The following is a 144,179-nucleotide window of genomic DNA, read 5'->3' as shown; positions in this document are numbered from 1 at the left end:
TTTGGCTAATAAAAACATATTCATCCCTATAGTCTTGCTGTACAGCGGTCACAGTGATGTACGCTAATAAGGTGCTTAACGACGTTAAGTTTTATTACTTTCACCAATGAAGTATGAACAGCTGAATTAATAAACTGTTTCAGTTTCCGCGAATCTTCTGAAATGTACGGTACGCTCGACAACACTAATGAACAATGCATTTGCATGACATAATGCTTTGCCGTTAAAGTCATCCAGAAGAGACCTCACTTCCAAACGTAACCCCCTCGGACTATAAAAATTTAATATGCTGCCGTGGCAACAAACTAACATCGGATACGGCTTCTTCACCACACCAGTCGCAAATTCTGTCTATTCTGTGCTGTCAGCATGGCTAGGGACAAATGCTGACGAACGAAGCAAACAATGTCAAGACAAATGCCACGAACAGAGAGTCATCACATTCTCTCGCACCCACTGCACCTCACACATGCACAGAAAGAGCGGTGAAATCCAATTTTCATGTGCATGTGGCTAGACAAGGCAAGTGGAGACAGAGTGTCTATATTGGTGGTGACACTCACCTTCTGAAATCATGGGTTTGCGCCACTTCAAATATTTTTACCTCTGCTATTAGTGAACTAATTCGAAATTATTGCAGTATAACACTCCTTAGTCGGCATGTAACCACTTCCAGCACATAACCAAAATTTGCTTCATGACCTCGTGACAGGCCTTTTAAAAAGATGGCAGCAGCCTGGTTTCTCTCAGGAGATGACTCCAGAAGATTTTTTTATCTGCGTGACATGAGATTAAATTAAAAGGTTAAATTCGAATTCAGAATTAACTTTTCCAATGCATTTATGCTTTTACGTATCGCATTACGATTGTCTTAAGATGTGCAATGGCACCGGAGCACCCTTGCTCGTCGGAGTGGCGACATCGGAACATCGGCGATATCCAAGATTTCACCGAATTCGGAGCGCCATAATCTTGGAGATTATGCCAAAGCTGACGAACGTGCAGAACTTAGTCACTGTGTTATGAAGGTTGAGTAGCGCTTATTAAAAATTAAAATTGTGATACTTGCATATAATTTCCTGGCCTGTTTGAATACCAAAGCCAAGTTGTGGTGCCAAGCCAGGCCCTTTTCTACATTTGCACCTGCTTTGTTGCTAGGTCCCATCGCCTTCCGTAACTGAACTTTTGAGGAAGCTGCTGCTGATAAGCGATATGCGGGCACCATATTTCGTACACCCACAATTCAAATGAATCTGTTCCAATTGTAACAGCTGGGTCAGCACAAACAGAGGATGTTTTATTGAGTGAATAAGGCTGCCTTTGGACGTTAAACCCTACAAGTCAATAAATAAATTAAGATATAGGAGTTACCACAGCACAAAGGATGTATGGGGACTGAGTGCAGAAAAGGGACAGCTTAGCATCTGATGAATACCTAACGGGTCGGATGCAACTGTCCCTCAAAGTTGGCACCTAATAAATGCTGGCTATAATGCCACTGCTTCGTCTGACCATAAAACTTCAACTTCATGCATTTGGGCAGCATGGCCTTTCAGATGGGTTTCTATAGCTAGACGAAGCCATGTAATCATACCTGTTGTCATTTGCAGTCGTCCATTGTTGTGGAAAGCATTGTATTATTCCAAATAATATACACTTTTGCCATTTCTTGTAATGACGTGAAAAATGTAGCTTACATGGGGTTTTGCACAGACGTACATTAATAAAGAATAATATACAAGAATTTGTCTACAAGCTAAGCTGCGATCTGTTGTGAGATGATAATGCACTACTCTGAACAGTGCAAGAAATACATGCCAATCACAAGGTTGGTATGCACTTCAAGCTCCAGAAGGACAACGGAAATAGAGCAAAATTAAAAGTTAAGAGCACGCTACAATTATATTCAAATATTAATTTACACCCTGACCTGCATGACAGGTAAGGATGAACAAATAAAATGCAACAAGCCTTTACTTGCAACTGAAATTTTACGAACAACAGTGGAAATGCAGGTATACTATCAACAAAAGAGCCAAAGTTGGCCTTTCCACACTGACACATGTCAATTACGAAAAAAAGAGAAGTAGAAGAGGAGAAAGAAAGAACACAAAGGAGAGTACAGTTCAACATGCTCCCAGGAACTTCAACTCTCTACATTCTAATACAACCAACAGTCTAACAATGCACGGCCTACAAGCACTTAAACAATTTTCCGTCAATTGACTTTTCAAAGTGTATATTTTGCCTATACTTAATAATTGTGCCATCAGACAAGGGAGAACCATAATCTGCACTTAACCTTGTTCCTATGCCATATTTTTTTTTTTTTTTTCATTCTGTTAGACAGCATACAAGCACCCACTATCTATATTCATTTGTGTTATGCCAGTCTATAACCTTTGAAATGCAAACTTGTTCTTGCAATATTCCAACATACTTCTGGTGGACTTTAAGACTGAGCCGTGAAGCACTCAGTTTCTCATGGCCTCCAAAATCTGAAAGTGCATCACATGCGGAGCACATGTGTGGCCTTGAAGCTTTACAATCTGGATACCAATATGCCAAATTGCTGACCAGTAACTACTTCTGAAGTTCAGTGTATATTTTACTTCACATACCATACAACATAAAAATGCTGGCATTACATGGCTCCCAGCAATTGCCTGCTAGGTAGGCTTCCACGCTGGTGTAAATGAGCACTTCCTTTTTTATATAAGCCACAGTGGCATTTTCAAAATCAACAACTTTTCGGCCATTACTTCCTCATGGCTAGGTAAACAGAATGACAGTCACTGGGAACAGTTTAACAAGCAAAAACATAGCAGTACACAGCATACACTGTGCAGTACAAGCTCCATGCTGGAGCACAAGGTGACAGGAATGTGGAGAAGTCTGATGGAGCAGAGGCAAGGGCATGAAGAACATAGTCATTGTTCATGTGTTGGATTTTTGAAAGCAAAGAGCAAAATCTATTTGAGGCTAATAGCATGGATTTTCACAAGTATTCGTTCTCCAGTGAAATCGGCATGAGAAGAGAGCCCAGTGTCTTGCATCTATAAAACCTGCATTGGCCGACCAGAATCAATATTTCATGTGATGTAGACCAATGTGTTTAAATGAACATGCACAAAATCATGCAGTATAACGTGAGTGCACAACATAATGCGAAAAAATCTTCCATGTGTCCTTACTTACAGTTACCTCATTCTGTGTACTGGCCTGCTGTAATCTTTTTTCTTCTTTATTGATGCTGTCGGAGTTACTCCTTTCCTTTTACTACTACTGTGTCCCTCATCTGTCTGTCTCTCTATCCTCACTGCACTACATTCAGGCGCATTTTGTTCCACCAGTGCTCCCACTTGATTGAACTTGTCTAGCACGCGTTGCAATACAGTATTGTCATGTACATAACAAAGCAGAGAATCTATCTCCTCTATTTGAGCTCCAATTTGTGACTTTGTGTGAGACGTACTCTGTCGGAAGACCTCCACTTTGTGCTCTTTAGTACAACGTTCAAATAGAAGTTCTGTGGGCTGTAGGTCCCGTTCGACCTTGACGCAAGCTTCCATTTCCAATGCCTTGCTAATCGTTTCCTGGGATGCACAATCGGCATTCTTGTGAGCTGTCATATGTAGTTCATTCGGTTCAACCTTGATACAAGCTTCCACTTGTGATGCCTTGCTAATCATTTCCTGCGACGTGCAATTAGAGCCTTCATAGGCTGTCATATGTGGCTCATTCGGCGCAAGCTTGACACAAACTTCCATTTCTGATGCCTTGCTAATCATTTCCTGTGAAGTGCAATTAGAGCCTTCACAGACCATCATATCTGGCTCATTTGGCTCCACCTTGATACAAACATCCATTCCTGATGCTTTGTTAATCGTTTCCCACAATGTGGAATCAGCATCTTCGTGGGCTGCAGCATGCAGATAATTCGGCTCAGTCTTCATACAAACTTCCATTTGCGATGCCTCGCTAATTTTTTCCTGCGACGTGGAATCAACATCTTCATGGGCTGTCATATGTGGCTCATTTGGCTCAACCTCGATAAAAATTTCCATCTGTGATGCCTCGCTAATTATTTCCTCTGACGTAGAATCAGCATATTCACTGGCTGTCATATGTGGCTCATTCTGTTCGACGTCGATACAAACTTCCATTTCTGATGCTTTGGACACTGTTTGCTGTGATGCGCAATCCGCATCTGCATGGGCTGTCGTATGTGGCTCATTCCTGTAAGCGGCTGGCAGGCGTGAGAAGTCCCAACCCTCGTCAAGCAATAACACCGCCGCTAAGTGTCTGCACGGCGATGCGTTTTGTACAAAGTAAGAACAAGTGCAGCTTGGAACATTGATGTTCACTTCATCAAAGCTGCTGCTCTGAGCAGTCGATTGGACAAAAAATGTACCTTCTTCTTTGCCTGGTTTAATTTCTGACCTTCTGTAGTTAGCAGCTCTCGTAAGGTGTTCCATGATTTGTTTCGTCACAGTAGAAGCTTTGCCATGGAGAAACTTGGGTAAAGTGTCGTGGAGGAGAGGGTAGCTAGGAAGAGAGTTCGTGCTGACCTGCAACGCCTGCACTTCACTTTCTGGAGAAAACATCTTGGCAAAAACTCGAACCAGTCCCCGAACCTCATGGCGACTACCACCTTGTGTCAAACAAGCTTGTAGCGTTCCACTTTTAGTGTCCGAATCCTCGTCTGTGTCATCAAAACGAAAAGCATATTTGTGCATTTTTGCCAATATTTCCCTGACCAACAGCCATTTTTGGCATATGAATTCTTGCAGCTTTTTATTTTCCTGCCAATAGGGAGACTGCTCCAATGCTTCAACTGCCAACTTGCGTCCATCCTCATTCTTGCTACATGCCACTTCCTGCAGCATTTTCTTAACTAAGCTTATGTTGCTTGCAATGCTTGCCTCTTCAGATCGCCACCCACTCCATGCTTGTTCTCGGTGGAAATTGCACAAAAGAGGATGGCTCCTTGGAAAACTGGAAGAAAATGCACGGATATCCGCTTGGCTGTGCTTGACTACCCAAAACTTTGTACTGACAGTGTCCGAGTCACTGGCCTTCAACAAATCAAGCATCTCCTCTATGCAGTCGGCCATCTCAAAGTGAATGACAAATGCCCCGACCACGGCGTAAGAGCTTGGTGTCTTGAAACAAATAAGAAAAACTGGCAGGGCATAATTGGTTCTGTCGTACACAGCTTCCATACATACCACTACCTCAAAATATTTGAGCATGAGATTCTTCATGAAATTTGTGTGGGTGCAATGCAGCAGTGCCGTTTTACATTCGCTTGCAACTGTCGCTAAGACATCGCAGTCGAGTTGCACAGCTTGGCGCTCAATGTCACTCTGTGACTCTCTTCTTCTTCTCTGCAACTCCCTCCTCCTTCTCTGCTCATAAGTAAAAAAAAGAGGGCTTGTCATTGGTGATTTCTCATTCAGTTCTTCCACACACCTTGTGATACCCTTTTGCTCAAGGGAACTAAACCCTTCCTTTCGAAGGGCTCTCTGAATGTGATCACTTATACTTCGTTTTGTAGCATAACAATCGTCGGAGCTGATCCTTGGATTCGGCTTATCTGCCACGAGAACTTCTTTAACGTAATATGTCAAGCAGCTCCCGATCCTTCTGGCTGATGTCCGATTGGGCTGTGCCATCTCCGCCTTGTTCTGCAATATGTTCGTGTTCACTGGCTGTTCTTCACAAATAGAATCGCTACCGTGGTGGTGATGGCATGTATGGTCATCCATGGTGATGTAAATGCGACGCTGCCTGAGCACAGGTTTCCCAGCTGCCTCTTTCTTAAGAGCAAGCTTCAGTCGTGATATTGTTGTCGATACAGCAGCTTCACGTCCCCGTCTGGTACTGTATTGGTTTAAATAGGGCACCTGAAAAAGGCAGAATGAGAAATGATTATGATATGAGGCTGCGACACAAACTTCTTGTTTTTGTGAAACTTTACATAACAATCACTTCCTTTAAGCTACGCATAATGCATTGTGGTGACACACAAGCCTGGAAACAAAACCGTGGTCATGCAATTTTCAAACTTTGTTTTCAAGTTATCAGTTAACTAACACTCCAACCTAACACACAGGGAAACACAGAAAAACTCGTCCACTGGACAGCATCATGAAGCTAGTACAAGGAAAACCCGATATTCAAATACTCTAATTCATGCATTTATCTCCCAAACTCTATACTGCAGGCAATTTTTTCTTAAGAGAATACTGACACATCTTATTCTGATTGCAATAATATGGAAGCTTGAATCACACTTGTGGCATTGGCATCATGTCCTGGACGTGTATGTGCAGTCCCTGACACCTGCAGCTTCCTTCAGGTAACGAAAAAACACAGAACTGGCATTCTACATACACCAAATAAAATTGTGGCAGAACCCATCTCACGATGACTGTCGATAGCAATGCGTTGGCAATGAACCAATATAGTGACCCAATGTACTGCCCCCACTAAAATGCGTTATGTAGGAGACATGTACTGCAGCGGGACTCCTTTTTCGCACTTCCCTAATAACACTAGGCACCATCTAGCACCTCTGCAGCAAAGCCTTCATATGGCTTCTGAAATGCACAGTGCGCCGGTGCATGTGAACTCCGAGAAATGTGCCATGCGGCAACATGGCTTCTGTCTCATGTTTCTTTCTGGAGACGCTGCAGCATTTAATGGCACTGCCGAGATGTCCATGCTCGGCCTCCTAGACGAGAAGCATGGCACGCCACTGCCTGCGAACTCTGAGAATGGTTCCCTCGCTTGCTGCACACTCAGTGGCACATGCTCAGCAACCCAAGTTAATGAGAAGGTTATTGAAAAGTGGCACAAACCCAGTGTATTCATGGCGCAGCTCGCTAAAGTATTGGCTTGAAAGAGGTACCAATTGAGTCGGGACTGCAGGCACGAGCGCGCCTCGACGAAGCAGAGAAGTTGAAAGTGAACACCAGCTGCCGCAGTAGCGCACAAATAATTGCATGAGGGGCGAGTGCATCGGCGCAATGCCATGTCACCCTCCCTGTAGCTCACGCAAGCCTTCATTATGCGTGTTCTCCTTGTCCACACAAGCTCTCACCTGCATTACGACTGCACCTCGGTAAGGCCCAATGAAAACGTGCCAAGCGTCTCAATGCACTCTCTTGCCTGCAAGGGTGTTCATAACTCAAAGTACGCTCAGCAGCGTTCAATTAAACACTGGGCCACCCCAAAATTTCAAGTAGGGCCACACTCAAATTTTAAGTTGGCCTACCCCCCCATTTACCGCATTTACTCGATTCTAACGTGTCCTTGATTGTAACGTGCACCCGTTTTTTGCGATAAAAAAAAAGATGTTCTTAATTGTAACGTATACCCATTTGCTGTGACCTAAAAAAAGAAAACTCCTTTACAGTACCGCACACCTTATTCTTTCATATATAAATACAACGTTCTCTCATTGGGAAAAAAATCAAAGATTTACTTCCAATGCACTAAAGTTGCGACTAAAGTCGCAGTTTCACCCGAAAGGCAAAGCATCGACTACGATAGCAAACTAGTAGACAGCTATACGAAAAGTAAGGATAGTAGTCTTATTGGCTGTATAAACTTTTAAACATTTGCTTACTAGCTAAATTAACAAGCATGGTGTCACGAGCACACGAGCAAACATGAACACATCTCACTCAATGACTGCGAAAACTCTATCAAAACGCTGGAGCGAGGAAGTGCAGTAGCAGGCAAGAGGGAATTGACCTTTGTAAGACCTCTCGCTTCAAGGTGAACTAAGCAACGAGAACACAGCACGGCGTGCCTAAATGCGCAGACTCTTGTCTCCGTCGCAGATCGCTTTGAAGATAGGGACTGAGCGCAGTTGCGCCATATGTAGCAGACGCCGGCGTAGAATGCCTCTCCTGTTTGCGGCAGTCCCGCATGCAAGTTTCGGGAACTCCGAGCGCCCACGATGCGGCCCAATTTCCGTCCATCTCAGCACACGTGATCGCTTTCCTTTTAATTGCGGCATCGTGATGAACTCGGCATGTCTTTGCAGTCGGCACTTCCATGCTGATGGAGCAAATGCAGAAAACGGGAAGACGGACGGTGCACTAACCTAAGTCAAAGGAAGCATTGCCTAGGCACCCGTACTGCAGCACATGGAAAAAGCTACGGCAGCTAGACTCGAAGCACGTACGAGGCGGCGATGTTGAGATGCCGATGGCGATATGGTAACACAGATTTAGGGTCATACTCAATTCTAACGCGCACGCAATTTTTGGACCCGTTTTATTGAAAAAAAAGTGAGCGTTAGATTCAAGTAAATACGGTAAGTTGGCCCACCGTGAAATTTCAACTTGGCCTACCCCCAAACATAACATCGCCTACAACCTGATTTCCAGTTGGCCCACTCCCAAATTGTTTTGCCGCTGCTCGCGCGTTCGTCGTCTTCTTCCCCAGCTGGCTGGCTCTATCTTGAAAACAATCGTCTTACGCGAAGGAAGGACAGATAGACAGTTTTCTCGTTGGGTAACCACAGAAATGCTTATGCATTTAAAAATCTCACCTTGAAATGCAATGATCAGTTCCCTATGTTCCACTTTGCAGCAATATAGTTCTGTTATGTAGAGAAGCACATTTTCCGTGCAGTGGAGCATAACGAAAGCAGAAAGGGGCAGTGTTATGGGGCCTAGTATGCGTTTCTCATACACACGAGTATGCACTATCTCCAGTCACAGCATGAACATAGAGATGTCTAATAAGCGTGACCAACATGTCTATTAGAAGAAATGCATTGGTATGGCACTATCCTTAGTTTACACTTCCTCTAGTCATTGAAATTGTCTACATTTAAATATCGGCATCGGTGCATTATTTTACTTTTGTGTTCTTTTACTGGCACGAGCACCGAGTGACTCTCGTTGCTTGCGCAGCACTTCCGGTTCACCTCCTGAGATGGCCGGGATGAAATTCAAATAAGAAAAAAAAAAAATAGAAAAAAAACTCAGTGCCCTTCCAGTTTCTGAAGGACGACCAGCGAAGCTGTGTACGCGGGCCCCTTAATGGCGAACTGCACCTCCATCGTGGGTTGGCCCAGTATTGTACTATTTTCGGGATCAGCCGAGGTATGGGGAGCACTTAACACCTGCTTCACCTTTGCCGCGGGTAGGCCCGGCATTGCATTATTTTTGGGTTCGGCTCACATATGGGGAGTGCTTAATGCCTACGTCACCTCCACCACGGGTCAGCCTAGCATTTCAGTATCTTTGTGATTTTTTCTACACACGGACATAATAGTGGAGAAAGTAGCCCTTAACAGCTTCACCGTAAAAAATATTGCAGTACAAAATTAATGGGTTTCGTTAATTAATGGGTAGATATGCTATCGGAGCATAAATTTAGTTACAAGTTGAGTTACTGAGGTGTCTGGAATAATTAGATATTGATTAGAAATCACTGATTACCGCACACCAAAGCACAGAATTGTAGACATTAGAGACCTGCCATGTGAGCATTACTTTGGCGAAATTCCTGGAAATAGAAAGCTGAAGTAATGATGTCACTAATGACGTCACACACAAGAAGGTGGCATGATATTTAAGTCACTAATTAATGGAAAACAGTTGCCTGGCATAGACTGAACACCTGCCTAGCAGAGTGGATGCGACATCACTCTCCCCTCTCTTGCTTCTCCTCTCCCAGTGCTCACCTGCTCGCTCGCTGGCAACAGCTGCACATGCATACTTGTTACAAGCTCTGATGTCAGCATCGGAGAAGGCGTCTAAGGTGCGCTTCGCACGCTGCTCGCTAGGGGGCTATGCCCCACCAGGTGGCGTGTGCTGCTCTTCCTCCTGGCCCTCCCTCGCTCCTCACCCGCATATCATGCCACGGGAAAGACGTTCGCTCGCTTAACCTAAAGAACACCAATGCCGAGGTGTGAGTGCCACTAAGACACACGTAAGCCAAAGATGAGGGTCACCTACCATTTTTTATTTTTTTACCAACTTCCTACATGCACAAAGTCAGTTGCATCATGCTTTGCTATTCATTAACCTTCTTGTATTTTTGACATTTGGTCAAGGAGGTCTACACTAAATTATGGTCTCATTCTTCCACACAACAAGGCATTAATTTCAATATGCAGTAGTCACTGCATAATAGTTTGCAGCCACTTCTTTGTACAAGAGATATTACATATTTGTTTTGAAAGTATTCATCACAAATCACTCCTTGCCTCGAACTCAAAGTCCACTATTTGCACATGCTTAATGAAAATAAATGCAACTGTAAGCATTGCAATAGTTGTATACTATTTACCGAACCACTTCATGAGAGATTAGCTTCATATAGATTACTACATGTGCACTGTATTTGCGTAATGTTTAATCCGAACTATATTAACAAACAATACTCTATAATTCATCCTGCTGTCTTTCCATGCTTTAACACTGTTTAACCTGTCATTTACGTTCATAACCCTTAGTCCTTTTTCAATAATTTTTTTTTTGGTGCCCTCCATGTCTTGACCAAACGAACAGGCTGCTTGAAATCAGGATTCAATTCCACATGTGCCCAAGCATAATTATGCCAAAAACATTCATTTTGAGCCTTTACAAAAAATTCTAATTAGCCTACAGTGACCAAGAATTAGCAAAGCTTCACGCCAACGACTTTCAGTTTGGTCAATAAATATTTCTAAGAATAGGAATCGGTCACCACATAAATTTAAAGGCCGACTGCAACAAAATTTCACTTGGGATTATAACAATATTCAAGTGCAGAGAAAATCCCCTTGTTATAACTTAAATAACCAGCTTGCACAAAAAAAAAAATGCGGAGAGGTCAAACATCTAAACATTTTAATTAGAGAGAAAGTGCAGTCAAACACACTTATAGTATTAGCAGTTTTAACAATACTCAGATGTAATAATGAGCAGCCCTGGAACTGTTAACTTTCTTGTGTTTTCTATCATAAAATAAGCCGCTAATTAGTACAACATTTCCATGTCGCATTACTGGCTGCAACAATTAAATCTGGCTACTGGGTGTCAACACTAAAAAGAAACGTGAAGTCAAAGGAAAAAAAATGCAGTTGATTCAACGAGCTGGAATCTATATACAGTTAAGCTTTATGCGAGTGCACAAAGAGTCAAAGCATGCGTTTGTGTTCAGTGAATGTCTGCACAAAGTGACACGGAAGGCCTTATTCTGGCATTGTAGAAAGACCAATGCAATGCCGCCACCACTTCGATGGATGTATGCAGGCAAGCTTTTGGGTTCTTTTTTTCTTTCCCCCAACATGGCCAGCAGCATCGCCCCTGCCGTGGATGCAAGCACCATCTGGTAGGGGTGGAAGGAACTCAGAGGCACACGTCCTCCCTCCAATGTGATCAGTTGACCTATTCAGCTAGTGAACAGCCATGTCGCAGCACCCATGGCGACGAAAACCAGACGAGTTTCACAAAGAAAAGCTTCGCTTTTAAAAAAAGCAGCAGAACTCATCGCACGATGACTCAACGGCAATGCGTTGGCATTGAATCAGTATAGTGACAACATGAATTCCACTGTTGAAATCGAGTTATGTACGAGGTGTGTAGTTCAATTTCACCCGACCCTAAGAGCACCTGGCGCCATCTAGTGTGGCCACAAGGCCTGTGCGTGGCTTCTGAAATGCATGACACACTGGTGTGCTTGTGAACATTGAGAAACATGCCACGTGGCAACCGGGCTCCTCTCTTGCAACTTGTGGACACACTGCACCATCTAGTGGCACTGTCTAGAAGAGTGCACGTGCCCTCCAAGACGAGAAGCATGGCACACCACTGCCTGCGAATGCCAAGAATTGTTCCCTCGCCTGCCACACACTTAGGCACATACTCGGTGACCCAACTTGGCAACAGGTTTATTGAAAAGACACACACACCAGGTGCATTCATGGCGCAGCTCACTAAAGTGTTGCCGTGAAAGGTGTTCATTGAAAGCAGCACACACCCACTGCATTTGTGGCGCAGCCTGCTAATGTGTCGAGTTGTTGTCCTTGAGGAACCCTTCTGATGTGGACTCGATTCTGCTCAACATTGAAAAAACTTAAGGGATCTTCTTGTTACTGTAGATTGGCACATTCCCAGTGGCCCATACCTAGTTATCCAAGTTGGTGTCAAAGATGTTCATTAAAAAGCAGCATACACGTACTGGCATGCACCCAGTGACCCAAGCTGTCATCAAGGGGGTTCACTGATGACCCCGAGGAACCAAGTGGCCCATACCCAGTGCTCCAAGTTGGCATCAAAGAGCTTTTTTGAACAGCAGTGCCTACCCATTCCATCTACCGTCACATACATTGGCATGAAAGGGGTTCATTGAAGAGCAGCGCGTGTGCACACGTTGGCACATACTCAGTGACCCAAGTGGGTCAAATGGCTGGTTTCGAACCCTGTTATTTCAGCACAGCAGCCCGATGCACTAGCCATTCGACCGTTGACTACCCAGTGACCCAGGCAGGCGGGAGAACAGTTATATCATCATCATCATCATCATCATCATCATCATCCTGGCTACGCCCACTGCAGGGCAAAGGCCTCTCCCATACTTCTCCAACTACTTCGGTCATGTGCTAATTGTGACCATGTTGTCTCTGCAAACTTCTTAATCTCATCCGTCTACCATCTGTCACCCCCTGCTATGCTTCCATTCTACTGGAATCCAGGCCGTAACCCTTAATGACCATTGGTTATCTTCCCTCCTCCTTACATGTCCTGCCCATCCCCATTCCTTTTTCTTTATTTTAACTAAGATGTCATTAACTCGCGTTTGTTCCCTCACCCAATCACCTCTCTTCTTATCCCTTAACGTTACAGCCATCATTCTTCTTTCCATAGCTCGTTGCGTCGTCCTCAATTTCAGTAGAACTCTTTTCGTAAGCCTCCAGGTTTCTGCCCGTATGTGAGTACTGGTAAGACACAGCTGGTTATACACTTTTCTCTTGAGGGATAATGGCAACCTGCTGTTCATGATCCGAGAATGCCTGCCAAACGCACCCCGGCCCATTCTTATTTCAGTCTCATGATCCGGATCCGCAGTCACTACCTGCCATAAGTAGATGTATTCGCTTACCACTTCCAGTGCTTTGTTACCTATCGTAAACTGCTGTTATCTTCCAAGACTGTTAAACATTAGTTTTCGGCAGATTAATTTTTAGACCCACCCTTCTGCTTTGCCTGTCCAGGTCAGTGAGCATGCATTGAAATTGGTCCCGAGTTACTAAGCAAGGAAATATCATCAGCGAATTGCAAGCTACTAAGGTATTCTACATTAAGTCTTATTCCCAATTCTTCCCAATCCACGTCTCTGAATACCTCCTGTAAACACGCTGTGAATAGCACAGGAGAGATCGTGTCTCCCTGCCTGACTCCCTTCGTTATTGGAATTTTGTTGCTTTCTTTGTGGAGGACTACGGTGGCTGTGGAGCCGCTATAGATATCTTTCAGTATTTTTACATATGGCTCGTCTACACCCCGATTCCGTAATGCCTGCATGACGGCTGAGGTTTCGACTGAATCAAACGCTTTCTTGTAATCAATGAAAGCTATATATAAGGGTTGGTTATATTCCGCACGTTTCTCTATCACCCGATTGATAGTGTGAATATGGTCTATGGTTGAGTAGCCTTTACAAAATCCTGCCTAGTCCTTTGGTTTTCTGAAGTCTAAGGTGTTCCTGAATGTTCCTGAATGCCTAAGGCGTTCCTATGTATGTTTATATAGAAACATACATATATAAATATATGGACAAGTAGCTCCCGTAATGTTCATGAAGTATTACAAGAACGCTAATGCATTAAAAGAAATGCGAGCCATCGCATCTGCCTGTGTGCCACACACCTTTGGCTGACCCACCTACCGCGCACCCTGCACAGCACGCCTTCATCGCATCACCCTATGCATTGCTGGCCTCGCGCACACCTCTCCCTTCTACCTCTCCGATACAGGTCTACTGCACTGATGTACGAGGGCTAGAAGGGAGACACAAGGTTGGCAATGCATAAGGGGATGTGACGAAGGCATGCCGTGTCGGATGCAATCTTGGAAGAGGTGAAGAGGGAAGAGGTGGTGGCCTAATTTTCGTATTAACAGCCTTTGAAATAGCACCTAAGCAGATTTTATGTGCAGCTGTTGGTTAACAAGTTGTTAGATAGTTGCACCTGTTGATTGGCAAAGTTTTCCTGGCGTACTTAGTCGCACTTCTAATGTAAAATTTTGCATGAAGTGAGGCATATCTAAACTATCTGTGTTATGGGATTGTGATGAGATGCCTCTATATCTACATAACCTGTTACGGGTTTTTGACGCACAACTTAGTACTCACCAAGCATTCACACATGGCAGTAGCCAAGGGCGTGTGGTTGGAAGCGCTGACATAAAAATGCCAGAACCACGACCACACTATGCGGAAGGCGGCAGCAAGACATAAGCTCGTACGGCCGCACCCAACACCGTTTTATCTACCCATCATCCTAGTCCCTGGTTCCCTTAAGCCCCATTTACACCACTGACAATTTGAAATGGTGCCCAGGAGGTGCTAGTAACTGAGTATAATCTAAAACCAGGCTTCTTTAATGCAGTCCAACATTTCATTGCAGTTGGCTTTTAAATAGGAACCTGTTTTCATATATATCAGAATATTAGTGCTGTTTCCTACCCGGAATTCTGGGTACCTCTCAATTTGTTTGACGAACATCATTGCAGGGCAGAGGCCCTTCCTTACGCCTGGGGACTCGGGGTCTTCAGTCAAGGTGGCTGCCAACTCGCTTGTTTCTTCTCCCTGTGTATGAACAGAGTTGACATGCATTATCACTATGCCAGGAAATGAGGCCGATCACCAAAGCTATGGCACAGTAAGCCCTTGCTACAACAAAAAGCATTTGAGCCTAAATACTGCTAAATTCAAAGTTTCACAGGGTCACGATTGTAGTGAATGCATTTTAGATCCATTTATTCGAAGTGCAGTAGTGTCAGACCACTCTATACGAACTGCAAAGTGGAAAATCTGTACGGGAGGACACGACATAGCAAGCATAGTGACCCTGTGTGTTTATTTGTTTCAAACAGGAGAGGGAAACAGTGCTGTGAAGATCACTCATACACTTGGCAACAATTCCCTGCGTCTAACTTCATTGCAATCTGATAGCCAACAGGCGAGGCAGCTGCTTAGAGATGTCGGCAGAATTTCTGCTATGTTATCTCCACAACAAAGCACATGCGTGTTTTGGGATATGTTTTACACTATAGGAGAGCACCTCATCTGACAAGCTCTTATCTTACTATGGCTCATTTAGAGCCTTTCTACTTTAAACAAAATGTCACCCAAACACTTTCTGAAGACTTCATCACAACGACGGTTTACTGAGAGTTGTTTGTTTTGCTCTTATGGTTTGTTGCACTGGCCTTGCAGTGCTAACATAAACACAACCACATTAAGCAAGACACCTAACAGAACCATGGAAAGATCAAGAGACAGAGAATTAGGCTAATTAAGGCTTGTGCAAGGCTCTCAGTGCCTTAATCAGGTCTTCGTAGGCTCGCAGGACAGTAATATGCCTTTTCACACTGTGGTCAAGGGTGGCCAACCCTTTGGGTTATGGCAACAACTGTTGCTGCTCTGATAATAAGTCCCCTTGTCAGAACGTGGGTTTCAAGTTGAGGCTTCATTTGTCTGGGCAGCATATAATATTTTTTATTGTTATTCATAGAATTCCTGCATCATTAGTGCAGGGGGAGGGGGTGCATATACAAAGTCAACATAGATTAGATACATAGATCGACAATCAAAATACAGAACACAATTTCTAATTGTGTAATCAATACAGGATCGATACAAAATACAAATGCAATATTAAATGGTACAACCAATACAAAGTAAAAGAACATATGAAATAGACCATTATAACTTACAATAATGAAGAGAAGGCACTATTTTCAGCTATATTTACTACGGCTTCAGGGAGTTGATTTCATTCTATTACTTCAAGCCTCTATCTTCCTATGAATCTCTGCTGTGTATACATAGTGGGTGCTGGGTGTTTTGGCAAAGTGCAACAAAGCCAATTCCTGTCTAAGTAACACATCAGCAGGCTTTAAATTCAAATGCTTCTTAATGAGGATATGCAGTAGATCATTTTACAAATACTATATTCCAAAACTGGAAAAAAAACTAGCATAAAAAGTGTAAATTATTATTTTAATCAGAATAATTGTGGTTCCTTGCAAAACATGCCCTTCTCGCTGCTGTCATGGCCTTCTCATTGCTGTCACTGTACCTTGAAGAGACCAAGTAATCAAAGTATACTATATTTACTCGCATAATGATCGCACCCCTGAATTTTCCTATCAAAATCTTTTTTTTTCTTTCCCTCGTAATGATCACACCCCGAACTTGCCGCAGCGATATTTTGTTTGCCAAGTCTAGCTGATGATGATCGTGCTTACCATCTGTCGAATGCTGCGCAAACGACACTTCAAAGCTTACCGAGCAGACTGCATGCACCAAACAGATTCTTAAGCAAATGCCCATTTCATTCCCTTCATCACTTTCTGCACTTCAAGAATAAAAAAAAAAGATCTACAACCAAACTTGCCTAGGCTTTATTATTTGTTGGCTCTATAATGGTCGCCAATTTAACAATCTTATTCATTACTGATACTGAAGAAGCTGTTTCAATGCACGTAATGTACTCATGAGAAAAAAAAAATCACGTTCAGCTTGCTCCGTCACTCGCCATTTTTGTTTTTATGTCCCTTACTGTTACAGTGGCAGCCGCCTGTTGGTTGACGTGTTGTCAACCCACAGCAAATGCGTTCCAACACGCTTCCATGTACACTGTGTTTTTGCCATTTTTCAAGGCGGCCGTGTGCATTGTGATTGTTTGTCTGTGTTGGTGCCGTTTCACCATGGGACGGTATGCGAGTTTTACGGCCGCATTTAAGCTTAAGGCTGCTCACAACGCACTGGAGCATGGCAACCGTGCTGCCGAAGGGCATTTCAGTGTCAATGAAATCCAAATACAGTACTGGAAGAAACAGCGTGAGCAGCTGATGGCTACTGACAGGACGCGCCAGGCTTTCTGCGAGCCCAAAACGGCCAAGTTCTCTCGCGTTGAGGAGGCGGTCCTTGAATGTGTGAAGGACCTGAGCAAAGCTGGTTGTGCAATATCATTGGAAATGATACAGATACAGGTGTGTGCATTAAGCAGGAAGCTGGGAATCATCGCAAAGGACTTCCGCACTAGCTCCGGTTGGACAACTCACTTCATGCGACGAAATGAACTGTCGCTGAGGTGGCAGATGTCGTTGTGCCAGCAGCTCCCATCCACATCTGAAGAAAAGGTGGTAGACTTTCATCACTTCGTCACGAGGATCCGCGAGAGGAATGGCTTCCTCTTGTCGCAAATAGGGAACGCCAACCAAACTCCATTGACTTTCGACATGCCCCGAAACGCAACAGTCAACCAGATGGGTGCTCAGATTGTTCTCATGAAGACACCTGGTGCTGAGAAGCTGCGATGCACCGTAATGCTTGCAGTGATAGCAGACGGGTGGAGGCTTCCACCGTACGTCATACTGAAACAGAAGACTATTCCGAAGAGAAACTTCCCCCTGGCATCCACATCCTGACTCAAGTAAAAGGGTGCATGACAGCAGAGTTCATAGTCGATTAGATTAAGAATGTTTGGGGACGAAGACCAGGAGCACTTCCGCTTCCCTCGCTTCTTGTGTTGGAGAGTTTCCGAGGCCATGTAGTGGATAGCGTTCGAGCTGAGTTTAAGGAGCTATGCACGGACATTGCAGTCATCCCTGGGGTTCTGACGCTGCTGCTACAGCCTCTTGATGTGCCACTGAACAAACCGTTCAAGGACAATGTTTGAAGACTGTACGCAGAGTGGATGGCAGCAGGTGAACAAGATTTGACGCCGAGCGGCAAACAAGAAAATGTCGGAAAACAAGAGACGTGAGCAACACTGACAGTCAATAAACTCTGTTGCGCCATCTGTCATAGAAAAAACAAAGCATACCACAAAAGTTAAACTAACTTCCAAGTAGATGGCGCAACCAGTCTACAGATTATTCAAGCTCTTGAAGTATCTCGGGCAAGGCACTTCAAGGGTTAATGAGGCCATATTAAGTATTGTGCACACCATAAAATGCTGCTTCTATTAGCATGCTATTATGCATTTTTCAGAACACCTTTCAATAAGAAAGAAAGGTATAGATGTGCATGAAGTTCTATGCTGAATGGTTCTAACTGTGACCCTTGAGCTAAGCGCACCCAGAAAGCCCTGAGGAAGAGATTTGTGGGCTCATTATCATAGGTAATCAGTAACTTAGCAATGTTCCATACTGCACTGAGGGACTGCCTTTCTCAGATGCAAAAATTTCAAACTTCGGGTCATTTTTCAACACGTCTAGGAAAACTCATAGCAACTCCAGGAACAAATCTAGTAACAATGTTTAGCATTTTATTTATGAGAAAAGGGCGCACAACTTCTTGCACAGTTGCCCTTTTTCGGGTCACACTGTGACCACACCAGCTTTTCACCTTCTGCTGTTGGCATGAACACTGTGTGCACTAACAACGCGTTGGCGGGCTAGTTGGTGCGAATCCATGAATGCTTTGTTTAGCGCAAAACAACACACACAAGAAAGACAGGACAAGGCGCTTGTCCGCCTTGTCCTGTCGTCTTTCTTGTGTGTGTTGTTTTGCGCTAAGCAAAGTATTCGTGTGCACTAACACTAGCGTTCTTGCTAAGAAGCTGTTTGCAAACCACATCGTGGTGCGCACAGTGGTCTGATCAGAATGAACAGTAAACTTAAAACCACAAATGCATCTGGTTTTCCTTTATTCTCCTCTTGTGCACTGTTGAGGTATATGATGCCTGCCACACCAGCTACGGTACAGCGAACTAGAAAGGGGCAGGGCAGCGTAAAGTCCCTTTAACTCTATGCCAGCGTGTCTACCAACACTGCCTTATCTGCGTGAACATCCATTTGGTGTAACCAAATTCCAGTGTACATTCATGGGCAATGGACCTTTCTCCAGTAAGCGACCCCTCTAGCAGCACCACTTCAGCTCAATTTGACGGGCAAGACGCATGCGCTCCCGCCACTTCTCGGCTCCACGCAGCGGTAGCGTTTGACCAAGTCTCTTGCGACGTCCCTGCGTTTTTATTATTATTTTTTTCACTTATTTTGTTGAAGTAGATTCTTATCCTACCTATTTTATAGCATGTGTATTTGCTCATGTGTAGCAATAACACCTTTTCCATTTACTGATGTCAAGGCAACATGCTTAATGTGACGGGCAGGAAAGCATTCAGCAGATATTTTAGAGATACGCCAGTATTTGTTCTTGGAACAGCTTCGCCAGTACTTTGATCCAACTACTGAAGTACATGTGACTGTCAAATGCATCCCCGGCTGGAACTTTCTTCAGGATAAACTTGTACGTTGATTGGAGTGACTCGACACAAATGAGGCAGTTAACACATGCATGTACATGCTTGCCCTCAATGAAGAGCAGGCACTGCAAACAGCTCATCATGATGAACAACCTGCAAAAGTTCTGCACTGCAAGGTAAGTGTTGTTTCTCTCCCGGGATGTCACGTATGGCATGGAACGTTGGTTAAGGGAGTAAAGCTTCATTCACCTGTAAGAAGAAAGGGGGGGGGGGGTCTTCGAGCTCCGTATAATCCACCGTCGCAAGTATGTTGCTTTGGTCTCGTGCAATGTATTCCAATGGACTGTGTGGCAACATTCTTGTTTTTCTGTTTGGCAACACATAACCATACAGCTGTTTTTGTAATGGATGTGGTAACACATTCGTCAGCCAATAGTAACAACCCTGCTATACACATACCACAAGAATAAAACTGCGCAAAGACTGTGGAATCAGTCGTAGGGTGGCAAGTGTGCCTTGAATGTTTACATTGCCAGTGCCGTGCCGTTACCAGAACACAGGCATGTACTCGGCAAGAATCGCATGATGGCTCACTAGTAACACAGCACAATTTTTTCGAACTTGACAGTGCACACCCCGCCGCAACAATGGCCAACATTCCATGCCAGCCTGTGCAATTGACATCACAGCAGGTGTCCGTCATGAGGCCCGTCCAAACGCTGAGCTGATCGCTCGAGCATTAGTTCGAGGTGTTTCCATCAAGAAAACTGCTTGTAGACTTCCCCAAGAAATGGCCAAGTGTTTTGTTAACCAATATTATCGCTCAGAACATGTGGGAAATTACTGCTCAGTTCCTGAGAAAATTGCCGTGGATTATGCACTCATTTCACATATGTGCCCTGCGATAATTAATGGCAGCCCAGCTTGGCTGCAGCTGGGACTGAGGGTAGGCGCATGCGTACAGCTGAATTTGAAAAACATCTATTGAAACAAGAACCGTAAGAGCTAAGTAGAATGCATTTTTTTCATTTATGCTTTTGTCAACACATGTAATATCAGCATGATATAAGCGAGGCCTATACCAAGTTCGCCAAGTGGACAAGCAGTGGTGCGAGAGCACATTCTCAAGTGATCATTTGTGAAAGGTGTCCAACTTTAAAGCTCGTGTTTCATTCGTCCATGGCTATACCACTGATATAACATTAGCAAAATAGCTGACATGTTTCAAAAACTTAGTGGCAATGTTTTGTGCTGCTATGGATGCGTTTTAAACATATTAGTAGTTGGCCAATGCAACATGTCTGCAATATATTGCAACTGCTCGCAACTTCTTTGCCTTACCTCGCTGCACTTTTGAAAAATGCAGCCTCTCTTCTTACTCTCCACAACCTTGAACGGCACATCTTCCTTTATGGAGACACCACCACGCTGAGTGCACAGCAGGAGCCTCCCTGTATTGACAGACAACTTGGCTAAATTTCATTCAATGTTTTTTATTTATGCATCAGAAAATGCATACCTACAAACTCTAAATTTTGTAAAATTTTACAGACATTACACCAAAGGGTAGAACAGAACAGATCTTTTTTTTAAGAGCATACTCTGAACACACAACTTTTCAAGGATACACACATGCTTTAATAAAGACAAATCACATTTAAACACAGCACACAAGCAGCAACAAATTTGACCGAGGCAAATACTAGCAAGCAACAAATTATTTTTGGAGTAGAGTGACTTTTTCAGTGGCTTTGACATTGCCAGTTCTGCCTGCTTTGAAGACTTGTCCAAATGAACTTGCTCAAGGGAAGTACTGCTCTTGCATGCTTTCACCATCACAAGACACCCAATATTAAGGGTACAGCTAGCAAAACATTTTTGTTAACAGTATCGACGTTTACACAGAGCAAAAGATGAGGACTGAAGGAAGAACACAACACAGGCGCCTGTGTTGTGTTCTTCCTTCAGTCCTCATCTTTTGCACTGTGCAAACATGTCGATATTGAATCACCAACTCGCCCAAGCTTCCACCTTATCAAGTTTATAAACTGAACTTAGTTTTTGTGAAATGTGTCCCAACATTTGCAAAATCGCAAATCTAGCTCAAAGGTGTAAACTTTAAGAAAAATTTCGAAAGGTTTGCAGGCATACAAATGTACCCGGGAACTGTTCAGTGCTACAAGGACGAAGATGCATGACGCAACAACATGCAACGCTAACTTCCAGCCCTTCATTTCGAAGAGATCTACTGTTGGTTGGTTGGCTTGTCATTTGCCAAAAGGAGTGCTGTTGCACCCCTATATTGAATTAAAGCATTGTCAAATAAGCAATTTTAGAGGACAACAAACATAAAATGTTACTGACATGGTAAACATGCGTACGAAGCTTGGCAAAGGAGTGCGAGCACTGCTTTCCTCTTGTTATCTGATAAGCGCAGCCGGACTTCCTTGAATTAACATACTTGTGTGCCACCTAAGAAATGACGTCATGATTTATCACTATACGCGCGTGTGTTCTGTGTAGAGTTTCTCACTACATTACCTAGAGTTTCTCACTACATTACCTAGAGGGAAATCTGGCACTGCTTCGCTGTGGTATGCATGGGAATGCCGGTATATTGTGGATTCGGATTAGCATCGTTCTTGTAGAGACAGGACACCATGAAGACGCGCTTGGCAAGTACCGTTCCGTCTGTCACAATGATTCACTTTCTACTAAAACAGCATGTGAAAAGCTGTTTTAGCTTTATTATTACGCAAAAACATGTTTTGTTTAACTATGAGAACTTGTTATTGTGTGTACGACTACATGTTAGGTAAAAAGTATCAGCGGGCCGCTAAAGTTGGAGGACAGACGACAAGGTTCGCGCTCGCTTTGAAACAGTTGGTCGTCTGTTCTTGCTTTTCTTCGCTTGGTCATGCATCGTGGGTGAGTAAAGATGTAATATGCGTGAATGGAAACATTTTATGAAGATTTTACTTTGAGAACGCGTTATTTGCGTAGCCATATCCACGTTTTAGACGAAGCCTCTTACAACACCAGCCAACACGAGCCTCGCAGACACATATACCGTCATTCCCATGACGGCACGGTGCCCCATTAAGAAACTCCCATAGACGGTGGCGCCAGATTACCCTCTAGGTGTTATAGTGAGAAACTGTATGTGTGCAAAAACTCGCAGGATCCCTCGAAATAAACAGTGGGGAATCAGCACTGCCAAGCTTCCCAAGAAATACCACGCAACTAGTCGAAACATCTTGGTCGGAAAACATTCTTACCGACAGTGATGCACTAATACGCACGCGCTGAGTAGACTCACATGCACACGATCGCAGATCCGCGAGTGCGCGTTTGCAACAGGGGCGGGAGCACACGCACAAAAGACCCAATAACAATATACGATACATCACAAACCTTTTACACTGAGCGAGGGCCTCGTTCTCAAGGTTTTGAATGAGATGCCGAAGGCGGCTAGAGCAGACACGAATTCGTCGTACTTCTCTTGCGATTCTACGTAGCCAGTCCAAGTGTTTCCCCACTTTTGCGGGCGTTGGAGGTGCTTAAAAACGATGTAAGCTTCGGACCCCTTCGACATGGCAACTTCCGCGCCAGGCCCAGTCCAGGTGACACACAACGATAAACGTGAAGATCAACACAAGGGGGTGGTTCTCCAGCGCAGTGGCTTCCAGACCGCGGCCATAGTCTGCTCGCTGCCATACGCATGCGCCGGCACAGCATATAGAGAAAGCAACGCCTCATATGAGAAAGACGTTCAACAAGAGCGGACACTCCCATAGAGGCCAGTGGTCGAATTGACTGTAGCGCACCAAACGGATGGGTTTAATAACTTCTTCCGGTTTCGGGTTTGGACGCGCGCGTTTTGAACGCCAGCTGGGCCACCCCTATAAGCAACCCCATGCCGAGAAAAGCACAGTTGCAGCAGCATGCGAAACAAAGCACCTCCATCGACATGCGACGGTGCTTGCAACAAGCGGTGAATTTTGGGACGAATATAAACACGAGAGTGGGTCTTGCAACTGGAGCCACATGTCGACTTAAGCGGCGAAACCACAAGCAGGTACAGAAAGTGACAGTGGGATCCCTAAACCTACACAGTGGCCGCCGGCTCTCGAAATGGGTAGAGCTGTACAAAGTGTTGCTTGAAGAGGACATGACGCTTTTTGGTGTTGCGGAGACACACCTGCGAGACCTGGAGCAACCCCCAGTTCACACTCGATGGCACTGGACTGGGTGTAACCGTGACAGTGCGTCCCGGAAAGGTGGTGGGGTGGGTTTCCTGTGGCGAGATGACAGCACATGGACGCCTATGCCGGACTCATGCACAGATCATATATGGGTGTCTGGACGTATACATGATGTTCAAGTGATGGTGGGCGTAGTCTACCTAGGGGTATCCCCTGCCCAACATTCCGAGAATTCTGCCATTATGCGCTGCACTGCATAGGGTGTTGCAAGATGGGGTCTCAACAAACAAGTGCTGCTACTGAGTGATTTTAACGACCACATACAGGACCTGGATGGATATGAAGACCACAATGGAACACCCATCAAAACTCTGACACAATCCCTGCATCTTGACATAGCGAACATGAGGGAAGACTGCACTGTTTCTTTCACCTGGTGTGCACGTGGAAGCCTCACTTGCATTGACTACGCACTGCTCTCTGACGACCTGAGTGGTGTTGCGTTTCGCCTGCGACACGTGGTTTTGCCGGCGCGACGGCGGCGGGGCGGCGGACATTTTGGCCCGATCGTCGTCACCGCAACACTCATCGCCAGGTGTTTCCAGGCGCGTCTGCGGCGATGCGACCGCCTAGGGATTTCGTTCCAGTCATTGTGCCCGAAACAGGCGATGCCAAAGCAGGGATCTCATTCCAGTTATTGGGCCCGAAACAGGCGATGCCAAAGCAGAGACCATCTTCTCGTTACAGTCATTGTGTCCGACCGGCAGCGCCACGACAGTGTGCTGCGCAGCGCCACGACAGTGTGCTGCGCAGCGCCACGACCAGGTGCTACGAGATCGTGCGCAGCGCCACGACATGGTGCTACGGCATCGCTACGACAGTGTGCGTCACCATTAGCCCATTGTACATTCACGTGCTCGTCTTTTGAGGGGTTCCTTCTTGCCCTCAACTGCGAGAGTATAAAAACAGCTGCCCCCGGACGCCAGAAGAGGGCTCCGATTTCTTCCGTTGAGTGAAGTGCTCTCCCGTCTCTCTACTTCGGTCAAACCTGACCGCCAACTCTTTGCGATGTTAAAATAAACAAGTTGTTTCGTTGTTACCTGTCGACTCATGCTTTGCCGGGACCTTCGGATGCTTGCAGTTGTACCCCAGGCCGCCAGGCCAACGCTACCCTTGGGGCTTGCGACCCAGGTACAACCACGGGCGTCAGCGCCGAGTTCCCAACAGATCGTACCAGCAGTCGGATCCGAAATATCTGGTTGCCAGCGGTGAGATCGCCTACGACTTCAAACAACTGTCTGCCAGCGGCGAGATCACGACAACGGAGGCCAGCAGCAAAGAGATGCAGTTGACAGTATGCTGAGCAGCTCAACGACGATCCGGGAGCAGTGCAACGAGCCCTGTGTGACGACTGGTTGCCTGCAGCGGAACGACTGCGCGGAATTCCTGCCTGCGAGGTTAGGTGAGTGCGGGACTTTCTTCTTCTGAGCTTTGCCAGGCTTTTGTTAGTGTCAGAAACAGAGCTGGTAATTGTGGTTGTCGTTGCTGCCGGGTTAGTTTGCGGCAAGACAATAGTAAGCAGTAGAGAAAGCAGCATTCAGAGCAGCCATGGATTTGAAGTCGTTGCGCAAACCGAAATTGTTGGAGCTTGCAAGAGAGTTGGGTCTGGATGTCTCAGACAAACTCAGAAAACCAGAACTGATAAAGGCTATTCTTGAGTTAGAGGCTGAGGATGACGAGCTGTCGGAATGCCTTGAGACTATTGAAGAGAGGGAGACTGCAAAAAGAGAAGAGCGCGAACGAAAAGAACAGAAAGAGCGAGAGCAACAAGAGAAAAAAGAAGAGCGTGACCGTCAACACGCTTTGGAAATGAAGCGTCTCGAGATAGAGATGGAACGCGCTCGTAATGGAAGTCAGGCACACGGTGCAGGAGAACGCGTATTGTTCAAAATGACTGACCTGATGCGGCCGTTTAAGCTTGGAGAGGACATTGGTTTGTTCCTGGTTAACTTTGAGCGAACGTGCGAGAAGCAGGGGTTCTCTCGGGAAACGTGGCCACAGCGCTTGCTCACTTTGTTACCCGGCGAGGCGGCCGACGTAGTCGCTCGCTTGGATAGAGAGGAGGCAGAGGATTTCGACAAAGTAAAATCGAGTCTGCTAAAAAAGTACCGGCTGTCTGCGGAAGCGTTCCGTCGGAAGTTTCGGGAAAATGAGAAAGGCAAAAGTGAGTCATATACAGAGTTTGCGTATAGGCTTATGTCGAACATGCAGGAGTGGCTCAAAGAAGAGAAAGCGTTTGGTGACCACGATAAAGTTCTGCAGTGTTTCGGGCTAGAACAGTTTTATAGTCGGTTACCGGAGAACGTGCGATACTGGGTCTTGGATAGGCCAGACGTGAGTACGGTGGCTAGAGCCGCTGAGCTAGCCGAGGAGTTTGTGACGCGTCGAGCTCGCGGAGCTAAGGACGGTCAAAAGGGTGAATTTGGCTCGAAGTTTGAGAGGCCGAAGTTCACGCCCATGAGATTAAAGGGGGACACGCGTAGTGAGGATGCGAGTGAAAGCAGTCCGACCAAACGTAAAGAGACGGCGGCAGCCAAACGCAGAAAGCGGTTCGAGATGAGGCGAGCGCGCTTGTGTTATACGTGCCAGAAGCCGGGTCACTTTTCGGCGCAGTGTCCGGAAACAACACCAAAAGTTGTGTTTTTTTCAATAGGCAGCACTGACGAGAACATGAAGCTTCTCGAGCCTTACATGCGAGACCTCCTCGTAAACGGGAAAGAGTGCCGAGTGCTTCGCGATTCCGCAGCTACGATGGATGTAGTTCACCCGTCTTACGTAGAACCCCATATGTTCACGGGCGAGTGCGCGTGGATCAAGCAAGCCGTGGAAGCTAATAGCGTGTGTCTGCCGGTAGCAAAAGTGCTTATTGAAGGACCTTTCGGAGCGCTTGAGACAGAGGCGGCAGTGTCATCTATGCTGCCACCCCAGTACCCGTACCTATTTTCAAACAGGTCCGATCACCTCCTGCGCGAGAAGGGGCTTTTGTTTGGTGAAGCTAGTGTTCAGGCCTTAACCAGATCGAAGGTTCGGGAGCTCGCTGCAAAGGCGGTAGTTGCGGGGCCGACGTTATCAAACAACGAAAAAGGGTCAGAGGCGCAGCAAGCTGATATTCCGAGCACGCCCGAACTGAATAAACTTGAGTCTGTAACGTTAAAGGCGCCAGATACTGGAGAGGAAACGCCCGACGCGGGAAAGTTAGAAGAGCTATCTACTGATTTGCTCATCGCCCCTACGTCAGACGGACTTGATAGGTTGCTAAAAGTCAGCCGGTCGGCTTTGATAGCCGAGCAAAAAAAGGATGGCAGCCTGGAAAACGTGCGCTGCAATGTCAAAGAAGGTATCGCCAGGAAAACTGCGCGTTTTGTGGAAAGAGGTGGAGTCCTGTACCGGAAGTATCTAGACCGCAGAGGAGTGGAGTTCGATCAGCTGGTCGTGCCTCAATGCTATCGTCAGGATCTGTTGCGCTTGTCACACGGGGGTTCGTGGTCCGGACACCTAGGAGTTAAGAAAACTAAGGACCGTCTCTTGCAAGAGTACTATTGGCCAGGGTGTTTTCGGGACGCAGACCATTTCGTGAGGACATGTGACACTTGTCAACGGGTGGGCAAACCAGGGGACAAATCAAGGGCGCCGTTGAAATTGGTACCTATCATTACGGAGCCTTTTAGACGGCTCGTTATTGATACTGTGGGACCTCTGCCGGTAACAGCCACGGGGTACAGACACATTTTGACTGTGATCTGCCCAGCGACAAAGTTCCCTGAAGCAGTGCCGCTTAAAGAACTCAGCTCAGTTGAGATAGTTAATGCACTACTGTCCATATTTGCGCGAGTTGGTTTTCCTGCAGAAATTCAATCAGATCAGGGCACAGTGTTTACTAGCGCTTTGACGACAACTTTTCTCGAAAGGTGTGGGGTAAAGCTGCTACACAGCTCAGTGTACCACCCACAGTCGAATTCCGTTGAGAAGCTCCACTCCGTCATGAAGCGCGTGTTGAGAGCCTTGTGTTTTGAACATCAAACTGACTGGGAGCTGTGTCTGCCTGGGGTGATGTTTGCTTTAAGGACCGCGCCGCATGCGGCTACGGGGTTTTCGCCAGCTGAACTGGTGTACGGTCGCTCGCTTCGATCTCCGCTTCGCATGCTTCGAGAATCATGGGAAGGTAGGGGCGACGACCCAGTCGTGGTGGAGTACGTGCTTAAGCTCCTCGAACGCTTGAGAAGGGCACAGGAGTTGTCAGGTGAAGCAATGACAAAGGCCCAGCAGAGGGCCAAGGTTTATTATGATCGGACAGCCAGGGCCCGTCGTTTTGAGGTTGGCGATGAGGTCATGATATTGCGCACACCGCTAAACAACAAACTAGACGTGCAGTGGGAGGGCTCAGCGCGAATTGTTCAGAAACTGTCGGACGTTAACTACGTGGTAAGTCTGCCAGGAAAGCGGAAAGCACAGCAAGTTTACCACTGTAATCTGCTCAAACCTTATAGACAAAGGGAAGCAGTGGTGTGCATGATGGTAAACGTTCCTGAAGAGCTTCCGGTCGAGCTTCCGGGACTAGGCTCAGTGACGAACAGGGAAGACACCGGTCAAGTCATTAGTGACCTTATCAGTAAAGCACCGCTGTCGCCTGAGCAGAAAACCGAACTACACCAGCTATTACAAGAGTTTCAAGGTCTGTCCTCTGAGAGGCCTGGTAGGACTTCTGTACTTACTCATGATATAGAACTTACCTCCACAGAGCCAGTACGATCCAAGGCGTATCGGGTGTCACCCCGCCAGAGCGATATTATGGAGGCTGAGGTAAAGAAAATGCTACAGCTCGGTGTTATTGAGGCAGGTGAGAGTGATTATACCTCCCCTTTGATTTTAGTTGAGGTACCGGGCAAGGAACCTCGTCCTTGCGTCGACTACCGCAGGCTTAATTCCATCACTAAGGATCAAATTTATCCGATCCCTAACATCGAGGAGCGCCTTGAGAAAGTTAGTAGCGCTCAGTTTATTTCCACCCTAGATCTTGTCAGGGGTTATTGGCAGGTTCCACTTACAGAAGAGGCTAGTAGGTATGCAGCGTTCATTTCACCAATGGGAACATTCCGTCCTAAAGTGTTGAGTTTTGGTTTGAAGAACGCGCCATACTGTTTTTCAAGTCTCATGGATAAAGTGTTGCGGGGACAGCAAGAATTCGCTTTACCGTATCTAGACGACGTAGCGATATTCTCCGCATCCTGGTCTGAGCATATGACACACTTGCGGGCAGTGCTAACCCGCCTGCGCGAAGCAGGCTTGACAGTAAAGGCTCCTAAGTGCCAGTTAGCACAGGCCGAGGTTGTCTACCTCGGTCACGTGATTGGTCAGGGTCGTCGCCGCCCCTCTGAAATAAAAGTGGCCGCTGTGCGAGACTTTCCGCAACCGCGCACAAAGACCGATATTCGGTCGTTCTTAGGTGTCGCCGGCTACTATCAGAGGTACATCCCTAGGTACTCTGATATCGCGGCTCCCCTGACGGATGCTCTAAGAAAGACAGAGCCTCAAACAGTCGTCTGGGACGAGACAAAGGAAAGAGCTTTTAGCGCCCTAAAGAGTGCCCTAACAAGCCAGCCTGTGCTACGATCGCCAGACTATACAAAAGGGTTCATTGTTCAGTGCGATGCTAGTGAGCGAGGCATGGGCGTTGTACTGTGCCAACGGGAAAATGGAGAAGTAGAACACCCCGTCCTGTATGCTAGTCGTAAGCTGACCAGTCGTGAGCAGGCGTATAGCGCCACCGAGAAAGAGTGTGCATGTCTCGTGTGGGCCGTTCAGAAATTGTCATGCTATCTAGCCGGCTCGAGGTTTATCATTGAGACGGATCACTGCCCTCTCCAATGGCTGCAGACCATCTCTCCCAAAAATGGCCGCCTCCTGCGCTGGAGCCTCGCTTTACAACAATATTCCTTTGAGGTGCGTTACAAAAAGGGGAGTCTCAACGGTAACGCCGATGGCTTAAGTCGAAGCCCCTAACGTAGGAATCAGCCTCAAAATTGTTTGTTACTGATGTTTTTCTTCCTGAGGCAGGATTTTTTTTAACATATTGCTTTTGTTTAGTGTTTCAAAGTGATGATATGCTTTCTAGTGCAATTTTTCAATTTGTGGACGCGTTCTGAGTGATGCTAGACTACTGTAAGGAACTAGGCAGTGGTATAAAAAGGGGAAAGAGCCTGGCAGGGCTTAGTGAGGGTTGTGCCGTGCTTGCTGACTGAGCGGTTGAGTTTTCAGCGTAGTTCTAACGCTTGCCGGGAACGAGAACAAAAATGTGAACTCTCCCGAAGTCACTTTGCAGTGTCCCGTGCGAACCTGAACGAGAGAACGAGGCCTTCTCTGTGCGCTGCGCTCAAGAAACGTCAAGGGACGCCCGACTTCGGTTATGAGCATCATCGAGCGACATCCCTCCGGACAGCGGATGCAGTCCCCTGTCCATCGGGATCTCCTTTCCCCGGCGGGGCGGTCTGTTGCGTTTCGCCTGCGACACGTGGTTTTGCCGGCGCGACGGCGGCGGGGCGGCGGACATTTTGGCCCGATCGTCGTCACCGCAACACTCATCGCCAGGTGTTTCCAGGCGCGTCTGCGGCGATGCGACCGCCTAGGGATTTCGTTCCAGTCATTGTGCCCGAAACAGGCGATGCCAAAGCAGGGATCTCATTCCAGTTATTGGGCCCGAAACAGGCGATGCCAAAGCAGAGACCATCTTCTCGTTACAGTCATTGTGTCCGACCGGCAGCGCCACGACAGTGTGCTGCGCAGCGCCACGACAGTGTGCTGCGCAGCGCCACGACCAGGTGCTACGAGATCGTGCGCAGCGCCACGACATGGTGCTACGGCATCGCTACGACAGTGTGCGTCACCATTAGCCCATTGTACATTCACGTGCTCGTCTTTTGAGGGGTTCCTTCTTGCCCTCAACTGCGAGAGTATAAAAACAGCTGCCCCCGGACGCCAGAAGAGGGCTCCGATTTCTTCCGTTGAGTGAAGTGCTCTCCCGTCTCTCTACTTCGGTCAAACCTGACCGCCAACTCTTTGCGATGTTAAAATAAACAAGTTGTTTCGTTGTTACCTGTCGACTCATGCTTTGCCGGGACCTTCGGATGCTTGCAGTTGTACCCCAGGCCGCCAGGCCAACGCTACCCTTGGGGCTTGCGACCCAGGTACAACCACGGGCGTCAGCGCCGAGTTCCCAACAGATCGTACCAGCAGTCGGATCAAAATAGTGGCCTACTACACTCAATGCACATCGATGAAGAGGGACTTCACAGTCTGGGCAGCGACCACAACAGGCTTCGGCTAGACTTCCGGCCGTCGCCGTGGCACCACCGGCCAAAAAAGAAACCGCACCAAATGTCGACTTGGTTTCTTCCCAGCGCAGCCCACGAGCTAGTCGCGGCAAACTGAAAATAGTGAGCGGCGCAAGGTAGCCGAGACCTACGAGGCATTCATCTCGGAACTTTGGCGTATCATGTGCAAACATGAAAAGCGTGCCAGCTCTCATGGGTGATTTCGGAGAAAGAGCTGGTGAGACGCCGAAGTACAGGCAGCCTTCAAAGCCCGAAGATTGGCTAACCGACAATACCACCCTGCTGTGAAGACGCTAGGCAGTGAGGACGTCCAGCAATACTGGCTAGAATACCTTCGGTGTAAGCGAGAAATGCTGGCACTGACACAACGCAAGATAGCCGAAGCGGATCATCGCAAGCTCCAGGAGGTCCGAGCAGCAGGGCGAGGGGCCACAGCGAAATTCTGGGCATACGTATCGACCATGGATAGGAAAGCAGCACAGCCCGAAATTCCTGATGAAAAGTCAGGACAGAAAACGGACGATCTCCAGCACCTCCTAACAAACTACCTCCGTTATCTGTACAGAGCCGAACCCTATAAGCTCTCCCCTAACGATCCCTACGGTGGGCCAGGAGGCAGGGAAGATTCGCCAAAGCAACCAAGCGACCTAGGGCTGTGGGCGGTGTCGAGACAAGCCATTGATACAGCCATTGGTAGTATTAGCGCTCACACTGCTCATGGTCTCGATAACATCCCAGCTGGAGTCATCAAGCACCTGGGACCCCAGACAAGAGATCAACTGGCCGATATCTTCAATGACATCCTGGCAGGAGATCCAGTGCCAAGAGATTGGCTTCGGGGAAAGGTGACCCTTGTGCCAAAACGAGGCGGAGACCCAGGCCTGATTCGCGACTACCGACCCCTCACTATCACCAGCGTCTTTTACAGAGTGTTTGCTCAGGTAATCAAGACGTGGATGAGCGGTTGAGCAGAGACTAACGTCAGCCTAACCGAACTTCAGAACGGCTTCCGGAGGGGTTGGCTGGTTGAGGACAATCTTTTCGTGCTTAGCGAGTGCACTGATATTGCACGCAAGGAAGAACGTGGCCTAATGTGCGCTTTATTGGATGTGTCAAAGGCCTATGACAGCATACCACATGGAGAGCTTTTCATCCGCCTTGAGAGTCTAGAGATGTCACCATTATGGCTGAATATTCTGCGCCGCCTCTACACTAACAACACAGCTAGGGCCGGCATCTATGGGGTGACATACCAGGAAGTGCCATTGCAGAAAGGCTTAAAACAAGGCTGTCCAATGTCCCCCTTACTCTACATGCTCTACGCAGCCCCAGTGGAGCGTCAACTGATAGCGTCGAAGTTGGGCTTCACGTTGGCCTCTGTAAGCGAGGGTATAACGCTACAGTCTAACATGCCGGCGCTGGTGTTTGCGGACGACATACTGCTCCTGGCTAACACAGCGCAAGAACTACAGGCACTGCTCACAATTTGTGCTAATGGTATGGCACAGCTGAAGCTCACCTTCAATGCCAAATAGTCGGCCGTGGTGTGCTTCGATGGCTCTGCTGCCATCGAAGATCTTCTGCAGTTGCCAGGTGGTGAGGCTCTGGCTGTGGTGGGCAGATACAGATACCTGGGTGTGCACTTCGGCGATGGTGCGGACTATATAGAACAGCACGAAGTCCACCTTAAACAGAGCTCGACACATGCCGGGAATATGCTCAGGAGGCGAAGCCTCTGGGGATGTAACCGGTTCCTCATGGTTCGGGAGCTGTGAAAGATGGTGAATGTGCCCGCACTAACTTTTGCCAATGTCATCATCTGTCTGACCGCATCAACGCGTGAATGGCTAGAACGCGCACAGCGTGCGGCGGGCAGGCTGGCGCCACGATGTCATGGCAACGTTGCCAATGAGGCCATCCAGGGAGACCTTGGGTGGTTGACTTTCGAGGCGCACGAGGCGCGAAGCAAGGTCCCATACGATGGGAGACTCCGGCTGATGCAATGCCATTCTTGGGCCCGGTGGGTCTTTGACTACCCACATCGCTGTGGGGTGCACACCAGGTAGACCAAGCGCCTGAAACATCTGTGCGAGCGATACGGCTTTTTCTCCAATCCTGTGAGCGAGACAAGCGAGAGCAAGTGGGCCCTGGCTGCCGGTACCCAGGTCCGCGAAAGAGAAAGGGAGATGTGGAGGCAGGTGATGGAGGTGAAGCCGACGCTTGAGTTGTACAGGAGTTCCAAGCAGGAAATTCGAATGGAGCTGCTGTTTGACAATGGCGTGGGCAGCAGCCTTCTCTTCGAGGCACGAGAGGGAGCTCTACGCACTCTTGCCTACCGGCAGCGCTTCGACTCAGGTCTCCAGAGCACACCATGCAGGATGTGTGGCGTGGGCAAGGAAACTGCGGAGCACCTCATTCTGGGCTGTGCCGGCCTCTCGCCGACTCCAGGAGGGGGTGTTATGCTAGCACAGGCGCTCGGTTTTACGGACGAGACGAACGCTGAAGTGACAGTAACTAAGCAGACTTCGCGTCGGCTCCGTCTTTCGTAAATGATTTCGCAGTGTTTTTGCAAAATATCTCTATCATTTTGCACCATCATCTCCCGCAAGTTATCTTGACTCTACCGATATTCGTCTTCAAGGTGGGAACTGCTTTTTCACCGCTTTACTGGACCATTTCTGCCGAGCCGCTGCGCCGCCGAGCTAAGCTTACTGCTAAGCTTAGTGCTCCGGCCGCTACGTGAGCCGCAGTTACGGCTGCGCGTCAAATTTCTTCAAGCCGCCATGGAAATACAAGTTGCAGGAACTGATATCTCACCCACCGAGATTTCCGAAGAAGCAGGATGGTGCACCATTGGCCCGCGCGAACGACTTTCTCCTTGGGGCAAGCGCGCTAACCCTAACATTGCATCAGCCTCCCAAACCGGCGTTGGAGGCACGAACAAGGCGCAGCGAGGCCCGCGCGCTCACAAGCAGCAAGTTCTGAAGGCAGGGAAGATGCCCACTCTTCCACGTGATCCCCACAAAGTAGTTATCAGGCCACGGGGCGGCTTGAACGTTGCAACAGTCGGGGTCGTCCGCCTCGCTTCGGCCCTATATAGGGCAGCAAACGTATCTCCACAAGACGCCACGGAAGACATTGTCTGCCCAAATATTCAGCAAAACATCATCGTTGTGAGTACCCCTCACTCTCCTAATGCAGAACGGTACCGCCGACTCGACAGTTTTGAGGTCGTCGGACACCAGTTCGAGATACGAGCATATGAAACTGCGCCCGACTATACAGTCAAGGGAGTCGTCCGAGGCATTCCTCTCGAAGAAGACGCGAAGGACATTCACCTCAATATCGTCAACAAGAGGAATCCGAATGCCTTAGCGGCCAAAAGACTCAGCAAGACCACGTCGGTCATCATCGCCTTCGATGGTGGTCGGGTACCAACGTGGGTGTACTACGGGGTTGCTATGCTCAGGTGTACCTTGTACAGAAAGCAGATTGACGTGTGCCACCAGTGCGGACGCGTCGGCCATCGCATGGACGTCTGCCCGAAACCCCAAGACAGTGTGTGTAGAGGCTGAGGAGCCTCGAACCCAGACCGCAATCACACATGCACGCCAAGGTGTCACCTTTGTGGGGGAGCGCATCCCACTGCGGACAAGACCTGCAAGGCTCGATTCAAGACCCCCTATCTTGTTAAGAAACGACGCGGAGACCGACAGAGGGCAGCGGCGGAGGCCGCCCTCGAGAACTACGACGAACATTTCCCACCTGCCTCCCGCTCCCGTTCTCGAGGCCGGGCCCTGTCTCGCTCGGCTGCGGGGCCTCCATCCCGCCGGCAGAGCAGGTCTCGGAGCCGGGCGCGCAGCAAAACCCCCGGGCCGAGCCGTGGCCGTTCGAGCTCTCGGCGTCCGAAGCAAGCCGGCCAGCAAGATTCGGACCTACCTGACAAGGTGAGCTGGGCAGATGCGGTATAAGGGCTCGCTGAGACGCAAGGCTCAGGGAGCTACTGCCTCACAACCCAATAATAAGAGGGACCCCAGGGATGTGGCATTAGAAGAAATGCAGCGCGAAAACGCACAATTACGCACGGTCGTGCTACAATTAACCCAAGAAATTCGAGAGATTAAACAGTCGATGGCGCAGACATCTATACCTAAACCTGCTTTAGTCCCGACTCCCGTCACGAACGGTAACGACAGTGCGGCGCCGCCCACAAAGGAACGCGCGGCGGCCAGTTCCGAGTCTCAACAGCTCGAGAACCTCGAATCAGCAGTAAGTGATTGGCGCAAAGCACATGTCACGATAAATGACTGGCGGAAAGAACAAGAAGAAATGAGGAAGCTGCATTCAGAAATTCAAACCGGGATCCGCAACATCGGCGTTGCGGTCAATAACCTCACTGCTCGAACAGACTGGGTTGAAACCCATATAGACAAAATCGAGACTCACATAGGCCTTCGCCCAGGCATGGAAATGATGCCCACCATGGGCCCTACAGTCATTCACCCTAGCCCTATTTCAGGTAACGCCCAAGTACAGCACCACGATGGCCAGCACCACTAACGAGCTCGTTGTGTGGCAGTGGAACTGTCGGGGCTTCACTAAGAAGCAACCACTGCTGCAACAATACGTCCGACACGCGCAACCCAAACCCGACATCATAATGATACAAGAAACAGTAGGTACCGTACCAAAGCTTCTAGGTTACACTGCGCATGCCTCGCCGATTCCCGTTGATCGCGGACTTGCAAGTTTAAGTCGGAAAGGGATAGTAGTGCAAGAACACAGTGTAAGCGGCACACATGCGGAAAACATGCTTGTAGAGCTCCTTCCCAATAGAACACGCAACTACAGTGTATTTCTCCTCAACGTATATAGTAATCCGGCTCACTCACGGGCTCGTTTCCCCTCTCTGTTCCGAGGGGCGCTTGCGTTGGAGGGCGCAAACCCGTTTCTGGTTGGGGGAAGTTTTTAACGCCCGGAACGAGGACTGGGGCTATGGCTACACTACCGCCAAAGGTCGACGCCTGTGGCAGGGCCTACATGATGCCGAATTAACTCTTATTACCGATCCCACGGCGCCGGCCCGCACGGGCACCTCTACGGCACGGGACACGACACCACACCTGACGGCGGTCCATAACATCCCTCAAGCAATGTGGTGCAATACCTTTGAAGATCTCGGTAGTGACCACATGATCATAGAAACACGAATTCCTCAGGCGGGTACACCCCCTTTTCCTAAGCTATTCAAATGGACAAACTGGGACAAATTCCGAAAGCAGCGAGTTGAACAGAGAGGTGAGGAGAACATCGATGACATCGAGGCATGGATGGAGACCCTCAACAACGACATGAACAAGGCGACGCAGACGCTCGCACCCGAAGTCCAGGTTGACAAGATCGACAGCCGACTAGCCCACCTCTGGGAAGCCGAGACGTCACTAAACGCAAGATGGAAAAAGCAAAAGCACAACCGAAAGCTTCGTAAGAAGATCGCACATATCAATCGCCAGCTGGAAGAACATTGCCGGACCTTAAGCCGCCAACAGTGGTATGACATCTGCAACGCAGTCGATGGGCAGCTCCACAATGGCAGCACGTGGCGTCTCCTTCGTCACCTCTTGAGGGAAACGCAGAGCAAGTCTGCTCAGCAAGCAAAGCTGCAACGCCTTTTGCACAAGGAACAGGCTAACACGAGTGATCACCCTGATCGTGACACGCCTGCTAGCCAAGTACTTCCCTCAACGGCCCGATGTTCAACAAGGAGATTACACTGGAGAGACAAATGTGACACTCGATGAAGAATTTCACGAGTCAGAGATCCGCGCAGCTCTCCACGACCTTAATGGCAAATCAGCACCTGGTCCCGACAAGGTTACGAACAAGACTCTAAGAAACCTCGATGATGTAACCGCTCTTACGGCATACATCAACAAATGCTGGCGAGCAGGTCGCATCCCAGAGGCGTGGAAACGCTCTAAAGCAGTCCTGATACGGAAGCCAGGCAAGCCGTCCAGCCTCGATCATTTGTGGCCCATTTCCCTCACATCCTGCGTTGGCAAGGTGATGGAGCACGCGTTCCCCTCCCGCATGAACCACCACCTCGAGGACAATGGAGCCTACCCACCCACTATGGTGGGCTTTCGGTCACACCTCTCCACTCAAGACGTCATGCTCCAGCTCTACCACCAGATTATCAATGACCCAACTAGTGGCAACCGGGCCATCCTCGGCCTAGATCTGGAAAAGGCATTCGACAATGTAGCACATGCAGCAATCCTGAGCCGCATAAACAAGCTAAACTTGGGTGAGCGAAGCTACAACTACGTCGGAGACTTCCTGTCGCGCCGCACAGTCACCCTCGAGGTCGGCAGCATGACATCCGAAGAACATACACTAGGAAGCACCGGCACTCCTCAAGGATCGGTCATATCCCCGCTCCTTTTCAACCTCGTGATGCTGGGTCTCCCGGCCTACCTCGACGAGATCGATGGCCTCCATCACGCCTTGTATGCAGATGACATCACCCTGTGGGTCAACAAGGGCAGTGACGGTCAGATAGAATGCACCTTACAAGCAGCAGTCTCTGCAGTCGAAACGTACCTCCAAGACACAGGTCTCCGACTATCTCCACTGAAATCGGAGCTGCTCGTCTGCCGCCCACGCCGCCGGCCCAAGCCTACAGCCGAATCGCGCCAATGTGACAATCGCGCTAACCTTAATCTGACAACTCGAATAATCCTAAATGCTGGAACGCTCTAATTATGGAACGGCTGAACCGATGCTTATGGTATACGTTTTATTTTTATATTTATTTATCAACCGAGCAGCAGCGAACAGCACGAGCTCTCCCGCAAACACAACACGAGTCGTCGTCGTCGTTATCTTCGTGCTGCCACTGAAAACACGAGGTGTGTCTGCTTCACTACACAGAGAAAAAATATAATTGTTATTCTAATCGTAGGGAGCAGATATTTGATTTATGCACTCTATATTTCTACAACTACCCGAAGACTGAGAAGTTTTAAAATAACTCAGCCAACAAGTTTACAACTATATACGCCCCGTAAAAAGGTGTCCCAATTCCGTAAACTTTATTATAGCGTCCCAAGCGTGAAAATGTAACATTGTATTTCACAGCTCCCCTGAGGCGATTCATTTCTTTTCTAGAATTTCAGTCACATTTCGCAATTAGAGGTATCCTTCACAGAGGCCTTCTATAGTGTATAAGCGTCTTTCGCCTTCCGACGTTTCAGGGTACGGTCAGTTCACAACGTCATCTGTTTTGTTTGTTGTTTTGTTGCGAAGCTACACAATTGTAAGCTCAGCGCTTTATTCGTAATTAGCTTTTCGGAATATATGAAATTCTGTAAAAATAAAATAAACACAATGCTGAAGTATAATGCCGGCTCACAACAAAATATCTAATGACAGCATTTAAATTTGCGATAGAAGTTAAGAGGAAGATTCAGTTCGTGGCCAATTGGAATTTTCTATTCAAACACCGATAAAAGCCAGAAATACTTCAATGAGACAACCGGTGGACCTGTTCGACTACGATTTCTTGTATTTGAGAGGTAAAGGTAAATTCTGGAGACTCTAGGAAGACTTCTGATTTGGGCATGAAAACAGAACAATTACCGAAAGTTGGTAAGTTAAAGAAATTGAAGCACGAAGCTCACAAATTCTTAATTCTGCAGCGAAAACAGCTATTGCAGTTCTATAAAACACGCCATGTTCGAACGTCTGAAGCGGACAAATTTGAGTTTACTGCTTACATGAAACTGTTACAACGCTTACGATGATTTTGCGAACGTCCTAATGACAAATGAATGGTGTATATAGGCGTAGTTCAGAGCGGTGTATAATTTAACAATTTTGTCCACTTTAAGTGCATTATTAGGGTGCATTTTACAAAACTGTGATATCGTTTTCTTCTCTTTGCTCAATTAAAGAGTTGCAAAGCTAATTGACAGTTGAGATGCTGAAATATTGAAATGTTAAAAAATTTTAAGAACAATATATTGTCGGCCTAAATAAAAAAATCTGCTGGCTACAATTACTAGTTATTTCTACGTGAAACGGCTTTCAAATCGATCAGAGGGGGACGCTTGCTAACACCGCATCAAACGAGAGCATTTTATAGCATTATCACTGATGTAATTGGAGTTGTACAAAGCACGCGTCTTACTTTGGCATCGTCGTGTAGAGGAAGAAAAAAAAAAACATTTCTCAATCATGTATGTTCGCGTGCACAGATGACGCCGTTGTCGTGTCATGCGTGACACAATCTATGCTAAATTTATCCTCGCGCGTGAGGTTCGAAGAGGCGTACGTGGCTCGGCAGTACGTTTGTCCATCCAAGCAGGAATAGTCGCGTTTGGCAGAGCTCACTACGCCACAGCAGGCATGATGGCGACAACGATCGTCATCAGGCTATCTCCTCATGCTGAGCTTAAACCAGTGTTCATTGGTTGGTGAACTCACTATTGAACAAGTGTTCATGGTGGCAGTACGCAGTTGGAAGCGACTAATCGCAAACGCAAGTGCACCCAGAGCTGCGATATTTGGCTCAGCTTAGGTGCTTGGTAATTTGTGCGGGGTGTCGAGCGCTACACGGACTCCGAGTGCGGTGACGTCCGTGAGCTCATTTCGGAGGTCACAGTAGGCGATACTGCAACCGTCAAAGAAGACGCAAGGAGGTTACAACCTCCTTGGGAAGACGTTGCGTGCATCGCGATGTTGTCCTTGAGGAGATGATGGTGCCCACTTTGAGAACATGCAGATGTCGCAGTGAAAGAGTTCAGAACCAGTGGAATGGCTGGAGTTTTCTGGTTCTTGCTCTATTTATTTATTTAATAATTTTATCGCGATAGAAATTATATGGACACTCCAGGCGCACTTCTGACGTCACCGCCGCTGCCGGCATTGCCGTGATGATTATAAAGTGCAAAGGCGCAACGCGCACTTTCGCTGGATGTGCGAGTGACAGCGTGCGAGTGGAGCCGACAATCGCGGCTCAAACTTGCCCGCGTGAAAGGAAGGAAGAAGGGGAGGAAGCGCGCCTTCTTCCGTCGCGCGCGAGGCACCCGACGTTGCGAGCCTCCGGGGGGAGGAGAAGGTTGGCGTTCAACTCCGGCTGCCACTGCGCATGCGGTGGCTGTGCGAGGTCGCACGGCCATATCTTGAGAGCGATCTGAGTTCGGGGGAGAGTCTAGGTGCGTCGACGCCTCGTAGCTTTGTGAGTTCTGCGTGTTCTCGGCGCTCAGTTTGCACTGAAGCAATAGACAGCACGGTCACTTCGCTCGCTGCTGCTGCCACGCTTGTTCACGCCAGCGTTTCGGCTGTACGCGGTCATCGAGTATGATATGTCCATGTTTCCTGTGCGCGCTAACGCCATGTTTGTTAATTTAGTCAGCAAGCGAACGTTTACAAATTGATACGGTCGATAAAAGTGCTACCTTTACTTCATATGGCTGTCCACTAATTTGCTATCGCAATCGACACTTCGCCTTTCTGGCGAAACTGCGACTTTCTTTATTGATTTGTTTATTTACTGTTCGCAGGCGAACTTGTATAACAAAGTCGGCCTTCTCTCGAACCAAAGCGCCGACATCACATCAGTCTTGTGGCTTCTGATAGCGAAAAGTGATTCACGATAAAGGAAAATGGCCAACCCCAACATTTTCTTTGGGCAAACAGAAATCGTTATACCCAATATTACGCATTTCTCACGTTGCATGTTACCTCCGAGTCGGCGAAATACTTACTTATTCGTGCCTCGATGACCTTTGAAAGTCCATACATAAACGGCTTTCTGCCTCTGTTATGTATTCTGTTCTGTTGGCATAGAGGCACTCCAGGCTAGGATCATCGCTGGATGTGTACACGGCGACGGCATCCGGGAAGTAGTCGGCAACCTGCGCACATAAGATTTCAGAGACCACTCACGTGACTCAAAAGTGGAACATCAGAAAGTGAGGAAGATATCGCGAGTGACCATCATAATACGAATCTGCTCAGTTGATAAACTGCGGAGTAGTTCACGCCTTTCGAATTGGACGCAATAGCGAAAGAGCACGGTAAAAGAACAGTGTTTTTTCCCCTCCTTTGGTTTACGTGTCTCTCATTTGACACACTAGAGGGCGCGTGCGATACCGGCGATACCGGTTTGTGCGTAGCATGTCAGGCACATTACGAGCGCCACTTGGTCAAAATTAATCCGGGGAATTCGACTGCATGGAATTTGTCACGTATGTCATCCGCTGTGGAGCGTTCGGACATGGAGCGCCGTCGATATTCATTCATGGTATTGGGGGTGCCGGAAGCTGTTTTGTTTATTAAGCACAATGAAGGAAATAGGCGTTCTGTTCTTTCAGTGAACCCTTACGAAATGTTGCGAAACGTATTTATTTATTTTGCGAACACTTTTCTTGCCGTGTTGATGCAAAATTAATTTGGGGATAAATAATACGCTCGGCTTAGTAAAAGTGTACCACGGATAATTCACTTGAACACATACTTTATGCTGTCGCCTAATGTAGTTTACGTTACTGAACCTACCTTTACCCATCGTGCATGATATAAGATGATATCAGTGGGTCCACAAATTATGGGCATACCAATCGTACTCTTGATCACATCATAAGGGCATTACGAAACAATTCTACATTCTGTTGGCTCCTTTCGCAAGTAAGCACTGCTTTCTCCAAGTTCGCTGACACACCTCTAGTGGCAACTGTACTATTAGCATCCGTTTTCATTCGATTTCCTCGAACAAATGACGAAAATGTAGCAAAAGTAATCTTAAGTAAGAGTTCCCAGAGCTGCTAGGTGCTAAGAACTTATTAATCGTGCCAGAGTCCACAGCGATCTGTGCACCAACAAATCAATCTTGACATCGCTGTCTTAACGCAACCTATAGTAGTTTATACTGACTGGATTCACCGTTTTTAACATGTAAGTAGTAATATTCTAAATCTATGTGACGCAACTGGTTCATCGTTAACGGTACTTGCTATTTTTCGCGGTTGATAACGGCTAGGGTGCTCCTTTCAGCAAGCATTGCTAGCAACGTAGAGAAATGCACAACATTCCATGGAACTAAGCATTATCTTCTTTGTTAAAATTAATGTTTTTGGTAACATTAACAATTTTTTATCGTTGCGTAGTTGTTTGGTAGCTCTGCCTGGTGAGCCTGGATAAATAGGGAGCACTAAGTATACCGCGCGCTTTGAATTGTTGATCATGTGTTGAATGGGCTCTTTTGACTTCGTTCGCGTTGCAGGATGCTCCATGCTAGTTCATTCTTTCGTCCATGATGAGCACATGCCCGGTGACCAGAGATGTCTACTCCGCAAAGACAGCGCCAGCAAAGTGGGAGGAAGAAGCAAGGAAAGCTTCTCTTTAAATATAGTTGTTATGCCCTCCTAAACATACTGCATTTACTTCAGAAGAAGCAACCACCGTTTTCTTGACGGACTATAAGGCAGCTCGTTCGTAAGGCTTTAGAGGGTCACAGAAGAAGCAAATTACAGGTGTGGAGCGCACAGGAAGTGCATATAATTTTATTAACCACCGAGAGCGTCGTCACACAGGCCCTCTTGGTAGGCTGGAACTTCTTCGTCGCATATGTCTTCAAATTGGTCGACGCATTCTTGTGGAACTGATGACACGTATGCTTTCGGGACCCACAGTATGCAGACTAGAAGTGGAAAGCGAATATTGAGAAAAGACAACAAATATTATGTGCTCATGGGTTGTGTTTCTAAAAAAACACATATGCTACCATAGGAGTACATTCTAACTGTGACCATATTTTAAGGCCGGACATATTTGGGCAACGTATACTTGGAATTATTATTCCACGGACGAAATGAACGAATGAAATTTTTGGACCTCCTTTGTGCACGCTTGAAATATAAATAATTAAATAAATAAATAAATAAATAAATAAATAAATAAATAATATTTATAAAAACAACAATCTCGCACGTGTTATTAATGTAACCACATTACAGTGTGGAAAGTCCTAAACAACAAAATATATACTATAAGAACGCCGCACGACTTCTCTATATTGAATCATAATGTGTGAAATAAACCTTAATTGTTGCCGATCTAAACCTCATGTAGTGGATACTTAAGTTCACAACAGGTGGTCAGACTTCATGCACATACTTCATGAGACGTATTCTCGTGTTACGTATAGTTTGACTCGCAGTCGTGTGCAATTATTTTTACAGACTTAAGAGAAAGCTCCTGTGCGTGGTCAACTTCGCTTTGTCTGTTCAAACAGATTTAAAACACACAAATGCTTTTCTTAGAAAACCACAACGCCAATTTCAACGACAAATGTTGCATTTGGGAGAGAGAGATAGTTAACTTCTAGCAACTACAGCAAGCAGAATCTTAATTTAGGGTCTGAGATTTTCACAAGCGCTGCCTAATACCAGTAAACCTTTAAAAATTTGAAGCACCATGTTCAATAAATAGCCCATAGCACTGCACCAATAACAGATGTCGCAGCTGTGTAAACTGCAACGGTTAGAGCATCTAAACCAACAAGTTTTATTCCGAGGAGCTTTCATGAAATATTCTTGTTGACCTTCTTCCTGTGTATTACAGACCATAAGAAAGATGGCCACTCAACGCAAATGGACGTAAAAATAAGGGGAGGCAGTTACAAAGTAAGGCGCTCACTAACGACTGTATATTGTGCACACAGGTACATTTCATACAAAAAAAAAACTTCTAACGCGCATCAGAAACGCACATTACCAGCACCTGCATCATTGTTTCAATAAAACGACTCTCCGAGGAAAAGCGGGTAAGTGACGTGTCGCTGATACATGACGCCTTAAGTTTCCCAGTGGTGAAGGCTCCTAATAATTCACCTGCAGCCGCTTCCTTACTTATGCCTACAGTCCTCATTCGGGCTAGCCGTGGGTCACACTGACGTGCTTGGCAGTGGGCAGGCAAATCCGCCCCGTCTCTTATTGCGAGAGCAACTATATGGACAATCCAGGCGCACATCTGCCGCCAGCGTCGACGTCACCGTGATGTTCCGTATAAAAGTCAAAGGGCGATAAAATTCGTCGCCACGCGCCGTATGTTGTACGTGCGAGTGAAAGCGTGTGAGGAAGGGCCGGCGATCGCGGCTCAATCTCGCAAACGCAACGGCGGAAAGCGGGGAGGAAGCGCGCCGCCTTCCGTCACACGCGTGCCTTCTGGGGGAGGGGATGGAGGGGGCGCGTTTTCAATCTCGCAAACGCAACGGCTGAAAGCGGCGAGGAAGCGCGCCGCCTTCCGTCACACGCATGCCTTGTGGGGGAGGGGGCGCGTTTTCAATCTCGCAAACGCAACGGCGCAAAGCGGGGAGGAAGCGCGCCGCCTTCCGTCACACGCGTGCCTTCTGGGGGAGGGGATGGAGGGGGCGCGTTTTCAATCTCGCAAACGCAACGGCTGAAAGCGGCGAGGAAGCGCGCCGCCTTCCGTCACACGCATGCCTTGTGGGGGAGGGGGCGCGTTTTCAATCTCGCAAACGCAACGGCTGAAAGCGGCGAGGAAGCGCGCCGCCTTCCGTCACACGCATGCCTTGTGGGGGAGTGGACGCGTTCTCAATCTCGCAAACGCAACGGCGCAAAGCGGGGAGGAAGCGCGCCGCCTTCCGTCACACGCGTGCCTTGTGAGGGAGGGGAGGGAGGGAACGCGTTTCACTCCGGGCCGCTCGGGCGGCCACGCACGCCCGGCCGGGCCGCTGTATATAGAAAGCCATCTGCGACGGGTACAGAATCCGCGCTGCGCTGTGTTTCCGCGGCGTACTTCGCGGTGACCTGAGCGGCTGCACGAAATTCAATTCGTTCGCTGCTGTTGTCGCGTTTCCTCACTGCAGCGTTTTCACAGCGAGTTCCCGCGGTCATCGAGTGAGATGTGTTCATGTTGGCTTGTGCGCGCGTGACACCATACTTGTTAATTTGGCATGTATGCCTACGTTTACAAGTCTATACTATTATCCCTATTTCGTATGGTGTAAGCCACCAAGCAACCACAGTGGGTACGGACAGGTCAGGAAACAACACCAGTATTCACTAATAAATGCTGTATTTCTGGTAGAAGTAAAATGACAAATTCGTGATTTTTTTGACGAAATAAAATACAAGATGGGTATAAGTACACATTCGGAGGTCCCGAAGTAACAACTGCCGGGGGGACCTCCTAACAAGACATGAAAAGGGGATAGTAGGATCCTAGCAAACAGTGAGTCATGTCATATATTATACAATTTCTACATCATCAATGGAAATAAACGGTAAGAGAGAAAGATATATTAAAAATATCACAAGTACACTCACACAGTTAAAAAGAAAGAAAAAAAAACATGGATCTGCACATTCACAAAATGCAACGGCACGGGGGCGATCAAGAAAAAAGAAAAATCAGCCTTTCTTTATTAGAACTAAGGACCTCGTCAATTTGTCCTTCCTAGCAGCCCACTTTAAGCCTTCTTAAAGTTGACATGTTAGACGTGTTTGAAGTTGGCGGGTTTTTTGTAGTTCTCTTTTATTTATTCTGTATCATTAACCGTGTTATTTATTTTACACAGTGTGAGCACGCTTTGTACACATGCTTTAAGGGCAGCAGTTGCAATAACATTCAATATATTCGTCTGGGAAAAGAAGTTAGCGATACTGTGAGCTCGAGTTCTTACCTTCGCCCTTGTATGGGAAATTTGCAACGACGCAGTTCTTATTATTGGTGTAGTCAAACTTGACTAAAGTGGGATGCTTCTTGTCTACAAAAAAAATTTAAAAAGAAATGAATCATGACAAAATCCGGATGAGATCTCGAATTCGAATGAATTTGAGTGCGTGCTTCTGATCTGATCGGTTTTGATTGGGGATACAAAATATCACCGACGATTACGGTACTCTCTAATGCGAAATTTGAGCGCAGCTCTATAGGCGTTTTCGTTTCGCGATGTATTGAGGTAAAGAAATTGAGAGAGGCATGCAGTAGAGTCGGAAATTGTCGAACATCTGATCTGCGGGTCAAGCCCGTCGGCTTTTATACATGACTCATCGAAAGTTCCAGTGTAATTGCTGGTGCCGGGTGGCTTCCAGAGAGTACTACACAATTCGCGTCGCGCATGCAGTCAGATTACAAAACAATCGCACACCATGACAAGTGAAACAAGCGCGAACGAGACCAAACCAAGCAAACCACGCAAGCGCGAGCGAGAGCTGACGCGAGCAGACGATACTTCGAAGCGAGCGATCCGGCTGAGACCAGATACGAATACGCATCGAGTGGTCGGCCGGGTCCGCACGACACCAGTTTTCCGTGCGGACGTCGCTGGTCTGATTAGTCTGTCGCTCGCGGTTCGCGCCTTTTAGCTCATGCTCTGCGTTCGCTCTTTCATCTTTCGGTGTGCTCGGTCGCTCGGTTACACCACCGACGCCGACGCTCGCGTCAGGAACGGCCGCCTGATAGCTGCGCTCTAAGACAACAAAATGTCCACTCATGCGTAGGTGAAAGTATAAGCGAGCTTTTTATTGCGGCAACAATTATATGGACGCCTTAAGTATATTTCTGCCATCGCCGTCGCCGACGCCGTGAGGTTCTACATAAAGTCCGCAGACGATATAATGGTCGCCGTGCGCCGTATGCTGTATGCGAAACCATGCGAGGGTGAGCCGGCGACCGTGGCTCAATCTCGCGTACGGAACGGCAGAAAGCGGGGAGGAAGCGCGCCGCCTTCCGTCTCGCGCAAGGCTTCGGGGGGAAGTAGGGAGGGAGGGCGCGTTCTACTCCGGGCGACCCGGACGGCCGCACGCGTTCGGCCTGGCCGCTGTATTTTGAAAGCCATCTGCGACCGGTACAGATTCCGCGCTGCGCTGTTTTGAAGGAGTAGTTCGCGTTGGATTTGAACGGCTGCACGAAGGTCAACTCGATCGCTGCTGCTGCCGCGTTTCCTCACTGCAGTGTTATGAGGTCGAGTTTCCGCGCTCATCGAGTGAGACGTGTTCTTGCTGGCTTGTGCGCGCGTGACACCATGCTTGTTAATTTTGTTATGCTCGCGCTCATCTTTCTGTCTATGAATAAAATGCTACGGAGGCAAAGCGCACACGAGTGGGAGCGCTTCTGAAAAGAGGCCCGCGTTTTAATCCAGGTCAGTCTAGGATGGGGAAGAGAGAACATGAACACCTTATTAGCAGCAGTTAAATAAGACCTAGCACATCACTGAGTCTAGACGTTTACTGATGTTACTGCTTTTCTCTACAGCATCTAGTGGAACGCGAAACCACCGCACGTGGAAGCTGCGTCGATTCAGCGTCCGTTCCGAGCAACCGAAAGAACTGTCATACGTTGCCGGACTACTTGGCACGGTAACACATGTGCAACAGCCACGCGCCCGTAGCTTTCCCTTCATAGCCACAGAAAGTTGTGCGCGAGAATAGTATGCATATGTTTTCAAGTATATAAGGCCGATAACGCTACTATCCTTAATTAGTATAGCTGTCCACTACTTTGCTATTGTAATCGATGCTTCGCCTTTCGGGCGAAACTCCGACTTCTCTTAAGATTCATACAGAATATATATGTACTCTGTATAAATTTCGTATACAACTGTATGAAAAAAATACGGAATAAGTAAACTGTACATGAAACGCTTCAGCAGGAGCAGCCCACGGGTTGCTTAGACCTGGAGTTGCATTGTCATGTTTTGTTTCTTTAGTTTTTGTTGAAGAGCTCAGCGGACAAGACAAATATTTAAAGAAACGACGTATTCACCATGGTTAGCAATGGCAACTACCGTGTCTGGTGCAGGACCTGGGTAATATTCGACCACGTGCGTGTCTCTGTAAAGGACGCCGATGAAAACAATCTCATTAGGAGCAAGTTAACTTCACAATCTTCTGTAGTATCTCTTTACTATCAACGGCCGTTCCTGTTCAATTGCTGCAAAGAAACGGCAAAAATCTAGCAGAGGTATCGTAAACTAAGAGTTCTAAGAGCTGATAACAGCTAAGCACTGATTATTTGTGCCAATGTCTTCGGCGATCAGCGCACAGCCAAACCAGTCTGGACATCGCTGTATTAACGCATACTTGTGTAGTTAGTTCTACTAACTGGATACAGTGTTTTAATACGCAAGTAGTAATTTGTGACGGAATTGGCTTTTCGTTAACGATACTTACTTGCTACTTTTCGCGGTTGACAACGGTTAGGATGCTCCTTTCAACAAACATTGCTAGCAACGTAGATAATAGAATAGCATTCCATTGATCTAAGCATTTAGTAACACAAAAAACATCCTTAAGTCAGTGTTTGTGAAGTAAATATAGAGGCTGATTTTTGACGTATGGAGACGCCTCACTTTTTTGACTCTTTGCCACTGTTCAAATTCCAAGTGTAAACGACCTTCCCGTTCGGCTTGTATTCTGTGCGGTCGGCCGTCACACACATCAGGCTTGGGTCGTTGCTGGAAGTGTATATGGCCACACCGTCCGGAAAGATGTCGAAAATCTGCGAACATAATTACGTACACAATGCGCGATGTTGACAGTAGAGTGACTCAGTGCAGCTTCCAAGCCCTCTGAATGATAGGCAATGAAGAAAAACAGCACTCTTCAATGGGAAGATAAAAGACACAAAGCATGCGACACGAGTCCTGTGTGTGTCATCTGTGATATGTCGCGTCGAAAAGCTTCGTTTTATTTTTTTATTGGGTAAGGACACACTACCGGCCCAAATTCGCACTCAGCTGATATGATAATCCCACGAGCTCCAGCTGCAAAATTTCGCTTGCAGCCTTAAATAAGCGCAGCAGAAGCTTGATGTGGGCGAGTTGGTTTTGCATACTTGAAGAAAAGAGCGCTACGAAGACGCGGACTAAAAGAGGAACACGTACGACGGACAAGTCGCTACTTCCAACTAAATGTTTTTTTGAAGAAACAGGACTTTAAATAGATACGACCTAGAATGGCCCATCGTGACATCACGACCTCCCTATCTCATTAGAAAAGCTATCGCTTTTTCGGTAAGCGTCACTGAAGGGCAGCTAATGCACGTGCCCTCGGCTTTTGCAATGTAGAAAGCTTCTAATATCTCCAGTTCTATGCTCCCGAACCATGCCCTAACCACCCGAACCATGCTGTAAGAATCATGCAGCGCAGTACGCGGCTTGCAAAAGTAATGTCGTATATGAGATACCCCTAAGTTGCCAACAAGTTTATATCGGTAAAACCGGACGGTGTTTTAATGAAAGGGCGCGTGAACACAATTGGGCCGTAAATAACAATGCGGGGGCCATGTGGCAGAACACTGAAAACCTACATCACAATTGCCATCCGCATCTTCACGACACCAGGTTTCTGGCACGGTCCAGAGATAGACTAGAACGGGAGATATTAGAAGCTTTCTACATTGCAAAGGCCGAGGGCGCGTGCATTAGCTGCCCTTCAGTGACGCTTACTGAAAAAGAGATAGCTTTTCTAATGAGACAGGGAGGTCGTGATGTTACGATGGGCCATTCTAGGTCGTATCTATTGAAAATCCTGTTTCTTCAAAAAAAACGTTTAGTTGGAAGTAGCGCCTTGTCCGTCGCACATGTTCCTCTTTTTGTCCGCGTCTTCGTAGCGCTATTTTCTTCAATTAATTAAACGCCTTGTTACCAAGGCGCAAAGTCGACGAACGTTATGACATAGAACAAGATAGACAGCTGAAGATTGTCAACCTATCTATCCCTCGTCATCTCTTCCTCTGCTATTCGCCACTCTTCCTGGCTTCCTACTAGCTTTTTCCATTAACTTCGCTAGCTGTTAGGTGACCATTTAAAACATGCTCCATTGTAACGCAGCACAGACAGCGTTATCTTGAGCGGACTGCATTATACCGCAACCTAGAGAAGTTACTTGCAATGAATGAGTAGAGTGTTTTAACGGGCTAATGGCATCTACTGGCTCAAAAAAATTTCAGCGAACTTTCAGCACGGACTGCCACATCTACTCTATCCCTATTTTCCGCCAACCCTGTGTGCTATTCTCCGGCTATTACCTTTCAGCGCATAAAGGGACGCTAAAGTGAAAAAAATAAATTGAGCTTGATTAGTGAGTTGCCCTGCCACATAGCCGAAAATGACACTCTTACATTTATAGGGAGGCTGGACAAGTCACAAAAGGTGCGGAAACGAAATACATCAGCGCGGCAACGACTCCCTAATGTTCTCGAACCAGCCAGCTGTGACGTCGTCAATTTTGAGGGGGTATGCTCGGGCCTGCTAATTTTTTTACTTGTAAAGATAAGCTACATTGTATTCTGAAGAAGCTAATGAGTTAAGCTGGTCAGTTTAGTGAACAGTTGCTGTGCCACAACGATTTAACGGTGCAACATGCTTTGAAATCCGTGACGTCATACTGACGCGCAACAGCTGCAGTTTCGGCGCAAGATGGGACACGTTGAAGTTTGGCTTTCGTTTTATTTTGTAGTAATTAACCTCCTACCGTGAAATCATCGAGAACTGTTTTCAAAAATTAATTTACCAGTATCATCTGATGTGGAGTTTGTACTTATTGTTGTATTTACTTTCCCGTATAGGTTTTCAAACACCAAGGCTCTTCGGGTACTTATGCTCGCCTTTTCAGCTTCGGTTTAAATTCATTACCCTTATGAATTGCACTCAGGTGGTTTGCAGACCATCGGAGCCTGTCGTTGCTACATCAGTCTTAGCATTCCACATGCCTCCAGGTCCTTGTGAGCAAGGACCATGGTGAGCCAATACTTCTCGCAAGCTATCACCACTGTCATGTTCTTAGTTTCCTAATTTTTATTACCTCATGACATATCTTGTACGCCTTATCTTGTTCACTACACAGCCACCCACTGTCATTGTCGTACTTTCATGTAGAGAGTGCTTCAAGAAATGTGTCCGAAAATGCTAAAAAAGATAACGGAATCAGAATCAGTTCTCTTCGAGGCAAAAATGGGTGCAATTACATTATAAGTGTATACAGAAGGAGGTCCCGTAGTTTAAAACTGAAATTAGACCTCCTGTGCATAGAGAGACTAGAGTTAATAATACAAACGACAATGGCAACATGTGAAATTTACGATAATAAAGGTTTTAGGAGACAAGGCATAAATGAACAGAAAAGCAGCAGATGAATATAATAAACAATAACAAGGCTTTGGAATAGTCAACAAAAGGTGAAACTACAAAACTAGCTTAAGCAGAAAAAGAAGTAAGAAAAAATTCGGGAGACAAAGTGAAAGTGAAAAATACAACACATACCACTCTCATATGGGAAAGTCAGAGGAAGCTAAACGAAAATACTTAAGTTCTGTACGAAATCTGTGAGCTTTGAACAATTTTAAAGGGAATGGCAATGTGTTCCACTGAGATAAAGCTGAAAAGTGTAACGACTGCTTACCATAGTTGGTACGAACGAAGGGTAAAATGAAGTTCATATTTCCTGCAAATCTAGTATTATTTATATTAGTAAGGGATGTCTTTGTATGATACTAACTGGAATATCATTGTTTAATGCCCTAAAAATATATATTGCCAGGCTATATTTAGCAAGATCAGTCACATACAAAATATTATGTGCATGTAAAAGCTGATTTGCGCTAATTCTACGAGGTGAAAATGTTATTAGTCGAATAGCTCGATTCTGAATGACTTGCAACGAAGTTAGGTGACTATTATAAGTGTTTCCTCATGATTCAATGATATAGTTAATATGAGAGCATAATAAAGTGACTTGAGAGCAGAAAATTAGAAATATGGTCCTGCTTTGATTAAAACGCGTATTTCCGTATGTCATTTTCTTTTTCACATTAGCTATGTGAAGGGGGCTACATGAAAGGGGAAGTGCGATACTTGCTCGCTACGATCGGCATTCAATTTTTCTGCGGTGGAAGACAGGTTATTTCATTAGTAGATACATTATTCACTCCAGTTATTACAGAATTGAAAATAATTTCTTTTTTAACCAGAGGAGGCAGACAGTCGGGTCAAATGGGAGATTTGAAGTCCTTCCTGCGAAGTGCCCATGACCGCTTTTAGATTTCCAAGAAGCCGCCGCTGATAATTTTTGCGGGGTGATGAACCAATTTCAGCCGGTGAAAGCGAAACTGAAGCGCCGAACAGCGCAACTGCCACGCCCTTCCGAGAGGTCTAGCGAGGCGGCATTGTTTCCCTCGCATTGCCGGGCGGGGAAGAGTCGAAAGCATCGCTCGAATAAATTCCTCCAGCTCACGTGTGCGCGCATTGCTTCCCCTTACAGTGCCATGGCAACAGCCGAGTGTTAGCAATTAGAAGACAACGATCCTAATTACTTCCACAGGACGCATTCGCAGTGAGACGTTAGCTTCAATCACATCAGTGAAGCCCCAGCAACGTTCGAAGCCAGAAGTAAGGTGCCATTGGTTGCTCCCACACAGGCTTTACTGCGATATTGAATTCATACGGAGACATATTCATCAAGTTTACCTCTCACTATGCTGGTGCAAAGCAGTATGCAACGGGTAAATTTCAACGCCACCCATACATCGCGGAATAGCACAAGGACCATCAGGACAGGAATACCAGCGCCTTGTCTGCCGAGCAAACATGCAATATACACACTGCAAATATACAATATGCAAATATGAAATGCCTTGCATATTTCTGTAGTTATACGAGCAATGAAACAAAACACCCCTAGACACAGGCGTGTTTGCGACCATCTCGGATAAAATTTCTTCGCACTCGCGGCAACCTGGAGTTCACCTGTAATGCATTCGTCTTGTTTCTGTGTAACTTGCGTTCACCGAGACACGAGGCGGCTGGTAGTAGGAGCGCCACGCATAAGTGCACAGCAACGACCGTTCGAGTCATTCGAAATGCGCGAGTCATTCTCGACTTCTTCAGAGGCCGCGCGTTCTACCTGGCAACTAACCGCTTCAAGCCAACACTCGGACCAGATTATAACGTGGGACGACGTCCTTTTATTTATGGTGCTCATTTGATGGTGCTAGTGTTGTTTCGTACTGTGAGCGACAGGCGGTGAGCTAGGCAAGTACAATGTACGCGACAAGCTTTGACAAACAATGAGACAAGCCTGAGTGGCCGTCTCATAGTAGACGAATTGTATGGGCTTGAAAAGAGAGTTATATAGCGTTGATTAAGCTGTTTTTCGTTCTTGCAGCTAATGTATATCAAAACGCGATCTAAAATGAAGTAAGGTAACTAAACATTGAGGCCTTCTTTTTTGTTTTATAGACGCACTGCCACCGAGGAAATTTCTTTTTAAACTTCAGGTTGCGTGACGCTTGTCACCTGTTGGAAGCGGCCATAGTCTCACGTGAGTGTTTGTTCAGCGCAGATATAGTGTAAACGTCACATCGGTACGAAGTCGGTTCACTTGCTTTAGTAGACAAAGTAATTATGCCGCGTGCGTGTTTTGCGCTTGGCCACATGCCTCTTTTAACCTAACTGGCCGCATTAAGTTAGGTGAGCTAGAGGCAGATATGATGTAAAAAAATTAATACGGAGGGGGGATCAACCAGAGTAAGTGATGGTTTGTTGCATGGCAGCTCAGGAAAAAATACATTCCTGCATGCTTCACTCTACGTCATTTCACAGCCGTCTGGGACAACAAAGTAGCATGTCACTTCATAGCCATCTGGAACGAGAAAGTGGCACTCTGCTTGCCATTTTTCTACACTAAAAAACTGCACTTCGGAAGAAGTGCTAGTCGAATAGCAGCGTATCATTCCATACAAATTTGAGTATGCATTTCTTTTAACTTCTGGCATAGTCACAGTATTCTTCAGCCAGGGATGTGCTTAACAGAGTGAATGGCTTCAATTTCGCAATGACCACGATTTAGTATCAAAGTTATTGAGTGATTGCGAGCAATATCACTGGCACATCTAACGAGATTGCGTTGGCATGCGAATATATTATTTAGAACGGCATGTTGCTTCGCGTTCGTGAAAAACAGAGATCAGAGTAATCGAATTACCAATATGCCGTATAATGAAACGGTTACGTCGGGTCAGCCAACTATCCACTTTCGCAAATGATTATGTTCGGGGGATAACCGGCCCTTTGGCGTTCTGATTTCCCAGGACGGCGTCGTTTAATAAAAAGCCATCCCACCGCCATCACTCGGCCCGAGTTATTCATAAACTTAGGCATTACTGACATGCCTAATTAAAAATTTGCGTTTGCAGCAAGCTAGCTAACATGTTTTCATTTTAGGGATACGTACTGCCTTGATGACTGTATTTCTTTTCTGCTCGAAGACCTTCGTTCACCGTATTCTGCCTACTGATCTGTTTGACTTTTATTGATTGTATGTTGATGTGCTTGTACTGCATGAAACTGCATCGATGTATTAGCATTGCATTGATACAGTCAACTTCGCATGTTCGCGCTAGTCCAGTCACATTATGACGTTCTGCAGTTGAACACGTAGTTGCGGGTTCCATGTCTGGCAGCGGCAGTCCCGTTCACGTGGGGGCAAAATGCAGGATTGTCTTGTACCGAGCAATGGGTTCACATTAAAAACTGCCAAAGTTACCTTCTTGGTTTTCTTGTCCGTTTCTTTTGCGTGTAGAGCTGATCGCCATCACGACTGAACTGTTCCAATTTGCCCAAATCATCACCCCGTGAAAAGTACGCTGGAGCCCTGCGCTTCCCGTCTTTCATAGATGCTGCGTTGCTACGAGGCGTTCAACTCCCCCAGTCAGTCATTTATGGCTTCCAGCAAACGCGCACAGTAGTTTAGCCACCAACATCGTACTCGTAATTGACTAATGTACTTATTCGTTGTCAAGCAAGCAAGCAAGCAAGCAAGCAAGCAAGCAAGCAAGCAAGCAAGCGAGCAAGCGAGCAATTACAGTGCAGCCCCAATTACAGTGCATTCTAAGTGACAGACGTAAACGTAGCGCCATTTTTCCTGATGCACTCTTGCACTTTGTAGAAAAAAACAAAAAACAAGCATAATTACACGGTGCTTGTGTAACAACTAGTATGTAAGTGCTATCATATTAGAACTTTCCAAAATTTGACGCAGGTGGTTAATTAAACTTCGTTAGAATGTATACGAACGCCTTTAAATACTTAATTATAAAACATAAATTTCTAAACAGGATTGCTTTTCCTTCTGCAAGGTTATGGCTCGAAATGTGCCGGCTTGCATGAAACGGTAGATCTGACCACGCAAAGATAGGGCTGTGCCAAGGTCGATTCAAATAGGTTGCGAAGCTTCGGGCGAAAAGCGGTTCAGTACAGATTGTCACCGACATCAGCATGGGGGGGTTATGGGAGCAGCGATTGGAGCGCGACTATGTTTGGAGGGAACAAACAATGAGAAAGAAAAAACACGCTTTTTTAATTCAAACGAGACGCAGATTCATTCAACGCAAATAAATTTCCTAGTAAATTTTATATATTCGTGACGAGTTAAGAAAATACAAGTTTAATTTTATTATTATTAATAAATGCATTTTTTTCAGCGCCCATTGCTACAGGGGGCGTTGAGGCCATTATCACTCGCAATGCAATGCACGTCTTGAAATGGGCAGAAAGGCGCACTCGTAAAGTTCGCCTGTTAAAATACGCCCCCCTCACATGTTGTGCTTTCTTGCGTGTCGAAGTTTGTCTGAATTTGGTGACGCGGGTAGCTTCATCACTTCTTAATCTGTTCAGTCAAAAGTAGTGAGTTACGGCCGCCAGATAATTGTGTAGTTGTTCTCGTGGGACTGCGCTGGCCGACGGGATTGGCATCGAACAATAGGATCAGCACTCTACACTTAAAGCTTTCGTCGGCCTCCAAAGAAAGTATGTTCTGTGCAGAGATACGATTTTCTGCATCGTATCCGCGCTGAAAGCTCGAATCGCCCATCAAGTCGAATGGCGGGCATTTGAATATATAGCTCCAAAAGCAGGCCAACAAAACAACTTTCGCGCCTTCGAAAACAAAATGACGTCACTTCTGCTTTTAACGGACATGGCGTCACATTATTTTTTCTTCCGTCGGAAGTGTTCCCACCACATACAGATGGCGCTAAGCCCCATGGACCGCGGATGGACCGCCATGTTTTGAACTTATGGGCTCCTATGGAAGCTTCGCTACCAGGTATATTTACCTTGGCCGTGCAATGAGCCTGTGTCGTCTTCAAGTGTCGTCTTCCAGCATTCGCTACCTGAGCTGTCACTAAAGATTGCGGAAGGCATGATCTAGTATCTTCAAACGACATTTTTTCAACGGCGTTTATCGATTCAGTCAATCCAATAAATCAAACAAAGTATAGCCACGACATAAGCAGTAGTTATATCATTAGCAATGCGCATAACACGCGGGTTCACAAGTGGATCGTGGTGAACATATGCAACCGCAGCTGTAGAATAAAAGACGCGCAGTAGTTAGTGGCGATAAAACAAAGTGAAACACACGGAACTGGCTTTCCGCGTGGTTAAAGTGTACATACTTTCCGCGTGGTTAAAGTGTACATACCATCCCAAAATGTTGCAAAATGTATCACTTCATTGCTGGTTTGCGAATACGGCCCAACCATGCCACCCCACATTTCCATCCAGGCCTCATAGATCCATCAAATGGCGCACAGTATTCGTCTATCGACTGAACACGAAAGTTATTTTCAATAACGCTCCTTTGGAATGCCCACTGCGACGATGAGCTTGAAGCACCCTAACACTCCAGTGATTTCGATGAAATACTGATAGTGCATGGACCCATAATTACTGCTCAAGGATCCCCATAGTGTGTCACTGCTGTAGTCACGAGAGGAATTAAAGTTACTAACTTAATGTAATGTACTACCTAACAAGATTTTTCTGTACAATTATGGGAAAATTGTATCACAGGAAGACAAGCTAACAGAAAACAAAAATAACAGCAAAAATATGGGCAAAATATTGCCATACTTCTTCTGAAGTTTTTTTTGCCACAAAAATTTAATTTCTAACCGATAAGTAAAGCTCCCTTTAATTTCTTCGCTCACTGCACCAGTGAGCGAATCTATATGGTATTACATCATTAGCGGTTTGTTAAAAGAAAGAAAAAAGAAATACATTTTTATCCAAACTTAATATGTTTACGTTCATATGCCTGAAAAAATACTCATATCGACATCTCCCTTCGCAGTCTTGCAATGTTTTGTAGTTACTGCCGCTTCGATTGCATTTTCTACCCTTAGTGCATGAACCGAAGTATGGGTTGTAGTAAAATAAATCTATACCTACGTAGCACTATTCTGGTTCTTTTGGCGGCGTAGTGACGCACAGTGAGCCTGTAAAAAGTAAAAACATAGTTAGATTTTATAATGATGGTATGTCTGTAAGTGAGCAGCAATAAACACTGCAAGTAGGCTGTCAAAAGGAACTGGCTGCTTGTGAGCTGAGCCTCGTTGATATGGAAAAAAATTATATTCAAAGTGAATCGTGAATTAAAGACGATAAGCTACACATAAGCGAACAGGCCATTTTTGTTATGACTATTCATATTCATATCAAAAATTTGAAAAAGATATAAAAAGGCTAACAAAAGTGATTACATTCTGAACATAGAGTTGTTGAAGTTAGTGCATCATGGTGTCGTCTCCCTTCTGTCCTTGTCCGCTGGCGCTATGCTTTCTTTGTCTAATAGCGTAGGACACTAGCTATAAGCTTGTGGTTGTGGTGCCCTCATGCTCGTTCAATCGCCGTCATTCTAGCTTTGCTGTCGGACATCCGCCATGCCGTTGTCGTCACGCAATCGTCGTCGTACAGTCGTCGTGCATTAGTTGTCACTCCGCCAAATATTTTTCCCGTCATAGCTTATCGGCAAGCACATAGCTTTCCCCGTAAGTTATTAGCTTCCAAGCAAAGCTATCGAAAAAGTGCTATGAGCTGCTGCTTCAGCCTTGAGCCTGCTCTCTTCGTGACGAGCAGCTTGTCGAGCTGGATGCTTTTTGTTTACGTAGTGATATAAATAAACGTTTTCTTTTAAAGCGAATAGAATTCGTAGCCTACTACAGCTGCTATGGTTCTACCTAGCCTCCTAACGCCACTCTTCAATGAACAAGATTCTTTCAAAATTTATCCGATGCTGGGTGCAATCTAACACGCTTGACACGGGTTCCGCGCGGACAGGAGCCAGTCGCATTACGATCCAGCGCCACGAACGCCCAGGGGCAGCAAAGGACATATTCTCAGAGTTAGCACGCACCGACACTTCACATATCTCGGGGGTCACGCAAAAGTAAGAGGACTTCGCGGGCCCACCGCTAGGTGGCGCAGCGGAAGTGGGAGATGGGAGAATCACAGACGTGGGGATAATCACAGTAAAATTGATTAGGAAGAACGACTGAGGAAAATGAAAGAAAGTAAATGGGCTGGGAGAGTGTCGAGGTATCTTTACAGGAAAAACATCGATTCACAGTGGAGGAAAATAATTACAAAGCTTACCACCAAGTATGCGGCCTGTAGGGTGGGCAACACAGCAACAACAAACGTCAAGCGGAGAGTCGGAGAGGCTGAAATAATCTAACGGGTGGCGCAATGGAAAAGAAACCGCCCATGAGTAACTACTTAAGAGGAAAAGCGAAATCAGGAGAGAAACAATTTAGGATATTTCAAAGGCAAGCTCAATACTTTTTGAAGCGAGATCAGGATGCCTTACAACATGCAGCTATAAAGCGAGATATAAGAAGGAAGAAGCATGTGCTTGCTGCGGTAAAGCAAGGGAAACGATGGATTAGAATGTGAAGACATTTGCCCAGCGCTCAATTTAGGCACCACGGGCCTCCTTGAAGCCCTTGGGTTCAGCGAGAGCAGGTGAAAAGTAAACATGTCCGCAATAGAGATCAGTAAGAGGCCATTGGAAGATTGGTGGAAGAGAAGTAGGGAAACGACAGAAAACTGAGACTACAAAAGCAAAGTTCGCAATAGGTGGTCAGAAAATTTGGTTGTGGGAGTTCATATTGGTTTTCTTATTTATTTAATTTTTTAAGCTAGGTAGGACATTAGGCACAATAATAGCAGGAGCTTGCTGGCGCAACCCACTGCCCCGTTCCAAAAGGGACGCTCATAACATCCATCCATCCATCCGTGGAATTTTCACACTAGCTATTGCAGTTTTGGTTTCGCACACGTTTTCTTGCATATAACAGACTTTAGAGATTTCTTTTTTCGTGAGAAGAGTGCATGCCGGGTTTGAGTAAATACATTTAACGAATACTTCATCAAGTTGACATGTAATTAAGTCTGGTAAAAATGACGAAAAATATTATTACATGAAGGCAAAAATATGGCACTTTATGCCCTGAACATGGTCTGAAGGAAAAAAAACAAATTTGGAATGGGGCTATATGTTATAGGAGGCTCAATAAACAATATTTGTTCAAGTGGAAAATAGCCAAGATTGTACACGCTTGTAATCCTGACTGTGAGCTTGTTGGGTATGCGACAGCATGATACGAAAAACTTTTGGTGAACTTGCTCTTCTGAGAAAAAAAGCGAGGAGAAACTTCCAGTAGGTCTCGTTAATTAAATTATATTGTTATTTCAACGTACTCATTACCATGCAGAAAAATATCAATAATAATTATTAACGATAACCTTAATTCCATCGGCCTAAATTCTGCGAGGTCAGCGCACAGGTGTTTCTGCCATTTAATGCCAGCGTCTCATATATGTCAAAGATAGACCGCAGGATACCTTCCTAGTGACGTGTTCAAATACAAAAGTGCTCTTTAGCGTGAGTGGAATCCAAAGCTTGCTCGTAGGCACATCTAAACACAAGCTTTATTAATCATATCGTCTGGAGGCTGTTCTGCCCTGACGAGTATTTCTACACAAGAGCTAATATTTTTAAAGTGAATGCAATGATAATTCTCCCAATATTTAAACTAATATTGCACGAACATCGCCAAGCATTCTCCCCGTTTTGGTGGATGAATGGAACTCCTTGCCAGGAGAACTGGCTGCCCCTGTCGTACCTTTAATAAGGCGAAGCTATTCGCACATCTCAAACAATTGGAAACAGTCCAATCTTGCGTTTACAGCTTGTGATACGTGTTTACAGGAGCTTTCACATTTACTGAGCTTTCCTAGAACAAGTTCACGTTTGTTATGTAGTGTCGCCTCTCTGTAGACGCGGAGAAGCCGGCTCAAAAATATTGGCCAAGGAAGATAAAGCCTGCAATGTATTGAGATGGAGCACAGTCTATTAGTTGAAGGTGCATCAGAATGACAACTTAAGAATGAATGTTGTAGATAAGGCCACCTGAAAATGTAATCTCGAGATACACCCGCAGCAACATTTATATTTATTTCTTTAGGTGACTCGTGCGGCGTTCGCAACTAAGCTGACGTTGCTCATTGTCTCCGACATTTGCACTAAACAATTATATTTTTAGAATGACGCAAAGACGGTCACTGCGACATGATCCTAAGTGCGGAATTGCAAGTATTAGCAGCTACGGGACCGTGAAGGTTTAAAACAGCAACGGTTTCATCGGAACTGGTGGTTTCATGAATGCTGCAGTGGAGTCGAGATTTGGAGACACGACATAAAGTAAGTGTTTATTGGCGCAATGTTATTTAATGTCATTGTAACAAATACAAATATTATGATTTACACGTGTATAGCATTTTCATACCAGGCTCACATTTTACCTATTCCTAAGATGATGGCTATGAAAACCTGAAGAAAAAAAGAACTGTTTATAGTAGGCGAACCGTTTTTCATTAGGTAATCGCATTGGCTGAAAGCAAAGCGACGTGTCAATAAATGTTATTACGCGTGCAGATCGTATCGTAATAATATATTGGACGTGTCCGTGCCTTTTGCTTCAAATTTAATCAAGTGAAACTCAGTATACTAAAATTGATAAAGAGAAACGCTGGGCTAAAATCTCATGTCTGTACCATTTGCAGGTAACACCACCTAAGCGGAAGTACTGAATGGTATCTTTATTTGCTCGATTTCGTAGAGCCAAATATACACAAAAGGTTATCCTGCTCGTACCAATCGTAGTTGTACTACTGTGTGATGTCGTTTCTCCTTCTTTTCGTTTATCAACACTGTCAGCTGCCCTTGTGGCTATTACAGGAGCCTTAAACAGAAGTAAACTGAAATACACTTATATGTGCAGAAGCCATCATACAGGAGCAATATAAGCAGGCTGGCTTGTTCCAACAAATTTTTTTTTTTCACTACCGCAAAATTAAGCTGTCCAGTTGCGGGAAAAGGCACGGTAGGCCGTACATTGCCTGCGCTGTCTGCGCTGCGTAGAGAGCTCAGCTCACTTGGCAGGGTGACGTGGAATGCTACATAATTGCATGATATTGTCTGATTATTTTGCATTATTCGTTTCATTGTCGGACCTAACTTTTTTTCCGGGTCCTCTATCCCTTTTATTCATGTCGAGCTGTTTCGATCGTTTTTTTTACGCGCATATACGTTGACTTTTTCTTTCGCGTCTACTATTTACTCCGCTTCAGACATCAGGTGTACCCGCCGCGGTAGCTCAGTGGCTATGGTGTTGGGCTTCTAAGCACGAGGTCGCGGGATCGAATCACGGCCACTGCGTGCGTGTTTCAGTGGGGGCGAAATGAGAATACACCCGTGTACTTACGTTGAATTCCAATAGCAGATCGCGAGCGCCCGGCCGCATCACGAACGGAACGCATCGCTCCGACTCAGGTGGCTCTCGCCAAATCTGCGAATGGAAGGCGTGCGCTCCCACGTGAGCACTTAGTGCAGGGAAATCAAGTGAAAAGGGCTCTAGAAAATAGGCCGATCGGGTAGGCCTCATCACCACAACCACCTGGCTTATCCTAGCATTCCGTGCGTTATCATCCCTGGAGTTGGAACCCTGTAGTGTCCGAGTCGGAGCTCTCACTATCCACGAGCATGAACAAAAACGCAAGGCGCGACGTAGCGTCCATGCTTTCCATGTCGTCCATAGCCGCCCGCGACTGGAAACAGACGACCGTGACAGTAAGCTGAGCCGGGCGAAAGAAATACGTCACGCAGACTTCCGGTGAAATCTGCCGCGTTCAGTGGCGCAAATATTTTTGCTCCGCAGAAGGATCCAGAATCGGTGACTGGTACTAATCTGCCATTGGAACACGCAACTTACATTCTCATTCTGTCATTGGAATATGATTGCTCCATACAGTGCAGAAAAAGGTGATCTGCATCTGCCATTGGAATTCAGCATTAGGTTTAGGTGCACGTTAAAGAACCCCAGGTGGTCCACATTTCCAGAGTCCCCCACTACGGCGTGCCTCATTATCAGAAAGCGGTTCTGGCACGTAAAACCCCACAATTAAATGACATCAGATGCAACGCTGTGGAAGCTGCGCAAGAAGTTCGGCGACGAAAACGTATCATTCCACGCGCCCCAGCTGTGCTTCGCTGCGCGCCAAAGGCGTTCGCTCGCCCGAGCGTGCACGTGAGGCTGCCGCTACGGGCTGCCAATAAAAAAAAAAGAACGAAAAGAAACGCCATGAAAAATAAAATTGATCTAAAACAACGTGTTAGATAGCCGTATGCCACAGTATGTTTGTTTATCAGAATTAACACCTTATTGATTCAATACTGAGACTATACAAAGAACAGTTTCGCGCAATTGCGATCAAGAACCTCGAACTACATCCATGTGCGAACGCAGCCACTGCAAGGCGTCTCTCTAGCCTCCACAGCGCTGCAACTTATGTCTGAAACGAAGTGCAGGCGCCGACTCTTAGAACTTTCGCGTTGACTTTCGTGTCGACGCCTAGGAGCTTAGGCGTGAAGGCGCCTAAGCTGCTAGGATGTCAAAGGAAAAGACTGTTTACTCATTGTTTTCTCAATCACATGTAATATATAACAAGCTAACTACGTTATCTGTGCAACTAAGCGGGAACAATGCCTAGATGTGACGATCACACTGATGATGCACAAGGACAGAGCCATGTGCTTTCTAAAGAAAGAAGTTAATGCATTTTAGAATTCCTCAGCTGTTTCGAAATTGACAAAGCAGGGCAGTTGATTGTCTAGCAGAGCACTTGTACGCTGTCTCCGCGAGAAAGAGCGCTAATTTTTTACGATTAAGTTTAGTCTCTGCGAGAAGACTGGCAGACGTCATACTTGACCTAAACTACGACAGCAGTAAGCTAGGCTGCGCGGTGAAAATCTCATTAACATATTTCCGCCTACAGAAGGTCAGTGGAGCCACTCTGAGTTCAGTGGCATCGTGTCTGAAATTCTGTATTATTCAAATAAAATAAGAGAACGTCGATCTTTAACGTGTCGCTAAACACATTGCTTACGGTGTACTGGAAAGCCGGAGACATAGAATGGACGACGACGATGATGATTTATTGGTATCCCTTTCGAAACGGAGCGGTGACAAATATTCACCTAGCCTGCTTGGTGACTTCGTAAAAGCATGCTAGGTGACTGAAATAGCAGCAGAGAGGGTAGCGCCATCTTGTGAACCTTCCTTTAACCGCAAGTTGTGAAGAATTTTTGTGAATTGCGTCGTTTTCATCGCAGAAGAGAAAACAATGGGGAAAATTTTGACAGTAACCCTACTTCTTCCCCCTCGGTGAATATATTTTGTAGTGATATCTGCTTTTCGCCCATGCCTCCGAGTTGATCATCATCCTCCTCATCATCATCATCATCATTTATTGACCATTAAAGGCCCCTGTTGGGGTATTACATAAGGGGGGAGCATACATAAGAAAAAGAAAGGTACAAACAGTCATGACTGAAGTAAGAAACAAGAATAACATTAAGGGGTAAAGAAGGTGTAATCAAATGAATGTCAAACACAAAAAGTAATAACCAAGGCACTAAAAAGTGTGTGATGTAGTAAAAATAGGTCAAATCCATTGAGCATCAATACTCAGAAAGTTCGTTAGTATGTTTCGAAACTTGGTAGGGTTACGTTCGATCACTACGCGGTCCAGTAAGCTATTCCATTCTGCAATAGCTACCGGTTCTTACTACAAGTTCTAAAACTTCTATAGTTCATTCTGTAGGGTGCGAGAACTCTCCACTGCCCCTTACGCAATGGCCTTTTCTCCTTCCTGTGTATTGCCCAATTTTCAAAAGCCCTTTCCAAATGCAGTGGGCACAAATAAATACTATTAGGAGGAACGAAATAATTTACTAACTCACGTAGGGGCTCAGTCTTGTCCTTCTCTCTTCCTGAATACAACGAATTCTCAGAATTGTCGCTACAAGTGAAACGTTTGCTTTTCGAAAAGTAGGATCCACACTAACGTGTCTTGATTTGTAACGTAATGCGTTTTCTTTTTTTTTTTCCTAATCTGAACAATTCCAGCGGCAGTGAGGGCCTTGCTCTCACAGGTCCGGAGAAAGCGGAAAAAAAACTCATTTTAATGTTAAAAAAAGCAATCTCCGCATTTTAATATTTCTACCATTGTCCCTTAACTGAAATAAACAGGTACCTGAATACCGAATAACTGAATAAGCATGGTAACTGAATAAGCAGGTAACTGGAATAAGCAGGTAATAAGCAGGTGTAACTGGAATAAGCAGGTACAGGTGTGGGTGTTCATTGTATGTGCGATACTGTGTTGATTGTGTGTTCTGTCCCTGTTTTAGTATAACAAGCGCTTAGTGTTCTGAAATGTGTAGGGCGCCTGTGGCCGGCTGCTGGAAGAACTGCTTTCCAACGCGCGCGGCATCATGCTACTCTAGTGCACGTGCTCGAACACCGAATTCCCCTAGTCTAGGGACTCATGTCCTCACAAACTTTAACTGCAAAGTGTTGGGGACGTTGGTTCTCTAACGGCGAAGTTGTGAACAGAATTAGGTGCACAGCCGTTCTTGTGCACGACGGTTCGGGTGGTCGGTATGAAATGTTCATCAAACAAGAGCCAGCAACGCAACCCTACCGGGCTGCCAGAACGCGATGAGCCTCACGCCAGCGTCAGTAGAGCCGGCGCAGCGTGCCATAAGTGTATATGTAGATGCTTGTGATCTACTGGCACGTAACCACTCTGGGGGATTGGCCAAGAATCGGGTAGGTCATGGTAAAGTGTAAATGCGTGGGACGTAAGGGACAATCATCGTCGTCGTTGTCATCATCACTGTCATCATATTTTTATGTCCAATGCCAAGACGGAGGCTTCTCCCAGCGATCTGAAATTAGCCATATCTTGCGCTGGCTGAATCCAAGTTATGGCTGCCCAATTTCCTAATTTCATCATAACACATAATTTTCTTGTGTTCCGACTGCGCTTACTCTCCCTTGCCGCCCATTCTGTAACTCTATAGACCATCGGCTATCTGCCCTGCCCATTATGCGTCCTGCCCAATTTCATTTCTCACTCTTGATGCCAACTAGTGAGTGAGTGAGTGAGTGAGTGAGTGAGTGAGTGAGTGAGTGAGTGAGTGAGTGAGTGAGTGAGTGAGTGAGTGAGTGAGTGAGTGAGTGAGTGAGTGAGTGAGTGAGTGAGTGAGTGAGTGAGTGAGTGAGTGAGTGAGTGAGTGAGTGAGTGAGTGAGTGAGTTAGTGAGTGAGTGAGTGAGTGAGTGAGTGAGTGAAAACATTATTGAGCTCTAGTTATTGTGTTCTTCTGTGGCTCGGGAGGATGTCAACTAGAATACCGGCTAGCCCAGTTTGTTTTCTCATTCGTACCGCTGTCGTCCGATATCTCAACGTTACGCCCAACATTTTTCGTTCCATTGCTCTTAGCGCGGTCCTTAACTTTTCCTCAAGTGTATTTATTAATTTTCAAGTTCTTGCCCATATGTTATCAAGTAGACTGCGTCTGGAGAGTGAAAGCAGATGAAGCGATGGGGAGAAGAAGAAGAAGAAGCAGAGGGGTATGCGCCATGACGGGGTACGCTCCCCGACCACTCAGGCCAACTAAGGAACAAGATCAAGCACTCAGGCCGACAGCAACAGCAATAAATGGCGGACGACACCGACCTTACGGAAGTTAAATGTTGTAGTTGAATATTCTACACGGACAGCTACATGTTGGTACCGGTAGAATGCAATGAATGCACACGTTAACTCCAAGGATAGTGATAAGCTGCTGGTGCTTATTTGTTTATTCCTGCCGTATGCAGTCCAACTCAGCTTTATTCTTTTGTGGGTTTACTTCTCATGATCGGGGTCCCATTCCAATAATTGACCTAGATAAAGGTATCCTTGCATAGATTGTAGAGGTTGACAGCGAATCATGAATTCTTGTTCTCTTGCCAGGCTATGGAGCATTACGGAACATGACCTCATCTTCTGCATACCAATCTTCAACTCTGCGCTTACACTTTCTCGGCTAAAGCCCTCAATCATGCGTTAAAATACATCCCCTGCAATAACAGATAATATAGAAGTACAAAGCTCAGACATAATGAACAGTTTGAAAAGGCTGGGGTACATCGAAGGAATTCCACCGGATACAACGGAGCATTTGCAAAGCCTTCTGTACATTTCGGGACAGTGTCAACAGAGACTCACATTGGGTCTTCCATCGGGCGTGAGAGCTCGCTGTGCTGCTTCGCTGACTTTGGTGATGGGTTGCTCAGATTGCCATATGTCTGCGAGGTTGTTGATAGTTGACATTTCTTGTAGGCTTAATGATGTTGGGCCCAGCAAAAGGCGCCCCAGTTGGGGAGCAGGTGCCATAATTCATGTCTGCCTAATGACACCACGGTGCTTATTTATTATTTGTCATACGCGATGCAGGAAATTGACCTTGATGCAGAAATTGACCTATTAGTAATCCTAAACGACTACCTTAGTCCTGAATAATATGAATGCGTCGATCATGTTAGCATCATTGCCGCGGATCTCGAGGACGCAATGTAGTTATATCGTCTAGGGACCCAAAGAAAAGTCAGATATATGATAGATTTTTCAATTCTTTTCGTACCGAGTGGCATGTTAATTAAGAGCATGAGAGGGTAATGTTTCCTTTGGGCACCATTGTTGTAGGCTTTGCACAGAATATTTATAAATCTGCAGAAAGTAAGCAACTCCACCATTACAGAAAAATAGTATTACGGTAAAACAGTGTCTTTAGGGTGATCATTACTGCAAAACAGTTTCTGTTTTTGCTCAAACGCACAGATAAAGACGGAACGCCATGTGGTGACTTAGCCTGTTGATGCCACATCGTTTTCGTGTCATATTGCAGTATTCTAAAGGAATTTCAGAGGCGCGTTATGAACATCGTTTCGGATAAGACGGACCGCATCAAATAACCATCAATTTTTATGAAGGGTAGTGGCAAGAACTTTCGTGTACTTCAGCAGCCATGCGGTTTTATTTCCTTGACAGATATTCTATGCAATCGCCTCCTAGTTCATTTCAAGCAGGATGGGAGGCAATGCACAATGTATAATGCACGCTTGGACTCGGGAGGATATATGACACTCTGGGGCTATGCGACATTATGACGCTATACATTTGCTGTCATCCGAAGAGCGACACGCAATGACACAATTCTCAATGCCAGATGTTGAAGTGCCCAGTAAGGCCAACAAGAGCTCTGCTCTTCTTTTCCACTGCTTCTCCCAGGCCCTCAGTCAGTGCGCGGCGAAAACACGTAACGCCCCCTGAACGCAACAACGCGAAACCGCCAGTCAAAGCCGGAGCTCTCAAGATCACTGCCTTAAGAAAAATGCATGGAGAGAGTTGGGAAAGGCATAAATTATCCAGTATAAGTTATTACACGGATAGCGCGAAGGTCTGCAAATGGCTAAATAAATTAACAGGTCGGGAGTCACATCCCCTACCGTTAGTAAGTAGCCAAGGTGATAGCCTGGAAGATCAAGCGTAATGTGTAGGTGAATGGATGGATAGATGAATACAACTTTCTTGTACGTCCGGCAAGGTTTCACGCTACCCGGGCTCAGATCTCCCACGGGGGAACGTCAAGGCCCTGCCTCAACGCCGCCTCACGGGCTTGCTGGACTGCCTACGTCTGGATTCCCAGGTCTGAGCTGCGCAGAGCGGCGGCCCACCTCGACGACAGGGTCTCCGGAGCAAGTGTCCTCCTTCATATAACTACACAGCACTCCCACAGCATGTGTTTGAGTGTTGCTTCTCCTTCCTGGCACAATTTGCACGTGTCGTTCTGATGCTTATCTGGGAAGATACGTTTCAGACGCAATGGATTAGGAAAGGTGTTCGTCTGGAGTTGTCTCCAGGCGACGACTTTCAATTTTTCTTTATTTCCTGTTCAATTTGGGACTCGGCGGTAGGTATATCCTTCTGGCGTTCTGATATGCACTGGTTATGTCGTTGTATCTGGTGAGCCTGTCCCGTTCTGGGCGAGGAGTGTTCGCTATCGTGCGAGAGGCGTTGCCCTGTTCGGCGCGGCGGGTGATGTCTCGCGCCGTCTGGTGCGCCGTCTCGTTTAGGATCGGGAGCGCGTCGTCTTCCGTGGTTACGTGCGCGGGGAACCATATGATCCTCGAGCTCGCGGTTTTGGATCTGCCCGCTTTGGCCGGAATGGACAGGGCTTCCCTGGAAATTCTACCTTTGGCGTAATTCCTTACTGCCGTTTGCGAGTCCTTAGTACGACTTCGCATTCCTGTTCTGTGAGGGTCAGCGCGATCACTACTTACTCCGCTATTTCCGAGTGTTTGGTGTATATACATTGCATGTGATTCTGATATTGGAGTTTGTGTCTATAACTACGGCGGTGTATTTTTGGCCGTTGGGATATTCGGCTGCGTCGACAAAGCGCGTGTTTCTCTCTCTGCCGAATGAACGGAGCAGAGCCTCGGCTCTTGCCTTTCTTCTACCTCGGTTGTAATCGGGTTGTACGTTTCTTGGGATGTTTGGCACCGTAAAGGTGTCTGATTTTGTTGGGGAATTTGCATTTTCTGGCCGTGCTGGTCACTTTGGATATATCTTGAGTGCATCGCGCTAAACAGAATGAATGAATGAATGAATGAATGAATGAATGAATGAATGAATGAATGAATGAATGAATGAAAAACTGTATTTATCTCTCATTAAAGAGAAGGGGGCAACCAGATAGAGGGCGGGGGGAGGAACTACTTGAAGTGGGCCTCCTCTGTCATCCTCTCAGCCCACTGGAGGATGTCCTCCTGAAGGTCAGGCCTCGAGCTGCGCAAGGTAGCTTCCCACTGCTCGCCACTAGATAATAATTGCTGGAGAAAAGGGGGAAAGGGGATGCTTAGGGCGCCCCCACATGGTCTGCTTCGGGAGACACGCAGAATTTACAAGAGGGAAAAAGGTAAATGGAGGGATGAATGCGGTGAAGGAAATAAAGGTGCGAGCCTGCAGCTGTCGCCACAGAACTTCACACCAGCACGGGGATTTGCACATGAGTGGCGGAAAGATTAAACAATATAATCGGTAGTGTGTGCAGTTGTCGAGGTAGGTAATAAGCAGATCCCTTGCTGTAAACGGCGCCTCCTCCGTAGCGAGGTCCGACAAATCTGATGCCTGTGCCCCGACTGTAAATCCTCGGGTATTGGCATGAGCTGCCTCGTTTCTGGCAAGGCCCGCATGCGCGGGAGTCCAGATTAATGCTACAGTTTGATGGAAAGGATAAGCGAAAAGGAGGGAAAGGGCTGGCTTAAAGACCTTGCCCACTCCGAAGTTATGTGTGGCTGTTTTGGAGTCGCTAACGATAGCTGATGAACTTGGAATTGTGAAGGTCACGGCTATGGCCGCCTCCTCCGAGGAAGAGGCAAGAATCGAGGCGGCCGCATCGACCTGTCCGTGAGAGTTAATGACTGATATTGCATAATTATTTCTGTTGCGATATTTCTGTTTAGATAGAGCACGCATTTGAGGTGGAGGATTGTTTTGGGAGAGCCTTCTCTCGGTGCCTCCTGCGCTATTTGTGGTGTACAGGGTGCTTCCTTTAGGAAGTGGGGGAATGTAGAGATTCTCGGTATATGATGTGGAATGGTCTACTTAATCTTGATGATGGATGCCGGAGTGATAGAAAGAGTTTGTAGAATGTGTCGACTCGTTGCAGTCTTAGAAAGTCTGGTATACTGGAGACGTGAGATATGCTTCTGTGAGTTCAGTGTGTTTAAGGTGCCAGTAAGCATGAACCTTTCAGTTAAGGCGCGTATGGGGACCCCAGAGCGAATTTATATATCTCGCGTAAAAGAGTGCCGATCTTATCTGATTCTGATTTATGAAAATGTGGATATGTTGTTGCGAATGTAACCTTACTGATAACGAAGACCTGTACCAAGTGGAGAAGTTCCGCCTCGTTTAGACCGCCGTGTTTATTGCAGACGCACCCTAAAAGGCGCAGTGTGTGATCAACTGTGGCGTGGAGTGTGTGTAGGGTATATATTGTTACGGGAAGGAAGAAGCGTTCGTCTATTTATAGGTAGCTTTTAATGGCTGAGCCAACAAGCGTAGAGCATCGATCTTGCTAAAACACTTCGTCGTCTCCAAGACCACCATCAGCGCCGGTTGCTTTGAATGTGTAAACCAAGCACCCGGAGCCTGTCTGCTCTAGTAACAAGGATGTGGTTTAGGATGACCTGTACATTAGACGTGTTTTTCGGCCCCCGAGTGGTATGGCAAGAGCAGCAGCTCAGATTTTTTAGGAGAGCTTGGGAGATTTATAACCCCTGCATGAGCCACGACCGTGTTGGCTGCGGCCTGCAGAGTGCCATGAATCTCTTCATTGAAGCTGCCAGTCATCCAAAAAGTGATGTCGTCGGCGTTGAGCGAAAACTTGAGATCAGGAATATATCGCAATGCTCGCGTCATCGACATCATAGAGAGGTTAAAAAGGAAAGGGGAGAGCGCTGAGCCTTGGGGCGTGCCGTAGCTACCCAAAACGTGTGAAGTGGATTGATCTGTGCCTATATGTATGGTTGCGGTTCGATTGTCTAAGAAAGTACCTGTGTAGTCATAGGCCTTTCCGCCATCCCCAATGAGACTAAGCTCTCGGAGGATGGCGAAATGAGAAACGTTACTAAAGGTTCCATGGAGGTCCAGACTCAGAATTGTTTGCGTAACTAGGCTGGTATTGGGTTTATAGATGTCATGCTTTATTCGAAGCATGATATCTTGGTATGACAGATTTTTGAAAGTCTACAACTTCTGATGGATAAAGATTGTTGTATTCCATGTATTTACGAGTCGGTTAAGGATGACCTGTTCAAATGTTTTACCTAGGCAAGAGGTTAGCGATATAGGCCTTAGATTAATAGTGATGAATGGTTTGTTTGGCTTTGTGATAAACATTACCCTGGCATCTCTCCATGAACTAGGGCGGGTGCCAGTCTCAAAGCAGTGATTGAAGTACGCCGTGATGGCTGTAACGGAGTTGTCGGCTAGATTGCGGAGTAGTTTGTTGTTAATAAGGTCGGGGCCTCGTGCTGACATTGTGCGCAGGGTGTCTAAGGCATGACGAACCTCTGTTTCCGTCACAGCGGCGCTTAATCGCTCGTTGGGTTCGCCAGTGTACTTTGGCGTGTCATACTGCTGAGCCTGAGGTGTTTATGGCGGAGGTCGTCGAAGAGTCCGTTGAGATTGTTTTTGTGTGCATGTAGCAGTTTGTTTATGCTGTGGTAGTGGTGTGTGCGCGATGGGGGTAGGTTATAATAAGTGTCGCAAGAGTTGCCATGTGTCTTTGTTGTCGAGGTTGTCATGCATGCTTTCACATGCCTGGCCCTACTGCTGGCAGTTGTGTGGCGTACTGCTGGATCTGGAGGTCTAATTTGGCTAGCCTTCGGCTGTGCCGTCGCCTCTTCCACCGTTTTAGAAGAGACTGTTTGGCTTCTCACATGTATAGAAGCTTCGCATCGACCGTAGTCAGGGTGGTTTCGGGGGGGGGGGGGGGGAGGCAGTGTGGTAGTGTGCGTCTGGACGTCTGAGTGTAGTTGCTGAACCCATTCTGAGATGTCTTGGATGTTGTGCATGTACATAAACTTTCCTGAGGTTCAAGGAACGCAAACAGTGGCAGCCCCTAAATAGCAAAGCTCCATCGAGTGAGGCTTACAATCGCCAGTTTAGCTCAGCTGAACTTAAGGCATCTCTCACTTTTTGCAGCAACTCAGTGCCAGGTGGCGATCGGATCATAGTACCACGTGCTATTGTCATTGTTCACATCTCGAAAAAATACCTGCGCCTCACTCTATCCGGCAACATAATATTTTTACAGCGAAGCTGTATATGGCTCAGATCCAGCGTTTCGGGGCGTCTGCGAGCAGGATTTATCATCATCAGCATTGGCTCGAGGGTCGTCGAATTTTTCGTGGCGCTCTTCGGCGCAACCGCGCGAACGCGCTCGTGCCACTGCTTGCGCGTTCACCGTCGTCGTCGTCTTTCACAGCTGGCTCCGCTGTGCAAAAAACTATCATCATCGTCAATGGCCCTTTCGAGTGCGGGTGACGTAACGGCTCTATAGATGTACGACATAATTTCAATGGATAGGCAGCGCGTCTTCAGGACTGCAGAAGAACACAGCGCATATGAAGAGCGACGGAGGGAGCAGCGCCGCGAGTGTGATCGTCGAAGGCGTGTAGAAGCTAATGCGGCGGCCGATGAATGTGCCCGCGAGACGGCATAAGCGACTAGCGAGAACTGACGAACCATACGGTGGATGAGAGAATGGCGCGAAGCTCCTTAGGCGTCAAGGGGTCAAAGTGGATGAGTTCAAGGGTGGGAACGCGAAGTTCCAAAGAGATTTCCTTGATCGTAATTGCGGCTCTACCTGCAAAGCCTGTGACAGACTATGGTTCGATAATGACCTCGCTGCGGTCGTTGTCGTGAAGGACTACGAGAAGCGGCAACGTGCGTTGGAGGTGTTAGCCCGGTTCTTCTACAGCGAGTGTGTCAGACTTCCGTGCGTGTAGTACGAGTAGACAGGTTATGATAAAGGATGCGGTTCCACGTTTCTCGGCGACGAACGGTTACGTGTACCTGCATGTATTGGCGTATCTTCCGAAGGTCAATGCCAATCGGATCAGCTTCGCTGGTCCTCCACCTTCACAGAGTGGAATGGCTCATGAACTTTTCTCTGATGCTCCTTCCTCATTTAAATTTAATCGTAACTGTGGAGACACCTCGTATCACTATCACACACCTCGTATTGCCATAAATATCTGAGTGAATGTCTAATGAAAGTCTTCAGCTGAGATTGGGAAGATGTCCGTGAGCCAACCTTTAGCGTAACCTTAGCAGAGCTCGTTTCACGAAACCTCGTCACCTCTGGTTTCGGCCTCTGGCTGCCTCAGCTTGTTCTTTCCTTTCGGCGCTGCTGTTGGTGCGCGAAACTGTATCTGAAGTTATTGCCAAGTTGTCAGAGATCATTCCTGGTTCACGAACCCTATGCGCGCTGAATCTTCGAGGACGAAGTTGATGTTCCTGATATTCCAGGTGTTGTCCCAATCGTTGAAGGTGGCGACTCGTTCCAATCTAAGTCGTTTAGCCAGTATTCAATGTCTTCGGATGCGTCACCGGGGAAAGACTCTGGCGTTCACGGCACATTATTAATTCCTGGAAGAGGAGCGGTTTGGGTTCCTTGAGTCTGGCCTGCCGTGGTGGTGACATTCTCCTCGATAGGTTTTCCAGCAGAGCGAACTCAGGTGACATGTCCTTGCAGGCGACGGCTTCTCCGGACGACTTGTGGCGGCAAAAGTACTGGCGTATGCAACTTCAGGCCCCGAGAGTCCATGTCGTAAGTATAGCGAACACCTCTACAAGCATGTCGCGAGAGGAGACGTGAAAGAAGTCCACTGGCAGCGAACGAACCCTTTACTGTAATGGTTTCCACCCAAGTCGTTTATGAACGTCCTTTATGGTGATGGTAACTATAGGTGAAACATGTGAAGCACGCACGGAAATATTACGTTACAATTCATGATACGTCAGTATGGGTCTTACTTTTCAAAAAGCAAACATATCAATTGTAGCGCCGATTCCAAGTATTTGTAACATCCAGCACGATACAAAGGACAAACTAAGACCCCACAATAGTTAGGGAATTATTTTACTCGTCCTATTAATTTTTGTCTGTACATACTGCAGCCGGAAGAAGCTATTGAAAAATGAGCAATTCGCTGGAAACTGAAGTCACTGCGTAAGGAGTAGAGAAGGGTCCTTCCACCCGACCGAACGAGTTGTAAATGCACACTTAGGAGCACACAAGCGTCAGCGAAGACCAGACAATACTACAAAAACAGTTGCCGAAAATTATGCGGTAAATTTACTTTCTCCGATGTTTTTCATTATTTTCTCGTTTTAAAGGGCAATGACGCAATGCAACAAAGTTTCTGTCAAGTTGTGGCTGAAGAAAACCTTACACGCTGGCACTACTCTCGCTACAGCTATTCGACGTCTCCGACTTTCGGAATATCATAAACTTTAATGCCTTTAATGACACGTTAAAGCTTACCTTTCCCTCATTCTGCTTCAGTCGTACGGCATTCTAAACGGGGTCTCATCGAACTCTCAGGGAGCACAGATGTCGGCATTTCTAGGTGGGAATATGTTAATACGATATTCACCGCACCGTCTACGTTTGTAGTGTCGTAGTTTAGGCCGAGCATGACGTCTGCAAACCTTTTCGCAGAGGCGAAAATGAATTTTTCATTTTCGCGGAGTCAACGTACAAGTACTCCGTTAAAAAATAAATTGCCCCAGCTGCCTCGTATGTTTTTTACCAACTCAGGAATTGAAAAACACATTTACCTTTTTTTTTAGCGAGCACATGGCTGTGCCCTAACTTGTCCGTCTATGCATTGCTCCCGCTTAATGACACAGATAATGTGGTCAGTTTGCTTTATAATAGATGTGATTTAGAAAGTAGTGATGAAACAGAGCTTTGCTTCGACATCATAGGAGGCTTTACTTTGACACCCCCACCCCACCGCCTTTATCCCTCTCTGCCCGGCGCCTTGCGCGCATGGGAAGATGGCGTGCTTCCTCCTTACCTTCTTCACTTGCGCACGCGAGATCTAGCCACCATCCTCGGCTCTCTCTAACCCGCTTTCATTCGCACCAACAAGCATACCGCACGTGCCCACGATATACACGACACACACGCATTTTGCTCGGAGCAGCTAGTGCGCGAGAATCAGAGGCGAGAGTCGGATGACGCTGCTCGAATGACGATGATGCCGCGATCACGCTGGCAGCGTGAGCAAAGGCATATAGCCAGCAGCTCAAGTTGGTAGGGCTGAACTTTAGTGGGGTCTTGAACTTTATACGGAACTTGACGGTTAGGTCGACGACGACTGCAGCACTGCGCCAGGATAACTAAATGAATGGATAACAACTTGTAAGTTAATGTTGCGATGGCAATTATAACTTACAAGAATTGAGAATTGGAGAGAATAACAGTTTATTGTTAGTCTGGAAAACTTGTCGCTGCTTCCTTACTCTTCTTTAAGAATTTTCAGGATTAACTATACCAATAGATCCCGGAGCTGTGGCTCGGAAATGCGCCGGGGAGTGAACCACTCTTCCCAGGAATATTATTGCAGTGGTGCCGGTATCTTGTCTGGCGGATCTAATGGGAGGCTGCTACTTGACTTCGACAGTCATCCTTCGATAGTCCCTGCACAGTGTTTGAGCACAAGGGCTTCTTTGGCGAATTAAGGCGGTTTTGGCGCACGAGGGATCTAGTTGCAATCTGTCCTCATGGGGAAAAAAGAAAGGCACGTCAACCAAAGTCGACGCCAGATAAGACGTCGTAGAAGTACACGTTCGTAAATAAGTGAATGAGAAAGTGCGACATGAATAAAAGAAATACAGGGTCCGCAAATGAAAAACAGCAGAAACTGTAAGGTATAACAATGAAACTAGGAAAATAATACAAATACTGCAAGATATAATGCACTTATGAAACAATGCACTATATTTAATGCCCCAATCTCAGTACATATTTATATATATCATGTACACGTCCATCCTGTCCTCTTTCTCGTGGACTTCGGTTCACAAGACTTTTAATGCTTGCCTCTTGCTTCGCGAGCCAGGTTCTCGGGGCTGGTATTTCGCATGGCTATACTTCGGCGCCATCCCATTGGTCTTTAATACGCCTTCAGTCGATACTGCGAGCGAATCACACCCGGTATACGAGTCGTAAGCTTACTCCTTCTGGTTAGGGTTTTACAAAACGGGGAAGGTCTCCTAATGCCATGGAGTAAAGAGAAGCTTCAATTTTGCAGCCTAAATGTGTTACAAACGAATCAGTAAAAAAAGTAACGTGTTACTTTTTGTTATCTTAGTGGCCATTGTAGTTTGTCGTTTAGGTTATGTAGAGCTGCATACATAAGCCAGCTGCGAAAGCCGGCTTGCACGATAACTGGAAATATATAAACAAATAGGCGCACTAAGGTAAGAAGCGGCACGTCCATAAACACATTCTGGCATACGTAGGCTGTGGCCTATAACTTCAGGATTGTATGATTGACAGTAAAGGCTAAGCACAATTTTGTGCGCGACAGCGACGAGCGACGGCATCGAGCGACGGATCGGCCGTCGCGCGAACAGATCGCTCGGCCTTATCGCGCGATCGCTCGGTTCTGCAAATCTAGAATTCGTCGCTCGTCGCCCGGAAGTGCTATGAGCGACCAGCCAATAGCAGGCAGTCGGAATGGGATGTACATTAGTGATGTACTACCGGTTTGCTCACGTGCGCGCTTCTCAGTATACAAACGGAACGAGCGGAACGAGCGAATTACCCAATTTCGGTATGTAAACGGAAAGGAACCTACTCCAAGACCCTTCAAAGATACTTTATGTTGCTTTGTACAGCCAAACAAATCAACTTAAATAATTATAGCGAGTGCCACGCCAGGTTTGGCGTTAACTCGATCCCCTAATACCGGCAACACTGGAGAGCCGTCGCGCGAAGCGGTCGCTCGCTTGGAGTTTGACTTCTGGGCGACGAGCGAACGCGACAGCCATATCCATCGCGTCGATTGTCGCTGTCGCGCGCGAGATCGCTTGCATGGAGTTTATACTTAAGGACACAAGTGCTATTTTAGAGCCTTATATCTTTCCTAACTTTTCAGAGTGTAAAATGTAAGGCACCTTCAAAATGTAAAGGACTTGGTCCCTAGACGTAGCCTTTGTTTCAGACGCACATCGAAAGTACGAATAAATACCTAGCGCTGCACCTCGTTCGGAACATACTATATCAGTGACGCTCACAGATAGCGAGTGAGGAGCTAGAAACAAGCTGTGACGAGCCATACGTCAGAGCTTTTGCCGTCTGCTGTCGATAATACGCGGTGACGATGGCCCTTTGGTGGGATATTAGAAGCATGAAATAGCGGCACACGTACTTCTGCATTCTTCTGCATATTTCCTTCTCGTGGTCAGCGGACATATGTTAATCATATGTTTATAATGGCTTCATAAGACTGCAAGACAACTTGTGAGTGCTATAGGTCTGTAGCTGGTTGCTGTTGTGGGAGGTATTCCAGCTTTCAAGAAAGGGATTATGATGGCTTTCTTCCACTCATTCGGCATTTTAAAGCGACAGCGTTAAGGAGCTCGTGTCGGCGGCGTTGGCCGTGAGCGAAAAATCCCGGGAGGAAATTCATAAATAAAAACAAATTGCAAGATGGGCTGGGTGGGAATCGAACCAGGGTCTCCGGAGAGTGAGACGGAGACTCTACCACTCAGCCATGGTTCGATGGTTGACAGCGGGACAAAAACACTTCTAGTGAATGCGGTGTTGCCTTAGAAACGTACCGTAGAAAGTTATACTGCGTTGTATATCGGTAATTATGAGCATGTAAATTACAGAAGTCGCGGTTAAACGAGTAGCGAAGTACGTGTCCACTACATTTCTTCTGCGCTTGGCGCACACGCAGAGCTAAACTGCGGCAAACACAGAAGACCCCCCCCCCCCTCGCAATGTACGGCGCTGCCCCGACAGATGGCACGCCACTCGCCCACTTCTCCCCTTCGTCTCGTCAAGAGCATGCCGACCGAATTAGTGGGCGATGCGAAAGGGGTGCGATAACGCCATCGCGTTCTACTCTTGAAGGCAAAGCTTAAGCATCCTCCAATTTTTTCCCCGTTTTCCAGATTATATTATAAAAACGAAGAAAGGTTTCAACTGCTTTAGTAGATAGGTGAGCGAGCATTGCGTAATGTACTCTGTGCGGACCAGAGGCTGTTTTTTTGTCAGTAGTGAGTACTCCATTGATTTCCGTGAGTGTTAAGGACGCATTATGCGATCTGTCTGAATTTCCTGTGATCGGAAGCTTTAGTTTTTCTGCTGGTTGCTTATATTTTTGAAATATAGCAGAATAATTTATTGAGCTTGATATGTCATGGAAATGCAGCCCTAATTTTGTGTGTGCTTGTTCTTCTAAATTTGCCTGCTTGCCTGGGGTGAGAGCATGGGGATAGTGTAAGAACCGTAGTAGCTTCTAAACTTAGAAAGCTGATTCCACATTCTTTTATGTGTTATCGAGCTATTTATTGGCGATACATTGTTCTTGTAGGAGTGTCTTTCGGCTTCTCTGTGTGTGCACCTGGCTTTCGCTTTTGCTTTGTTTGAAAGAGAGTAGATTATATTGTGTTGGGTATTGCCGAAAGATACTCCACGCTTTGTTTTGTAATTTTTAGTTTTTGTACATTCATTTGTCCACCAGGGTTTTAATTTTTTTTTCTAAGAAGACGCAGGATTGCGGGATCGTTCGTTCTGCTGTAACAAGTATAGAGACAGTAATATTTTCATCCATTTCATCTATCGTTAGACCAGCGGATATGTCATCCAGAATGGCCTTTTAGCTGTAGAGAGGCCAGTCTGCAAGATGTAAGGTACAATAGTCACTTTCTGGCTTCGAAGAACGAGATTATTTTCTTTCACAGTTAGTGTTGTTACTCCTTCTTTTCCTTTTTCCAGCAAGGGCAAGACCGCGAGTAAGTCGGATGGTCTCCTTTGCAGTTAATGCAATGTGGAGAAAAAGTGAAGTTGTCAGATTGACGTACACTAGAGCTGCATTTAACACAGGTTGTTTGGCCTCGGCGTGCATGTGAAGCATGTCTGAACGTTCGGCACTTGAAACACCGTCTGGGGTTCGGGATATGTGGTCTGGCGTTTATTTTTACGTACCCTGCATTCAGCAAGGTGGGTATTACGCTTGTTCCAAAGGAAAGCATGACATGTTCTGTCGGGATTTTTTGGTCATTTCTGCGGATGACACTTCTTTGTACTTTGGTGATGTTTTGTTCCTGGAAACCCTCAAACAGTGCGTCATCGCTCAGGTCAATAAAGTCTGCCTCTGATGTCACATCCCGGCTAGTATATAGTGTTCTGTGTGGTGAAATGGTCACTGTCGCTTCGCCAATACTGGTGATTTCTGACAGCTTTTGCGCTTGATCTTTGCCATTTAGTCCAAGGAGGAGGTCCCCGGTAGAAATTTTTGAGGCTTTGCATATTGGTCCGATTTTCTCTTTCAGACACTTGGCCACCAGGAATGAAGAGAGCTCTCTTAATGGTATGTTGCTTTCGCTGTGGACTACGTAGTACTTGGGAAATGATGGAGCGTTGCTCCGAAAGGAGAATTGGAAGGGTGCTTCGGTGCGGCATCTTTTCAGACACCGATCATAGATGACAGAAGTTTGCGCTGCCATAAGAAAATGTGTATGTTCGGAAACAGCGCCAACCGCCCACCACGGAGCCCAATGAGGGGACGCGGCAGAGCTTGTGTACAAGTCTGCACGACGCCAGTCGTACGCCGTCACTATAGCTAAATATGGTGTACCCAAGGTAGGATAGCCGCCCAAGAGTAACCCTTGCCACCATGGAGAAAGGAAGTAAATTGTACACAGAAGAAGACAAGAAAGGTCAGAAAGTGAGAGAGACAGACGAAGATTTCAGGAGAGAGAAACAGGAAAAGGTGACTGCCGATTTCCCCCGGGTGGTTCAGTCCGGGGATGCCGCTTACGTGAAGCAGAGGCCAAAGAGGTGTGTTGCGTCCGCCGTGGGGCCTAAAAGGTCCCAACAACTGGCATCGGCTCAACCCCCCGCATCCCCCTTTCCCCGGACACGGCTAAGCCACGCACGGCTGAACGCGGGAGGGTTCAACCCTCTTATGCTCGGGTACGTGGTGTCGCAACGCATCAAACACCTGCTCTTGCCGACGACCCTACGGGAGCTGCACAGCTTGATACTCGTGGTGGCAGCACGAGCTAGGCTTGGATAAAGCAGTCCATGAGGCGAGACAGAACTTGTGCTGACAAGGGTGCTCCTGGGGTTACAGGAGTCGAAAAGAATGATATATCAAGAACGAAACTCGGTGAGCGGCCATAGAGGAGGGAAACAGAAGAAATGCTGGTGGTATAGGCTGCGTAGCCGTGTTAAAAGTGAATGTCACGAATGGCACGAGTGCGTGCTTGTGCGGTTCGTCATATATGTATCTATATAACACACACACACACACACACACACACACACACACACACACACACACACACACATATATATATATATATATATATATATATATATATATATATATATATATATATATCACAATTTTAAAAGCTACCCGCTATAGGACATCTAAAGCAGACCAAGCTGTATTATAGCCCGCTGATCCGATGTACATGCGTATGTCCAAGGTTTGCGATGAGGCCATGACCGCTTTTATATTTCCAAAAAGCGGCCGCTGGTAATTTTTGCGGAGTAATGAAACCATTGCAGCCGCGAAAGCGAAACTGAAGCGCCGAACAGCTCAAGTGCCACGCCCTTACGAGACGCCCAGCGTGGCGGCATTGTTTCCCTCGCATTGCCGGGTGGGGAGGAGTCGAAAGCGTCGCTCGAATAAATTCATTCAGTTCACGTGCGCGCGCATCGTTTCCCCTTACAGTGCCATGGCAACAGTCGAGTGTTAGCAATTAGAAGACAACGACCCCAATCACTGCCAAAGGACGCATCTGCAATGAAATGTTAGCTTCAATCACATCAGTGAAGCCACAGCAACGTTCGAAGCCAGAAGTAAGGTGCCCTTGACTGCGACAGGATTGACTGCAATATTGAATTCACACGGAGACATAATCATCCAGTTTACCTGACACTATGATGGTGCAAAACAGTATGCAAGTGCTAAATTTCAACACCACCCATACATCGCGGAATGGCTCAATGATCATCAGGCCAGGATTACGAACGCCTTTTCTGCCGAGGAAATATGCAATATGCAAATATTCAAATGTGCAAATTCTTGCATATTTCTGTAATTATACGAGCAGTAAAACAAAATACCCCTAGACGCAGGCGTGTTTGCGACATCTCGGATCAAAATTCTCCGCACCCGCGACAATCTGGAGCTCACCTGAAATGCATTAGTCTTGCTTCTGTGTAGCTTGCGTTCACCGGGACACGAGGCGGCTGGTAGTAGGAGCGCCAGGCATAAGTGCACGGCAACGACCGTTCGAGTCATTTGAAATGCGCGAATCATTTTCGGCTTTTTGGAGGCCGCGTGCTGCACAGACGTTCCACTTCGTAACTAACTACTTTTAGCAAACACTCAGACCAGCTTATACGGTGGGACGACGTCCTTTTACTTATGGTATTCATTTATTGGCGCTAGCGTTGTTTGGTACTGTGAGCGACAGATTGGGAGCTCGTGAAGTACTATGTACTTGACGAGCTCACAGGGTGTAAAGAAATACAGGGGGATCAAGGAGAATAAATGATTTTTTGCACGGCAGCTCGTCAAAGAATACATTTCTGCATTCTTCACTCGATGCCACTTGATAGCCATCTGGGACAACTAAATGCCACTCCACTTGCCATTTTTTTACACTAAAAAAATTCACTTCGGAAGAAGTGCTAGCTGGAATAGCGGCGTATCATCCCATACAAATTTGGGTATGCGTTTCTTTTAACCGCGAGCATAGTCACAGTATTTTTTAGCCAGGGGCGTGCTTAACAGAGTGAATGGCTTCAATATTGCAATGACCATGATTTAGTATCAAAGTTAGTGCCGAATCACAGCTGAATCTAACAGGACTGCGTTGGCATGTGAATATATTATTTAGAACTGTCTGTTGCCTTGCGTTCATGATAGACGGAGAAGAGAGTAATATAATTACCAATACGCCGTGTAATGAAACGGTTACGTTGGGTCAGCCAATTATTCACTTTTGCAAATGGTTATGTTCGAGGGATAACTGGCCCTTTGGCATTCTGATTTCTCAGGCTCACGTCGTTTAATAAACAACCGTGTCACCGCTATCACTCGCCCAGAGTTATTCATAAATTCGGGCATTACTGACATTCCTATTTACATATCTGTGTTTTCACCAAGCTAGCTAACATGTTTTCAATTTATTGATGTGCACTGCTTCGATGACTGCGTTTCTTTTGTACATGAAGATCTGCGTTCACTGTACTGTGCCTACGTTTAAATGTAGCCTGCTCATCTGTTTGACCTTTATTGACTACGTGTTGGCGTGCTTGTGTTGCATTAAAATGCATTGATATATTAGCATAGTATTGATATAGTCAACTTCGCATGTTTGCGGTAATCCAGTGACAGTATGACGTTCTGCGGCTGAACACGTAGTCTCAGGTTACATGCGTGGCAATGGCAGTCGCGTTCATGTGGGGGCGAAAAGCAAAGTTGTCTTGTACCGAGCAATGGGTGCACGTTGAAAAAACTCCATGTGGTCAAAGTAACCTTCTTGTTTTTTTTTGTCCGTCTTTTCTTTTGCGCAGTGCTCTGATCTCCGTCCCGACTGAACTGTGCCAACTTGCCCGAACCATCACCCCATGAAATTTAGGCTGGAGGCCTCCGCTTCATATCTTGCGTAGACACTGCGTTGCTACGAGGCGTTCAGCTACATCAGTCAGTCACTGATGGCTTCCAGCAAACGTACACAATAGTTTAGCCACCAACATCGCACACATAAATTAATCTACATATTCGTTGTTAGTAACTAAGTAATGAAGTCCTTGCGAAGTAGGCCTTCGATGAGCCGGTTATCCTAATGAGCAAAGATAGGGCCCAGCGACTGGGGACTGTCGGAAAAAGCAAGCAAAGAAAATGAAGAAGGAAACAAAGGTGACAAGGGCAAAATAACGGAGGAATAAAAAAATCACTTAACTCAGACATTCCCTGCTGCACAATGTATGCATAGTCTGCTTCACAATAGTCATATCGCATGCCGTGTCGGAAACACGCGAGTGCGCAGTCACAGGGCGCCTTACCAGAAGTCACTATCTGTACGGCCACTTCACGAAGACCAAAAACAGCAGAAAGGAACCTTGGACGAAGCGGAGAATAAAGCGCATGCCAACAAATGCTACACGAAAGATATTGACAGTGTACTTAACCAAAGAAAGCAGCAGAGGTCCGTGCAATGTCACATGAGCGTGTACGAAGGCACTTAATGAACGCTTCCGGGACCGATCTTTTGAATGGTACATTTGACTGATTTCTACCGCTTGCAGTGATGCAGAGCCTTCTCATGAACGGATGCACTAAAAGCCCGCGCCAACTGATCATTCAAGTGTTCCCAGAGCAATCGCAGGAGCCACGTGATAGAAATATTCTGTTGGACCTCGGTCGGTTTCTCAGATCGAAGGCCAGAGCACCCCGCCCCAGGTCAGAGCGCTCGGAGGCGCTCTGAACGCATCAGGAGAATGTGTTCCGAGCCCCCTACTTCAACCGGCCGAACATGAACAGCATGATCAGAGTGCTCTAGACTACTCGGAAGCGACCAGTCGAATGACCTATAAAAGAATGAATAAGGGCTCTACCTATTAGAAAGTCCCTATAAATTAAAAATACTGCTGTACATAATTTTCACACGTGTGTTGCATCGCTTTTTCTCCGTGACCGCTTTTCAGAGAGTTATAGATATTATATTATCATAACCACAAAGATTAGCATTACATGCATATTGGGCAACAAGCGCACATAAGGAAAAAGTGATGAAAGTGAATTGTGCCACAATAACTCTACACAGTGCGGCACCTATACTTTGGGCTTAGGTGGCACGAGCTTTATACAAGAGCCAGAAGAGCTCGATATCTTAAAGCTACAGTTGTATGAAGGAAATAGACAATCAAGGTAGAGAACGCGAATGTTACATTAACGGGCCACTTTCAGAACAGACTGTCTTGGAATGCTGACATGAACCGTCGTCGCATCCAAAGTTGGTCAAGGCTTTGTTGACCTTCTTACATAGCAGTGGCCTATTAAAAATGCTATAATGATCCCGTCCTTTTTCTTTCACGCCTTTCTGTTTCACGCTCTTCCTTCCGTCTTTACTCTCCCGTTCCTTTTCCCTAGTGCAGGGTAGCAAACCAGAGGCTTTAACTATGGTTAACATCCCTGCCTTTCTCTCATTTGCATCTCTGTCTCTTTCTCTTGCCGCACGTGGGAGCCAAAACTCACGACTTCCACAGTACGCGTGCGGTGATTTGCAAATTAGGCTACTGCTGCGGTCATCCTCCCGTCAACTGTACTGAGTATTTGTGCGCGTGTACTTCATCTATTGCCCAGGAGTGTAACCCAGAGCCCCTCGCGGCCATGCCGGAGGATAGGGAACGCCCTTTCAAGCAGAGGCGTCGTGTTTTTAAGGACGTTAAACAGCAGGCGCCTCTTTATGCTAAAGAAGTATATGCTTGTCGTCTAGGACAAATGTCCTTGTCAACAACAGCAGAATTAGTGACAATTTTTCAAGACACAGGCTATTTCGAAATATACGAGGTACCACAAATCTAGGTCCTCGCCACAGCTATTTACCGTCACTATACGCCATGATGTAATAGTTCTGCGGAAGCCCGCAAGGTGGAGAGAAGTAATTAATAAAGGAATATGCAGCGAAATGCAGTGGGCCCGGGCTGGAGTCCCGGACCGGGACGATTTTTTCTTCGACTGCGAGGCTTTTCTTTCGAGGAGCCCGTATGGGTTTCCTTTGTAGCAATGTGCTACCTGTGGGTGGATGTCTCGTTTTCCCTTCATTAATTACTTCTCTCCACCTTCCGGGCTTCCGCAGAACTAGCCAACTGTTCCTTCCTATGTTGCACTGTACCGGTTTTAGAATGCAATACCAACTCGTTCGATCATCAACCCTAGCGATCTACATAAACCATATTTGTATATATAGGTTAGACTGAGTTTTGACTGTTCAAGGTTTCCTTTATTGTGTATTTATGGATGAAAAAGAGCCTCTCTTTTGCATAGAGTTTATTCACATTATATATAGACTCGCCCCACGCACCTCTTAAAAATGCCTTCTTGAGCTGCTGAGCCGGTCATGCTACGTCTTTGCGGGCAGTATTAGCGCCATTATCTGTCAGACGCATTCGACACCCACATCAATTCATTAATTAACATTCGAAAAAATCGCCAGTCATCTACATTATTTACAGTAATATTTCTCTAGTGCAAGGTGTTTCCTGCTCCAGCAATGAGTAACATCGCCAAATGCAGTAAAATAAATAGTTCATCGTTAGTTCCTCGGATACTTGTTACTTGATTGGACAGATTGTTTTGTTGGCGTTTGCAAAAAGTTTCTTCGCGGAGATTTCTCGTAGTTTCCTAGTAAGTTCTCTTGTTGATACAGTCTTCATGTACTTGAGAGAGGCTATGGTCTCACTGCAAGGAACAAAAATAAAATACAATAAATAAATAAACTATAGATGGAACCAATTGTTCTGTACTTCGGATGGAGTTTGAACACGGCCATGTGTTTCAACCTGCCATCAATGTTAGCACGTCGAGCGGTCAAGCAATGCGAAATACATGGAGGAAAAAAAGACGGGGGACACCCATAGGGGCTGTATGATTCTCTGTATGAGATTGCATAAACACATCAAATATTCCTTTTGTTAATGTGCATCTTGTTGGTTTAGCATTCCTAATGACGAACCAATTATCCGGTTTCCATCCTGGTAGCACACAACGGACTCACGAACCATTGGCTGAAGGCAACAAAATGGATGCCACGTTTTTGAAGCGACCTGGACAGATGTTAGACGGCGAGTGCGGTCTCCTTCGTGGCATTTTTATCCTGAACACGAGTGTCTTAATTGTAATTTTTCATTTTGTTTTTTTCAGCTAATTTCTTTCCGGCAGGATCTAGGAAAATGAGTCGTCGAGATACATTCTGTCTCATTCTTTTCCCATCAACTGACTTGGAACAGAACAGTATGGCACGTGTTTTAGGATGCAAATGACGCAGACGCCGTCGAAAATTATTCGCCACCGCGAAGAAGGAACTTGTTAAGGTGATAATTCAAACAGTAATAAACCTTACTGGTTGTGAACAGTCTTAACGACAAATGTCACGCCGCTATAGTTACATACATTAAAGCGCTGACAGTGCTTAAAGGTAAGCTGAAGAGGTTTTCGAATGGGAAGAGTTACGGTGGTTTCGAAGGCTGCCACAGTGTAATCCAACTCCTGATTCAACTCTGATTGTGCACGCAACAGCGCTGCAATCGCCGTTTGAATTTTAGTGGAAGCTCGGCGCCACTCACGCGCCAAGCGTAGCGGCGAAAGACTGGGCGCGAGGATCACGTCAATACAGGGGTCATGTGGGAGCTATTTTCGAATCACGCACGCCACCGACACCTAAGATGATGTCACGTTCATCTTCGCCACCAGAGCCCGTCAACCAACGCGCAGCGTCTCCCACAGACGCTGGGGCTTCGTTTTGCTAAATAAAGCGAGTAGCGGTGACTTCTGGCCTGTTAAACTATGATTTTCGAATTCAGGGGGTGAAAAACTTTCAAGGATTCGCTGAAAGACCACTCTTTTTTTAAGTGCTTCAGCTGCCCTTTAAACGACTTCCTAGACTCTGAAAAAATAACACCTTAGAAAACAGAAAAATGAGAAAGAAAGAACGTTTATTGAATCTTAAAAGAAAAAAACAGGTGCGTTCGCGCGTGTTTAGGGAAGTGCCCCTAGTCCGGGCCTCCCGCGACTTTCACTCGAAACTGACTGAACTGCCTACAGCGCACAGTTGTGAGCTTTAATATTTCGAAATTGCCGAAGATTCTAAGGGCCGCCATAGTGGGAGACTCCACATTAATTTCGACTACCGAAGGGCTCTTTGACGTACGTCTTGGTACGCGAGCATTTCTTTTTGCATGCCGCCCCAATGGCTGGCGAGGCCGCCGTGGTCGGGGATTGAACCCGCGACCTCGCGCCAAGCAGCAGAACAGCTTAGTCATTGATCCGCGGAGGCGGGTTTATTAAGGACTCACCTACGCGCACTGTCTCTAACATTCCTGATTTTAGTTCTACGCTCATGTATACGACCATTCCTTCTGTGGAATTCTAAACCTTGGGCCGATATATTTAAGTAATTCCGCATGAATTACTTATTCTTAATTCCACGTGAAAGGTATGCGGCACTACGACTGTGGCGCCATGCTAGACAAGCTCAGCGCGTCCGCGCATGCGCATTTGCTTTGCGCCATGCAGCGGTTCGTCACGCTCCTCTTAGTTCAACGAACGCGCTTAGTGCACCTCGAAGCGCTCTTTCTCAATATTGTGTCTTCTGCCGCTACTTATGCGTTCAGAGCGGAGATGTTCTATAGTGTAACTTGGTAGCTGGAACTTGAGAAGATGTGTGTCGACAGTAAATCACACTTACAAATGCATACGCGGCGACAATCGGTTTGCCTTTTGAAGTTGTGGGTACTCCGCTCGCACCCGTTGGGCTTTTTTACGCAGGAACTTTTGCCCTCTTTACCTCGGAAGTGGTACGTTGTTCGGTTAGGATTACAAATACCATCATCGTCTCTCATCGGAAGGGCACACCGGGAGCCTATAGACAAGAAAAAGAAAACATCACTATCTAGAATTACAAATGCTTAGAAAACAGGAGCTCCACGCACACATAATTCTTCCAGCTTCTATGTCTATCACTTTTTCTCAGAGGTGCCAGTTTGCGTTCTACCACGGTTTCACAAAATGTTTGTGGCTGTAGTACTTGCATGCTTAGCCCAGATTAATCTGAAAAGAAAAGAGGGAGCCATCTATGGCATCGACAATAAAATGCCGATTCAAGGCACATGTTGGAATCTGCGTAACTGAAGCGAAGCATTTGTGAACTGTATAGGTAAAGGGACTGGCCAAAAATAGTTGTCGCACTCATCTTTTTAGCGCAGCGAATATCTTATAAGTCGTGGTGTCTTCTACTGCAATGAGAGCGGGGATAACATCGCGGAACATTTTTATCAGTCCTTTTTTTTATGTGAAGTCGCGATAGCGTTTACGTGAGAGAGGAACGCGATCGTGAATGCGCGCCGTATTAGTGGGTAGCATTGGTGGGCAGGTGGGGCGGTTTCGAAGGCAAAGCGATGGCTCTACTACAGTGCACGAACCCTGGTTCTACTCGTGATAACCAGTTCATCGTGTTGCCCTTCGGAAGCGGATCGCCTTTTGAATATACGAGTGAACTAGGGCGAAGAATTTTAGCTCGAATGCGCAATCAGAACTTGCATCCATACGAACTAGGGCGCGAAACACCACGTAATCCGCGCCGCCATATGCAATAAGGGCCGCCATGGTTCTGCCGTTACACTCATTGACGAGCAGGCAGCGCCGCTCGTAAGTGTGAAGTTTCCTCAGATCGTATTGCGCATAGAACAGAGCGCAAATACCAGTAAAATATAATGAATGCAATTTTGAACCACACGTAAAGTGCACTTAATAACAGCCGACATATGTGCCGTAATATGCAGTCACGTGGTGTGAATCCAGCTCTATAAGTTTCACCGCAAAGTGTTGCAATACGGTTTTTCGCGGCTTTCTGTGTAGGTTTAAAATCATAAATACTGTTTAAACAGCGAACAGCTTCTTCTATTCTATCACTATAAATAGTGATATTCTCACTTCCAGCAAGATTCCATGGCACTTTCAGGGCAGTTATCAGCCCCATCAGGTCCTATAGAACTAAATTTGATGCGCACTGTTCTTTCATTTTTACCCAAAGCAACACGTGTAATGTCATGCAATGCCTATGTTTGTTCACATGTAATTCACATGTAATGTTTATCTTTATGGACTGCAACGTTCACTAGAATATATTTCGGGATATATAAACAATGCGTATATGAAAGAACCCTCGAGGGGGCTTATATAACCCTCGCATGCTGACCAAGAATGCGCACCTATATTATGAGTTACGACAAAAAAAAGACTTTATACATAAGCCCTGAACCTACACCTTGTGTCCCAGCTAACGTTAGCAAAGTTTCTGAACGGACAAACAGAAAAATGGATATAAATAACACGGTACAAGACACAATTCTCACAGGTCTGACGACCCAACACCGTTGTTCTTTTGATTGCATCTTGCACCGCGTTCTTTTTCTTCTTCCTTTTTTTCGTCGAACAGTTTGGCTAAAGTTAGCTGGGACACCGTATATATTGTTGGCTCGAAGGCACCTATGAAGCCCACCGATCTGCTAATGCAATGGTGAATTAAGTTTTTCAGCGGGCTCCTAATTGATTTGTTTTACTTTCCTTGATTTAGCCACTCAATACGTGCCACGAGGTGTTGTGCACGTTCTTGTCTAGTCCTCCAGATTGGAGATCTCCCACTACACGATTCGTACACGAAACATGAACATTTAATCTCGGCTTAAAGATATCTCTAAAGCACACCCATTCGTTAACAAAGGGGTAAATTGTTTCTCGCAAATCCTTTAGTCTACTTTCTTTGATTTGGCAATTCGGTATGTGCCGTTGGAGGTGTGCACGCCCTTGGCCAATCCTTTACTTAAGCTTCTTGTCCAATCCTCGAGAATGGGCATGTTCCAGGGGGCCACAAGAGGTACAGAATTCCTAAAGGTTGCTTGATACGCGTCGTACTCTTACGTGCACACACCTGTCGTCAAGATTCTGCCCTCAACAAGCACGCCTTCGTCCTTCTGGCATCTCTGCGTGTACGCCTCACACAGCGCATGCGCGTCGAAATTGAAGTTTGCGTTTCGACATAGCTTGTGAACGATGCGGTGTACGCATAGAGAGAAAAATTTGCGTGGCAGTTGTGGTCTTTCATGGTGGATAAACGTGCACTTTGCACAATCTTACACGGTACGGAAGTAAAATCGTGCGGATCGCCGTTAGTTGTAAAGAATTTAATTGCCCGCTTTACTTAAGCTTCGCTTCACATAGCATACAATATATGCCTTGGATCTGCACACTTCTATCCGTATCTCTTTCCTTTCCAACAGCAATGAGGGAAACAAAATTAGAGGGCAAACGTACAACTTTTTACAGTGAAGTTATTAAAGGGTGTTCCGCAACGGTGTATGTTCGGCAGTGAGCGACGGAGTAGTCGATATCAAATTTAAGTGCAACGCAAGAGTGTCGGAGCCCTGCAGTTTGCATGAAACACAATGGGCAACGATTATAAAGTTACCTCGCGCATACGTAATTTGTAGACAACAGCTTAGACGTGCCGTTTTCTTAACCACGCAGTAATTAGTAATTTTCGTTTCTTACTTAGCCTTATACCGGTTCCACGTTTGAGGTCAGCTGCGAGTTCGTGCGGCGGAGAAAGCTGACGGCGTGCTGCTGCAATGACACGTGCTTGGGGGCCGTCACTAAAAGCAGCCAGCCACGAGTAGGCTCGAACGAGCCGCGAGTTAGCAGGCAGATCTAGTGCGTCTAAGCGTGTGAGAATTCGCTCATACAGCTTCGCCGTTATTGATGTACGTGTCAGTTGTCAGATTCGCATACTCCGGTGAAGTATCTTTTTATTTCTTGCGTGAAATTTTGCTCGTACAACATATGGATTTTATGAAGATGTTGCGTGCACATATTTTTTATAATTAACTCAGAATGGTCAATGAATAAGCTTTACGTTGAAAAGGATGCGCCTTATTAAAGGTAAAAAATTTATTGTCTAGAAGAACCCGCTTTTTACAGTCAGCAAAATTCAACTTTTCCTTTTAAACGCAGAGAAGCTAATAGAATTAAGCGCAGTGGATGTCGATAAAACGAGGAATTTTCAGTTCCTTTGCACTCAGACAGGAGCTATGGAAGTAAAGATTACCGTTAAGAAGAACCTGGCATGTTATTGCTAGCGTAATCGTTCATGCAGTAGTATTTTGTGGGCAATTTCACCCGTGGGAGACATTATGATTTCAGGCCAATGCATGGCAACTACTTTTATTTCTTTACTACGCGGCTTTCTGGATCCATCAGAGCAGATCTATGTGCTCTCCATGGCCCCTTATTATATTACGTTCCGAGGTGATTATTCAACCTATTAGGTTTGTAGTGAAACAATCGGGTTTTTATCCCGAAGGTGAACATTGTTTCAGCAAAATGTTATCGACCCGAAAGTTGTACGACGTGTTTGTATGCGCAAAGTTCAAATGACACATGCCTCTCTTTACGAAGCCCCAATGGGCAAAAATTCCACACAAGATTTCTGCCAATTGAATCGTTCCCTGCTTCCCCTACTCCCAAAAATTTCTGGACATGCGTCGTCTTTGTGCGCGGTTTTTTATCGGCCACTGCCTTGTAAGATGGCCCTCTGGATTTGCTATTTCTAGTTGCACTACTTTTTTTTAAATGATACTTGACCAGCTTGGTGCGTTCACCCAACTTTAATATAGTACGGTTCATGCGGCTTGGCTCCACAAATCAGGTTCAGGCAGTCTAAGGGACTGTAAACTTTCAATCAGTTTTAAGGTCCACTGGAGAAGCGGTGTGAGTGCCAATGCTCCACATGAAAATTGTTTTTCACACCCCATCATTGACAGGACCCGCGCACTAATAGGCCGATACACCAGTAGACCAATGCACCAACATACCATGGAACTAATAGGCCAGTATTCCAGTTCACCGATACTCCATTAAACTAATAGACTAATACAGCTGTCGATAGCCTGAGAGCTGATTACGCTTTTCGCTATAGATGTGAAGTCTCGGGCTCAGAATGCAAAATTCGTAATGCAAAAATGCTCGTGCCCCGAGCTTCTTTCTCAAGTGATGCAAAGGAATCTGGCCTTGTTCCTCCATGTTCCGAGCATTGCTACAGTATGTCAAATGCTACTAAGCCCTCAATTTTCCTTTATGCAATTTTTGCTCTGTACTTGCATTTTCCTGTAAATAAATCGCCTTTCGACAGCACCGCTTCCTACCTCGCAGGAAGTCGCCTACATGGGCACCAGTCGGCGAAGATACACTTGCGGTGCTTATTAAGCCAATTTAAGTGTCCTTCGACACATAATCACTGATACAAATGTAAAAAACTGGAGTGTTTACACACATCTGAAGGGTATATAGGCTAGTGGTGAGCAGTACCTACCTCTGCATATTACCTCGCACTCTCGCACGGAGTAAAATCTGTTTGCATTTCCGTCGCAACCTTTGTAAAAGAAAAGGTCACACTGGCTTTGGTTGCTATCGAAGTAATACATCAACTCGCCAGGATTCGCACACTTAGTTCCTTCAGCTAACGGAAGCTTGCAGATAGTGTCTGTAATGCAACGACAAGTGAAACTTTAGCGGTGGACAACAAGTCTTAGAGAAAAAGAAAATGTGGTAGCGCGAAGATTACTGTCGGTAAGAGTGACGCACGTCTGTAATGCTCTTTTATTCCTTTTATCTTTTCTTTGCACCAACGCCATGTTTCTAATTGTGGTGGCTCTTCGGCTAAAGCGTTCTTTCACTGAAAAATATGTCATGCTCTCAATACTTTGGTTGTGAGGCCTTGTTCCGATGGACGCGCGTTAGAATATGCTCACATGCTGAGGTTGTATTGGACATCGAAGAAGTTCAAGTGGTTGAAATTTATCCGAAGTCCTCTACCAAACCGCTTGTAACGGACTATGAGCGCTTTCCACACACGCACACAGGAGAAAGGAAAGAACATTCATTCATTGCCATACCGCATAAAATATTAGCGCTAGAGAATTCGAACCACGCTTCAGCGCTTCCCGTTCCGTAACGACACCATGATTATTGCCTGCGCATAGCACTCATGGTAACAGCTTCCCAGAATTAAACGTAGGCCGAGTCACTCAATAGTCTACTCAATTCACAGACAGTTGTGATTATCAGTAATACTACAAAATTCTTAATCACTCGCCGAATTCCCACCATCTTTAGTGAAGCCGACTGTCTGTCAATACCTTGTGTTTGGCCTAATATTGCGTGAGTCTGACTGAGCCAGTTATTACATGAAATCTAAGGCCTAGTGAAGATAATTCAGAGAGCCTATGAGTCCGAGTGAGCCAGGCTGGGTTTGATCTTACAGCGAGCTAGGGTTCATGTCTGATTTTCGTCAGACTACGTCTGACTGAATTTTAAATGTTAACTGTTTTTTTGTGGGTGAGCCTAAGTTCTGTTTATTTTATCGACCTGCGTTCGCAGTATCATGCGACCCCGTCAAATTGGAAAAGAATAGCTATGGGGTACTTTTGATTATATACGGGAACTGCTGGAAAGCTTTTGGCCTTATCCAGAAGGAAGTAGCTCTTGTGCACAGGACTGCCGTATGCGCAAGAACAAGTTTCAAATGACTGCTGACTACGCTCGGGAAAACACTTTTATGTAGCACGTATTGAGCAACAGAAAGTTGTATCGGGGGTTTTTCATGTCGCTCTACAATTTTCTCATTGACACTTTTCATCTAATTATAATATTTGAGAATTTAATTAAATAATTAAGACTAATTAAATGTGCGAATTTGATTAAGAAGTTAAGACTAATTATCTCATTAGGCGGAAGGGAAAAAATAGTTTGAGTACTTCCAAGCGACGGCAAACATTACTTTGGTTCTGTCCAGCTGCGTGGCATTCGCATGTTTTTATACTCTGGCAAAAGTTAGCTGAAACACTCTGTATAGTTATTCCGTATGTAGAAGCCAAGTTGTGAGACCGCACTGGTCTGGCCTTGGATGTTCGGTGGTTGCTCTCATATGCTTGAATGTGACCCCCATATTATCAAACGGGTGTGTTTTTCTTCAGTTTTTTTTAACAGCTTCCTTAACCTTCGCTTGTACACACAGTAGCAGCTCATTTTTAAAGATGAAACACTGCTCAACCTTTCGGGATAAAAGATTTAATAACAAACTTCTTGAACACTTGAATAGTTCGTAATTCCCAAGCTCTAAAACGACACCCATATGTCCTTATGTTCATGGTCGCGAGGTGGAAACCTGGACGTGTTCGAACTGACGCGTTCTTTGAATTAAGCGGAAAACGACGCTAACACAAAAAGGAAGAGCACAGGACGAGCGCTGTCTAACTGATGAAGTTCATTCCATGCCATTAGCTCACATGGAATAAATCACCAAGCATTTGCGCCTCACAGTATAACAAAGAGATAGACGGCTCCGAAACGCAATCATCCCACATGTTTGTGCGTGAAATGCTTCTGCAAGTTCCCGAGCTTTTTGCTTGATGGTCTTAGTTGTGTCAAATAAAAGTCTACACCACATGCTTTACAGCGGGCTAAAAGATGGAAGGCAGGCGTTCCTTTCTCAGTATTATTGCGCTGGCGAGATGTGCTCGTTCATGCGTGACTGAATTTTAAATGTTAAATGTTATTTTGTGGGTGAGTCCAAGTTGTTTATTTTGCTTACGTTTGTTCACGCAGTTGCTAGTCTGCAACTACATGAACGGTGGTCAATGGCCATGTGGGTTTATATGGGAACATGCGGGTTTTCATACAGGATCAGATGCGATCATAAATGATTATGGATACAGAGCATATGGGGCATACGGGTGTCTTCAGTAGGGCGTGTACAGAAAAGGTAAATGAAAAAGACCCTGTAATGAAAGAATGCATGATTGTTTTCTTTCGTCCTAACAAATGCATCTGTGTGAACCCGTATTTATACAAGTGCCTGCCAAACGAAGACTTATGGGGATATTTTTGGCGTCTTAAGTGGCGGAAATGATTCTGAATAATGAGTCACAAATGAGTAAGAAATCCAAAGACAGAGAAGTAACCTTCATGAACACAATCCAGAAATAGTTACTACACTATGACAACAAAGGACATATGACACGGATATAGCTCTACATTTTAAGCCTTTATTTATTTGCTTATTTAACAGGGGAGATCAATTGACTCGGCTAAGTTATTACACGTAGTTGCTGGGCAGTTAGCAACCTCGCATAAAAGACAATTTCTAGCAGTTTCTGAGATGGCAAGAAAGCACCAGAATGAAGTGAAAAATTGTTTGTACGAACTTGTTCGGCACTCCCAGTTGCACTCTTCTTCAGATGGGAATAAGTGACGTTTCAGGCCACACGTCGTAGTTTCATTATGAAACACGCATCTACCTGTAGTACTATCGTAATAGTACCCTGCCTTTTCCTTCGGGCATACTTTCCAGTCTGTACACTTGATCGATGTTTCAGCATAAGCTGAAAAATAGATTGCCCAGGGTATAATAAAACATTGGTAGCGAGGCTTACATAAAAACCCACATGTCCAAATATGGCGGCATGTGGCATCTATGATGAAGATTATTATAAGTGAATTCTCTTCAAACAGAACGCTGGCATATCTCGCCACACTTCAACACCTGTAATGTAATTAAATTTGTTTTAGTTTAGTTCCATCTCCCTACTATCTATAATAAGCGTATGATTTCGCCATCCTGAAGCACTGTACCAATTTTTATGTGGCATTGTCGTGGTTCCAAATGCCTCTGCTTATGTTTACCGCATCAATGTCTACCCCGTATTATAGACTTTAATATCCAGGATTTCATGGTTATCGGCCACATCTAAATCTACGTTTGGCTATGTATTCTGGCATTATGTGAGTATGTGTGTAATTGTCTCTACGGTATTATTGCCTGCTACGCATATGTCATCTCTGTGCCATCTGTGTGTCGGGTGGAAAACTTCTGTCAAAAAAGAACACACATAACACGACACTCCCCGATTTGGAAATGGCGTCGTGATCTCCATTGTGAATATTTTAATTTTTTCAGACCCAGCGTTCTGACCACTACGCGAAGTGCTAAGTTGATCCGTGGAAGCTGCGCGCCTCAGCTTGGAATCGAGCTCGTCTTTAAACTTGCCTCCATAGGTTCCTTGATCCCGTGAAAGAGTATGATTGGGATCAACGACAATGCGAGAGGTACAGCCGACTGATTCTTTAACAGTAACCCTCCCCTCCCCCCCCCTAGCGTCGACTGGTCTATAGTTACTCCACATGACCATATACAGTAGCACTAGACTAGCCGGCCGGTGAGTGCCTTGTAATGGCGCGAAGCGATGAGATCGGCAAGAGTAGCGCATGCGCACAAAGTTCGCTGGAAGTGCAAGTTTCATCTGCTAGGCTCTTCCCACAGGCATGACATCGTCCCTGTCACGATTTGCTCAATGGAAGCTACCGTGCTTATTGGAGGCAGGAAATTCGCATGAACCCGCACGCGCCTTTTTTATAACATATGCACCTTTAAAATAAAGGACAAAGCCCGCAAGAAAATATATATAGTTCGGATGTATTGCAGCTTTGCACGTTTTGTTCATTATTTTCTTGTACATGCGCACTACAGCAGCGCACACTCTCACACACACACACAAAATACACAAGTCAGGGGCACACGCCCCTGCCATATCGTGCCAGGGGCTGTGTCCTGCCTAACAGACGAAACTTGCGCTTCGAGTGAACTTTGTGCGCAGGCGCCACTCGTGTTGATCTCGTCACTTCGCACAGTTATAGATAGATAGATAGATAGATAGATAGATAGATAGATAGATAGATAGATAGATAGATAGATAGATAGATAGATAGATAGATAGATAGATAGATAGATAGATAGATAGATAGATAGATAGATAGATAGATAGATAGATAGATAGATAGATAGATAGATAGATAGATAGATAGATAGATAGATAGATAGATAGATAGATAGATAGATAGATAGATAGATAGATAGATAGATAGATAGATAGATAGATAGATAGATAGATAGATAGATAGATAGATAGATAGATAGATAGATAGATAGATAGATAGATAGATAGATAGATAGATAGATAGATAGATAGATAGATAGATAGATAGATAGATAGATAGATAGATAGATAGATAGATAGATAGATAGATAGATAGATAGATAGATAGATAGATAGATAGATAGATAGATAGATAGATAGATAGATAGATAGATAGATAGATAGATAGATAGATAGATAGATAGATAGATAGATAGATAGATAGATAGATAGATAGATAGATAGATAGATAGATAGATAGATAGATAGATAGATAGATAGATAGATAGATAGATACTGTCAAAGTGGCAAGTGTTCGCCAAGAACTGCTTTGCCAAGAAATAAGAACACAACGAGGGCCAGGAAAACATTGCACTCACGCAATGCGACTTCCGAGTTCAAGGAACAGGAAACGTGAGTGCGTGAAACTTTTGAGCCCACAGCTAAAGCTGCACGATCAGAAACCTCATATACCCTCAGGTCCAGCCTTCGTAAGGGATAAAAGGCCTGGCCTTCGTCATTCCGTGACGAAGGCCGGACACCGGCCGAAACGTAGGGAAATCAGCATCGTTTTTTTTTCGTACGTGCGTCCTCAACATACAAGTGCCTGTTCAACTACTGGATCCCGGCACACCCTCATTATATATATATATCACTCGGGAAGCCTCTTAGGTCTTTCGTTACGCGGGTCATTTTGTTCCAAAGATCGCGCACCGTACCGCTCCCAATAGAGCACGCTAAGCACGCCCAGTAAAATAAAACCGATATTTCACATGAACTAAAGAGAAACTTAGTGAAAGAAGTCGCTATTCCTTTCACCGCACTATCACCGACTGAAGCTGCGAGGGCGGCCGACCATATCGCATCGAGGTTAATGCACTTTCCGAGGCGAAATCCGGGAGCGCTACAAAGTACAGCATGCACAGCGACGAATTCCGCGCTTGCCACATTTGTTGTTAAAAACGCTTTTGTTCGTCTTCGGCCTGTTCGTTACTGCTGCCTTCGTGGACCTTTGTCGCTTTCCCGCCCTGGTTGACTTACATAGCGCCGTTGGTCATCACTTTCAGGCCGGATTCACACAGCCGTCAAACCCCCCTTCGCGTCACCATCACGGCATCGGCTTCCGTCATGAAATAATGTATTCTAGCCGCTTATTATTCAGAAACACGACTTTAAGAGCATCAACCAAGGACACCGGTCTGTTATTTTTCAGGAAAAATTTGGGAGAAAACATTGTCTCTGCCGTGACGGTGACAGAACGGTGCGTTTGACGGCTGTGTGAATCCCGAGTCGGAGTAGCTTGCATCGCCGTGAACCTAGGCGCATTCCTGAGCCGTCACACCCGCTGCTGTGTCGCAACAAGCGGCGTACGAGTAGAGTTGAGTGACTGCTGAATCTGGGCAAGTAGACCTATATACTCGCAGTGATCGGTGCGTTTGTCGCTAGTGTTAACGCTTACCGCAGCTCAGCAGCGGCAGCGGAGGCCAGTGGTGGCACCGATAGGTGTATTCATTTTAAAACAAGAAATTAACAGTAGGAGACGCCCAAATTCCTTCCTTGCACAGGCTTACTTGTGGGCGACAACACGGGCTCGATTAGTAGCAAAATTCGAACGTACTGTATTTGCTATAAGGCAGCCAACCAACAGGCGCCACTGGCAAAACTCCTGATCTAGAGAGGTACGGAAGGTTGGCTAGAGAGCTGACGGAGGTACTATTCAGTGGTAATTACAACGAACATCTAGATCGAGCATGGGCGTCAGGATTTTTCTCACCAGATTTGTAAACAACATCAAAGTCGCAAGCTTGCAAACAATGAAGCTACCAGCCGAGGCTTTCAGATAAATTCTTAAATCTGAACAGTCAGCACAAGGCGCGATGGTCAGTGACAACATTAAAAGCAATGCAACTAGTGGAGGATTTTTTGAACTCACCATTCATTGGCAAGGCATTCTATTAAGTGATGGTGTAATTTTGCTCTCTTGGGGTCCGGGCGCAGCTAGCATCGGTGACTACTTTCTCTCGAGAAGAACGGTAATGCTGCAAGAGGGATGCACGTATTCCGTGGCCGCTAGCGTCAGTATGCAGAAGTGTAAGCGCGGACTCATCAAAGCTACAGAGGACGGGACTCAATGACAGAGCCCGTTGAAGGCTGCCCACAATAATGAGATATGTGACAGACGGCACGAAAACTGCAGGAAATAAACTTCGAAGAAGAGAAACTTGAGAAAATTTACAAGCGAAACCCATGATTTCCCGTTGTAGCTTCGTACTGCAATTCTTATGGATGACAATTTTTTTCTTTGATGAATTTCTCACCTTCCTTGCGGATTTCTGCATAACTGATTTGCCGAAATAAGCTATATATTAGCTGTACTGCTGTCAAACTATCATGCCAGATAAGTTTGGTTTGCACCAGTTCCTGAGAACTAATACGCAACCTTCTGCTACAGTATCTCTCGGTGCAGGTGTAGTCCAAGCCCGTTGTCTCTATAACCCCCTGACGGTACGGCAGGCCTAATAGTGCATTCTTTACTATGCATGTGTGGTGACTGGGCAGCTACTACATAACGACGACCATGGCCGCCGTCGTTAGGGTAGCGGAAAGTAGCGACGGATGCAGCGAATCGAGTGTCCAGTAAGGAAGCGCTTCCAATTTGCAGCTTTCAGATGCGGTCAGGCGGAAATACGCAATGCCCGTGGTTCTCACGTTGGCTCAGCCGCGTGCCACCTATACCGCTGCAAGCGCAGAGAAGCAGATTTCTCCCGATTTTTCATATGTTTAATTGAAATTAATGTACAAGAGAGATTTAGTTGCTTGTAACGGCAACGGCTTCTCCTTTTCACGCATTCGATGGGAATAATAAGGAAGAAAATTCACCGACGATTACGATACTCCCTAATGCGAAATTTGAGCGCAGCTTTATATGTGTTTTCATTTCGTTTTATATATATATATATATATATTATATATAATGTTTGCTGGTGCGGTCATTTCGTTATATATATATATTTGCTGGCGCGGACAATCTGTCTCGCGCGGCACGTTGCAGACGGAGCGAAGTGTGGTGCGACTGCCTCGCTAACTGGGATACCGCGAGAAGCAGCGCATGTGTGACGCGTGGGAGCGATTAACAGCAGCCGCCGCAGACAGACCTCCACTTATGCAGTGCTTGTTTGCCGTATATCGTATTGGTGGCGCCATAAGTCCACAGACGACGCGCGCTACTCTGGCGCCACCTCATGGCCATCGTCGCCGTGAAGCCCGTGGGGTCCAAGGTAAACAGGCGGACCCTCCCCCCCACATTAAGAAAAATACGCAAATCTTAGCTGCGAAACTATGTGCTCGCATTATTACAGCCAGTGCGTGACGCAAGGTGAAAACATGCAAGACGTAGACGGGTGCGGGCTTCCAGCTATATTTATCGGTAATAAATCACATATGTTCATGCAGGGCTCTTACCATAACGTCACGAATAAAGAAACAAGCCTGCTATAAAGAAGGAACACAAGAAAATGAGGGTGACTAAACAAAGAATTAGAAATGAAATAACGTACCCGTGAATGCCATCTATCGCACACGTGAAAGGTAATCTGTAGTTATTTTCCAGACAGCAACAACGGGCAGGCGCTTACACATTGATCGCTTATGTCCTCGCAATTTCTTTATACTTGAAAGTTTCTCGTGTCGGTTTCCTTACTGTTCCTTCCAATAATAATTTATTTTTTCGTTATTTATTTATTTATTGATATTTTAATATTTTTTATTTATTTACTTCTTATTTATTTATTCATTTATTTATTTATTTATTTATTTTACGTTTACAATCAGTCTCGGCAGAGACCATAGGCAGAAGTGGGGCATACATTGCATTAAAGAAATAGATGTTATACATGGAAATTTCCCACTATACTGCCACGAAGTGAACACGAAATCAACACAAGACACATGCGCGTGAGATAGTGGGGGCCGTAAAAACAAATAATAAATGCGCTTGCGTGTACACATATACCCTATGATGGCTTGGATTTTTTTTATTTAGTACATGCTGCAGACCTCAGTGTTGTCCAAGTGAACACCGTGCATGCGTGTTTTACCAGAGCCCCAAAATTTGACGAAAAAGTAAAGAGAAAGAAAAGCTTCGAGTGACGAGAATTACAATTTTGCGTGTTTTGACACGAAATATTGAGCGGTTGCACATTACGCTGCTGTCGCATGCTGCGATATTTGGTATAATTGCGAGAAACCCCGCGAAACAATTGTGAAACGGAGAAGTGCGGTTGAAATACCGAAATGTTAACTGAGACTAACATGAGACGACGAAGAAGAGGCCAGCAGTAGTGATACTCGTTCACGCTTTCAAATAAGAATTTTCTTGAGCTGCCTTCTGCTGCCCGATACTTGGCCGATGCCCCTTAATGGTTGCAAGCCATGGGAGAGGATCATCATCATCATCATATGTTGCGAAATTTGTATGATTCCGCTGCTTCGTGGAAGGGTGGAAGGTGGAGCACTGGTCGATGCGTGCTGTAGTACGTGACCTAATTGAACAGCGTCATGTTTGGTGGACTTCGTACGTAGACGTGGTCGATGACGCTGTCTCCTCTCGATGCCAACCATTACCAACAGCGATGAAGCGCACTCCGGCAGGTGCTTACGGCGCGGCCACGCGGGCCCTATGTTGAAAGAGATCGGCGATGGTGACAAGCTCGCCGAGTGCTATTAGCCCCGAGAACGAACTACAGGGGCGCTGCGAGCGCCGCTCGTGTGGCGTAAGGGCACTCGTCTGCTACAGTTCGGGAATCGTCCGGGCGCTTTCTGCGGTGTTTTCGTTTGTTCGCCCTCCTTCTCTCTGCTTGTATACTTATGGTGGTCGTTTCAAATATATTTTTATGACGTCTTCCTTTGCGAGCATTTATTCAAAGAGCTAATTTCTTATACAACAATGCAGCTCTCAAAGGCTACAGTGCCAGCCGAAGAAGCGCTGACCAGCCCATTGCGGGTTTTTCATGCGCGGATGGACAACCGCAAAAACATAGCATATAGGAATCCAGTTATGATACCATACCTGCCACGGTGCAACAAGTATGTCATAAACGCTGCCTATATATGACTTCTACAATAGTTACGTTGATTTTATTCCGCTAAAAAAGGTTTGCTCACGACGAGTAGTTCATGGTATGATATCGAATTTTTGCATTTCTTCGCAGAAGCGCTCGGCAGTAACACGGGGACTTAACTAATACTGGAGTTTAGATTCTACAAGCACCACTTGCTTCTTTTAACTGCTTGTCAACGTTAAGCAGTTCTTCACGTGTTTATTTTAAGCGGCGGAAATTTGAAGTAAAGTAAATGAAGGCTTACAGCTATTTACAGAATACAAATAGGAATGTACCAATATATATTCCTTTTTCCGTGCTACACGTTCAACTCACTTGAGAAATTTACTGGTGCTTGTTGCTTGAGGGATATACGAATCTGTTTGGCGAACTGACACAGGCTGCTCGGCCCGATGTTTTTAGTGAAGTACGCCGGTTGGACCGCATGGCTGCAGCCAGAAAGAAGTCGAAGTGTCAATCATTAGTAGTATGGGACATATTGAAGATATCGAAATTCGCCCCCGGTGGAGGGTCAGAAATCAAGTGAAAGTATATGCAAGGCTTGTGGTGCTTTCTTTATGAATGTTTGCGATTGGATTGGAGCAAACTTTATTTAGCCTACAGTTGGGCAAGGTTCTCTTTTGTGTACCGACGAAGCGAATAGTTATCCGTTCGTATAATTAAAGAACGCTGGATCGAGACATGGTGAGACAGAAGGTGTTTGAATTTTCGTTTTCCAAGCAATCTAAGCTGCGCTGTAGTAGCTCGAGAATACTTTAGCCATTCCAGATGGCGCTGTAAAAAATGCTTTATGGTTCCAATTCGAAGTTGTAGGAACTGGTGTGAGATGATGATTATGATGATGATGATGACAGAGCTAATGAATGAAACCGTAACTATGCTGGTTTCGGAGGCAGCAATTGAAGTGGGAGGCAAGGCACCAAGGCAACCAGAAGACAAGCTCTTCCAAGTAGCAAATGACCTAATAAAGAAACGACAAAGAATGAAAGTGTCCAACTCAAGAGATAAGACAAAATTCGCGGAACTGCCAAAGCTGATCAAAAAGGCGAAAATAAGTGAAATTCCAAACTATAACGTGAGAAAGACTTAAGAAGCCGTAAAAATGGACGCAGCCTGAAATCAGCGAGAAAGAAATTTGGCATAGGACAAACCAAGATATATGCACTGAAAGATAAGCAGGGTAATAACATGAGCAATCGCGAAGATATAGTAAAGGAAGTGGAATAATTCTGTACTGACCTGTGCAATACCCAGAGGAGTCGGGATACCTCCATTAGAAACAGTAATGAACAGGATACGGAAACTCCTCCTATAACTAGCGATGAGGTCAGAAGGGTCTTGCAAGACATGAAACGAGGAAGAGCGGCAGGAGAAGATGGAATAACAGTCGATTTAATAAAAAATGGAGGAGACATAATTCTTGGAAAACTGGCGGCTCTTTATGCGAAGTGTCTATCGACTGCAAGGGTCCCAGAAAACCGGAACAGTGCAAACATTTTACTAATCCACAACAAGGGAGACGTTACAGCATTGAAAAATTATAGGCCGATTAGTGTATTATGTAAAATATTTACCAAAATAATCTCCAATAGAATAATGGCAACACTGGACTTTAGTCAACCAAGGGAACAGGCTGGCTTCAGGAAGGGCTAATCTACAATGGATCAATCCATGTCATTAATCAGGATATCGAGGAATTCGCAGAGTACAATAAGCTTCTCTATATGGCTTTCATAGATTACGAAAAGGCATTTGATTGAGTTGAGATAACAGCAGTCATAGAGGCATTACGTAATCAAGGCGTACAGAACCGCTTACGTAAATACCTTGGAAAATATCTACAGACAAGAAAAGCAGAAATATACCTATAAAAAAAAGGAGTCAGACAGTGAGACCCAATCTCTCCAATGCTATTCACTGCGTGCTAGGAAGAACTATTCAAGCTATTAAACTGGGAAGGCTTAGGAGTAAGAATCGACGGCGCATATCTCAGCAACCTTCGGTTTGCCGGTGACATTGTTCTATTCAGCAACAATGCAGACGAGTTACAACAAACGATTGAGGACCTTAACAGAGAGAGTAAGAGTGTGGTTGAAGATTAATATGCAGAAGAGAAAGGTAATGAAGAACAGCCCAGCAAAGGAACAAGAGTTCAGGATCGCCCATCAGCGTCTCGAGACTGTGAAGGAGTACGTTTACCTAGGTCCATTAATCACAGGGAACCCAGATCATGAGAAAGAAATTCATGGAAGAATAAAAATGGGTTGGATTGCATACATCAGACATTGTCAGCTCCTGACTGGAAGCTTATCATTATCATTGAAAAGGAAGGTGTACAATCAGTGCATTTTACCAGTGCTGACTTATGGGGCAGAGACTTGGAGACTGACAGAGAAGCTTGAGAACAAGTTAACGTCTACGCAAAGAGCGATGGAACGAAGATTGCCAGGCATAATTTTAAGAGACAGAAAGAGAGCGGTTTGGATCAGAGAGCAAGCGGGTATAGTAGATATTCCAATTGACATCAAGAGAAAGAAATGGAGCTGGGCAGGTCATGTAATGCGCTGCTTGGACCATTGCCATTATATAACCGTTGGACCATTAGGGTTACAGAATGGGTACCAAGAGAAGGGAAACGCAGTAGAAAACGGCAGAAGACTTGGTGGAGCGATGAACTTAGGAAATTTGCGGGCGCTAGTTGAAATCAGTTGGCGCAAGACAGGGGTAATTGGAGATCGCACGGAGAGGCCTTCGTCCTGCTGCGGACATAAAACAGGCTGCTGCTACTGCCGCTGATGATGATGATGATGATGATGATGATGGTGATATGTATGGCATGCCATTCAATAAAGCAAAGTGCAAAGGTACTCACCCAAAGATGTTGTGAATAGCGTGACGACAAGGTGAGAGAAAAACAGTGCCACCGTGCGCAAACGAAAGAAATGTGTGCTGCTTTTTCGTGCTTCTAATGTCCCACGAAGGGCCATCGTCACCGTGTATTAGCGGCAGCAGACGGTAAAAGCTCAGAAGTATGACACGTCACAGCTCGCTCCTGGATCCTTAATAACTACCGGTGAACGTCATTGAAAGAGAATGTTCTGGACAAACTGCAGCGCAGGTTTTTATTCGCACTTTCAATGTGAGTATGAAACAAATGCTACGTCTATAGATCAAGTCCTTTACATCCTTAAGATGCTCTACCTTTTACACTCGGAGAAGCAGGGAACGATATGAGGCTCTAAGCCATGAGCTGTTGCATTCCTCCAGTTAGCAGCCACGGCCTAGGTATATCAGATGTGTTTTAGAAGCGCCGCTTCTGACATTAAGATTTTTTTATTATGTTGGTGGTGTTCGCGCAAACCGGCTTTCGCAGCTGGCTTATGTGGCTTAAAGTGCAACTCCGGCCCATTTTCGATGGCAGCGGATGGTAATGAAATTCGCCGTGTACGTTGCTCTGAATACTTACGTCATGTCCTCAAAAAATCAGCTTTGAGAGTCGGACAGATTTTTTTACAAATGAATTTAAATAATTGCCTCGAACACCATACCTTAACTCGTCCTGAGTTACAGGCCACATTGTGCATGACGTCAGGAGTGTTCCATGCCGAGCATGCCGGGATCATGCAGACGATAGCGACCAGAGCGTGGAGGAGTCGACGAGCTTGAGCTAGTGCATTGCGTGAGAAGTTGCTGTAGCAAGAAGTTGCGTTCCCCGTGGACGGGCAACTGATGGGGGGGAGGGGGTGGCAAGCAGTGTTATACCCCTGTCACACTGGGACATTTAATGTCATTCGAATCGAACGGCATTCGGTGCAACGAATGACATTCGCCCGTGGAGGTGCTACACTCGAAAAATTAATGTCATGCGGTGTCGGTATCAATGGCGATCATTCAGAAAAAACGTGGAGACTAAAGTAGAACAAGGTAGGTATAAAGTGCTTGCATAAGCTATCCATATATTTAAAATATTCTTGGGAAGTCGCTTCACTGAAAAAAAATTATTTTAGTAATGCGTATAAGCAAATTCTATTTCAGACTATGTGGCCACTATAAGCCAAAACAAGGCTTAGCCACCTGAGTAGCCGATAAATTGAAAACAAACAAAATGGCTTACGTGGCGACACTGGACGACGACGCTAAGTTGCAGCAGGTGAACCGGTTAGTTGCTGCGTACTCTGCATTACGAGCAAGGCGTAATAATCAGAGGAAGCGATTAGACGTTATATGGCCGACGAGTAGAGTGGTGGCGGCATGGGCGGCGGCCAGACGGTGCTGAGCTGGAGAGTAACATTTCGCGACAGCCTGCAGCACAGATTTTGTCTCTTTGAAGTAACAAGTCAATTAAAACACGCAAAAATTATTATTTTTTTACGAGTGCGACTTTCAATTTGTAAATGCTCTGTCCTGTTTTGCTTTGTTTCTGGGGTTCAGCGTACACATTCGCTCCGAGTGCGAAGTCATTCGGTGCTAATGGCATTACATATCGCTATGTAGCAACTGAATAATGTCATTCGATGCTAATGTCACTTGATTCTTATGACATTAAAACGCCCAGTGTGACAGGGGTATTACAGTGTTGGCTACACGAACTTCAGCCCTCGCCATCCGCTCACATAGTTTGAACCAATGCCGATGGCGTTCAACCGAGGTTAAGCCTATATGTCACAGTCGCGTAGTTCATGCGTCTACTGATGGCGGACTTGAGCGACTGACATGAAGCTAATTAGGCCATTAGGATGAAGGAAACTGCTTCTGTAATTTAGTTTTGACCATACGGATCTGTAACAAACCGCTCCTCATTTCGTACAGTGCAGACACGAAACGCGAGGAGCGACGACACGGAGCAGTATTGGCATCGCTACGTTGCCATTTCCGATGGAAAGCTGCCGGCTGCACTTACCGGCACTTGCCTTAAGTTAAATGCGACTACAAACGTGGGTGCATATTTAGGTATTTTGATGCAGGCTCGTTATTTTGCTTCCAAGGTGCACTGCTTGCCTCATATCCTGAGGGGGCAGCACGCGTAGGCCCCTTCGATACAGCAGCGTAAACAATCGCACGTTCCGCTGCCGATGGTGTCAATACTGGCATTGGCGTTTCCGCGAGAAGACTACGCGTTCTCTAAATGAACAAACATACGCGCAAAGTCGTCATCTGTGTCTGTTTTACGAAACATATTGTGTGCATGAAGAGAATACGAAGAATGTGAGTAGGCAGCATAAAAGCGCTCCCGTGTTACGGTCTCCTGCTCACTGTTTTCGAAGATGTGTGGTTGCTCATGTCAGCGCGATTCAGAGTGATGCAGCGATGTTTACGTGAACAAAATCAGCCTGTGTTCTGACATTAATTGATGTCACCGAAGAGCGGCTAACATTATACCTCAAACGAAGGTTAAGTGCCCACGGTACCTGCCGATGTGAAGAAATGCACCGGTCGGTGATTTGTACTGCATGTGAGCGGCGTCCTTGCGAGATACAAATGCGGAAAGTCGCGCTCCATACCTTACAGTGAGCGTGCGAAGTGCTTCCCTGAGAAAGAGTAAAACACCTAAAATAGAAAAGCAATGAAGGGGGCTAGTTGGTGAACGTTCGTGGTTATATTGCGCTCAGTTTTACACAGACGAGATTAAGGAAGGACAGAACGTGGACGGACGTAGCGCTACGTCCGTCCACGTTCTGTCCTTCCTTAATATCGTCTGTGTAAAACGGAACGCAATATAACCATCACCTAAAATAGCAAGCAGCACGTATAAAATCAGTCGTTAGGGCGACCCTTGGTCTCCATGTTGTAACACTATATGTAGCGCATGGGCTCTGGCTCTCGTGGTGGCGGGTCGAATGCGAACAGCGATACGTGCTTATTGAACTCGTCAGAATTATAACTGTCAATATTTGGCAGATCCGAAGAGCTGGTGCAGCTGACATTTGTCACCCGAGGTCTGGCGCAGTCACGAATCAGCGGCGTCTGTTCTTCGCTTGCTTCGTTCGGCGAACTGGTGAGACCGGCGTGCCTTGCGCGCCTGGCCCCCTGGGGATGCTCGTGACGTCACACGAGGAGGTTCGCTCGGCTTCTTATTGTCAGGTTTCAATTTTGTTTTTGCGATTTTTTGCCTATTTAAAATTATTTTCGAACTTTCGGAACAATTCTACTATCAGACGAGTGAGAGGGGGAACCTAAATATTGCAGTACCTTGACAGCGCCAGAAAATCGCCGCAATTGCCTTCAACTGTACATAACTTACACGACAAACGTCAATGGTCACTTAGACAACAAAGGGTAATACGTCACCTTTTGACTGGCCGAAGTCACCTTGTGGCATGGCCGAAGTCTAGCCATGCCACATACCACCAGCACGGACAGTATATATATATATATATATATATATATATATATATATATATATATATATATATATATATATATCGCGAAACTACGCGCTACAACGTTCAAAGGCGGTCGCACAATTCGCATGTCCTTAAAAACTTCAACAAAGCCCTTAAGGCCCTGAGTGCCGAAGCCCGTCTGGACCAATGTCCTAGAGGTTTTTCCTCTTTAAAGGGGCGATTGTCCAGTTTTGCGAGAGCGGTCACGAGCACTTTTCTTCGCACATTGTAACGGGGACAGTCACAAAGGAGGTGTTCAATCGTCTCCTCGCAGCCGCAGCTGTCACAAGTAGGGCTGTCGGCCATTCCAATGCGGAATGAATAGGAGCTCGTGAATGCCACGCCGAGCCACAGGCGGCACACAAGTGTTGCTTCCGCTCGTGGCAACCCTGGTGGTAGGCGGAGTTGCAGACGTGGATACAATCTGTGGAGACGTGTGTTCGTGAATTCACTGCTCTTCCACAGATTCTGTGTAAGCTCGCGGTCGAGGGAGCGAAGACTTGTGGCTGCATCTGTTCTTGACAGCGGTATGGGTATAATCAATAGCTGTGCTACTAAGTGGCAGCAATGCCTAGACGGCCATGAAAGGCCGGAACCATGTGCTTGCCAAACAAAGAGTGAATGTATTCTACAATTCCTGAGCTGCTTGAAAACATACAATGCAGGGCAATTGACTGCAACAGAGTACTCGTACGTTGACTCCGCCAGAATAAACGCTCTTTTACGAGTCATTTACGCGTATGCGAAAAGAACCAAGTATGACGTCTGCCAAGATTCGCAGACGTCATAGGCCAAGTATAACGTCCGCGAAGATTCGCGGACGCCATACTTGGCCTAAACTACGACAGCACAAACGAAGGCAGTGTGTTGAATATCGTATTAACATACATCCGTCCAAAAAGGCTAACACCGGCGGTCCCTGAGCGTTCCGAATTCCGTACATCTGAAGCGAAATGAGCGAAAGGGAAGCTTTAACCTATCAGTAACCGCGTTGCAGTTCGAATTCTCGGAATGGTGGGTATATTGTGAAAAGAAAAAAATGTGCAGTTAAGTATTCTAGCATTGAAAGAGAGCTTTTCGGTGTTTAACTCAAAGAAAAAAAAAGGATCGATAATTATGGATTGCTTGATCTTGTCTGTGCGTTTTTTCTCCTCATGCGACGTCACCAATGATACTACAGCACACTGACAACCCACAGGTACTAGCCATAGAGTGATAGTTTGTGACTCTGAATTAGGCTTACACGTGCGCAGCCTTCCAGATATTCTAGGAATGCTCGTTGTTCAAGAGTCTTTGCACTTAAAGCTTGTGGGTCTTAAGGTCTCGCAGGAGTACCGACCACCGCGGGTTCGAGCTTAGCGAGCCACAGGGCCACGTCAGCCGTCAGCCTCTAGCGCCGCTGCGCGCGAGCTCAGGCCACAAGGGGCTACCGAGCGACGCACGCAAGAACACAGTATTGCCCTAAGTTGACGGAAACCGTTTATTGTCTCCAACGGCACCCAACACTGCACGAACGCCCGGTCCCGGGACGGCGGGGAACCAAAGGGGTCCCGCACCAAGGGCGAAAATACAGTCAGGGGCGCCTGTAGCACGTTGCTGCGAGAGTACAGGCTCAAGCTGGGACACGTCGGTAGGAAAAGTCCCGGCGGCTATGCTACTTGCTCTCGCGATAACCGATGGGCCAACTCGCGAGAGCTCGGGCAATCTCCTTCGGCTTGGGCCTCCGATAAGTGCGGCTCGGCGTGGTACGACCTCGCGCGAGCACTAGGCACCCGTTCTTCGGCTTAGCGTCGGGGTAGGATCAACACGAGGTACGAGCTCCCCGCACGGGCAAAGGCGCCGTGCGTGAGCTCAGTCCTAGTCACAAAGGTGTCGGCGGACGAGAGGAAGCATGTACGTACCGCGCGCTGTCACAAGGAGAAAAAGAGCGGCTACCGTCACGGCAGTAGCCACTAGGGGCCCCTCCCTGACGTCACTAGCTCCGCCCTCACCGCGAACCACTGCGAGGCCAGCGCCACCTCTGACAACTGGTTCGAAGCGAGAACGATGTGGCTTAAGGATTGCAGAACATGGGTGAAACGCGCCCGCGCAATGGCGCGTCAAATTCCCAAAATTCCCACAACCTACAAATATCAGCTAGTATGAGTTCCGTTGTCGATACTATTTTGTCTGCATCTACTAGGGCTACTTTCTTTTTTTACCTACACTGGCTACACGAGTGTAGCTAGTGTAGGAAGTCGCCATTTTTTTTTTACTTGGAGTAGGAAAGTGTAGCGCGCCCTCCTACACGAAGCCATTTTTCATAGCTGTAGTGTAGAACGAAAACCACACTTTTTATAGTGTGGTTTCCATGAGTGCAGGCAGCAGACGACGAACAAGCAGGCTGACGTTGCACACGCCTGGCGCCATTTTGTCTTTGAATGTCGGCGCTGATATAGACCGTTTTTTCGTAGGCGCCGCCATATTGTGAACGCAGTGGAGCCGCCTATGAGCAGCGCCATACTGGCTTGGGTGAAAGCGGTCTTTTGCGTGGCAGGTATACGCTCAGCGGTAGGTTCTGGTGTTTGTTTTCGCGGTCGTGCGGTCTGTTCAGTATGAAGTGCGCCTTCTACGTGGTAAACGGTACTGTGAGACGTGATCAAGTGGTTTAAGGCCTCATGGCCGGAATTTCTGCTGAGCGTTGAGGTGGACGGAACACGCAGCGCGATGTGTGCGTGCATATTTGAGCCTACAATCAGCCTCGGAGATCAATTGTGTATTTCCGAATGTTCCAATCACTAATGTGACCTTATTGCAGTATTATCCTCTATTTCTAAGCTGCGGTTTAGGAGTCATGAAACATACGCTACGATCGTAACAGCGTGGGTACCGTTCTGCTACGATAGGAGCTGTGCTGTTATACTTTGACAAGCGTCCAAACTGTTCGCTGCAGGTTACATTGCGTGACTACTTGGTTGGATGGATGAGATTTCTACCAATGAATGAAATAGTTTTGGCTAGTAATAGCAGCATACCTTACAGTCTGAATTAAGCTTGTCCAGCAAAGCGACCGTTTATGAACTGCGCGAGCGTCCTAAGCAGTAGTAGCTGCTGGATTACAGATACCTTTGTTCTATATAGCGCATGGTCCAAGCATACGGCATCAGCGGTTATATATTTATAAACATTGTGCGGTGTTAGCCCGTTTTCTCTTGCTTTTTAGAGAAAGAGGATGATAACAGATTTTTTTTCCGGTTGTGTTCGTTCTGTTCTCTACGACGCACTCACACGTATTACAGGAATTTCGCGCTCAAAAATAGCCATCGCATTCTTTTTATGCGAACCCTCTCATATATTATGGCTGTATACAGGCCAAAAATGCAATGCCGAAGCACACAGCTTATATATGTATCGTGCTGCCTCGTAGACATATGGTAATTTCAAGCATGCTAGACTTGAAATGCGTGAGAACGATGCCAGTGTATCACAAATATTTGATAGCGCCTGCCGCTCAGATGTTTCGTGGCTGCCTTAGGTTGGCCGTGCACGAGCGTGCGCTCTTATGTTTTGTTTTATACTCCCTACGCCAATCAATCAGACAGTGAGCTGATTTACCATTTAATGCTGGTAATACAGAGACGCCGGTTTTCTTTGTTGAATTAAAAACGATATAAGCGAAATAGTAAACAACACATACACGCACCGCGACTGATAATGCGCGTACACCGCGGCTGATTGTGCGCGTCACATTTTTGCGCCCTGTAGGCATATTTCTGCCTACAGTAGTTACCGATGCACCGAAAGGCTTCCCTGACGACCTTATATGAACGGACATGGCGTAAATTTCACAAAGTAAGACCTAAAACATCTCGAAATCGTTCCGCAGCACGCGACAGCAATACTTTCAAGCAGCGCCGCGCCGGATCGCCCAAGCCATAGAGGAGGAAAGGCACTCCACGCGCCCTATCCTCCTCGCCCGATGAAACGGTCTATAGTGACGATAGTGAATGTTCGCTGCAAGGACGGTAGGCAAGTGCTGGCGTGACCATGTGTCACAGAGGAAGGTGAGCTAATCTTCGAAGAGTGAGTGAGTGAGTGAGTGAGTGAGTGAGTGAGTGAGTGAGTGAGTGAGTGAGTGAGTGAGTGAGTGAGTGAGTGAGTGAGTGAGTGAGTGAAAACTTTATTGAAAATAAAATAAGGCACAATGGTTGGGGCCAGGGCCTCACTGGCACGAGCGACTCGCTGGGCTTGGTCCAGAAGAGCCAATTGGCTCTCCCGAGCCTCGTCCGCAAGCCATGCATCCCACTGCCCATTCCTCATTAGTGGATGTTGGTGTATTATGGGGCTGTCTATGTGCGCAGGCCTCTTGGGGCACTCCCACACTCTAAGAAAAATCCCAGGGAAAAAGGGAGTAACTGGGCCGTTAGTCCTGAAAAGGGCGCTTTCGTCCCTCAAAGGACTAACTGCATGAATGTGCATGCCGTGTGCAAATTTCGGAGAGTAACTGTTTAGTCCCTGGTCGAAAAGAGAGCAACGGGAGGACGAACGACAACAGTTACTCCCCATGCACTTCGCTGCTTTCGTCCGTGTGGTGGAGCGAAGCGGCGAAAACGGTATTGTCTATAAATCGTGAATAATTCGAAGTTCGTGCATTGTCTATTGAACTACATGCATAGCGGTACCTTGCCTCTTCATGAGAAAATTGCGTGAAACTTAAAAGCGGCAATACGAAGAGTCATGCCCTTCCTGCGCACACCATAAGTGAGCGATGCACATTAAACCCGCAAGTCATTGATAGACAGGAAGATTTTCTTGGTCAATAGTACCTAAGTTCATCCGTTCCAAGGAAGTTGCGAACTGAAGCGATGCGTAGCTCAAACGGGACACGCTAAGCGACAGAGAAATTGGCCTTCTCTGTCGTCTTGGGTAGGGGGCCCCGTTTGAGCTCGCTACACGTATACATCGCGTACTGCTTTAGTTCAAATCACCCTAAGAATACTCGGACTGATTTCTTTTCGCAGTCGCTCATGGTTGCAAGTGTACTCAACGTTAGACTCTCACTGCATATCATGCACAATATGCCAAGTCGCTTTTATATTGCCACACTTGCGTTCCAATGCTTAACGTCGTTTAAATATCCATTCCTGTCAACCGAGCACCGTGGTGAAGAAGAGGCTTGTTCGAACGGCCACATTTGCGATGAGCTCCGCTGGAAACGGCGCATCGGCCCTCGGCCGAGGATCACACCCACCGTCACCTACTGATTCCGGTAATTATAAAGTCGTTCTCCCTCGTCTACCGACTGGCAACACCGTTCTCAATTCAGTCTTCCTGCATGCTGACCTGGCAGGGTGGCCGTATAGGGCCGCGTACTTTCGTGATGCTCTCCTTTCAGTGCTAAATGCAACTGATATCCTCGGCGCTGGACAATACCAGATGAGCCATCTGTGGTTAGTCACATGTGTTAACAGCATCGCGAAACAGAAATTTGTCGACAAGGGCGAGTTGCTGGTGAAAGGCCTCATGTGCCTTGTCATAGACCCCGAATGCAAAAATATCAAGATGAAGCTTCTTTGGCTTCCCCCGCACCTCGAACAGAGACAGATTGTTGAACCGCTAGAGCCATATGGCACAGTGGAGTCCATCACGAGAGAAATGTGGCGGTGTGACGGCATGGAGGGCTGGCAAATGACTAATCGAGACGCAGCGTTCACATTGAAAGATGGGGTTTCTGCCAGTAATCTGCCACATCTATTGAGCATATACGGCCACCAGTGCCTTATCTTGGTTCCTGGGCGACCACCACTTTGCCTCCGGTGTAACAGAGTTGGGCATATCCGGCGACAATGTAGAACACCGCGCTGCAGTAACTGTCACCGCTACGGTCATCCTGCAGATGCATGCGTCGGAACCTACGCTGACAAGCTTCGTGGAAACAGATCAGCTGAGGATGATACCATCACCGATCATCTAATGGACGTGAGCGATGTTGTGGATGCAACTGGCGAAACACTGCCTGAGACTCATCGACAAGAAAAGATTAAGCCGACATCGGCTGGCATTAGCGTTAGCCAGAAGCCTGCAAGCGAGGATGAGACTAAGGCGCCTGACGACGAACCAACGGTGTCATGGGCAGAATCGCCACCAGTTCAAGATCGCCCACCGTCAGTGGAATCTGGATCGATGTGCGAGGCCGCCAAGAAGCGTCTAGCGCCATCTGACAATCCATCGCCCTCGGGAAAGGAGGCTCGCGTTCCCAAAGTGTCAGAGTTGACAAAATCGCTCCGGGGAACGCCTACTCCTGCAGATGCCCCTTGTGTTAACGTGCACCAAAAGGTCCATGGTGCATCACATCATCAAGAAGGGAGTGGTGCACCTCTGGAGCAGCGTTCAAACGCTGCACCTACATAGGTAATCATGGCGGGCGCTCTTCCCTTTCATTTTGGTACATTAAATGCCGTCGCTTACTTCGTAAGCCACGGACAAGCACAGCTTCTTCATTTGTTACGCAATAGAAAATTAGATATTGCTGCTATTCAAGAAACAAAGATTGAATCCGACGAAAACACAGAAGTAGCTCTATCTCCATTCCTATCTGACTATAATGATTGTGTCAGCCATGCAGTAGGCGTTTCCGAAGGTTGTATGTTATTCGTCAGCAAACATTTACAATGTGATTTGCTACATTTGTTTACAGATAGAGAAGGGCGCCTAATCTGTCGCGATATTGATATCAGTGGCACGAGCTTTAGATTTGTGTGTGTTTATGCCCCGAACAAGTAACTTGAACGCGAGTGTTTCTTCTTATCTCTAGAACATCATTTCTGTGCTGATCGTGCATTGTCCCTCCTTGGAGACTTTAAATGTGTATGAAACGCGCAAGATCGTACGTCACTGAAGCTGAGACATGATCCAAGTAGTGATGCGTTGCAACGCCTGATATGTGATTATCAGCTTGTGGACATTGGGGGGGGGGGAAGGACTGAAAAGGCGGGATGTCGAGATACGCACTTCTAGGGTACCTCGTATGCAAGGCTTGACCGAATATGTTTCACTTAGCGCGCTACCTCTTATCTATTGTTACACTGTGCACCCTATATTCTTTAGTGACCGTTACCTAGTCTCAGCATCGTTTGGCAGCCGTCGGTACCAAAGTCGGCGTGTGTGCTGGGAGCTGTGGAAGTTTAATAACCAGTTACTTTCGCGTGAGTGTTTTTTAAATCGTCTTACTGAGCTTATAGCTCATGTAGCTTATAGCTTATAGCGCTTATAGCTCACCCGGATGGCCTTACTGCCGTATTTTATCAGTGTTTTCGTTCCCTCTTATCGCCATTATTACTTCAGGTGTACCGAGAGGCCTTGGAAGTAGGGTACCTAACCGCCACAATGTACGAAGGACACACCGTCCTTATAGCCAAAAGCGATGATGGAACTAAATTGCAAAAAGTGGAAGGATATCGGCCTATCTCCTTATGCAATGTGGATTATAAGATTTTCGATAAGATATTAGCTAACCGTTTGCAAGTTATAAGGTCTGTGGTCGGTGATCATCAAACATGTGGCATCAGGGGCCGCTCCATTCAGACGAACATTCATGTTGCGAGATCGGTGCTAGAGTGTGTAGCTGAGGGGATTGGACAGGTGGCAATGGTACAGCTAGATCTGGCTAAGGCGTTCGACAGGGTGAATCACTCATTCCGGTTTATGTACTAGAGCACATAAATATCGGATCTCTGCTCCTTAGAAGTGTCAGGATATGTTATGCTAATGGCTCAACAAGACTGATAGTGAATGGCTCTCTCTCCGATCCGATTAGGCTTTTATCAGTACGACAAGGATGCCCCTTGTCACCGCTTCTGTTCTGCTTGCATTTAGAGCCACTTTGTATGAGCATTCTTAAAGAACAAAATTTTCAAGGGTTTAAATTACTGACTAATGAGGTTCGGGTTCTTGCGTATGCAGACGACGCGGCCTTTTTTGTACCGATAAAAAGAGTGTAAAGACTGCTCTTGCAATTACAGAACAATATTGTGCGGCTTCTGGTGCAAGCGTTAACTTTGAAAAAGGTTCAGCTTTTTGGTTTGGATTGTGGGCCACAAAGCCATCACATTACGCAGGCATTCAATGGAAAGAAGATCTGCGTTATTTAGGTGTGCCTCTCTCACAGTATCGAAATAGCAACACTCATTGGTCGGGAGAAGTTGGCAAAATTCAACATAAAGTGAATTCATGGCGAGGGCGGTATTTGTCAATGTTCATTCGTGCTGAAGTGTGCAACGTGTTCTTAACTTCCCGTCTTATGTATGTGCTACAAGTACTGCACTGCTCAAGACTTCTTCAGGTATTGCAACGCGTATTTGAAACATTTATTTGGAGTTCGAGCTGTGAATCGACGCGGCGCGACAATCTGTTCCTCCCCCTTGAACGTGGTGGTCTAGGATTAGTACACCTCTTCGTCAGGCAAATTGTTTCTCGCCTGTTTTTCTTTCGAGACAGTGACCATCCGTTTTTGCGTGAAATGTTGCAACTCCGTTTAGTTCATTATGTTCCTAACATAGTAGTGTCATCAAATGTCAAAGATGTCCCACAGGCTCCTTGTTGCTTTCTCAAGGAAGTTGTTGACACGTTTGTTTTCTTGAAAGTTAGATTCAGCCTGGAATACGTGTACACTGCGAGTCGAAAAGCAATTTCTACGGCACTGGTTGACTATTTTCCCAGATCCTTTGTATCGTGCACCTTATTTAAGCAGACTTTATCAGGATGTACTTAAGCGCGTCCGAAAAATGTGCGTACCTCCTGGAGTAAAAACATTTTTCTTTAAATTACATTCGGAAACGCTCCCTGTTAAAACTTGGTCGAATTCGAGGGGTTGCTTTGTGCCGTGGTCAACAAACTGTCGACTCTGTCCACGTGTCGAAACCATAGATCACTGTTTCATAAACTGTAGGGACGCTGTATCTTTTCTTTCTCACATTCTCCAACGGACGCTTAAAAAGGACATTGACATGACTCCATACTCAATAAGGTTTCTACCGTTCAAGGTTACGGGTGGTCCTCCCTATGACATGTTCATAGTACTTGGTTTCTGTAGCCTGTGGAGAAGTAGACTCTGTGATCGCCATGCCGAAAGCCCGCGATCTACAAAATCCTTCTTTCGCGAAAGTGCTGCGTATGTAAGAAGTGTGTACGCTGTGCAAGAACCTCCGCCAAACTGGATGCACTTGTTGGACGCATGTGTGTGTTTGCCTTAGTATTAAGTGTGTAGTTGTGTCGACTTTTTAATACACTTTCAGTTTTGTTTTCCATGCAATAAAGAAGAAAAAAAAGAGCACCGTGGTGAAGTGGTTAGAGTGCCAGACTTGTGAGCGAGAGGACGTGAGTTCGAATCCCACTTTCGGGCACGCATTTTTTCTTTAGCTGATTAATTTTTTCATTAGGGTATAGATGCCTAATTTCATTAATTCCACCTTTGCGGAGCATCGGAAAAAAATTACCGTTATTCCCTTGAGGAGCATCGGAAAAGGGCAGCTGTTAGTCTTCGAAGGAGTAAGCGCATGGGGAGTAACAGTTCATCCCATGTCAGTTAGTCACCAAAAGGACTAATGGTTGTGGCAAATCAGTTAGTCCCGAAAAGGACTAACCTCGCTACCCCTTTTAGTCCTTTTTTTCTTAGAGTGCATGTGATATGTTTTAGTGTGGGTGTCTCTGCGCACCACGGGCACTCGTCAGTGAACCTCGTGGCTGTGTAGGTGGTGCAGGTCGTCTGAATACGACGCCAGTCCCTATCCTGTTGGCTGTTTAAATTGGAGCGAGTATTTCCAAAACGTATCCGATCCTATATATCTTTGCTGTAGGAGGATGTCACGAGAATTCGGTGGAAGGTCATCGCTGGGCCATGCCGTTTCTCGGATGTTTAATCCTTGAGCAATACGGTCTGCCCTCGCGTTTCCTGCCAGTCGCTAGTGTGCCGGGCACCATACAGTGGTGTGGTGCTCTTCTAGTTGATTGCCTAAGATTTTGATTATTGATTAGGGTGTCGTTCCATTTAGGGACAAGCGGCAAGCTTCTTGTGAGTCGGATGATATGACAGCCGAAGTGGTTTGGCGCTTGTCGTCCTGAATGGCCAAGGCGATGGCTGAAGCCACTGCCACGCATGCTGAGTTTTGAATAATGCCATTATGTTGTTCTCACATGTAGAGACAATAGTGATTCGACAACCTTCGCATGCGAAGGTTGTGGGATCGTTATTAACCTACGGCAAGCTTTCTTTTCATCCACTTCCATTTCCAGTAATTTATTGTTTCTTTTCTTCATTTAATAAGCACAAGTAATTTCCCCTTGATACCAGTGGTTATTGGCTTCTTAAGACATAGCGTATGTAATGTGATCTTGACTAGTTGCCCGGATGTCCTCGTTTGAGCGCCCAGATAATGGCTCTGACTTTTGGCTCAAGGTCACTTGGAGGTCCCAGACAGCAGGAGCTAAAAATATTTCATGCTTAAAAACGTTTGTCGCCCTTCGCTGAATCTGTCTTCCATGTTTTCTGGAAGTATTACAACAATATGTGGGGAATCTTGCTTCCGAAAATTGCCGGTATCTATTACTTATGGTTTTTCAAGCATTCCCCCTTATTTTGGCTACATTCATGTTTTGGATGGCACTTACACTGGCATTCTTCTTGGCAGCCTTTCATTGAGTTGTAGTTGCTGCCGAACCGGTCGCACTTATTATGCATCGTCCACCTTCCATGGTATGTACTGTAGCAAAAAAAAAACTGCATTCTTTGCGTTTGATCACAATATTCTGGTTCAGTAGATAGAACAGTGATGCACGGAAGGCCTGGAAGTAATGAAAATTCGTTTTACTAAAGTGTTTTACTAAATTGTTCCTCCCCTTAGGCACATCTTTAGTCTTTATTTGCGTACGTGTCTTTCCTTCTTGTTGGGAGAATACAATAGTTGTGCCAGTTCATAATAGTGGCAGCAAGAGTGACATCAAAAATTATCTCCCCGTGTCCCTCTTGTCTCAGTTTGTAAAAGTGTTTGAAATAGCTATGTTTACACATCTGCCGTTTTTCTTTAAGCATAATATTAGTGTATACCAACATGGCTTTGTTCATGGTAGGTCTGTGGAAACAAACCTTGTTTCGTTTGTTGATGCTGCAGCAGCCGCTGTTGCTAACCGATGGCAGACACCGTATACTTCTACTTGCCAAATGCATTTGATATTATTTCTCATGATCTTCTTATCAATAAATTCTTGAATTACGGCGTTAGTACTAGCCTATGCACGCTGTTTAAAGACTACCTGTCAAGTCGGTTAAATTATTTTCGCGTCGGTGCTAAGTACTCTTTGCCTTATGAATCAACTTCCGGTGATCCGCAAGGGTCGATCTGGGGCCCATTATTTTTCAATATCTTTGTAAATAACCTTCAAGAATGTTTGCGTTATTCGCGTCTCCTTTTATATGCTGGCGATATCAAACTTTACCATGAAATTGAATCGGAGCCGGATTGTGAATTTTTACAGGAAGATGTCAATTCTGTTGCGGAGTGGTGTGCTTCCAACTTTTTGCGCATTATTTCATCCAAGGCACTTGTTTAAATCGCAAAATGTACCCTTTACTATATGAATACTTACCAGATAAATTCCTTTGAAACGAGCGAGTTTTACTCGCGACTTAGGAATATTGGTTGACTCCTGGCTAACTTTCGAAGAACATGTTTCAATCATCGTTAATGCATCCTACAGGAAGTTAGCCCTCATGTCAACGATGGCTAAGAAGTTTAGGAATGTGAACTGCATTATTCTCTTGTATTCTTCTTTCGTCCGCTCGAAGTTAGAGTTTAGTTCTGTTGTATGGAACAGTATTAATTTCACCGATGTTGCAAAAGTTTAATGTGTTCAGCGACCTTCCATTCGTACCCTGTATGATCGATTTCTTGGACGCCGTGTATTTTATGCCTATGAGCGTGTACTGCAGATGTTTAATATTAGACCCCTAGGAATGAAGCGGAGATACCGTGATTACTTATTCTCGTATAAACTAATCACAACCACTTCTCCTGTCTGCGGTTACTGTTAGCTGTGACGTTAATTCTGCGTGCCTCTGGCTAAATTGCGTAATTCTAGCATTTTCTACGTGAATTCCTCTTGCACCTTCAACGCTATAACACATCTTGTAACGCAATAAAATACCTTGCGTCATGATATTGATATATTCCGCTCTACCACTTGCTTATTATCTGACTTCTGTCTTTCATTATTTCAATTTTTTGTTGCGCTTTGTACCACTGTTGTTAGAGATATTCCGTTTTGTTTTTCGGTTTTATGTTCTTTGTGTAATACAAGTGCACCAATATTAAGGCGTAAAGCTGCTCTTGGGCACTTTCAGAAAATAAATAAATGAAATTAAAATTCTTTCAGCTCTTGACGAAGACCCACGAAACCGAAGTAGTACTTGTGTTGTGCGCATACTTTCCTATAGGTACCTAGATCAATACTTGCAACTGGTCGGGCGGAGAGCAAAGGCCAGCGGAGCCCTGGACTGAGGGCCTCAACCATATCGACTCCGACTTATTCGGCAAATAAAGTTGCATGGATGAATGAATAAATTAATTAATTGATTAATGAAAGGAACTATGTAATGTAGCTGCAAGCAGCAGAAAGTAATCAAGCAAACTTTCCAGGAATGGTATGTTGACGTCATTCAACGATGCTAGTCCTCCCCACAAGGACTGTTCTTATTTAACGCGATAGCGTTAACGGCGCACGTCGCACAAAATTCGGTGTTGGCGGAGCTGTTCGTCAGCAAAAATCACCGTATATATTTAGCTATATGTATATGCCACGCCTTCCGATAAGACATGCGGTATATGCGGGTTATATCGCCCCACCATGCTATCACAAGAGTTGCTAATACATCGTCTTAGATTCTACAGAATTCTTCAGAATTTCGAGAATGACACCACACAAACAAATGACAGGAAACAAAACAACCACAGCACATGTCTTTTATGTTAAATCTCCTGAAACCTAAAGATTAAAAGGGCGAAACGATAACAGAAACCTCAAAATGATGTAATTTTTTTAGCGTGGCTGTGCAATACCTCAAGGATCGGCTCACGCAATAATAATAATATTTGGGGTTTTACGTGCCAAAACCACTTTCTGATTATGAGGCACGCCGTAGTGGAGGACTCCGGAAATTTTGACCACCTGGGGTTCTTTAACGTGCACCTAAATCTAGGCACACGGGCGTTTTCGCATTTCGCCCCCATCGAAATGCGGCCGCCGTGGCCGGGATTCGATCCCGCGACCTCGTGCTCAGCAGCCCAACACCATAGCCACTGAGCAACCACGGCGGGTCGGCTCACGCAAGAGGCCTCGTTTGTACCAGAAAGCTCGCCTTCGTGCAGAGGGTTCAACGCCAGGGTTTCCTGGTGAACATTAGGTTACATAAGCTGCAGTTGCCGGGAAGCGTAGAAGCAATCGGGGATGTTCGAATGCTATTGCGTTCCACTTTGAAAGGTGAAGCTTAAGTGTCCTTTAATTTTTCGTGTATTTGATATGAGCGCTCGCCATATAACTTCAAAACAAACAGCCTTGTTTTCTTTTTTACGCTCTAAGGCATAGGGGTCATGCAGCGGACATTTACGAGAACTTCATGCGTCAGAAAAAGAAGTGGAGGCACAGCTCTGAATGTTCGCTTGGTTCGTGCGTCAGAAAAAAAAGCGGAGGCACAGCTCTGGATGTTCGCTGGGTTGCGCTAAAGGGAGCGGGAAAGCAGAGGACGCCGCCGCGTGTTTGTCATGTCGTTGTTAGCATAACCGGGAAGGACGGGGGGGGGGGGGCTATTCTGTAAGTGTCCACCTAGTGGACATGTGCATTTCGCCTGCTGTTCAATCGTGGTCAAGATCGTCAATTCCAATCTATGTAGGCTTAAATATTGGCTAAGCCAAGCATATCTGTCGTCAATTCAAGAGAGTTCAACTACGAGGTTGAACTTAAATCCCTATTTGTCGAAGCCAAGAGCTGAGCATGGCGTTCGACATCATGTCATCACTTTACGTCACTTTGCGTCACTAAAGTAGTAACGAAATGGCCAATAAATCGCCATATGCTATGTCAAAGACGCGTGAGCGAAGACCCTTGCTATGCGACGAGAATCAGCGAATCAGGTTGAATTTGTAGTAACCAGCGTTGCCAAGGAACGCTTGCTTACTTGGCTTCACATTTCTGTCACTAGAAACAGAGCCCATTGTTTCCCTTGATTCTAATGGCTCAGCGTCACGCCCGATCAGCAGTTTTTTTTCACCGCATGGCTTGCCATCTGGCATGTGCGTACGTAAAACACAGCTAAATTTTTTTTTCCTGCTGACATTTAGGAACACGCACGTCATTATCAGCTTCTGCAATTCTGTGATTTTTTCCTTCACTCCTTTTTCGTGAAATAAAGATTAGTTCTCACTTAGTCACTTAACTATATTTCACCACTTACAGAAGAAAAGCTTTGGTTAAGCCCTTAGTAAGCATTCGCTGATATTGCTTAACAAAATGGATATTAGCGCGAATGTCGTCGTTTCAAATATTCACAATTGCCAGTAAGAACGACCTGGGGCACACCTTTCGTGAGCTTCACGGGTCACAGCTTAGACAATTTCCAGCGAAAGAGATTGGCTTCACTGCGTGGTGGCCAATGTAAGCCCAGAGACTCGTGCAAACGCATAAGCGATGAAGTCAAGAATGGGACAACTCCTCCGAAACCCGCTGAAAACCATCTGTGAAGTCACACATGATGCGGCGCGTAGATGTTGAAGAAACTTAGCCTTCATGCTGAAGATGTCCGCGAACTTCCGGAAACATCCAACGAGAAGCTCGCCTAGCCACAACGCATGAAACTGATTTGCACCAGAAATTGAAGATTTAAATGGAAGCACATGAACCTTGCTACGCTTACGGAGCTAAGATTCACCATTAAATTCACGCGACAAACAACAACGCTTGAATCCCGTGTAAATACAGTTCCCCTCAGGTTTAACCCTAACAACCGAGAAACACATCTAACGGGTGTAGGAACAAAATGTTCGCGAAAATATGGTCCCTGGAAAAATGGCCCTCAAGGAATTGGCCCGGGGAAAAAATATGGTTTTAGGGAAAGGTGGCCCCGAGTGAGAAAATGACTCCTCGAGGAAGCCATTTGGTAATTAGAGGTAATGAATTGCTGACTTATTTCTAAAGCTCACTGTTTATTGAGCGAACTTGGGGCCTGAACTAGTGAAATCGGCAGTGGCACAGGACTACCGCGGTAGCTTACTGGTAATAGCATGTGCTTCCGGTCGCGGCGGCTGCATCCTCATGGAGGGGGGAAGTAAAAACACTCGTGCACTCAGATTTTGGTGCACGTTAAAGGTCCTTAGGCGGCCAAATTTATTCCGGAGTCCCCCATTACGACGTATACCTTTTAACCGTATTGTGCTTTTCGTGCGTAAAACCCAAGCATTCAATTTTTTGTTGGGGAAGTTGAACTGGCGATGACAGGAGAGCAATTTATAAGCGCGGCAGTCCTGCAGTCGCAGGATAAGATTTCATAAGCCGCTAGTGGCGTTATAGTCAGCCTGAATAATGCAAAATAATTAACGGTTTTCGTCAGGAGGGCGAGCGGCTCGGCGATTCAGAAAACGTTGCGCAAACACTTTTGTCCTTGCGTGCGCGCAATTTAAAACCCAGTCCTTGGTGCAACAGCACGAAGACAATTTTTCTTCATCGCCCCTGCAATATAATGTGGCCTTCATTTACATAAGCCGAATGGACGTCTCACGTTACAGAGGGATAAGACGGAGGCGTTCACCGCAATGTTAGAATGCCGTTCACTCTGTTTATATGGGTTTGGGCTCTTGCTCTATGTAATCTGCCATTCCCTGCTTGCTGCGTGCTCCGTAGAAAAATATGTTTCGTATGCCAATATCTTTTGTGTGACGATGCGCAGGAATTTTTGTTACACGACGCTAGATTATAAGTTTTCACTGCTGTAATCTCATCTTCGGGGTCATTTTTTTTCGTACTTTTCGGGCGTTCCTTTTTTTTCCTAAACCAATATGTTGCTGCCTAAGTGTAGCAAAGGCAGAGCGTACCGATCAAACATCGAAGACTTGGTAAGGAATGTGCATTAGGGTTGCCCTTTCGGGGCATGCCTAAAAGAGACCAGCACCACCCCCGGGAGAAACAAAAACGGGAATAAAGCGTGGTAGTGCTAAATAGGACGGATGCTGTTTAGTTGCCCGAGGGGGATCTGGGTGCCTTCGCGACAAGTTCGCGGTGAGCAGCCCGCGGCAACTAGGGACAGTCTGGCGGCAAGTCTCTGCGACAACAGACACACGGCGCGTTCTACACACATGGCGCTTACTTACAGTTGAAGCCGCGTGAGGAAAAGCTGACACCCATAAATCTTGGTGGCGAGGTGGCCCGGCCACAGCACCCTCGTTGAGGCGCCGGATTGAGGCGATCTCTTCTGGGCACGTCTCGTTGGGCTCATCAGCACTGGGCTGCTGTTGCGAACTGTCATACGGGCTCTCGTCGTGTCGTGGAGCGTTGGCGTTTTAAGGCAATGAGAGACGGCGCAGCAGGCCTGTTACCCACTCAGAGCTCACAATATCGCGGTATTTGACAATTGCCAGAACTTGGCTCAGCCGTTCGCGGGCCGCCAGCGGCATCATGCTCAGAAGCAGAGCCGTTAAGTGGGCCGCCAACGCCAACTCCGCCCGGCGCACCCTTCGCCCAGCTTTTATCAACGCTGGCGCACTATCTAGTGATCACGTTCGCATGCATGCTCGTGGTGCTTCGCTCTGCGAGTACGCAAGCCATGCCAACAGTCCAGCTCTCGATCACGCGCAGCCGTGTGCGCTTACATATCGGATGCGCCGTTCTTTCATTGCACCACGCCCGAGCACACGCAGGCACCCCACGCAGGAGGGGGGGGGGAGGTGGAGGGTGACTGGGTCCCACAATACTGTCACGAGCAATAGTATAGTGCGAGATTTCGAAGTGACGAATCCCAACATTGAGTCCCATATGCTGGTTTATTCGTTCACTAATTAACAAGGTGTGATGTGTGGTGCGCGACGTGGTGCGGGGCTCGGGACGGTCGAGAGCAGACGACGCGGAGTGCACGCGCGCCGAGCTGGAAGGAGGAAAAACGACGACGCCGAAGAGCGCCCGGCACGTGAACGCGCGGCGCAGGAAAGACAACAAAAGAAAAAAAAGCAACCAATGAGAAAAGACCACGGGGCGTCGGGCAGCCAATCAGTAAATGCCAAATCGGCCAGACCACGACAAAAAGCGTGGTGCGCTGGCAGAACGGGGGCGACACGCAAGAGGACACGCAGGGAGACGCCGGGGAGACGCCAGGATCGTCCCAGGAAACGACGGCAGGAGGAGGTCAACCACCGGAGCGGGCGTTGAAGACTGGCCGTCGGGTTCCGGACCCGAGCCCACCAGGACTTCACCCGCCCGGGGCCTCCTGCCAACCTGTTCCTGTGCGTCGCCCGTCTACCTGAGCGTGCCGTCGGCTCCTCAAGGCCGGTGAGCTTGTGCGCCAGTGGGCAGGACGGGAACAGTCGGGCTTTGGGCCCGAGTTCTACGCCAGCTGCCCGGCCAGAACGTCACCCCCGTCTGCCGTGCCGCCTGCTGCCCGAGGCCGGCGTTCGAGCTTCCGTGCCCGTGGGCGAGAGGGGAGCAGTCGGGCTACGGGCCCGAGCTCTCTGCCCGGCCAGAACGCCGCCGCCGTCCACTCCTGCCACAAAGCCGCCAGCGTTACCTCGCCTCGCCAGAGCTGGCGCGCTCCCGGCGCCCGGTCAGTCAACCTACGCCGCGACCTTTGGTGAGGCCGACGCCACTCCTTCTGCCAGCTTGTCGCCGCGTTGCCGTGTCGAGACTGCGACGCGTCCCCGCCCTCGTGGCAAGCCAGGACTAGCACCCTCGTGCAAGCCCTATATGGTGTTCTTTACCACAATGTCCGCTTGAGTGTGTATTTTAAGCATGCTTTCTATTTTCTTTCTGTTTGCTTTATTCTTTCTTTTTTTGTTTGATTAAAAAGTCTTTGTGTGTGCGTCCAAACCAACGGCTTCGTCCTCAATTGGGTTCTCGGAGGCTCCGCCTAAGAGAACCAACCGAACCATTGAGAACACGAACCTTTGCCCATAAGTGGGTCATCACACAAGGGCTGAATGCATTACAACACTGATTAATGAAAGCGGCAGCTACGGCTTAGCATCCGTGCACCGCGCAGCGAATCTGGTCCCCGTATTTTGCAGGGACACTCTATAGGGACGGTCGATTATTTTTTAATGGAGTAACGAGTAATCGTTCGTCGGTTTAGTCTGTAATCGATTAATCACTTCCAATGCGACGTTTCTCTTTGATTAATCGACTTGTTCTTTTCGGGCGTGTTAAAAAGATTGAAACACAGCTATCTACTCAGCTAAGTCCCAATATTTATAACGTTTGAAGGGTGGAGCCAGGCAAGCAAAACAATTGTATAATCATTTCATAAAGAATAATGCCTAATCTGTTAAATATGGCACTTACTGAGTGAAAGACTGCAGAATTAAACAAGAAATAGGATGAAAGGCATTTGCTGAACCACTGTACAGTAAAGTTAAACACGTAATGAGAAATATGGCACAAGTGAAAGCTGAGGTCCAACTAGAGTAGGGAAAAAAATTGCAATATGCATAGGGATAGAAGAAAATTACCGGTTTGTGTTTTTGAACCACATGCTCTTTTCCACAGAGCGAAGGAATGTTAATTGGCTGGAGAGTTCGGGTGACAACCGGCACCTTCTTTGACTGGCCACCCAACCAGCATGTGAGAATAGCCGTTCCGACGCTACAGATGTTGCTGGGATGGACAAAAACTCCATCGCCACTTCAAATACATGCTCCAAACCCACACGCATGCTGTACCACGTCTCCAGTGGGCTGGGATTGGCGCGACGATCAACGACTGGGCTGTTGCAGTACGCCTTGAATTGCGAGGGCATTTGGCTTTCCGACTCTTGACCCATTGTACCAGTGCAGTTGCGGCGAAGTGCCTGGTCAACGGCGGCCCAGATGCCATAAGGAGGAGGCGCCGTATTCGGCCCAGCAAGATCCTTTTCTAGAGCACGGCCGGCAGCACCAACCTTTTCAGCAACTTTTCCACCTGCACAATATCTTTTATTGGTCAAAATTGCATTAACGTTTTATTCTCATGTCCTTTTCTGACTATAAATAAATCAACCATGCCAACATACTTAAGTGCCGGACGATCATTGCCACCGCCTGAGGATGTTCGAAAACATACTTCTTGTACCGTGGGTCCAAAATCGTCGCGGCAGCGTATGGGCGCCGGTACTCGATGTCAGTAAATCGCGTGTTCACTTCTGAGAGCAGCTTTTGCTGCAGATTGAAAGTGATGGGGTGACTGGGCTTAAAGCTGTGGATACCCTGTAAAAGAAAATAAATATTTATCATATTTCAACGACAGAAGTGTTTATTATGCAACTGTTCCTTCACCATGTATGCTGTTCCGACAGTGTAAATTCAGGCATGCTTAACGGACATTGTGACATGTGGACTGTTGGTGTGTAAGTGAATGCAGAACAGCCACTCGAACTCTAAATTATGCGGTAACGATAATTCACCTGCTTTAAGCCGTACACCACGGGGATTACATCGCTGAGTGTCACGGAACGGCCCTTCGAAACCATAAGCGTAGCTTCCTCCAGAGGTTTTAGTAGGTCCTTTACTTCGCGAAGGACGTCAAGCTGGTCACCAGAGAGTGGATTTGGCGTATTTCGCCTGGCTCCACTTTTCCTCGGCAGCTGTAAGAGGACCTGGCTGACAGGCTCGGACAAATTCAAGAAGCGCTCCAACATGTAATAGCAAGAAATCCACCGTGTCCTGACTTCCTGGATTAATTTCAGCGCATCATGCTCCTGCTTGCCGTCCTGGAGCTGCATTTCCACCAACATTCGTGACGCAACATCACTGGTGCGAAAGAAACGAACGATCCTCTTCACCTTCATCAACAGCGGCCGAAGTTCTACAAGGGGTGTACCGTCATCGTTGGGGGCATCGTCATCAGGGACGTCCTCCAGCACAAATTCAGCATCTTTTTCATTTTCCGGGACCACCACAACCTCGTGTGTTTCAAGTTCCGAAGGGGCTTTGGACACTGCTAGACCAATGGCAGCTTGACCTACTTGGTTCAGAAGGTGAGCTACACAGGAAATATGCTTATCGGCACCAAATTCTTCGCGGACAGTTGCCTTAATGTTCTGCCCACCATCTGTGATGACAGCCCGAACCTTCTTGTAGTCAATATTCCACTCGTCGCACAATTCGCGCATTGCCACGCGCAGATTCAAACTTGTTTTTCTGTCTGGCATGTACTTAACTCCAGTTTCCACACTCACTAGTTTGGTACCTAAAACAGCAAAACATTGTATATTAGGCGTAGGCACAGAAAATCTCTTTACGCGTCATGGCAAAGGAAAACCGTCCACACCGCACTTCTCTTGCGATCGCATGGCATTATGGCTTGACAAAGTTAACGCAGCAACACCCACGAAAATGCAATCGCAACGTCAAGACGTGGAGCGACACCCACGTGTTCACGCCAATGGCCAACCACCAGACAAAGGTTGGAGATGGAGGCGGTAGACGGAGACTGGGAGGAGGAGTGGGCATGGAAGAAATAAAAATTAGGAGAGAGTGATCGCACACGTGATCACCACGTCAGAGCGCGCGGTAGGTTTTAGTGCTCCCGCTCTGCAGGCCAGAAGCGTAGCTGAACGGGTGCGCATCGATCTAAAACTACTGGAAACCAAGCATTATCGGCCAGTACGCTGTGTCTACGAGGTCACGTGCTGTTCCTATTCTGCGAGGTAAAAAGCGAAAGACGTGGCTTGACGGCGAGTTCGCTTGCCAAGACTTGCTGCCTGAAGTAATGCCCTTTCCTAGTTTTTTTCTTCCTCCACGTGGGCGGCCTCTCTCAGGCCTCGGGCGGCGTGTAGGGATGGTCGATTAATTGCTTTTTTTCGATTAACGATTAATCATTCGTCATTCCAGCCATTAATCGAATAATCGCTTTTGATTTACGGCTTTTATCGATTAATTGATTAATCCAGACCTTTGCTGGGCACTTCTAAAAAGTTTCAAATGCAGTTGTCTACTTTTGTAGAACTCTATTTTAATGGTTTAGAAGTGAAACCCAACCGTTCCAGTTCTCAAACATTAAAATGTAGTGTATAAACACAAGAGTATACGCGTTTGATAAAGGATAATGTTTCAGCTGTTAAAGACTAAATATAGTTCGTACTAGTGGCTTTCGAAAATATAAACAATATCTGTTATAAAATGACACTTTGTGCCGAATTGAAATACACGACACTATAATAAATCCCCGTACAGTACAGTTAGCCCCTCTGAAGCGGGGCGCCTCGCTGAGAGATGGCAAGCCGCCCTCCTCAGCGAGGCACCCGAAGACCAGGAGTGGGCCGTCCAGCGGGCCAGGGCCGTTGCCGAGGATCTCGAAAGATTTTCCTCGGGCGATGGAACTCTGGCAGCCTAGCCCCGGGCACCAACATCAACAACCGTTAGACAAATAAAGTTTATTCCTATCCTATCCTACAGTTAGTCAAGAAATAAGAAAAATGGCAAAAGTGAAAGCTGAAGTCCAACTGAAATATGAAAGAGATTGGAATATGCACAAGGGAAAACGATATTACTGGTTTACGATATTAAATCACATGCTCTTTTCTACAGACCGAAGGAGCGTCCATTGAATGGCATGTTCGGGCGAAACCAGAGCCATATTTTAATGGCCACACAACCAGCATGCGAGGATAAATGCTCGGACGCTACAGATTTGCTGCAGTCAGCATGAACGTCATCGCTATGTTAAATACGTGCTCCAAACCGGCTCACACGCTGCGTCACATCTTTGATGGACTGGGAATGGCGCGACGATCAACGACAGGGTTCACTATAGCATGCCTCGAATTGTGACGGCGTTTCGAGCCTCCGGCTCTGGGGTCGTGGGTGGCGCGTGGGTGAAGAGAGGGGCAGCGCTCGGGCTCGGCACCGCTCGGAAAAACACAGACGCACAGTCAATGGTCCTTTGCCGCCATTTCAGTGCGATTTCAAAATGTTCACGTCACTCTTGCAAAACCCTCGAAAACGATCAATGGACCCGGCCTAATCGATTAGGTCGATTAAATGACAGGTGGACGCCGATGAAGACTAATCGTACTGCGGGATACATTTCACGATCAATCGGTTAGTCATTTATCGATATTGCCAGCCCTAGCGGCGTGGGTGTAAAGCGGCGAAGCGCTTGGCCGGCTCGGCTGGATTTGGAAATAAGGTTAAGCCCAGGATGCGAAGCATACTAGCCTTTATTTTAGTTGTTGAACCACTGTTTAGCCTGGTGAACTGCTGTTGCTTGGCTATATTTGGTTCGGCTAGACGAAGAAACAACTCATGCGTTACTCTGCTTCGCCTTCAAGAGTGGAACGCGACAGCGTTCCCGTCGACCCGCCAAGGGGTGTAAGACAATGGGCTACGGCGCAGCGACTACGCGCCCCGCATCGGACGCGGTGAGCGTCGAGCAACGCAGCGTTCGGCGCGACAACGAAATGTGCGCCTGAGCAAGCGACGCAGAAACAGCTCGTATCTAAGGCAACACCGCGTTCACTAGAGGCGCTTTTGTACCGCTTTGAAGCATCGTACTCGTGGCTCAGTGTTAGCGTCTCCGTCTCACACTCCGGAGACCCTGGTTCGATTCCCACCCAGCCCATCTTGCAAGAGTTGAGCCAAAGCCACCTAGAAACAAGCGCAGCTGCTTATATACCGCCGCGACGCCGCGAGCGACGGCGCGAGTTGGAGCCCCGTTTCTCCTCTGTCGTGACGTCACGGTGTCACGTGGTCAGCCTTGAAGGCGACACCGCCGCGCCTGAGGAGCTGGGTTGAGCTCTCGTAATATGCTTCGCATAAAACGGTCGACCGTCGCTCGTCGCAGCCGCGCCGTCGCTCCTCGGGCTCCGGCGTCTGTAGCACGTTTTCGAATTTCTTCGCGCCGCTCCTGCCACTAGCTCGACAAACCATTAATTGAAGTGATTTAATCGATTAAGTTAAAGACGGGCACTGATTATCATTAAACTTCTTGTGGCATACTTTTACTCGATTGATCCAGGTTCGTTAATATTACCATGCCTATCGCGCTCTCAAGGCGTAACGAGGGCACTTGTTACGCGGGGCGAAATTACGCTACACTCTTTAAAATGTTTACACCCTTTGGGTTGTATTTTGTTCCCCAGCAATAATCGTAATCTGTCTTGCCCGCATTTCCTTTAGCGCTGCGAGCCCGGTACTTCCTAGTCACGAATGGCTTGCGCGTTATCGGCCTGACACAGCCTTCTGGGCAGGAAAGTAGCGAGGGCCGATCTTTCAAGAGAGGAAACGCAAGCAAGGCAGATGATTATCGTTTTGGGACAAGATAAGCCCCAAAGGGTGCAAAATTTTTTAAGTGTACGCCGCCACAAAGTGGACGCTCTAGAGTCTAGCGCGTTCTAGCATAGACGACGAATGGTGCTCATCTCTAAAAAAAAAAGTTTACACCCTTTCGGGTGTATACCTGCTAAAAAAATGTCATTAATTTCTTTCGCGGTGCCTTGTGGGCACGTTGAAATGGCAAACTTGGAGCAAGTGACATTTTATAGTGCTCCTATTTTTTTAGAAAAGTCTTGAAAAACACATCCGATTCAAAATATTCCTTATCGAGTTTTAAGGCTCAAACGAGGCAATACCGAAACTGAGCGCATGCCGCTTCTACGTCAGACGGCAACGCCCCGTAAAGAAATGCGTGACAAAGTTTAAATGATGTCACGACTGCATGCACGACGCGGCAGATCCTAACACGGCACATAGCCTCCCACGCTTGCCAAACAAAGTGTGCCGCATCAATAGCTGCCGCGACTGACCGGGACATCCAGTTTCAAACTTCTGCGCGCTTTTCGGCACGGGGTGCTTCTGTCTGGCATAGAAGCGGGGCCACCTCCATTGCGGTGCTCACGGTTCCGATATTGCTTGGATTTACGGTAGTAATCTGATGATGAATGGGTAATGCATTATGTGCGATCTCTAGATTATTAAAAGGGTCCATTAAAATGTGACTGCCTCCAAATATGCCATTTAAACAACTGCTCCGAATGCACTATTAAAATAACTTAGCCAATTTTTCGTCCGTCCTGTGAAGCTCACGTTATTGGCGGCAAATTATGCCTGCCTCGCCTATAGGAACGCTTCTGCAAAACCTCCACGTTCCTTTCGCTTGTAGCTTTCTTATTATATAAAATACTGGTTTAAAGTAACGCTCTATATTCGTGAACACACTGCAGTTTCCTTTCGGTTTCGAAAAGTCGTATTCTACCATGTTGTACTGCCATTAACAATTTTAGACTTGGCAGGAAGAAATACACGTGCGCAACAATTATTTCGTTTTACTATATTGTCTTGTGGCTAACCGATGCGACATCTTTATGGACTTGTGACAGGTAATAATGTAATGTGCTGTAACACAAGCACAATTAAATGAACGCGGTGCGTTTTCATGTGGGTTCCAGGTGCAGGTCGTTGTGCCAACACTCGAGCAAAGGAGAAGCGCTTCGTGACCACAATTTCCACAGCCCACCGACAAATATCGCACATCGTAAGGATTCAAACTTGACGAAAACAAAGACGAGTGTCATCCTTCCGGCATCTGTACAACGACAATGCTCACCAGCACGTTATGAAAATAATGGCGCAAGTACGATGAGTCAAGCAAGGCTTGAAAACGAGCCTACGCGTGCGCGAAGTGGAGCAATTTTCAAGTCAAGGCACAAATTGTAACGCACCAAAAAATGCAGGCCCTACGAAAGAAGTCGTAGTATCGGTGCACGTACGAAACATTTTCCATCGGGCGCTTTAGCAACGCGCCGAGTGCTACTAGAGAAGTGTCGTTGTAGTTTACTTTTTGAGTGAAACTATTTTCTTGGTATATCTACATAAACTGCGTCATCACGAAAGAAATCGGCAAAGCTTCGACGGAAGCAACTAAGGGAAGCCGAAGGTGTTGTTCGTGGTTATAGGAACTTTTGCACACGAAAACTTCCGCCATATGTAGAATTTCCAGACAATTCTGCTTCCGAGAACCTGTGTTCCCAGGAAGTACGGCTTCCATAAGCTTCCCATCTACTACCAAAAACTTTGTCCTGCTTCCAGGAAATCCAAGAACGCCGACATCACTATAGCGTCGTTTGCATGAACTCCGACGATCGAGCCACAGGTCGAGTCGGAAACCGGCCCGACCCACGACTGCAGGCTCAAAGAAGTCTCTGGCACTTGGGGCTCCCTGAACCTGTGTTGAACTGGCCCCAACAATGGAGACCACGTTGCCGCCGGCGGCTTCGACGACTGGTTTCCCGGGCTACGTGGGCCTAGTGCTCGGCTTGGTGCTCGGCGACATCACCGCTTTCTTGGCGCGCTTGGGCGACAGGAGTGCCACCAGAAGCACGACCACACCTGCCAGCAGCAAGGCGGCCAGACCGGCGGCGATGTAGACCCGCCTGCCGGCGTTTGACAAGGCGCTGCGGAAGCTGGCGAGGTTGCTGCGGCCAGCAGCGGTACTGCTGGTCGCTGCCGACGGGTTGTACTTCAAGCCCGCAGGATCTTCCGACTTTTCCCGGTCGCTGTCTGAGTGCGTATGCCTGCACTGAACCGCCGCCGGTTGTTCGGGGAGTTTCTCTGCACGAAGTTTGACAACCGAGACGATTAGGTGCACAATCTCTTCGTGACGAAAGCAATGCGACAGCAATGCAAAGCGGATAACAACAGGCCAGGCCTAATGTTCAGACCCGAGTTCGTGCAAACTAGCCCAGAAACGAGTATATACGGAGTAGTTCTTTTCTTTAGCTGCACCAATATTTTTTTAGATTGCCTATGGCAGGTAGCACAAATCTAACCCTTGATCTAAATTACTCGATGAGGCGGCCTTTACTTATACGAGAAATCAAAATGTTCACTTGAATTAACGTAATTATGCTAATTCCCTTTTTAATTACTTTACACCTCATATTTCAATACTAATTATAGCCGCTGAATTCGCACGGCGTATCCACTTGAAACGAATTCTCTGGGCAGCACCAGTTCCGAGTTATTGATTTTCAACATGTCCGTCGAAATCCGTTGGAGTTCGAGTTACTTTTGTGCTCCAGTGCAGAAAACAGCGGTTCTGTGCATTGTTACTCCCGTTATTCTTTAAAGAAACTCCTAACACGGAGTTTGGTGACCCTGTGGCGACGGTGTGGTGACCCTGTGGCGACGGTGTGGTGACCGTGTGGAAGAGGACGACAATTTAAAGTTCGTCTTTCCGCCATCTTGGCTGTTTTGTAGCTCGTTGTAGAGACCTTCGCAAATACATTTTCATGCATGCCTTTTCCCGCGGCATATTGATGGAAGTGCTCGCAGTGTCGTGAAAATATGATTAATTGATTGATTGAATGATTCATTGAATAATTAATTAATAGAATTTCATGTTCCAAAGTAGTAGTAGTTCCAAAGCGCTTGTCCTTGTCCGTCTTTCTTGTGTCCGTGGTTTCATTTGCGCTAACCTACCACTTCAAATAGCAGTGGAGGGCTCTGAAATAATTTTAAAAACCTTAAGTTCCTGAGCCCACACCAAAATGTAAGTGCACGAGAGTTTTCTGCACTTCATCCCCTTCGAAATGCGGCCACCCAGGTGGGGAGTCGAACCCACGACCTCATTCTCAGCGGCATAACGACATAGTCACTCATGCACCACGGCCGGTTATGTTGCAATAAAATGGTTTGTGTCAAATAAAACCATAGCTGCGTGTGTCAACGCCTCGTTGTTTCTGTGCAATTCTTTGTCCCAACCTTCTACTACGAAAAGTAAACAATAACCACGGTATAATGACAGCCCTCTTTTCAGCCATTTCACTTTCGATTCTCTGCGACGGAATATTAAATAATCCCAATTGCAGTACTGTTTTCGTCGGTTTCTAAAACAGTTTTTACTAACAGCTTATGCTACCTGATTATCTTAAAAATAATCATGTGTAACTCTGTTTCATTGTTCCCAGCCGTTAGTGTTCATGTTTAATTACCTGGCTATAAAATTTGATGTTGCTTTATTGCTTTGCCACTTTACTCTGAATTTTATATAATTATCAGATTAATAGGTTACTACTATTATGATGCTCTGATGTCTAATCCACAATAAAAATTATTTTTGCTCATTTGTGTCTACTTTCGTACTCTATATTTACTTCCAGCAGGCTGCACACTTTTTCGCTGTTTTAAACCACTGTTGCTAAACGTACGTTCCTCATTTTGTACCACAGCGGACTTTCTCTGCCTCTCTTAATCTTTCGCTTCCCTTTTCCCTCCCCCCAGATCGGGGTAGCCAAATGGGCTCAGTTCTGGTTAAATTTTCTGCCTTTCATTTATCCATTTATTTCTCTCTCTTTATTCTGTACGTGTATTACCAGGAGGCCCTCTGGCACTCTGGACTTCGTCACCGATTTCTGTACTACACTATTAACCTCGTTCTTTACGGCGGCCGCATTTCGATGGGGTCGAAATGCGAAAACACCCGTGTACGTGGAGTTATGCGTACGTTAAAGAACCCCAGGTGGTCGAAATTTCCGGAGTCCTCCACTACGGCGTCCCTCCTGATCAGAAAGTGGCTTTGGCACGTAAAACCCCATAATTTAATCAATTTAACCTCGTTCTATATAAACAAACAAAACTTTTCATTTCCGTTGACAGTATACACTGCAAACCGTGGGAGATTAGGCTAAAGTTATTTTGCAGCACCTGACAAAAGCCCAGCCTCCACTTGATAATTCCAGCACATGCGCTTGCAGCATAAAATGCTACACATAATGTTTACAAAGTCGCTAAGTTGAATTCGAACATTTTCTAGGTCATAGCATAATAATAAAAATAAATACAAAAATAATATGTACAAAGTTACAATACTTTTCAACCATACAAATCGTTATAACGAATGCCAAACAATAATTTTAAAAATCAGCCATGGCTAGTGGCAAAGCATGCATTACACATACATAAATCATAATCAAGTCACTGAAGAAGACAACACAAACGTAACAATAGATAGCAGTAATACATCTCTCCAAATTGACAACTGTTTAAACGTTTATAAGGAAGGCTACCATGTCAATTTTTCTCAATTATAGAAACGAATTTTGGATGAGCGTGTAAGGTATGTGGTACAACAGGTGCATGTCTAATAAGTTCGTGGAAGATATTTTCCAAACGTGTTCCGCTCAGTTCGTGAGACTTATGTGCCACAATATTAAGAGTGATGTACAATATAGCAGTGACGAGAAGCTCGACCTAAGGAAGAGCACACGCACTAGAACTTTCGCACCGCATAGATTCCACTTAGCAAGTTTAGCATCACCGCCATTATGTTCACCTCACTTAGCGGTACCTATGTGGAGCGAGAATAGGAGCTGTGCAAACACATTTCGGTAACAAACGCTAACAAAATTAGTACAAACTCGACCTGGTTCCCTGCCCTTACCGGACGGCTCGAGCTTACCGTGGCAGTTCTCGTCCGCAGTTCCGTCCATGACGGGGTTGACGGCTTTCTGGAGCGAGTGGGCCGCGGACGTGGCTGCCAACGATACCCCGGACGGTCCTTGCCCTCGAGACGCTCTGGGCGGCGCCTTTCCGCCTTCCTCGGTCTTCTTGTGTTTGGCCGCCACTTTAGTCGTGGCCTTCAGCATCGTTAAATGAAACAGAGCGACTTAGAAGGTTGCAATCCCTCTAAAGTGATAGCTTTCTTAAGCTATACTTCACCGAGTTTTCGTGGTTGGCGGACGGCTGCCTAGCACAGTAGAGGGCACCGTGGTAGAGAGTAACAAGGGTTGGGAGGAAGAGAAGGGCAAAGAGCGAAAAGAGAATCGCAGGTATCAGAAGTGCGACGAGAGTTTAAAGAATGCCGATGTAAGGGGCGGAGAAGGAAGCGCATGCGCAGGTGAGGCGGAAACGAGGTGGTGCGTGATTGGTTGGCGCAGCCGATGTTTCATAGATACACAACTACGTGTACCACGTGCCTTCACTCTATCACTCCCATTGCACAGTGCAGTTCTCGACTTGTGGCAGCATTATTTTGATGCCGTGACGCAGCTAACGAGGGTTTATTGGCTGGTCGCCTGTTCCTAAGTTTACACACCACGTGAGGCCTGCGATAGAAGGGGTGTTCCACATCCACGGCGAAGGCCTATGGTTTTCCTGGTAAACACCCCCAGGGTTAGATCTAGCACACATGCATAAATGCTGGGTGGACGGTCGCCACCGCATCTCAGTGGTAGATTGTTGTACGTTTAATGTAGGAGGTGCGCGTTCAGCTCCTGTGCATGTAACAATTTTTATTTTCGTCAACTGCAATTTGCCTTGTAGATTCTGCATTTTAACTTTAACCTACACTTGCCCCATGCTGTCCCGGGCTTCAGTGTCTGTTAATTTCATTTAGTTATAGCTAACGAGATAACTAAAGCACGGTACCGTATTTGAACTGTTTCCCGTCCAGCATTGTTGGAAACTCTGTTCCTCACTACTTGCGAAATTTGTTTGTTCTGATTCACTATTGCCAAGAGAAACGGAAGAGGAAAACACACATAACGTGACTAAGACCTAGCGTCACTAAACGAATGCCCTTTCCTCTGCGTTTCAATATTTTTGACGGGCCTACTATGGGCAATTTTGGATCACAGGGCCAATCCGAGCGACCAGTAGATGTAAGCAGCACGATTTATACAAACGCTATTATTTTTATATGCAGCTCTGATTTTGAGGCGTTACCTTGGCATGCAGTAGAATTGTAAACGCGGCGTCTGAAGGGCAGGATGGCGGCTCAACCACCATTTTGTGTGGCCAGCAAGTTAGTCAGGCGTAGTAATCTAGGCACTGTCAAGTTCCACCTATTGTATTTCAGCATGTTTGCATTTTCGAGCCAATCAGAGAAAGCGCAGCCCCTCACTCAGTCAATCGAAGGCTATGAGGAGAATTGGACGATATGGCGGAATTTCACTGAATACAAAGTAAAAAAAATTATGGGGTTTTACGTGCCAAAACCACTTTCTGATTATGAGGCACGCCGTAGTGGAGTACTCCGGAAATTTCGACCACCTGGGGTTCTTTAACGTGCACCTAAATCTAAGTACACCGGTGTTTTCGCATTTCGCCCCCATCAAAATGCGGCTGCCGTGGCCGGGATTCGATCCCACGACCTCGTGCTCAGCAGCCTAACACCATAGCCACTGAGCAACCACGGCGGGGTTGAATCCAAAGTAACACCCCTACGTAAAGGAGCCCTGACGTCAATTTTCTTATTTGTCATTTTATCGCGGTAAATAAGTTCTAAACCCTCTAAACCTTAGAAAGGACACTGGGAAATGTTAGAGCGCCTTAAATAATTCACCATATTACTTGTTCTTACAAACAAGTTTCGGTTTTGGTACGTTGGAGGTGAATGCTTCATGACGTCATGATATACTGGGCTCCGTTCATGCGATCGCCGCCAAAAGGACCGCCCGCAGCAATCACGTTCATTTTTTTAAGAGAAACGACATCATACCTAGCCCTACTGCTACGCGACGACAGCACATTTCACTTTGCTTGCCCTGAGGTTACGATAATGCTCATAACGGCAGGTCAAGCATGTCGAGATCCCCAACTTAAGTATAATTTAAGATAACTTTTATACTGTATAAAAGTTATCCTTGCTTGTTTGAGAAGCGGGTGGTAAACTTTTCTACAACTTGAAAAGCCTGAGCCACTACTCCTTTTAATTGTCATTTTGCACTTTGCTGTCCACTCAACCGTCTACGGCGAGTATTGGAAGAGTGCGTGACGTATGGGAAGTCGGTGTTGTTCGGCTTCAGATTCACTAGACAGCGTAGCTGTCCTCATCTTGCTGTGCTGTCTCGACCTTTCGCGTGTATTGGTACGCGCTTCATCGCAATGCAAAAAAAATATCCTTGTGTGGTGTAAGCAAGCGAGCACTAACCTTCTTTCTCAGCGCCAGTATGGAAGTAGTTACACGTCTGGTCACCAGCAATCCAGTAACCGGGTCAAAGGTGCTCTTTGGAGGTTCCGGCTTCGGGAGTCCTTCAGCTTCTTCAGCTGCCAGGCTTTCTTTGTCCACTGCGACCTGCAATACACCAGGTGCGCCCCGTCTACCTTAGCTTCGTTGTACTTAGTTGGTGCATGCACGGCCACATACGCGTCATATTATTAAGTTTCATAATCATTAACAACAACAATCTATTTATTTATGTACACTAGAGGACTACGGCCTCTCCCCAGTGTTCTCAAATTGCTGCTAGTGCGCTGGCTGACTCCACCTTCGCGGCCAAATTTCCAAATTTCATCTGACCACCTAATTAACTGCTGTACTCGACAGCGCTCCCTTTCACTTGGCACCCATTCTACAACGCTAACAGACGAGTGGTCATCTGCCCTACACATTACAGGTCCTCCCAAACCCCATATTTTGCTCCTAATGCCAACTAGGATATCCATTATTGCTGTTTGCGCTCTAGTCCGCACCGCTGTCTTCCGGTCAGTTAACGTTAGAGCCCTCATTTCTTGTTCCATCGCTTGTTACGTGCTCCTTAACTTCTTAAGCATCTTCGTTAACCTCGAAGTTTTGAAAGTCAATTCGGGAGGTTCGCGTGCCAAAACGACAATCTATGAGGTACGCCGTAGTGGAGGGCTCCAGATTAATTTTGATCTTCTTGGGTTATTTAACGTGCACCTAATGCACGTTAAATAACCTAAGAAGAACAGCACCCATGTACCTAATGCACGGTACATGGGTGTCCTTACATTTTGCCCCTACCAAAATGGGCCGCCGTGGCGGGAATCCGATCCTGCGACCTCGTGCTTAGCAGCACCACGCTGTGGGAACTAATCCACCACGGGGAGTCCTCCATGTTTCGGCCCCACATGTTAGTACCAGTATAGAGTTCAATGATTGTACACTTTTCTTTTCAAGAACAGCTTCTCCAGGAAACAGGGAAAACACGCTTGTGACGCGATTTTATTTATGCACATGCACACGCGCAAACGATAGCGTACAGCTCTCCAAGAAATTAGCAATCACGCTGAAGCGTTGACCGACATGACGGCCAGCGCCGTGTCACGCAGTGAATCTGCGAAATTAGAGGGAGTGATCCAGACTTGAAACCACATTAAACTTGCGCTATAAAGTCGTAGGGAGAGATCGTGAAGCGCACAGGACACGATCTCAAGCTCGATCTTTGTTGAGTGCCTCTATCTCGTCTAAACAAACAGAGCATTCACACAATTTGTAGTAGCTTTAACGTTAGCTATTGTCTCAAGTCTGGAATATGCAGCGACTTGCTCAACTTTATTCTGTAATGGAGCGAGAGTAATCGAATACCCGGGGTGTGCTAATACCTTGTGCAAACTACTTCTCCTCTGCTATTCGAGCATACAAAGCCCGACATAGCCCGTGGTACTTATTAATCTAGTTCATTTGTTACTTGGTCTTGCTTATGATCACGCAAGCATTTATAAGGTCAATCATTAATTGATGTCTTAAGTTTAATCCTCTCATTTATAAGACTTCGGTTCTTGTCATTTTGTTACTATTATAGGGTTTAGAAAGTTGACTCTAGCATAAAAATAAGAAATTCTTAGTCTCCCTCCGAGAGTTCTTCCTTCCTGCTCGTATTTGATCTTGGAACACGGCTGTCCCCACGCTATCTTTATCATAAACAGTAGTTGTATTTTCATGTTCAGGCCAACTCATTCCTAATTTATGGTCTCTTTTTCTGATAATCATCACTCAGAATCAGTATATCGCCCGTAGAAATATATTTTGCTACTAAACAATTTCTTCATGTGGAGGCAAATCTCTGCTCTCGTGTTCAAAAGAATTCATAACTTCGTGCTATATCATATAATACAGAAATTAGTGCTTGCCACACAGAACCGTCACAACTTATTTCTTGATTTCAAAATTAAAAATTGTGAAAATAACCTGTTCATATACAAACAGCTCTTACGTGTTGTGCGACGAACTTCCACTTTACGTGTTATTTGAACAAGAAAAATGAACTTAAATATTATTGTTCTAGTGTTCCCTAATCACAAAAATTATTTCCAGCGCTACAGTCATGAACTGTGTGTTTCATCGCTAGAGAGGACATATACTCTTAGTAAATGTGTAAGATGTCTTATCTTTTTGTTTTATATTGCTACAAGAAATTGTCGAATGTCTATCACATATGATACACTCTGCTGTAAGCAGCTAAGCAAAGTTCCTTTTTTGCCTTGTTTATAACATGATAGCCGGTAATAGGAACCAACTTGGACAGCAATTATCTTTCCGAAGGCGCCTTCTAGTGCGGTATAAGTTTTCATTCCAAACAGTGCGACACATAAGGACAACTTCATGGGCATTTGGTACACATTTCTTAGCATAATAATCTACCCAAAGCAAAAACAAAAAAGCACGCAGGACAAGTCTGACTTTGCCGTCGCCCTGTGAATGTATGTTTCCGTGATAGTGAGGGTAAAAACAGCGCATAAGACGACGACAACATAACGAACAAACACGTACAACATGGAAGCGCTGACTAACTGGGACGGTTTATTGCGAGGACAGCAATAATAAGTAGAAATAACTGAACACGTGGCTGCAAGAAGCATCGTGGAAGGATGAAACATTCGCATCTTGAAACGTATGCAGCGCGGAGTATTAGGTTAGGATGTTTGTATTTATTATTTCTGTCTTTGACATAAACCCTCCAAGCTGTTAGTCAGCGCCTCGAGGTGCGCGTTTTTGTTTCTTATGTTGTCGTCGTTTCATGCGCTGCTTTTGCCCCCGTTACTATTGTTAAACTAGCTAGCCCATGCGCTGCACATTTCTGCAATCCTTCTGCGTGCTTGTGTGGGGTTTATTTTTTTTTTCGCGCCTAGCATATGTAGTTTACACGTGGCGTTATGGATGCCACTTCTCACTGTGCCAGAACCCAAATTTGGGTGCACCTCGAGCAGGTTCGGACCCTTGACGTCACGCTGACATCAGTGCAGCATATTATCATTCGTACGTTCAGATTTCTTTTTATCTTGTGTACGTTACTTTCTCTTTCGATGGTGGCAGTTTTTTTCCGGATTATCGGATTACCGCTAATAGGAGACTTGAAGCGCGAAGGCAAAAACTGACAGTCACTTACGCATCCTTAGCGATTTGAATGCGAAAACGTTATGACAATGCTCTAAGTTGTCACCTTAAATTAAAACGCCACCTTAACCCACCTTGCACTAAATTGTACCAACCTTAATCCACTTTAATCCACCTTAATTCTATGTTGGTAACGGGCTAGGTCCGAAGGCGAGCCTGTTCACCGCGGAAACTCGCAGTGAGAACCGCAGCAGGTCTGGCGCCGAAAACGTGACATCATCACATGGTCACGTGGAATTTGGTATCATCGGATGATAATAACGGATACCGGATTTTCCTCTTCGTGGGGCATATAACGCTTGCGCATTAAAAGAAACCACGCCGAATGGACGGCCACAGAATACGAACTAGCCCGCTCTCGTGCCTTCGATTTCCACAGTTATCGATTTGTCGCTTCAGGCGCGAGACGCGTCCCTCGTGCGGTCAAGTTTCCTGTTTAAGCAGTTTCTCGGTGTGCTCTGTCACGCCTACATGTCCAAGATGGCGACCACGATGTCGTCAATACGGACCACCTATCAAGGCGTTTACAAGGACTGGACAAAAAAAATCTGATCGAGTCTGCTTGTCGGGCTGGGATTGGCCTGTCGCGCACATGTAAACGCTAGCCTGTCGCGATGAGCGAGCATCGAGTCGGCAGCCCGATGGCGCGGCTTGCATACATTCCGCCGGATCCATTTGACGCGCACATGTAAGCGCACACGGGTCAGATCGGCGGTTCGCGGACAGCAGCGACCAACCGGACGCGTTGCCTTATCTCTGGCCTCGACGCAGGCTGTGGCAACAATGTCGACCCGTCAGGTACGGGTTCAGGTAAACGTTGTCCAGTCGGGCTGTCTGAGCCTGACTTCTGACTCGACCCGCTCCTGTCGAGTTCCCGTAAACGTATAGCCTATAATACGCCAATGAACGAGGAACGATGGCGTCGCACTCACCATGTCTATATTGCCGTCGTGTTTGGCGCTTTTGCGTCTGGTCTCCTTGGGAGGCTTGTGGCGCTGGTGCTTCCTACGCGTCCCTTTTACCTTCCTATCGTGCTTCGCCGCTTCGCCCATGGCGTGCGGGTAACAGCGGTCGTCGGAGAGGGATAGACGTGCTCCCGCCTCGCGGCTGTAGCCGAACGTGAGCGCGCCACGCTCTCGATGCTCAAGAGACCGTTGGCGACGTCCGTGGAAGTCTCGAGCTGGTAGCGGTCGCGGACGGAGTCGAGAGGTGAAAGGCCGATGCTTGCTTCTCGTTCTTCGTCGTCTTCTTGTTTGCACGACTCGGCAGGCGCACTTGCAGCCCCAGTCACGCTTGTCTAGAGCGTGGGGCCTGCATAGTTTAAGATGATGATCATGTTATAGTGTAGAAGAATCGACATTTGGGGGGCGAGTTGGCACTGGTTG

General features: G+C 46.3%; 6 protein-coding genes across 10 annotated transcripts; 2 read left to right on the top strand and 4 right to left on the bottom strand.

The window, feature by feature from the left end:
• Positions 1 to 1,956: 1,956 nt before the first annotated feature.
• LOC142564307 (uncharacterized) lies at positions 1,957 to 23,244 on the bottom strand. Of its 3 annotated transcripts, XR_012824541.1 has the most exons (5): positions 22,868 to 23,244; positions 20,795 to 20,904; positions 14,701 to 14,823; positions 9,713 to 9,916; positions 1,957 to 5,909 (listed from the first exon to the last, which is right to left on the bottom strand). XR_012824541.1 is itself a non-coding variant. In XM_075675258.1 (4 exons), exons 1-4 carry the CDS (start codon positions 23,046 to 23,048, stop codon positions 5,897 to 5,899), a joined length of 411 nt encoding a protein of 136 aa, XP_075531373.1. In that variant the 5' UTR covers positions 23,049 to 23,242; the 3' UTR covers positions 1,957 to 5,896. The 3 variants fall into 3 exon arrangements, 1 of the variants encoding a protein (XP_075531373.1); XR_012824542.1 differs by lacking the exon at positions 9,713 to 9,916 and having other exon boundaries at positions 22,868 to 23,240; XM_075675258.1 differs by lacking the exon at positions 9,713 to 9,916 and having other exon boundaries at positions 14,717 to 14,823; positions 22,868 to 23,242.
• An 8,263-nt stretch (positions 23,245 to 31,507) lies between these two features.
• On the top strand, positions 31,508 to 32,014 carry LOC142564463 (uncharacterized). The gene has a single exon (XM_075675465.1). The coding sequence runs from the start codon at positions 31,508 to 31,510 to the stop codon at positions 32,012 to 32,014; it is 507 nt and encodes a 168-aa protein (XP_075531580.1).
• Positions 32,015 to 42,584: 10,570 nt separating this feature from the next.
• LOC142564809 (uncharacterized) lies at positions 42,585 to 125,159 on the bottom strand. 3 transcript variants are annotated; one of them, XM_075675972.1, is made up of 5 exons: positions 124,851 to 125,159; positions 48,427 to 48,575; positions 47,841 to 47,908; positions 45,757 to 45,840; positions 42,585 to 42,750 (listed from the first exon to the last, which is right to left on the bottom strand). In XM_075675972.1, exons 2-5 carry the CDS (start codon positions 48,513 to 48,515, stop codon positions 42,617 to 42,619), a joined length of 375 nt encoding a protein of 124 aa, XP_075532087.1. In that variant the 5' UTR covers positions 48,516 to 48,575; positions 124,851 to 125,159; the 3' UTR covers positions 42,585 to 42,616. The 3 variants fall into 3 exon arrangements, with proteins under 3 accessions (XP_075532087.1, XP_075532085.1, XP_075532086.1); XM_075675970.1 differs by lacking the exon at positions 124,851 to 125,159 and adding an exon at positions 52,822 to 53,021; XM_075675971.1 differs by lacking the exons at positions 45,757 to 45,840; positions 124,851 to 125,159 and adding an exon at positions 52,822 to 53,021.
• LOC142564461 (uncharacterized) lies at positions 113,878 to 114,852 on the top strand. The gene has a single exon (XM_075675462.1). The coding sequence runs from the start codon at positions 113,878 to 113,880 to the stop codon at positions 114,850 to 114,852; it is 975 nt and encodes a 324-aa protein (XP_075531577.1).
• Positions 125,160 to 127,189: 2,030 nt separating the features above from the next.
• On the bottom strand, positions 127,190 to 128,830 carry LOC142564460 (uncharacterized). Its single transcript, XM_075675461.1, has 3 exons — positions 128,387 to 128,830; positions 127,733 to 127,925; positions 127,190 to 127,641 (listed from the first exon to the last, which is right to left on the bottom strand). Exons 1-3 carry the CDS (start codon positions 128,828 to 128,830, stop codon positions 127,190 to 127,192), a joined length of 1,089 nt encoding a protein of 362 aa, XP_075531576.1.
• A 4,151-nt stretch (positions 128,831 to 132,981) lies between these two features.
• On the bottom strand, positions 132,982 to 137,302 carry LOC142564459 (uncharacterized). Its single transcript, XM_075675460.1, has 2 exons — positions 137,116 to 137,302; positions 132,982 to 134,267 (listed from the first exon to the last, which is right to left on the bottom strand). The coding sequence occupies exons 1-2, from the start codon at positions 137,300 to 137,302 to the stop codon at positions 133,951 to 133,953; spliced, it is 504 nt and encodes a 167-aa protein (XP_075531575.1). The 3' UTR covers positions 132,982 to 133,950.
• Between the last annotated feature and the right edge of the window lie 6,877 nt (positions 137,303 to 144,179).

Source organism: Dermacentor variabilis, chromosome 11 (assembly GCF_050947875.1).
Source record: "Dermacentor variabilis isolate Ectoservices chromosome 11, ASM5094787v1, whole genome shotgun sequence".
NCBI classification, from domain to species: Eukaryota; Metazoa; Arthropoda; class Arachnida; order Ixodida; family Ixodidae; genus Dermacentor; species Dermacentor variabilis.
This window is presented reverse-complemented; position numbering and strand designations above follow the sequence as displayed.

Bases quoted from the DNA above. Each gene is read 5' to 3' on its own strand.
- LOC142564307 (XM_075675258.1), bottom strand. From the start codon at position 23,048: ATGTCGAAGGGGTCCGAAGCTTACATCGTTTTTAAGCACCTCCAACGC. The intron at 20,905-22,867 runs GTTTGTGATGTA...CTGTCAATACAG, and splicing joins GCCCTCGCTCAGTGTAAAAG to GGAGGCTCCTGCTGTGCACT. The intron at 14,824-20,794 runs GTAAGGCAAAGA...GTTCATACACAG, and splicing joins TTTTTCAAAAGTGCAGCGAG to GGAGAAGAAACAAGCGAGTT.
- LOC142564463 (XM_075675465.1), top strand. From the start codon at position 31,508: ATGGATAGGAAAGCAGCACAGCCCGAAATTCCTGATGAAAAGTCAGGA.
- LOC142564809 (XM_075675970.1), bottom strand. From the start codon at position 52,947: ATGACTCGCGCATTTCGAATGACTCGAACGGTCGTTGCTGTGCACTTA. The intron at 47,909-48,426 runs GTGAGGCGTCTC...CGTCCTTTACAG, and splicing joins AGTGGCAAAGAGTCAAAAAA to AGACACGCACGTGGTCGAAT. The intron at 42,751-45,756 runs GTAAGAACTCGA...TTCCACTTCTAG, and splicing joins TTTCCCATACAAGGGCGAAG to TCTGCATACTGTGGGTCCCG.
- LOC142564461 (XM_075675462.1), top strand. From the start codon at position 113,878: ATGAGCCATCTGTGGTTAGTCACATGTGTTAACAGCATCGCGAAACAG.
- LOC142564460 (XM_075675461.1), bottom strand. From the start codon at position 128,830: ATGCGCGAATTGTGCGACGAGTGGAATATTGACTACAAGAAGGTTCGG. The intron at 127,926-128,386 runs GTCAGGACACGG...TTTCTTTTACAG, and splicing joins CGCTGAAATTAATCCAGGAA to GGTATCCACAGCTTTAAGCC. The intron at 127,642-127,732 runs GTATGTTGGCAT...GATATTGTGCAG, and splicing joins AATGATCGTCCGGCACTTAA to GTGGAAAAGTTGCTGAAAAG.
- LOC142564459 (XM_075675460.1), bottom strand. From the start codon at position 137,302: ATGCTGAAGGCCACGACTAAAGTGGCGGCCAAACACAAGAAGACCGAG. The intron at 134,268-137,115 runs GTAAGCTCGAGC...AACTTCGTGCAG, and splicing joins TGCGGACGAGAACTGCCACG to AGAAACTCCCCGAACAACCG.